Consider the following 113,250-nt stretch of genomic DNA (forward strand, 5'->3'; position numbering starts at 1 on the left):
ACAAAGAAAGTTGATTTATGATACAAGATTTATCTCCCCTCTTATCCTACTTGCTAATAGAGGTATCAACAGTATCTGTCTTGCGAGTTAAAGCGATACATGAATAAATACGGTAATGGCCAAATAGGTACATTTTACGACAACGTCGACAGTTGTAACAATGGAAATATATGGAAATAGCAGTTCCTTCATAAATATGTATAAATCTTCTAATATATTTATATAGGCTACGAGACAGACGTTGATAATTGTTTGTGTTGTGTTTTTTATGCAAATGCTTAGAAAATGACCTTGGGAAGATCAAATGAGGTCATTACGCGTAAATTATTTGAATAGCTTCTAGGATTGAGGATTCTAGTTTCACATTATATTTTGAGATTTTTTTTAGGATATCTTGATTAACTGTGTCAATGGATGGGGTAGCAATAGAAAACCACCTGCAAAGTCTTTAGTATTTTTTCACAACCCATCTGTGTAAAACCTTTATATGCACGAATTACAGAAAGGGTAAATTAATTCGAGCTATGTTAGATTTGACATCTGACAACATCTTTTGGATATTTCACTCTAGAGACTGAACACAAGATATCTTGCTGCCATGAAAGCTCGTTAGAGGTGATATACATTTATCACAGCCACAGGAAAAAAAACCCATCTGAGATGATATATTGTGTGACAGACTTGCCAAGGCTAGGCAGGTAGGTAGTTCCATGTATATGACTGTCTAACTGGAATTATACATTCTGTGTCATTTTCCTGTGAAAATATTGGAAACTTGAGCAAATCAACTTAATCCAGCTGGGTAAGTCTATATAAGTAAGTAGTTCCATGACACTTATTTATATGACTGTCTAATTATAACTAGGATTATGCATTCTGTGTCATTTTCATGCGAAAATTATTGGAAACTTGAGCCAGTCAACTTAATCCAGCTTGGTAAGTCTATATAGGTACATGTAGGTAGTTTCGTGGCATTCATTTACACGACTGGCTAGCTAGGTGGTATGATGTATTCTTTATCTTCATATCATCTTCATCTTCATTCATGTGAAAATAGCCATGCTAAATCTAGATTTGATGAAATGTTTCTGTGCCACTAAATGTGAAATTTGTCACATGTTATTTTACAGGTTGTGACTTATCATATATATAATCTCTGTACTCACAACGAAAAAGCCAACATCATCATTCTTGGTTTCATTTAGATTTCCTGATCCGTAAACGGTGATGAAACCGATCTGATGCTGTCACGACATTATTTGCTCTCAACATTTTTTTAACTCCATACTGAAACCCCTCTATTACATAGAAACAATGTAAATTATTGACAAGTTTGATTTATAAACATTTGAGTGTAGTTTGTTACATTTAAAGTCAGTTTTGGTAAAATTGCTTTTCTGATTAATGTATTTTTTTTAATAAAATCTTATATACAACATTTAGGAATTGTGATGTTTGATTATCATAATTTCTATGAGATGTAACACGCAATTTGATTGGTTGATCAAAATAATTTTAGATTATTTAATCGCGGTAAACATACACAATAATTAATATGAAAACCTATCATGACTACGCCGTTACTAATGCAGTTGAGATGATTCATATGCAAAACTATTTTCTTGAGTTAGGTCTGTTCTCTTGGGGAAAATAAAACTCTTAATTCAAGTAGATATAAACACTTGAATTGATAAAAAACAACACTTGACATTGTGATATATTTGTACAACGGTTATGTACGGCTGTGTTCTCACAAATGCCTAACACAGAACGGCACATGTCCGATTGATGATAGTATCGACTTTTTTAATGGATCGCCTGATACACAATAGTTTGCAGTGTTAACACACTGAACAGTTCTATTTCTGTATAAATATACAATATAAACACATCCACTTAGTTGCACACCGTTATCATGACGAGTTGTTCTATGAAATACAATTTTAAAATACATTAATTAAATCGAACATCTTTAAAATATAGTTAAGATTATCGTTATATTCAACATTTGAATAGTTTTGAATTTCATTATTTCTGGACATTTAATAGATAGAAGTTCTGTGTTTTGTTGAGAGCTAACAAGGCTGTCAAAAAGGTAAAACAAATCTAGGTAAAGTATAGTATGACGATGTTACCCCGATTAAGAATTGCTTGGTATTTCGTTTGTCTTCCGTTCTCATCATTTTATCTGTGTTCTTAACAGTGATATGTAAAAAAAAAAAAAAAAAAAAAAGAAGAAAAATCAATAACGGCTAGCATAACTTTTAAAGGAACTATGTAAATGTATTTCAATTGATAAGATGCGTTAAATAAATATGGAAGAGCGATCTGATGATTCGTAACAAGTGTTATTAGTTATATGCCAATCTGATTGTCCCAGCATTTAACATTCTGTGAAAGAAAAATGATTCTATTGATATACATATATCGATTGCGTTTTACTCAAATATCAGAGTGGAAGCATACAGTTTTCTGAATTGATCGACGTTGTAGTAATTATCTTTTGAGAAATTGACGACTAATTACACATTCAGAATACAAAAACCATTGGGGGAATAAAAGCAAACAAAAAATAAAATGAAGGACGAAGAATGAAATAACAATAATTATCATCGCAAAAATCACATTAGAACGCCACGTTCATGGCCGATTCGGATTGCTGTCATGGCGCCTGTTCGATAAGCGCCTATTTCAGGTCTTTTCTCTTGAAATGTTGACATAAATTATTACGGGCTACCTTGTACACACAGATTAATGATCCGCGGGCCTCTTCTGTAGTTTCGTATTTGACCAATCTAGCGAAATCTAAGACATCACCAGCACAACCCTGACGTGTTTGTTTGTTCTGGACTGGTCCCCAACACTTGTACCACTCAATCCGGCGGCTGAAACAGACATCAGCATATTGCATATGACTCCGATCTATTTTGCAAGTCTTCAATTCAAAACGACCTTTATATCAATTTGAATGGCTTGCATATCTTACAGCCCAAATTCCTCAGGGAAACTTTGTTCTTTTGCTGTGAAAGCCATCACAAGAAACACTATCTATAATTTACATCAAGATAACCAGACATGGTATTATGAATTCGATAAATAAGTTACCCAATCCTGTGTTGACGGAATAGATTCAGAATAGGGTTTCGTCGATCGTACCTGCATCAAGTCACCAATGAAAAAACAATAAATCCTATAATATTTCTGTTATTATGTAGGCCTCTCCGTGAAGAGACATTATTACCGTACAAGTATATGTAGCTGTCGGTCAGCTGTGCAAGTTGAGGAACAATAATGAATAAATATGTAAGCTTTAAATCATTTCAGATGTCTGTGTCATTCGCTCACTTATTCATGATGCTATCAAATGATCCTTCACAAGTAATTGAAACTTCATAAACTAGAAAGGGGCAGTTTTATAAACTTAAATTGATGATACGCATGACTGCAAACTAGTTGTCATAAACCACTCAAGCATGCATTAACCGTAAAAGTCCTTATGCAGAAATCTCAACCTAGGGCGAAATGTTTCAAGTCACAGAAAATATGCTTAAAATAGCAGTATTCTACCTAAAGCTTGACTGCCTAGTGTATATATATATATATATAGCTATGGGTTTATGTAGTTCGGCTTTATAAGCATACTGACACAGTGACCGGGCAGACAGTGAGGGAATAGGACACTAGGTATGACAGTAGTCTAGTTAGTACTAACTAGTGTTATGTAATGTGTTGCTTGCAAACATGGGGACGAGTTTGTATACTGGCTGAGATACACCGGACAACAGTGGATATGACGCTGCATACTCCTGATATAGGTTTGTAGTGTTTATGTTGGTTTTATATCGGAAGTACACACTACATGTGTCGGTATAGATACACTAGAGCCGGCAGTAAAGATAGTGGTCCAGGTCGAGGACATATAACACGGTGGGACAAGAGATGGAAACATTTCAGTGTAAAACTTATTGTTAAATCTGGATCGTTATGGAAATGAGAGGTATACTTTAGAAAAATCTCAATTGTCACTAATATTGCTTTCACTTATGATCAGCACTTAGATATTTACATAAATTTGAGATATACACGTGGTATGAAAGTGATATCTGTGATTGTCAGAGTGATATATATGAAACAATACATTCTGAATATTTACAATATTGATTATTTGTACATACACGATTCCATGGATAGTGTTGTTAAATCACACCATCAGATAGCACAAGCGGGCTATCTATGGACTAAAATATGACATGATACGAAATTGATTTCGATAATATGGTTAGGAAATGAATATTTAAACGGAATTTGTAATACGTCAACTTGAGATATTTCAGAATTAACAACTGCTGTTCATGTGGACTATTTAATCAATAGAACATAAGTGAGGAAATGCCATTATGTGGTTTTACATCATTTTGAGAGGGGCCTGTATCGGAAAACGTGAATGTGTTTGTTTCAATGTGTAGCTATAGTCATGCTTGAGAGAACATCACGCGCCATATTTAAATAGCATATGACCTAGAAATATTGATGTCAGTGATATTTTAGAAGTGATATCTATAAAATCGAAGCACAGTTTGTCTTCTGACACTCACTGACACTCGCAGAGGATACTTCGCAAAGATAAGTGGCGGTTATAGGATCCACTCCATTTTATTCCACTGAGGGTTGAGCTGACTGTAATCAAACTTACATTCTTAGTAAATTATGTTATATATTGTAACTGACCATGAATATATATTATGATGAGCCGTGAACGTATTCCAGTTTTACCGGATTATGACCAAAGCGTTGATGACATCATGTTAACTTCATGTTTTCTATTTGGATGCAGAACATTGTCTTTTACACTCGAACTCTCCTCTTGCTGGAAATCAAATTATTGGAATTTTGTCTCCTCTGGGAGTGCTCGATATCATCTTATTTGCAGCTAATAACAATTGGCTGTTGGCTTCTTTTCTGTACATAAAGAGGCATTAGTTAATCTGCTGGAAGATCTAATAGCCTTTTTTGTATTGTATTTTCCTAGAACAACAAATTTACATGAATGTAGAAGAGTGATACGGCTGCCAAGGATACCCAAAGATCAAATTTAAAAGGTATGTATATTTCTATGATTCTGTTCCTGGAATACTATCAGTTTCATCAACCATTATGATTTTATTTGAAATGTTTAGATAGTTATTGCAATTGTATAAGTACATATAGTTTTATCATTTCAATTGACATGTTTGTTTTATCACGGAATCCCAATCATTATTTCATATAAATTGTTTATTTACTATATCACATGAAAATTTCATGGTGTATAATCTATTCTATGAAACCACGAATATAAATACAACGAATATTGTTGTATCATTGATACCACGAAAGTTAATACTCACGAAATAATCTGAACGTTATACACCACAAAAACAAGTACACACGAATATTTTATGCTATGCAGTATTTGTTACTTTAAATACTTCATTTTGAATAGTTTTCTTGAACCTAACATAACTTTCTCTTCTAAAAACATTCCGTTGACATATGCTACATGTATAAAGTCATGCAATTTCAAGAATTCCATTCGTAATATGTGTTAAAATCAGATGTTTTTATTTCTCTGATATGTTAGTTATTTACGTTGACATTGTAAATTAAAGAATAATCATGCTTTCCAATTAAGAGCACGAGGAATTAACGATATATTATGTTCCTCTCGTAGAATCTCGGGCCACAGAAATAAAAACCGTCGTTCTTGCATTACATGAAGTCTTGATTTGTTTTCACATTTCCTGTCACGCAAGTCGAAGAATGTAATTAAGTAGCCAACAACATGTGTTGCATAGATATGGGGGTCCATTCACTATCAGAAATGCTTCTGGTTTAAGAAACTTACAACAGCCAGACAGGTCTCATGCTGGTGAAAACATATTGCGGACGAAACCTGTAGGCAGGTTTGGTATAGTTGTCGCCAACATCCTCTGGAATGTCCCTGGTGGGTTCGATGTCGTGGCCGACGTAATTCTATTTTGTTTGAAGACGTGACATAACGTGGACCGATTTGTATATAAGTATGTGTATAAATACAATAACTAGTCTAGAAAATAATAGTCTTCGGTTCTTTCCTTTCTTTGCTTATAATTTACCCTATCTAGTTTTTTAATTGTCTTTTCATTTCGAATGCGGAATTTGTTTAAACTTCCGTTTTCCATTGTTGTCTGTATAACATTGTTGTAATAAGCTGCAATCTACCCTATCTAGTTTCATGAATTGTCTTTTCATTTCAAATTTCGAATTTGTTTGATATTTCGTTTTCCATTGTTATCTATATAACATAGCTGTTCGTTGAAAGGGGAGAACTACTGCACGTGATCTTGATTTTAAAGTCATCTGCATTCTTCCTTACAACTAGATGTTTGTACAAAACATTTTTACACGTGTTTGATTACATTACATTAAGATATCTAGATATATCCATTTTCTGTAAAAGTTATATTACTCAACCATAAAACTTGCCTACATTCATAGTCAATCCGTCCTGAATACAGATAAGCTATATATTCATTTACACCAATCATAAAACCGATTTCTACTAACATAAAGCATACTTGCCGGGTTGACCCAGAAAAGAATGCTTGTGAGAACTGAACATTTGTTGTTTATGTAAGATTTTATAAGATGACATTTCTCACGTACTTATGTTTAAATTGTTCAAAAAAAGATTTCCCTGTCAGAGGGCCTCAAAACTTCAAATGTAGTTAGTTATACATTATTAAGCCGCGGATCCAATGTGTCCATTATGTACCTGTCCATGTGTCACATTAATTTAATATTGACACACTAACATCAGCGCATGTAGGTAATAATATATATATACATGTATATATATATATAGTTTCCTTGTTAAATTTTTAATATTTGTTTTTTTTGGGGGGGTTTCGATAAAGTATTTTAAAAAACAAAGGAAACTTAAGGAAACTTAATATTTATATATATACAATATATTTATTTGTATTATGATGCACTTTTTATATTGTGTATATATAATGTTGTGTCGTACTTAAATAACCTGTGACACACCTGTGTTCATATCACCTGTAGATGGATTGGGAGATGAAAGCCCTATGGGCACTACTTACGACTTCCCTAGTACCTGTGAAATATCACTCTACCAGTACAGCTATTTATACACCATGTTTAACGGAAGTTTACATATTGGCTTAAATATAGACATAGTTAAAATCACCGCCTGCCTAGTAAGATACCCATGTTGGAAAGTTTCGACAATTTGCTGAAAGTATTTCTCGACCCGGTTTCTTCAGCAAGGCAACAAAGTATGGATTTTGGCCCTGGAATGTTCATGTGTACTCGTAACGCTGTCTGATACCACAGGTCCTGTCAATTGGATCTCGTGTCAAACATGTCCTGTCATTTGATTTAGTTTGCCATCGATATTGATATCTTTACCTATCATTTAAATCAAGTTTGTTAAGCAAAAAACACTCATTAGCTTATTCTATACAAGACTGACTGACAGTTCAATAAAAGGGATCTATTTCATTTATAAGATTGGCTTTCAACAGATCAAAGTGAAACTGTCTGAGTGACAGTCAGCTAATAATATCAGGATTTCGATATAAATGCCTACTTATTCAGTCGCAACCTTTGCTATATACGAAACATTTTAACGGTGTATGGGTGGTAGACCACTAGCAACTGACTGACTGGCTCACCCACTCACTCAATCACTAGCTCACTCAGTTAGTCATAACTAACTAATTACTAATTAACTAATATCATACTTACTAATAACTTACTAGCAAACTAATGATTTACTGACTGACTAAGTAACTTACATAGTAACTAATGATTTACTGACTGTCTAAGTAACTTACTAACTAACTACATGTAATGATTTACTGACTAAAAAACTTACTAACTTACTAATAACTTACTGACTAAGTAATTACTTACTAACTTACTTATAACTAAACAACAAATAAATAACTTACTAATAACTGACTGACTAAGTTATTACCTACTGACTAACTTAAAACTAACTAGCTAATTACTAATTAACTAATTTCTAACTTACTAACTAGCTTACTAACTGATTACTTACTAACTGACTAACTTACTAAACTAACTAACTAATAACTTACTAACTTACAAACCAACTAATAACTTACTGATTGACCAAGTAATTACTTACTAACTGACTAATAACTAAATAACAATTTACTAACTAATCCACTAATTAACTAATTCCTTACTTACTAACTAACTAACTTACTAATACCTTCTAACTAATTACTAATTAACTAGTTCGTTACTGACTTGCGTACTAATTTCTTATTCACTCACTAGCTAATTACTAGATTACTTACTTACTAATTACAGGCTAACTTAAAAACTAATTACTAACTCACTAACGGCGTATAAATTGCCGTGTTATATAGACATAAAACCAATTTACAATTTTGTTATTACATATTGCTATACACTTTTTTTTATATAAAAATTACATCTAAAGCAAGGGTATATTATACCTTTCTCCAAATTTTGAATGATTACTTTTATCAGCTAAATCATGCTAGCTCCCAGTCATTCGAAACTGCTTCGGCCTGCTTTTGTAATTAATTTGAAACTAACAGTGCTTTCGTAATGCATGTTTACTTGATAAGAAGTCAGTTGCGATAAAGATTATAGCAACGACAATTACTGACGGAATGTTAGCGGCATTTGTTAGGTCCTGGTATATTAGTACTGAAAAATGTTTACCGGCGAAAGTACATCTACATCAAATGTACGCTTGTGATACAGGGACCTCGTCATCTAACACTTCCGCATGTGATGTTGTGTAGATATATACACACACATATATAAAAAGGATGGTTATTAATATTTACCTTGTATATAAATGTACCGTCTGGGTTTTTTCCTGGATCGTACGTTTTCAAGTAATTTGAAATCTACAGCGGACGTTGCCGCCTTAATGCCACGTTATAAACACTAGCTCTGTTTACAGAGTCAGAGTACAGCACAAGCAGACACAATGGTAGATTTGTCATCTCTCAGAGACAGTGTTGCCAAGACAATGGCTACTCATCACGGGACATAATCTATGACGCCGACCATCATACACAGTAAGTATACTATATTCATACATCGTTTGTTTATATACCTAAACATGACTAGTGCATGCCATACAAAGTGAAACTCATTTAATTATTTAAAAAAATAAATCTTAACGTCCTCTCTGAAACAGAAGATTCCGTTGGGGACAACGGTAACATTTGGATGTCTTATTCTGAAGTTAGACGAAGAAATTATTGTCTTTCCTTGGTAGTTACATACCAGCTTTCTTTAATTTATTGATTACATATCTCAAATGACTACTGCTCCGGAGCATGATTTTAGCATCGGGTCTAATGGATAGGTCTCAATTCACCACATGTAACCAGGAACGTCTACCAGAGGCACTTCAATCGACTCGTTTTGTGATTTTGGTAACAACATACTCGATAGGATTTTCTTTTTTTTAAATTGTATTTCAAATATGTTCGATTTAGTCAACTGCAAACTTTGCTAATTGGAAAGGTATATATAATTTTTGCGAATTGTCCTAATCTAGAAAGAGAAATTGAAATGATTGCAGCGAAAATTACGACCTTCCTGCTTCGAATTTTGAGGAAAAGCAAAACGTCACAGTATGTAACAGTGGACGCCCGATTATATCTTGTTTAGATGGGCTAGGTTCAACCAAAGCTAATCCCCGGTAATAGACTTGTGAGTTTCCAGCCAGCCTTGGATCTAAAAGGTTCAAAGCATTATACCTGTTCGCTATGTGTATTTAATCTGGAAAGTCATTTTCCATTGAACTCACGCAGAGCAAGACACAACTGATAATATTGTTAATTGACTTAACACACCGACGGGGCCCACTCAACCTAAATATGGGTAACGAGACCTTTACTTACGCTCAACGGAACTTATCAGTAAATTTGGTCAGGTAAAAAGGAATGTTTACCCACTTAATGAAACAGTGACATACCGGCGAGAATAGGTATTGTTAGTTTTATTCACTACAACATCTACTGAGTAAAATCTGATAATTTTTATATTTTTAAACCTACAATATACCCAGTATATCATATACATTTTAAATAATACAGAGGAATTTCGGTTTAAGATAACATAAGGTTCTAAATTATAAGACTCCATTCACGTAGTTTATCAGACGCTTGACTTGGATTTTTGTCAGGGTGTGTTGACATTGTGATATGTTTTAGTTTTCTTACCGGTGGAGTAATGTTCGTGGAAGAAATTTGAAACCGTTATATCGGTGTCTTCCCTACAATGTCGCTCTCGTCCTAGTTTTAGACATATATACACTGTATGTATGTTTTGTCCTACATTCAGATAAATGACATTTTCTGGTAAAAGATCAACCGAGATGATTATCTCTTGAAAAAAATTCGTCACGACGAACGTTTTTTGCGTGATGCCCCTAATCTTCATCTGAAGGACATCTATTATTTTATAGTTTGAAGTCGCCATGGACCGACACACTATACTCCCCCGGAAATGGCTGTTTGTTTCTAGTACGGGACACCACGACATGTGTAAAGTATGGTATGTATTTTTTAAACATCGTATCATTATCATGTCATAAATATTTATTAATATCATATTTCGTAACAGACAAATTTCGTTTTAATATATATGCTGTTATCGTCATTAGACTAGATTCTGAATATAGCTATGCTGTCCTTTTCGTGTAATTAGTAATACATGTATACACATGTAAATTTCTCCATGTGTATTACATGTTTGATCTCTCTATACTTATACATGTGTATGTTACGTAAAATTTCATTTTGACGAATGCATTCAGATGTTACTATAAACACGACTGAATGATAGAACATGTCCGTATCAGATTTCTCCTAAATTCTAATTTTAGATGACCTATTGAAAGGTTTAAAGAAATAAAATATTTGTATAAAATGTTTTTTCTAAACACTATGTGTCTGTATTACAGATTAAGAAATCTTATTAATGTTCTGAATATGAACTTCATACTTAAAAGTTCAGTTTGTTTAACAGCTTATCCACTTTTAAATCTTTAGAATGTGATTTCGTCAACCTCTTCTGATTTAAAAACATCTTCACCTGTGTTCTGTTAAATTCTCCATTTTTTTTAATTCATTATATTTAACCCATGAATTGGAAAACATTATATGTGACTTATACGGAAAGCTAGTGTCGAAATTGCTTTGAATGACTGTTTCTCCAAGTTTCAGCATTCAGGTCATGATCCACTTGCAATCTGTGCGATAAATTTATACATTTTATATATTGATTAACAGGCCAGTTTATCAGTGTGTATAAACATGGCAGACACTGTTAGATACACATGTCAATAAGGAAATGTTTAACGTGAAGTAGTTACAGTTACGGTATGTCTGACCCGAGATGTTGTCAGTGTCACACTTTACAATATTACAATGTTTACCGGAGTCATCTTCATTTGACATTCACAGGAAATGAAATTGTTGTAAGATACTCGCGCGTAAGATTGGCTAAATGAAATAACTATTGATGTCTCCTCAACACTCGTCCTCATATGACCCTGATTGATGTGTTTTCCCTAGACATCCGTCCTTATATAACTGTGGCTGGTGGTGTACCCCTAGACATTCGCCGTCGTATGGCCCTGTCTGATGGTGTCCCCCTAGACATTCGCCGTGGTATGGCCCTGTCTGATGGTGTCCCCCTCGACAACCGCCCTCATATGACCCTGTCTGATGGTGTACCCACAGACAACAGCCCTCATATAGCCCTGGCTGATGTTGTCCCCTCGACATTTGCCCTCATATAGCCCTGTCTGATGGTGTCCCCCTAGACAACCGCCCTCATATGGCCCTGTCTGATGGTGTCCCCCTAGACAACCGCCCTCAAATGGCCCTGTCTGATGGTGTCCCCCTAGACAACAGCCCTCATATGGCCCTGTCTGATGGTGTCCCCCTAGACAACCGCCCTCATATGACCCTGTCTGATGGTGTCCCCCTCGACATTCGCCGTCGTATGGCCCTGTCTGATGGTGTCCCCCTCGACATTCGCAGTGGTATGGCCCTGTCTGATGGTGTCCCCCTCGACAACCGCCCTCATATGGCCCTGTCTGATGGTGTCCCCCTAGATATTCGCCCTCATATGGCCCTGTCTGATGTTGTCCCCTCGACAACCACTCTCATATAGCCCTGTCTGATGGTGTCCTCCTAGACAACAGCCCTCATATAGCCCTGTCTGATGCTGTACCCCTCGACATTTGCCCCCATATGGCCCTGTCTGATGGTGTCCCCCTAGATATTCGCCCTCATATAGCCCTCTCTGATGTTGTCCCCTCGACAACCACTCTCATATAGCCCTGTCTGATGGTGTCCCCCTCGACAACCGCCCTCATATGGCCCTGTCTGATGGTGTCCCCCTAGATATTCGCCCTCATATGGCCCTGTCTGATGTTGTCCCCTCGACAACCACTCTCATATAGCCCTGTCTGATGGTGTCCCCCTAGACAACCGCCCTCATATGGCCCTGTCTGATGGTGTCCCCCTCGACATTCGCCCTCGTATGGCCCTGTCTGATGGTGTCCCCCTCGACAACCGCCCTCATATGGCCCTGTCTGATGGTGTCCCCCTAGATATTCGCCCTCATATGGCCCTGGCTGATTGTGTCCCCCTCGACAACCGCCCTCATATGGCCCTGTCTGATGGTGTCCCATATACAACCGTCCTTGTATGATCATGGCTGATGGTGTCCCCTAGACAACCGACCCTGACTGATGTTGTTCCCCTAGACGCCTGTCCTCATATGACCCTGACAGATGGTGTCCCATATACAACCGTCCTCATATGACCCTGGCTGTTGGTGTTCCCCTAGAAACACGCTTGGACCAAAACGTCATCACAGCATGTAGGGTCCTCTCTTAACGAGGAATTAGGATAAGGTCTCAAAGGAAACCAAAATGCTTCAAGTATAAAATCTTAAAAATTCTCATTTCGACCCGAAATGTCATAATTATCGCAAAGACACATGATATTTTTATACAAAACGTCATTTTTTTCTGTACATTTCGGCGTTTCTTTCATTACTCTCTGCTTGTAGGCACAAAAACTCATATAATCCTCATTCGGGCCTAAATTTTATCAACAGAAATTTTGCACGTTTCTGATGTCCCAATGAAGGTATGTCCCTTTAACGTACAGTGTAACTTACCAGAGATGCCGTATACTCCTCTCTCCTAAGTAATCTTGTCCCATTAACATTACATTCTATTACTGTCGGTTCCATATTACCATCAAATTCTTCATGGGACATAATCAAAAGCTTTATTCAACATTGAGTCTAAAATCAGGCATTTGTCAGAATCAGGAATCAATTAATAAGATGTAATTGGGGAAATTGCAAGTCACGTGATACGAGGTAATTCTGTAAGGTATAACTAAGGATTTTTTTTCCCGGCGGAACTAGATCAGGGCATACTTAAACGTATGCATTTCCCATTCATGGCCACACGTACATGTATGTTTTTCGATCAAAGATGACCAAAAAAATTTTTCTTACAATTCCGGCCTGTTCACACGTGGTCGCTCTTGACAACTAATACGATAATTAGACTTGGATATACTCTATACCTATATATAATTAATGTACATATTCGCGTGCAGGTTAATTGTTTTATGTTGAGGAGTAAATGAAATGGCCAATATGTGCTAGCCAACCTATATGAGTTGTGTTTTTAAGCGTTACATGTAGTTTGCATGCACTAAAAACCAGACGTACAGATGTACTTGTACGCGTGCGTAAACGTGTCCGATTGAATCATTCCTTTCAAGGTCGGAGGGAGATATACATGTATGTATGTATAAGTGTACATGAATATACCACAGGGGTCTGAGAAGTTGTTACATTATATGTGTTTTTGGGGCTGACCCTAGTGTGTATAGCAAATTTTCAGCCGTTTTGATGAACTCCGGCCGTTGGGTGTCATTTTTATCAAATTCTAATCTAACCCCACAAAACTTCTAAAAATCTTCTATACATACTAATGTAGGCCTAAATAATTACACAGACCGTAACAATTTCTCACGTCCCTGTGCTATGATCGTATGATATGTGACACATCTCAGGTCCCTGTGCTATCAAAGTATAAACGATATATTTCACTCACAAAAGCTTACAAATGCATTAGTTTAATAGCAATTTCCACATATTTTGTTTACAAAATTAATTCAAGTGGGTTGTTGAATTATTGTGTGAACATCTGTGACACTGATGTGCAGGATACACAAGTGTGTGGGCTCACCGTGGGAATATCACTACAATACATGTAGCATTTATATCATAGATTTATAAACCATATCAAACAAATGTCATCCAAGTATAATTTGAGATAATTGCTTTTTTTTTTTTTTTTTGACAATAAATATATACTAGTGCTAGTTCAAGGTCGCCGTATATTTCACCAGTGTGGTCCAGCGAAAATCATACGCCCGATAGGTTTAATGTAATTTCCTTTTTTTTGTGTGAAGATATCTTGTAAACACTTATTGCATCATTGTATTTAAAAGAATTATTTGATAATATACGATTTTTACGCGGTTAATTGGCATTTTAAACCGTTCTGTCAGCCACAACTACTCAGCCATTCGACCATAGCTGCCCGGGGAATAATTACCTTTTGAATTAAATTGTAACCACTTTTTACTTACAATGTACTATATATATACACAAAACTGTAGAACGTACATGGCCAGATGTCTTTGATAACAACAGTAGGTGCGATATAAATACAATGTGTATCTCTGTTGACCTGGTCTCACCGGATGATGACCTTAAGGCGATGTCCAAAGCAAATTGACCAGCGTATGATCAGTCGAACAAATTTTACCCTACGGCGAATGTCCATCGAATGTCCAGTCGCTGACCACCACAGTAAATATCACGCCAAAGACTTAAAATACCACACACGGAAAATACAACCGTCCGAGGACACGAGAAACTCGTGATTGTGATTTATTTTTCTAAGGAATTGACGGCTTACAACATTTAAGGTAAAATTAAATGATCAGGCAACATACAATTCACAACGTCATCACACTAAAATGATGGGTCACAAACTTTTCTTAGTGGCATCACGCTGAAATGATAGACCATAAGCAATTTATAGTGTTAACACGCTGAACTGATGGACAACAAATACTTTTATAGTGTCACCTCACTAAAATAATGGTGTCACAACCACTTTATAGCGTCATCACGCTGAAATAATGGGGCTACAAACACTTTATAGTGTTATCACGCTGAAATGATGGACCACAAACACTTTATAAGTGTCATCACGCTGAAATGATGGGACTACAAACAATTTATAGCGTTATCACGCTGAACTGATGGACCACAAATACTTTTATAGTGTCACCTCACTAAAATAATGGTGTCACAACCACTTTATAGCGTCATCACGCTGAAATAATGGAGCTACAAACACATTATAGTGTCATCACGCTGAAATGATGGACCACAAATACTTTATAGTGTTATCACGCTGAAATGATGGACCACAGACAATTTATAGCGTCATCACGCTGAAATACCAAGCTAGGCAATACTAGCATGCCATCCATTCTTTCGCGACTGACAGCAATGAAAGTGAAGCAGTTTGTAACACCTCTCCGTGAGATCAATGAATTTCTTAACACGTTTACAATCGACAGACATTTCCATATTTGTAATATCGATATGACGCGTCGGTATTGCTTTACAGATGACTCAATAGCACTTGAAGCAATTTCTAACCGGATATATTCAATTATTAGGTAAATATGATAAACTCATGGCGTTAGTATATTTATCTTAATGAGTACAGCTTCAGTAAGTGTTTGTGATATATTTCTCGGTTATTGCAAATCATCACGTCTCGTGTGACGTCATGAGAGGCAATGTTTATGAAGTTTTTTTTTTACACTACTTCTACTCGTACATTGATTGGTTCAGTACGAAAAAATAACCGTTTCCCTAATTTTGCTTTTGATCACGTTTGTTCACGGATTTTCCTGTATTGAATTTATATATATATCAATACGATCTTTAACGAGTTTCCATTTTATTGCTTTTATGAAACGAGTGATAGAATTGTCATTTATGCGACCCTTCGCGAGTAAAAATCAAAATTTCCAGACGAGTTTCATAAAATCCCATCTGAAATGAAGACAAATTTAAAGTACTTATAAGATAACTCAGAAAAAGAACATTTTGATAGGTTTTGAAGTCTACATGTAGAGTCTGAAATTTAAATTACTGTATTTTTTTCCTCCCACAGATAATGATACAAGCCAAACACTCCCACAAATCCTGTCGGAACATCTTTCTCCAATATCGGGACACTTGTCCGTGACGAGGGTACACCGCCTGCTTCCGGGAATAGAGTTGTAAACATTACGTGGTCTCTCTTAAGGCTCTACGTTTAATACATGTAGCACTGTGACGAGATAATTACGTAAAGCAATTACCTAGAGGGCAGAGCTTTGAATGACATGTTACATGTACCTGATAAAAGACAGTTAGAGCTCGCCGGAGATTGACAGATTGACAGGGAAAGGGTCTGTCGGAAGATTTACTTACCTATTATCTACGTCGAACTGCATCAAATGCCATCTCCAGCAGGTATTAAAGAATTATTTCAAAAACAGACAGTGCAATTGGCTACAAGGAGTTATTTACCAGAGAAATTGACTTACCTCGCTGTGTGTGGCGGATTTTAAACAGGATTTGACATTTAGAGGAAATTTGGATTTTTAAGTCTACCTGTGCTTGTACCTACCTGTGTGACAGAATGTCGTTTTTACCTGGAGGGACAAGGCTTTCCAGTATGAAAAGGTAAGAAGTTTTAGTCAAAGACAAACTGAACATGTTCATGTCGGCAGTTAATGTCTTACCTTTTTGACATCAAATCTTTTACTTGGTAATTAATCACAATGACATTTCAGAAGATTGAGGACCACGTTAAAACACGGTTAAATAATGTACGTATATGTCTTGGTATACATTTTCACGTACCCTTAACTTAACCAAATGATAATTTGTTGGTAATTAAAACAAATAACTCAAAAACGAAAGAAGAAAATAACCAACTTAAAATAAATATTTGAGATCCAATTTTTCTATAAAGGAATAAAATATGTGATTTATTATGAAATGTTCATTAATGATTAAACACTTAAGATGCATGTAAGTTTAAGATAAATTCATATATTAAATAACAAAAGTAAAGTTTGTTACGGCTGTATAGCGTGTGTTTCTGTTTCTTGAATGCAGATGTCGTAAAATAAATCAATTGTAAATATATGTGACGTCATAAGCATTCGTTATCCTGGAGGTGTAGTACGTTTATTTAAAAGGGGTAATATTGACAAATACGCGTCTGGCTTAATGCGTCACGAATTGGAACAAATACCGTGCAATTTGTTTCTACATTAAATCTATTTGCATCTTTCAGCAAACTTTGTGACAGTATATACAATTTTTACAAATATAGAGCCTTCTAATAAAATCCAACAACAGAACCCAGTTGAAAGTGCATGACATCGACAGACAGACAGACAAACAAACGGACGGACGGACGGAAGATCTTGCTGGCTGAACACGTACATGTAGATAGGAAAAATTAGTGTGCAAAAGAAGCATTTTTATTGTGACCATGTATGATTCCATACAATAAATCTCCACCTCTGGGTTGCGAGTTCGAAACCTACGTGGGGCAGTTGCCAGGTACTGACCTTAGGTCAGTGGTTTTTCTCCTGGTACTCCGGCTTTCCTCCACCTCCAAACCTGGCACGTCCTTAAATGACCCTGGCTGTTAATAGGACATTAAACAAAATAAACCAACCAAAACTGATCGTTTTCAAGCCGGTATGCTGTGTAGTTATACTTGTCTATATGTTTATAAAACCAACAGATTTGACCGTGAAATATCGACCATGTTTTTCCGCATTGTATATATCTGTGATAAGATCTGGGTAAGCGTAATTACTTAGCCGAGAATCGGGAGAACTTGGAGTTAATCAGCTCGGAGGGCAACAACTACAACTAATGGTGACTTCGAAACGATTGGCCGATTGACCATATTGCGGTGTTGGCGTTCGGAACTGACCTTTTAGAACTGACCATATGTGTTTTCTGTATCTCAAATCCTTTGCGTGTTGACCTAGTGGTTGAAATCTACAACATCTGGATTATTTCTCATTTCCCGAGAGGAAACATTGAAGTAGACATTAATGTTTGTGTACACAATCATTTTTGTTATCAGAAACTGAATAAATATCATCCATTCGGAGTCCTATTTATTACGCCGATCATGGTGGATATAAGGGCCAGTCGCGGGACTGTATCGGCAATAAACTATAGCATTGGGGACCATCTCAATCAATTTTCAAATATCTGCATTCTGATTGAACGGTTATTGCATGGCATAAATTCTCTGATTAATTGGCTATGATTGTCTATATTTAAGGACGCACATTCGATGGTCTCTCATCATTTTATAAAGGAAAAGGTGTTCTATGATCAGTTGGAAATGCGATGGGCGCAGAATGTGTGAGCTTTACGTGTATACCCTGTTTGTGTAGCTTTAACTTGACATGAAACACCGATTTGTGTTGACTGCCTTGTTTCAGTAGAAGATGCATAGCTCATTCGGAGTAATGTCCAATGTTTTGACATTTGCATTTCATTGCCAAAAGATTCCATCCCGGATAATGTTCCACTACAGACGGCGAACGAGCAATTGATTTGTACTACAGAGCGTAAGGTTCTGGAACTGTATTCGTATAGAAATATATGGGCAATACTGTAAGTTAAGCGCCAGTATACATATATTTGGCAAGATTGATGTTCTGGAGACTGGTATTGGTAGCCGTCTTAATGCATACGGAACTCGTAAAGAACGACCTAATGTCGATGGATTGTACAGGCCAAGCGAAACACACAGTGCGCATAGTGGTTCGCGTGATATGCATTTCACATTAGCAGGGTCAACTCTTGAAGAAAAAAAAACCGCCTTTACGTAATTGTGGTATTTGTCATTTGTTAAAAGATTAAGCAAATTTACTTCATGTTACTTTGGAAGCAGGTCATTGGTCCTGCATTTGGACCAATGACAGCTGTTCCAGCATGAATGTGAGTATGTTGTTTGCTGGGTTTAACGCCCCATGAACAGCAAGAGTCATTTTAAGGCGGGCTCTCCTTGTAGTAGCTGGTGACTACCTGACTCAACAACAAACGAGGGGCCCAAAGTATGCAATCTAGAGCAATTAGGGTAAAGTGTCTTGCCCAAGGACACAACTATGACATGAGAGACCGGTCCGTTTCTCATCTTCTGGAGAAACAAAAACCGACAAAAACCGACAAAAACCACGCACCTAGGATCTTTAACAGAGGTAACGTTATCATGTTAAGTTGGTAAAAATATAACTTTATAGTCCGACATTGTTTGGCCAAAATAACAATTAAAGAAACTTGTTGGACGCGGCAACCCTGTCGCTATTGCAGAAGGTGAAATCCATTGCTATCTATACCAAAATACTTGACTTGTACATATGCAGCAGTTTTTATACGTCCGTCAACAACGGGTCGTATTATGGTATACTCTTCGCTGTCCGTCCGTCCGTCCGTCGTCCGTCAGCATGGTCCGGAGCATCGTTTGGCAAAAGATATCTGATGTTGTATAAACGTAGGTTGTGACTAAATGAAGGATGTTGTCCACATGAGGTGAGAGAAAGGGGCCCAATATGGGAAATATAGAAGAAGAAGAAACTTTGAAAAATACCGTTTCTTCTTCAAGAATGACAGGATTTGGCCCAGCTGTAGTTTGAACCATTCGGAGAGACAGTTCACAAGAAGGAAAGTATTTGAAATATAACTTTGATTAGAATATTTGGCCATAATTGCTGAAATGTTCAGGTGAGCGATGCAGGCCTCTTGAACAACATTACATATCCTTTGCCCAATAATGTTCCACACCAAAATCCATTCAGGTGTTTAGGACTAGTAGAGATTTAAAGGAGTTACCTCAACTTACCCTACTGTGTCCCGTTCCTCCGGCCCCAGGGGAGCCAAACTCTCCGAGCTAAATCCATTAGATCTCTTTTGCCCAATAATGTTCCCTACATATTTTTCTCGAATAAGAATATTTTTATATGTTATAGATTAAAAGTTGGTAATTAGATAGTCAGTTTTTATTTGTTCTTTTATTTTGAAAACGTTAGTTTGAATTGTTTAAACTGTTTTTATATTTAATCGAATTTCAAGATCAGTTTGAACTGAAAAAAGAAAAGAAAGGATATCAAAACATGAAATAAAGAACATATTTTATTTATCATCATCATCATCACCATCACCACCACCACCACCGCCATCACCGCCATCACCATCATCACCATCATCATCATCATCATCATCTAATTGAGTTATATGTTCGGGACAGACGCTTGCGGTTTTCCTAAAGTTCTACTATTCTTTATCTCCTCGATCTTTCTCTCTTTCTTTTCCCACTTCTCCCTCAGGCCTTCTAGTCTTTTTTCTCTTTTCTGTCGAGCTCGCTCTAATTTCTCCTCAGTAGATATCTTGTTTGGTCTCTCTATCTTTGGAATTTTGGCCAATTTTGCATTGACTCTTGCTATTTTTGCTTCGGCTGTTTGTTCCCTTTTGAGCCGTGCTTGCTCAATTCTGGCGTTTACCTTTCCTTTGTCATTTTCCCGGATTTCCAGAGATGAATTTGTCATTATCTTGGCCGCCTCTAATCGCTCGCGCTTGTCTTTCTCCTTTGCTTCACGCTTTGCCGCCGCTAATTGTCGTCTGTGGTCAGACAGTCGCGCCATTTTGCCTTTACCTTTTAAAGCTTCGTCCTTTAAAAATACTGCTTCTGCTTCTCGGTTCTGAGGAGATAACTTACATGTACTAACACTTCTCGTGTTAAGCGGTGGTAAGATTCGTGGTTTTTGGGCGATTAGTTTTGAAGTGTCCCTTGTATATTGTGGAACTCCCGGTAACTGACGAGAAGCGTCATTTGAGGCCGACCGATGTTGGATTTCGTCATTGAATTTCACCGTGAACGCCACGCCTCCTGATCCCTTATTTGGTATGATTCCTTCCTCCCTCAGCTGCATCAACACTGTCTGTTCAGTTTTTCGTGCAAGATTCAACATTGAAGTGCCTTCATTCACGGCTACACCCACTGGGTCTCCGATGTGGATAGTTTGAACCTATGGTTGGAAGATGTGTTATACTGAATGCAAAACTGTGTGATTTAAAGCCAGAATATTTATGCAACCACAAAAAATAAGGTATCAAAATTACTATATGAAATATCCTATACCTAGCTAAAAACTAAGGACGTTCCATCCCCCGGGTGCTTTTTAACGGAGTGAAGCGTCACTGGTTCGAGCCGCAGCACGGACATGCAGGGTATTTTCTCAATACATGTAAATATATATTAAAAGACGGTTAATACACATACTGTTGATGATTTTAAACGCTACTGAAACATTACCTCCGTAATGAGACTTAGAATCTGGATTGACGAGATTAAAATACATAATATAAAATGCAGCTGTTTATCAAAACGGTTGGTAGATTCTAGTTTAATACTGAAGCAGCAATCCGCCTGAGTGTGTCATAAGTGATCAGAATCACCTTGGTACGTTTGTGATCTCGTCCAAACAGCGCCCTTAATCGGCCTCTCTTTGGTTTCTGTTCATACTCCGTAGTCTTTGCGTAACTGCATCCCATGATTTTTGGAGAAAAGTAAAAAAGCTCCGATCGCGAAATGGATGAAGCGTACATAGAAACAAGGTATTGTGACGTCATACTATTTTAGACACAGTGACGTCATAATACAGCGGAAGTATCGGACTGCAAGGAGACGGTTTAGTAGACTGGATTACCTGTTTTAGAATCGTTTCCCTCCGCTAGGCGGGGCTCACCAATACTTTATATGAAAAAGGCAATGTCCGAAACCAGAGCAATGCGGATTTTGTTTTTAAATTTGTGTATTTAGTTTAAGGAATAAAACAAATTTTACAATAATTTGAAATTACGAAAATCTAAAATTTTAATCGAAAATTATATTTTACCGTAATCATCACTGATAAAAAAAACTGAACTCTGAAAAAAGGAAAAGGGATTCCTAAATGTTTTTAAAGATTTCTAAAAATCCTTCGAATATGATAATTTCAGCAATTTAAAAGACTCAATGCTAACTATTTTCAATCGTTTGCTTTTCTCAAGTTCTGAAATACAAATACAAAATATGTATACTGTTCTCTTATACTATGATTGATTTTAAATGATGTACGGAGGACGGGTCGGGTACGGGGTTGTCGTACATGCTTTCGCCTCCATCGCATCTCTCTCTGTAGCAAGTGATATTGGGGTCATTTTCGAAGAAAAGTGGCCTCAGAAGACAGTTATTAAAGAAGATAATGATTCATACACATGAGAAGTATATGATCTCATGAATCGTCCGATAGTCCGATAAATTGAGGTGGTAGAAATATATCTTTGCGCCCTCCCCCATACCCAGTGCGATCATTTCTTACATCGTATGTGTGCCTGTGGTAGATGTTGTGAGTGGGGTTGGAGTTATAGTTCTCCAAAGCAAGAAAGTTCTCCTGGTTAAAATTGCCTCTCTCGCAAATCTACAAATATCTATCTTTCCTTTCACATCAAACCCTCTCCTCCATCCAGCCTTATAATGAATCTTCCTTTCCGCCCGCCGCCTCCCCGCACCCCGCAACACTAATCTCCTACATTCATTTTAGCTCACTTGCCCGAAGGACGTCCGTCCATCGTTGCAGAGCTCTTGTTGGAGATGTCGGATCCTATGTTGAATTTCATACAAGTAAATCATCTTCAAAATTACCATATACTCGTAGATAGAAAATTTATAAAAGAGAAACTTGAATGCACGATTGTGCTTGTGACACTGGTATATGTTGGGAATATCTAGAGAAATGGTAATTTCCAACTTGGATTGATATCGGCTTTACTGACATACGAAACAACGGATCATAATTGAATATGATACATATCAATTTTATGGTGTTCTGTTAGGGCATAAACGCGAAGGAGCAAAAAACACAATCACGAAGGAGCGAAGTTCCATCGCTCTTTCGCCATCGTGTTTTCGCTCCTTCGCAATCGTATTTTCGCTCCTTTGCGTTTAGGTCGAAGGAGCGAAGGAGCGATATTGGAAATCTGGCCCTAACGGAACACCATACAATGTTCATACTAAGTTACGGGTAACATCTTGAGGAGTAAAAATAGTTATAAGTAATATTATAGTGATGTTCTTATACTTTTATTGAACTCGGCGTCACTGAGTCTCGAATGAAATATTATATATTTCTCATATATCAATATTTGAACCACAGTGTATTGGGAGCACCTGAGGGCCAACGCGAGCAGATGTTGCCGGTTCAGTACAAGTACAGGCGACCTGTACATAGTATTTGCCTTAAACGTCAATTGGCGTATTATAGAAGCATGTTTCACATCACGCAATGGGAATTTCTGTGCCAAAAAAAATCCTAACGGAATCGCGTGTGATAGCAAATCAGAGAATGTGTTTCTGAAAAACGTGAAATACACTTGTTAACACGTGTGTTGACACATTTACCATGGACTCATGTGTTTCTTTATCTGTCTCAGTACACGAGGACATACTGTATAAGATAACCATCACTTGTCTCTGAATCAAAGGTCAGATATCTATCTGTATTTCCGGTTTATGAATTGGCGACCTTTGTGAACTATGGACTATTGATAACTGTCCGCAACAAATCGTGTGTATTTCTATATCCATATCTATATGCGAGATAAGTGGATTATTTCGCGTGCTTTTGAGCATTCTTGTGCATGGTTGCCGAGTCTCCTTTTAGTTGTTATACCTGTGATCATTGATTGACGTCCCGGTTCCTACGTGTGTGTATCTCTGTTAAGTTCGACCATTAGTCTCAATTGGTTTGGTTTCTGCATGAAGTCCCTCTACGACTATTGGTTCCGTTTTCCGGTAGTAATCTGTCACCGGTCAAAGTGTTGATGTTGTGGTCACTATCACCGGTCAAAGTGTTGATGTTGTGGTCACTATCACCGGTCAAAGTGTTGATGCTGTGGTCACTATCATCGGTCAAAGTGTTGATGCTGTGGTCACTATCATCGGTCAAAGTGTTGATGATGTGGTTCCGATTGCCGGTAGTAATCTGTCAGCGGTCAAAGTGTTGATGTTGTGGTCACTATCACCGGTCAAAGTGTTGATGTTGTGGTCACTATCACCGGTCAAAGTGTTGATGTTGTGGTCACTATCATCGGTCAAAGTGTTGATGCTGTGGTTCCGATTACCGGTAGTAATCTGTCAGCGGTCAAAGTGTTGATGTTGTGTTCACTATCACCGGTCAAAGTGTTGATGCTGTGGTCGCTATCATCGGTCAGTGTGTTGATGTTATGACCATTTGTTAATCCGGAAGTAGTTACTCGTGTCCGGAAGTATGTCGGACGAAGATTTGAGGCGGATTGTAACAGATCCTATCCTCCGATTGAACAGACACGCCGTGTCTACGTGAGTATTATACTAAACGTGTATCGCTGTAATGAAAATTTTAAAAGAGTATACTCGATTTCATCCTTCCACTCATCCAATTATCCGTATTTCCAGAGTATCTCGCATTATCAGTCTTGCGAGTTACTCTGACATAGTTTTCACGTCAATATTATTTACGCCTGATTTGTTTGTCATTTGCTGAGTTTATCGCGGAATTAACAACGGTGGTAATATTGAGTTGAATTCGCATTGTAGTAGCTGATGGCTACCATAATGGCGATCACTGCTCGAGAGGGTCATCTTATTTTTTCTAGAGCAATAAGAGTAAAGTGTATCATATATGGAAACATCCACAACTTAACGGCACAGAATTGATCACGATATTAGCTTCACGAGAAGAGCAAACATCCAAGTAAAAGTTCGAACCATTCACCTCAGATCTTCATCAAAAATTAAATTAGTACGATGCCTCTTTTGACAGTGGTAACGCCTATATGTCGACTTTAGAATACATTGGGAGTGTTTTGTCGTACATTCAGATAATATTGCGTTTTTATAAGCCATTGTATGGTATACATGATAGTTTAGACAGATGTTGTTGTATAAATCATTGAAAGGTGTTGTAGGTAATATACATATGTAGATTATATCGCCGATTTGACCCTTGACCTTGTTGGAACAGTTTCAATGGCATGATAACGTATTTACATACATGTATATCAGCACATCCTATCTCTTACGAAATCTATAAATAAATGTGCTTTACACTTCAATGTCTATTGTACAGTACTTAGAGTACTCGATTTACTTTGATAAGTTATCGGAGCAGTAAGCAAAAGTTCAAAGTTTCAAGGATCCCTGGCGAGTATATATATATTTGTTCGTCCCTTCTTGTAGATACAGTTGGCGAATTTCGAATTAAAAACCTGCTGTTCCGATTGCATAATCTTAAGAGGCATATTGATTCTGAATCTAAAGTTTTTCTTTAGCTAGCCTTTCATAATGTCTTCCCTGACACTGCCTCAATCTTGCCCTTTATATTGAGCGTTAACTCTTGTAAGGAAAGCCACGGTTTGGTCCTCATGCCGTCTACTAATACTTTATATTATCTGCCTGATGTTCAGCATTGATTGGGATGCACAGGGAAGATTTGAAATATAGAAATAGGTAAAACGGAAAAAAAACTTATATTTGGTCCGGCGATTAGTGATGTTTCAATGATGTCGACTTATATTTAAATTTGTTTACTTTCTTATCCTGGGCTTGTTTATTGTGCTACTTTGTTTACTTTCTTATCCTGGGCTTGTTTATTGTGCTACTTTGTTTCTGTTTAGTGTATGTTTAGAAAATTTCTTTGAGGAGTAACTCAGTAACCAAACATAATGCGGTGTTCTGTAGTTCACAGAGATAATTAGAAATAAATAAAAATGTAATCTTGGCAACATAACTGGATAAATCTCCTCGTCACTGACAGAGGGTTTTCGGCATGTCTTTACTACATATCAGTGTGACGTCACTGACATAGGGTTTTCAACATGACTTTGTCTTTACTTAATATCAATGTGACGTGTGACAGGTTTTACAGCTTGTCTTCAATATATATCAGTGTGACGTCACTGACAGGTTTTACAGCATATCAGTGTGACGTCATTGACGGGTTTTCCAGCATATCAGTGTGACGTCACTGACAGAGGGTTTTCAGCATGACTTTGTCTTTACTTTATATCAGTGTGACGTCACTGACAGGTTGTAGAGCATGTCTTTACTTTATATCAGTGTGACGTCACTGACAGGTTTTACAGCATATCAGTGTGACGTCACTGACAGAGGGTTTTCAGCATGACTTTGTCTTTACTTTATATCAGTGTGACGTCACTGACAGGTTTTAGAGCATGTCTTTACTTTATATCAGTGTGACGTCACTGACAGGTTTTACAGCATATCAGTGTGACGTCACTGACAGAGGGTTTTCAGCATGACTTTGTCTTTACTTTATATCAGTGTGACGTCACTGATAGGTTTTACAGCATGTCTTCAATATATATCAGTGTGACGTCACTGATAGAGATTTTCCAGCATACCTCCACTAGCCCTATATGTTAGTGTGACGTCACAGACAGGAGTTTTCAGCATGTCTTCACTATAAATCAGTGTGACTTCACTGACATAGGGTTTTTAGTTGATAACCCCTTAATCAACGTATGATTTTCTATTGAAAGATATACAGAATATCAGAGTTTCCTTAACTAAAATAATATTTTCCAATGAATATAGTTAGGGAATTTCTATATTTTAATAGATGTTCTTGAAAATGTACCCTAAAGGTGGTTTACTACCGTTAATAGATTGAATGGACATTCACTTCAAACTTACATTATAAAATAACTGCAAAAACTGCTTACTAGAATCACGAATCAAAATGCTATATAAACACCACATCAACAATTGAAACCAATATATACAATGGCAGATAAGGTAAATCTAAGATATATTCGACGTACACATGTTTAACATTTGCGTTTCCAACCTAAAAACTAATTCAATATCCAGTTTATATTTTATACAAAATAATTAAACCGTCACGGAGTACGACAGGGGGTCTTGTTTTTGAAATTACAATATACATTTTGTCTGCGGTGTTAAATTGCAATTTATAAACGTCCCGTACTGTGTAGTAAATATAATTATGTAATTAAGCATCAGACAAAACACATGCACATGCCAGATTTAGGGAGCATTCATTTAAAAATTGCGAAAATAATAATTTAGTTCATAATATTTTCAGAACAAAAGTGTTGTTCAAATTCAAAACTAACTTCATGAAAAGTTGCGTGTGAATTACGAAAGAAAGTAATGACTTAAGCTTACAGGGTTCACGGAGAAATCCCATGACAGGAATATAATATAAGTAATTTGATGAAAACAATCCTGTGTCACTGGTTTAGCAGACATGTTGATTTGTGACGTCATACGCCGAACTGTGGCATGAGCGCTGTGCCGTGTCAACGTGCTGGGTTTATCAAAGTGCATCACTTATGCAATTATCATTTAAGAATACATATCGGTAAGCATGCAATTAAGGCATAAAGAATCCATGTTTTATATAATTTATATAATATTTTGTGCAGATCAACCTGATGTTTACACCCTGTTCAGGTCAAGTTGACCTATTTTGAGACGATGTTTCTGAATATGTGGACCTCAAATATGAGGTTGTGTATACATAAAGGGAAGCAATATTGACTAAACTTGTGAAAGGTCAGCTCCACGCTCAGTTCTATATTAATCTATAGAGATGTTCGAGAGGCGGCTAGAATTACATACGATCGCCCTTTACAATCCCCAAGCACTAATTCTGAAAGACATAATCTTTCTGTTAGTCTACACGACGGTTCATCTGGGAATTCAAACAGAGCATCTTCAGGCACGTTTAGGAGTGTGGAGTCGGGGTATTGTCAAAATATCTTCCAAGAGCTTCAATTTTCATCCAATTTGGAGAGTAAAAAACAGAAAAAAGACGGAGGGATGGGGGTAGAGAGGAGGGGGGGGGGTGGAGAGGGTGGTGGTGGATTTTTTGCTAAGTAAGGACCTTGGGGAGTCAACAGGAGGAGGTTCAAGCCTCGAGTCAGATTCACTTAGTCTGAAACCTTCAGTCGTCTCAAAATTCCGTCGGAAAAGATACCCGTACGGAGGAGACATCTTTCACATATGAGAGAAAGTTAAAATCAAATTAATTTAGATTTGCATCAGTCAAAAAATTGTTATTGCATTGAATAAAAATATTTTCATATGAAAATTGTCGTCGAGGGAAAAGAAAGTAATTTTACAGAAATCATTTTGACTTTTTGTTTTTGTCAACTTGGCGATGGTGTATACGGGTAAAAGATCATTCAGTGTTAAGCTGCCATTATGTCACATTCGCATTCATCTGAATAGTGACACGGTTCTTTTTAAATATAATCCAATCCTCAAAATCAAAAAAAATCATTGAATCGTGGGACTGTTGCGACTTCCCATCCAGATTTTGACACCCTACAATGTAATATCATTTTTTTGAAAGGGGCAAATATCGTGCTAGTTTTTGTACAATCTTGTATGATATTTCGAATTATTTTTGATAAAACCTGACTTTAATGACGTCCTGTATCATCCGATCATACCTACACATATTCCACTGTTATTGCAGGCACTGACTTTACCGACAAACAGTCATATAAGGCACATTGAATTTACCGTCACACTGTCATATCCGACACACTGACCTTACCGACACACAGTCATATCAGACATACTGACCTTACCGACACACAGTCATATCCGACACACTGACCTTACCGACACACAGTCATATCCGACAAACTGCCTTTACCGACACAAAGTCATATCCGACACACTGACTTTACCGACACACAGTCATATCCGACACACTGTCATATCCGACACACTGTCATATCAGGCACACTGACTTTACCGACACACTGTCATATCCGACACACTGACCTTACCGACACACTGTCATATCAGGCACACTGACCTTACGACACACAGTCATATCCGACACACTAACCTTACCGACACACAGTCATATCCGACACACTGACCTTAACAACACACTGTCATATTCGACACTGACTTTACCGACACACAGTCATATCCGACACACTTACCTTACCGACACACAGTTATATCCGACACACTGACCTTACCGACACACAGTCATATCCGACACGCTGACCTTACCGACACACTGTCATATCCGACACACTGACCTTACCGACACACAGTCATATCCGACACACTTACCTTACCGACACACAGTCATATCCGACACACTAACCTTACCGACACACAGTCATATCCGACACACTGACCTTACCGACACACTGTCATATCCGACACACTAACCTTACCGACACACAGTCATATCAGACACACTGACCTTACCGACACACAGTCATATCAGACACACTGACCTTACCGACACACAGTCATATTCGACACTGACTTTACCGACACACTGCTATATCCGACACACTGACCTTACCGACACACAGTTATATCCGACACACTGACTTTACCGACACACTGTCACATCCGACACACTGACTTTACCGACACACAGTTATATCCGACACACTGACTTTACCGACACGAAGTCATATCCGACACAACGACTTGACCAACACACTGTTATATCCGACACACTGACCTTACCGACACACTGTCATATCCGACACACTAACCTTACCGACACACAGTCATATCCGACACATTGACCTTACCGACACACAGTCATATTCGACACTGACTTTACCGACACACTGCTATATCCGACACACTGACCTTACCGACACACAGTTATATCCGACACACTGACTTTACCGACACACTGTCACATCCGACACACTGACTTTACCGACACACAGTTATATCCGACACACTGACTTTACCGACACGAAGTCATATCCGACACAACGACTTGACCAACACACTGTCATATCCGACACACTGACCTTACCGACACACTGCCATATCCGACACACTAACCTTACCGGCACACAGTCATATCCGACACACTGACTTTACCGACACACAGTCATATCCGACACACTGACTTTACCGGCACACAGTCATATCCGACACACTGACTTTACCGACACACTGTCATATCCGACACACTTACTTTACCGACACACTGTCATATCCGACACACTGACTTTACCAACAAACTGTCATATCCGACACACTGACTTTACCGACACACTGTCATATCCGACACACTAACCTTACCGACACACTGCCATATCCGACATACTGACCTTACCGACACACAGTTATATCCGACACACTGACCTTACCGACACACAGTCATATCCGACATACTGACCTTACCGACACACAGTTATATCCGACACACTGACCTTACCGACACACAGTCATATCCGACATACTGACCTTACCGACACACAGTTATATCCGACACACTGACTTTACCGACACACTGTCATATCCGACACACTGACCTTACCGACACACAGTCATATTCGACACTTACTTTACCGACACACTGCTATATCCGACACACTGACCTTACCGACACACAGTCATATCCGACATACTGACCTTACCGACACACAGTTATATCCGACACACTGACCTTACCGACACACAGTCATATCCGACATACTGACCTTACCGACACACAGTTATATCCGACACACTGACTTTACCGACACACTGTCACATCCGACACACTGACTTTACCGACACACAGTTATATCCGACACACTGACTTTACCGACACGAAGTCATATCCGACACAACGACTTGACCAACACACTGTCATATCCGACACACTGACCTTACCGACACACAGTCATATCCGACACACTGACTTTACCGACACACTGCCATATCCGACACACTAACCTTACCGGCACACAGTTATATCCGACACACTGACCTTACCGACACACAGTCATATCCGACATACTGACCTTACCGACACACAGTCATATCCGACACACTGACTTTACCGTCACACTGTCATATCCGACACACTGCCTTTACCGGCACACAGTCTTATCCGACACACTGACCTTACCAACACACTGTCATATCCGACACACTGACCTTACCGACACACAGTCATATCCGACACATTGACCTTACCGACACACAGCCATATCCGACACACTGTCATATCCGACACACTGACCTTACCGACACACAGTCATATCCGACATACTGACCTTACCGACACACAGTTATATCCGACACACTGACTTTACCGACACACTGCCATATCCGACACACTAACTATACCGACACACTGTCATATCCGACATACTGCCTTTACCGCCACACTGACATAACCGACACATTGACTATACCGATACACAGTCATATCCAACACACTGACTTTACCAACACAGTCATATCCGACACACTGACTTTACCAACACAGTCATATCCGACACACTGACTTTACCAACACAGTCATAACCGACACATTGACTATACTGACACACTGACATAACCGACACATTGACTATACCGACACACTGTCATATCCGACATACTGCCTTTACCGCCACACTGACATAACCGACACATTGACTATACCGACACACTGCCATATCCGACACACTAACTATACCGACACACTGTCATATCCGACATACTGCCTTTACCGCCACACTGACATAACCGACACATTGACTATACCGATACACAGTCATATCCAACACACTGACTTTACCAACACAGTCATATCCGACACACTGACTTTACCGACACACTGTCATATCCGACACACTGATCTTACCAACACACAGTTATATCCGACACAATGACTTTACCAACACACTGTCATATCAGACACATTGACTTTACCGACACACAGTCATATCCGACACATTGACCTTACCGCCACACAGTCATATCCGACACACTGACCTTACCGCCACACAGTCATATCCGACACACTGACCTTACCGACACAAAGTCATATCCGACAAACTGCCTTTACCGACACACTGTCATATCCAACACACTGACTTTACCAACACACAGTCATATCCAACACACTGACTTTACCAACACACAGTCATATCCGACACACTGACCTTACCGACACACAGTCATATCCGACAAACTGCCTTTACCGACACAAAGTCATATCCGACACACTGACCTTACCGACACACAGTCATATTCGACACACTGACCTTACCGACACACAGTCATATCCGACACACTGACCTTACCGACACACAGTCATATCCGACACACTGACCTTACCGACACACAGTCATATCCGACACACTGACCTTACCAACACAGTCATATCCGACACACTGACTTTACCGACACACAGTCATATCCGACATACTGACTTTACCGACACACAGTCATATCCGACACATTGACCTTACCGACACACAGTCATATCCGACACACTAACCTTACCGACACACAGTCATATCCGACACACTGACCTTACCAACACAGTCATATCCGACACACTGACTTTACCAACACAGTTATATCCGACACATTGACTTTACCGACACAGTCATATCCGACACACTGACCTTACCGACACAAAGTCATATCCGACACAACGACTTTACCGACACAGTCATATCCGACACACTGACCTTACCGACACAGTCATATCCGACACACTGACCTTACCGACATGCTGACTTTACCGACATACTGACTTTACCAACACACAGTCATATCCGACACACTAACCTTACCGACACACTGTCATATCCAACACATTGACTTTACTGACACACTGTCAAATCCGACACATTGATTTTACCGACACACTGTCATATCCGACTCACTGACTTTACCGACACACTGCCATATCCGACACATTGATTTTACCGACACACTGTCATATCCGACACAACGACTTGACCAACACACTGTTATATCCGACACACTGACTTTACCGACACACAGTCATATCCGACACACTGACATTACCGACACACAGTTATATCCGACACACTGACATTACCGACACACAGTCATATCCGACACACTGACATTACCGACACACAGTCATATCCGACATAATGACCTTACCGACACACAGTTATATCCGACACACTGACATTACCGAAACACTGTCATATCCGACACACTGACCTTACCAACACACAGTTATATCCGACACACTGACTTTACCGACACACAGTCATATGCGACACACTGACCTTACCGACACACAGTTATATCCGACACACTGACTTTACCGACACACAGTTATATCCGACACATTAACCTTACCGACATACTGTCATATCCGACAAACTGACTTTACTGACCTACAGTTATATCCGACAAAAGGACTTTACCGACACAAAGACATAACCGACACACTGCCTTTACCGACGCACAGTCATATCCGACACATTGACTTTATCGCCACAGTGACATATCCGAAACACTGACGTTACCAGCACATTGTCATATCCGACACACTGCCATATCCGACACACTGACATTACCGACACACAGTTATATCCGACACACTGACCTTACCGACACACAGTCATATCCGACACACTAACCTTACCGACACACAGTTATATCCGACACACTGACCTTACCGACACATTGTCATATCCGACACACTGACCTTACCGACACACGGTTATATCCGACACACTGACTTTACTGGCACATAGCCAAATCTGACACACTGATTTTACTGACACACTGTCATATCCGACACACTGATTGTACCGACACACTGTCATATCCGACACACTGACTTTACCGACATACTGCCATATCCGACACACTGACTTTACCGACACAGTCATATCCGACACACTGACCTTACAGACCTACAGTCATATCCGAAACATTGCCTCTGTCCCACATTGTGTCGGTAATATCAGGTTTCACTGTACAATCGTGTTACTTGAGCGTGTATCGCAAAGTTTGAATCTTAGTTTACTAGATAAAACATTGGTAGAAAAACAACGTCCACGTGTCAAAAAGGAAACCTTACATCAAAAATTGTAACATAAAGATAACTATTATTGGTAGCACAGCAATAAAACAATTTGTACCGACTGTCGATAATAAAATCGATCTCCGTCCAGCATCGTTTAAGCTTCGCTGGACAGGGACGTCGAAGAGCGCTGTTAAAGGATCATAAATTGATCTGTATGTTTATCTTGAACGTTACATAATTCATTGGCGTTCCCGGAGGACATGTGAACTCGGTCCGTATGGCTGTGACTAATGTAATAAAGTCAATAATTGGCCATATTACAATTTTGTCGGTAGCAGTCGTTAGAATCATTTACTGAAACAGAAACCTTTCGTACTTTTTTTTTTTTTTGCTATTGTTCAAACAATTTTTTTTTCTTTTGTGAAATATAATTTGTCGGTTTGAAAAATATTCAATATTGATGAGATTTTATTTCCATTTAACCAACACCCACTCATGCATGTATAAACCAATGTGTTAGTGGCATATGTTGGCCGATTCCAATTTCTGACTCAACGTGAGTCAATGGGCAGTATAATGGGTTGTTTGGGATACAGAAAAATGCACAGGAAACGAAAGCCATTACGAAGCATTGTTTGACTTCGGTTACAATCTCCGTTTCTGACATGCCAATTGATAACTTAATGCTTATGTGGTTACATTTCAATATCGATTCGACATTTAAATTGGATCATATGTGCTTAAAACATTTGGAGGAATGGGTTTTTTCTGTGACGTATCGAGAACTGTGACGTAGTACACAATGTTTATAAGATTGCTGTGTAATTGTGTTTCCAACAGACATAGCCTGGCCAATGTAGCCGAGGCATGGAAAGGGGTCACCCACGGCAGCAGACGACTCTCTATGACGTCACAGATACGTTTGTCTGCCGGAAACGTTCTTGACTATGCGTCCAAGAACGAGACTCTTGAGAGGTAGGTAGCAAACAGTGTTTGGAATAAAAGATTCTCTTTATTGTAGAAAAAAGAAGAAGACATTTTTACTGCTTAGAAACATAAATACCACTTACCGGACATTCCAATTGGTATGGTTTATACTCATATCTGAAATAATTAATATATAGAGTTGATGCAACATGCTTTCTACTTTCAACTTAAACTTTTAAATGTTACATTGTAAATAGCGTTAAATGCTTAACCAATCTAAACATCAGTTAGGGTATATGTGAACATGCACTTGATATTGAACAAAAGAGGAAAAGAAAAGAAAAACAAACAAACAAAAAGCTAAAACAAAGCAAAAACAAAACAAAAACAAAACAAAAAACAAACAAAACAGAAGAAAAAAAATACAAAACAAAAACAACAAAAACTGGCACAATCATGATAATGTTTCCATATAAATTAAGTGTCATTTCTACAAAAGGGCTACAACTATTATCAAAAATATCAAGCAAAAATAGCAGTAAAATAATTATATTTAAGATGTATACATTAACAAACTACTTTAAATCTAGGGATAAGACAGGTTAGACAAACCATCTGACCATATATACCTATCCACCGCATACTTCTTTCTCTGTATTTGTCATGAGGTGGTCTTATGTTTACGCAGTATCCAGATAGCAGTTATACAGCTGTTCCAGAGGAGAAAATTGCAGGAGGGAGAATTAGCCGTTTTACAGGAAACATTGAGGTATTTTTAATTGTTCCTTAATCAACTCCAAACAGAGGTAACTTGGGATTTCCCCGTTAAACAGAGGTAATCAAATTCCCTGCTAATTAAGAAGCGCTGAGCAGAAAACATGTCTAAAACCCCATCCAAAGCACTACCGCAAGCACAAAATAACTTTTATGGCGATATATATTGAACAGAACTTGTTTAATTTCATTGCTACGTGTTAAAACTCGATATTGACGCCAGGAAAGCCATTCGCCCAGGGGAACAGATGCATAATTGTTTTGTTTGTCTTCTACTTGTAATAAATAGATCAAGGTTTTGACATGGAAAATAGCTTCAGACTTCCTCGATGCGAGGGAATGTCGGTTGTGCTTGTAGTTATTATCTGTTCCACATCAAATGCATATTATTTCTGATAATCTTGACAAAAATAACTAAAAGAAGAGCATCCCAATCTAGTCAATGCAGTTTGTATTTAGTAATACACAAGCAAAGTGATTCTGTTTATTTTTAACAATTGTTTAATTTTCAGGAACTTGATTAATACGGATGCCGGCCCGCTGATATTTGATTATTACAAAGTGAGTATTGGTATAACCTTAATACGTTAATCCTATTGTAAAGTGCAAATCCCACCATGTAATGTCGGCTGTGCATCATGAACACAACCAGTTCAATGGTATATATGAGAAACAGGCGATGCAAATAGTGATGTGCGTTTTCTTTTATCATTGTGTTACTTCCCTGTAAAATATCACAACTCAGCGACATGGTGAGTAAATCATCCTTTTCACGTGAAACTGTTTCACGCCCTATTGCCATGCTCGGATATTTATTTGGTCCTATAGATCCTACAAACGAAATTTACGTTCACACTCCGGTAAACTTTAGACAGTCGCGTAGGAATACATTGTTGACAGTGAGTGACGTGGGCGGGTTATTTTTTGTATCAAAATCAAAACAACATGTGAATTGAAGCTGTAATTTTTTGCAGTTTTTTTCACGGAAATGGAATCAAGAAAGCTGTTATTGTGAACCTAAATTCTGTTTACTTCCTGTAGCTGACAGCCTTACCCACCAAATTGGAATCAGCTGTTTCGCTATTCCATCAATAGTCGGGCTCTTTAGTCAGTGCATCAGCGTTTGTAACGAATGTGGACAAATTTATATCAGATATATACATAACCATAAAAAGTAAAGACCGAACCTCTATGCTTTGGTGTTAATAATCAGTCTTTAACCAAGTCATATACTAAAAATAGTATCAGCATACTTGCAGTAGAAAGAGCGATGAATCTAAGGTTCTTGATAATATGTCCTGTTTGCTTCTATCGTACTTAAAGAGACTAAAACGAACAAGAAGAACCGTTTTGTAGAATACTTACCAGTTATGGACATTTGGTGAGGGCAATATAGTGTTTTACCAACCTGATAGAATCAAATATTGACCGAGGGCGCCACCTAAGGTTAATGTTTTAGATTTTGTAATTGAAACTAAGCATATTTCTGTGTATATAACGCACGAATCTGAATGTCAATAGGAATAATATTGGTTGATAGTAACAAACATAACGACGACCATTTCCGGAAGTAGCTTTCAACCTTCTGGCTGGAGAAACTTTACAGCTTCTCTCTGCAATACCGATATGATGATCGACTTTATAAAAGTACGCAGCGATTCCTTAGACACGTATTCTAATGACAGAGAGGCTTCGTCAATGTCAGACAAAACACAATAATCTTCTTAACTTAATAAGAAGAGGAGGACAGTTTTTGTGACGTCAGTAAAGTGCCTGTTATTAGTATGTGGAGCTTGAGCCACGTATTTCTAAAAACTGTCAATATTCACGATGATTTCCTTCCTTAAGATCTCTACGGTTAATGGACACTATCGTTAAGTGACCAGTTTATATCGGGTATACCGTGTTTCAAATGAGAACCCTCTTACCAAAATAGACATATCATGTTCGTTCCTACGTGTACAACATTCGAATCAGTTTTCATTTCTTGTGTCAAACCACGCACCTCAGATCTTCACAGAAACTGAGCATATCCCTACCCCCACCCCCCACCCCTGCCATTACAAAAGTGTGGAGAATAACGATATTAAAATAAAGAATTACATTCCTTTAAATTTCTTTATTATATATACACAATGTTCTCAGTCAAAACCTGGCTCGTCCTTAAATGACAAAACAAAACAAACCAAACCAATTTTCAAATAGATACATATTATTATTTGAATGAGTTATGAAAACTATTTTGGTTTGAGCATGAAAAAACAATTACATTTGACATTTCCAAAATGTTATTGTCTTTCTATCATCTTGGAGTTATTTAAAAGCCGCACGGTGAACTATATCGATCGCCTCTGCATGGGAGACACTTGTTGCTAATACTCAAACACAGCTGAGCATACATAAACATTTGTACAGTTTGCTGGGATTACTCAATACGACACTGCGGTCGCCATAAAAGTTAACATGTTTTGAAAGGTTGGTTCCTCCGACTCTGGTCTGAAACTAGCACCACGGTTCAGGAAATCGATCCCCCATAATACAGATGCTACACCCACACTTTGTCAGGAACAGTCACATTTGTTGATGGTATGCTTCCTCAAATTACATTCCCAGCATGCATCAGCACTTTCAATACTTGCCGATACCCTGATTGAGTGAAATGTATACATGGTGTATGTACTTAACCCGTGCAAACATCATGTTTATAGAGATCAAAATGTTTATAGAAAAGAATTTGCTGGCTCAACCATTCTTCCTAAATTAGTATGGTTAAACATTATTACGGGTTTGAGTATAAGATGTATATCAGAAGATAATTTGTTGATTGATTTGTCGTTTTCGTCTGTGGAATTTAATTATGTTACCAGAAGTTACGAGAGAGTGCGTATGGGTGAGTGCTTAGACTACAGTTCTGGACACTTTATAAAACTGTCACTTTATATCATCAAATGTCTTCTTTACTAAAGCCGAAATACGTTCTCCTTTATGTATAAATTGTTGATAGGTTCTTTGTACATATAATTTATATAGAACATCTGACTAAATAAGACATATCTGTTCTGACAGATATTGGACGACGAGTTTCTGACCTAGAAAATTTGCTAACGAATCAACCGATCGCTAATGCTGTACTGTTAATCATTTTGTTTTATTAAGATTTCAATCTTCCTCATTACCCGTTAATTTGTCTAGTTTGTGGAAAATGTCTATCAATATTGAAAAAAAAAAACGCGAATTCAAGTTCGAATTATGTCAGTGTATGCAACTAAAAATCACGCGAAGATACTTCAAGAAATAGTTAAATTACAATTTAACTAACCTATATCGATTTTAATGGTTAATCAACTGACACAAATTAAATCCATTAAATAGTTGTACTGATTAGCCTCGTGTTTTAATTATGTTTATCTTCACTACCAACATCGATTGAAAGCTTTTGAAAACGGCAGTTTCCTTTGTCACTCGAGAGTGTCAGTGACCTTTCAGCCTTGTAAACCGTCCTTATTCGTTTATTATAGTTTGAGGAATGGATGATATTTTATCCATTCTGCCAATTATTGATTTTTAAAAGTCATCTACTCATTGCTGTGCATTTTCTTTTCAGGATAAATTGCTGAAAAAAGGAATGGTGATTCTGAGAGAGGGGATGAAGAACGATTTAGGTAGGAATCTAAACTACAAACATCCTGAGATAAGTAAAAAGAATTGAATAAATACATAAAAAACAACAACAACAAACAAACAAACAAATACACACACACACACACACACAAACACTCACCCCTCTCCAACCCCCTCCACATATAAGTGAAAAGCGCCTTTAAATCGGAACAGTATTTAAATCAGTATGTGCCAAAAAAAAGAAGAAAACTATTTCATACAGCTAATTACTTCTTAGGACTTCCTCGGTGATTCCAAGGACTAAAAGTGTTGAATCTAAAATCTGAAAGCAAAAAAGTCATCATCAAGTTTGACGAAATTGGCGGGGCTGATGAACTAATGCCATGATGCAATCTATTTGGTAAATGTTCAATATTGCATCAATTTTGCAACGCATTCACAAAAAAATTGAATTAATCACATTTCATCGTTAGAAGAAACCATGATTTATAGGCCAATAGTTGGGAAGCGGATACACTCTTCCGGAAAATGAACAATTTAGATTATATTAATAGAATACAATGTCATAAGTATATCATGTTTAATTGGGAATACGAGTATTGACTATAATTAAGCCCTTCCATCCCTCTCCCAAATGATTGCACTTCAAAAACTAATTACAATCTTCGCGACTGAAATATAATACTCATAATTGGCAAGAAATACCATGACCATATGCACGTCAGATTTTAAGCGGCAAAAAAAGTTTCCAAGTTGACAAAAATACAGGATGCACATGCCTGATAAAGAAAGGTGTATGAGGTCTCTAGACGGATCGTTTATGAACGCATGATGAAGATTTCCTGTTCATCAACGTTGTCAGATTTCCCTTGATAACATTTCTGTGATTTTTTTCCCCGAAACTTGAGAATTCTCGATCGATTCAACGTTTATAGGTATGAAACAGACTAGGTCTGAGAGCAGAGGTTTAATGATGTTTTTGGGTTACATGATTTGTTTTCTGATCGTACGCCATTCATTGTAAACTCGTGCAGTAACGGGGAAGGAATATCCATTTTGTGTGTCATTGTGTGTCGTAATTGCTGGATACATCCAGTGTTTTGTCGTGTGTTCAGGAAATAGAGTAATGCTTGCTGTGTTCCTGAAAGTCATTCTTACGATCTACATAAACAGCTTGTTGATCATAAGAAGCGGCTAACAGAGGTCCCTAGCAGAATCGGGGATTTTTGTCCGCGTTTTCTATATCATGGTGGCATATTTCTGCCATCGAGTTGCCGCCTTACGACTTAAATATGTCGAGATGTTTCTGTGAAGATGTCGACATAATAAAAAAAGTATGCCGACATAAACCGAAAAGTAGAGGGCGCTCAACCTCGTTCAGTCAAACAAATATTCAGTTTAGCTGTAATATATCCTAAATAGGTTGACAGCTGTCATAAATATATGATACAGTATGTTTCCATGCACATCTTAGAGCCAAGTTATTAGTTATGTTTAACAATATTTTGTGCTAAATCATTGCGAATGTTTTGTGGTGTTCGTGTAGTTTTGAGACCTCAATTGCTGATGATGCTAGGGATATATTAACCTATGATGGCCATGACACATCTAATAGTTAATCTGTCTTGTCCAATAAACTTCATGATATTGATTTTAGACTGTTTGTTTAGGTTAATTCTTTTAATGATTTATTTTTTTCTTAGGGCTTTATGCTAGCTTGTTGCTGTATCTTCATTATAAGATTTCTCAAATTATATACTCTACTTGGAACTTGTGTGGCTTACATTGTATATTGATTCGGTCATTAAAGGCATAAAATCTGATCGCGGAATATTAAGATGACGTGATTAATGTAAGGGATATAACGCACAGAAACTGTAGCATGCTACCTTAACATATATCACAGCTACATTATTGTAATGCTGCTTACTTAATCCGTGTGTTTTGCAGAATACAGAAATTCTGTAATGATATGAGCAGAAATATCTTAGAAGAATCTCTTTTCCAGGTTCTGTGTTACTGAAGAAGATGTGCGATCAATGGTCATACCTTTATGAAGAGATCCTACCTACGTTACAAGCCATGTTCTATCCTCTTCCTGTAAGTAGAGTCTGTTGTCATGACGACATTCTATCCACATCTGCCAGACACTGGTGACTCGGGATATCAGAATCAAACGTGTAACCGTATCTGTATTATTCATTACATTTACACAAGGTAATACACTTCATAAATATTAACAAGCTTCGTATATCAAGCTGCATCAATAATGTTGGTAACGGAGAGTTCTCTATCTGATTTCAACACATGTTTGTAGTTGTTGTTGCGTTCGGAAACGTAATATTATTTAATTGTGTGAAGTTCTATTTGTGGATGCCAGATGACATCATGTTGTTGTTGTTGTTGTTGTTGTTGTTGTTGTTGTTGTTGTTGTTGTTGTTGTTGTTGTTGTCGTTACGCTTATGTTGTTTTGAGAACATGACATCAGATGAATCTGGCATACAGTCAAACTTCGTCATCTCGAACTCTGATAACTCGAAGACCCTTCTTTAACTCGACATTCAGTTCAGATAGTAGAATTATCAATAACATTTACTCCATTACGTCGAATACTTCGGAATGTTTCGAAATGTTATTGATGATCATAATAATGAAGAATTTCGTGTTGTCACATTTATACCAAGGATATTCTTTAATAAAGATTTGGATAATTAATTGATAAAGATAATTTGTAATAAAAATTTGGCGTTGTTACTTTCAGACCAAGGGTACTCTATAATAAAAAAAAATGGTGTTGTCACATTCAGACAAAGAATATTCTATAATAAAGATTTGGTGTTGTCACATTCAGACAAAGAATATTCTATAATAAATATTTGGTGTTGTCACATTCATATCAAAGATACTTTATAATAAAGATTTTTGTGTTGTCACATTCAGACAAAGGATATTCTATAATAAAGATTTCGTATTGTTACTTTCAGACCAAGGACACCTCTATACGAAAAGTGACGTTATTGGAATTCCGTGACGTTGTCGTCCTCAAGGTTGGAATTGAAGGTAATAATCATATAACATGTCTGTCAGTTCTTTTTACTCCCCATCCCATCATGCAACACACATCGTTGATATTACGTATACCAAGTCATATTGCCATCGAGATATCAAATTCACAAGTGTCGTTGGAATCAAGTTTTAGTAAGCCGTAAACAACTTCATCGTTTGGTATACATGTTCCGTTATACTGATGTCCATTCTGTTTCATCATGCATCATTGTTATCCATTTGTTAGTGTTCATATTTTCTGCACTGTGTTGTTTATGTTTATGAGAATAAACAATTGTCATTGTCATTGTCCACTTTAAGCGATATTGTAAGATAGCAGGCATGTTGTTGAAAACGTACTTACTACGTAATGATATAATCTTGCTTGTAACAAGCATTTCCATTGGCTTGGAAAATATATCACTAGTCCATATCGTAAAATGACGTCGTCGTGAAAAAAAAAAACGATTTCTACAGTAGATTGAATGATAAGTATAAATATAAAAACAAATCTAAATAAAACACCGAAGCGGTTTTTGATGAGTTCACTCAGGTTTATTTTTTTTTTCTTTTCTTTTAATGTTCTTTAATGTCTATAGCATAAAGAATAAATTCCAAGTTAATCCTTAAAGCATAAACGTACATCATTTCAAATCGTTTATCATGTCCCTGTTGATGAAAAAAAAATACCTGTTGTACATAGATGCAGTTTGTTTTAGTCTATTCAATAATAGTTTAAAATACCATGAGGACTTTAGATGCATTGAGCTGTATTTTAATTATGTTTCCAATTATACTGGCTCTGTTCTCCGACATCTTGTAAAATGAAATATGTTATAAGTTGTATGTATATTATAATCCTATATACTGATGCATATGGAATAAAATTAAAAAAAATAAAAAAGATGATAAGATTAGTTTATCCTCTGACAAATTTCTGATAAGAAGACAGCTTCAGTGGGTTATAATACCGGTGGGCGTGGATGACATTGTCAGCGGTGGTACAATAACTGTTAGACAATGAAACAATAACACATGAAGATATCGTGAAACTGCTATAGGACACAATCGTGTTTAATTTCCATTGTGCCTTACTCGCCCAAAGAGACGTCAGAATGCATCAAGCCAAATTAACAGATTGTGATGTGGTTGTCAGTGTCCACGAACACGACATATGAAATATTAATTAGCATACAAACACAATTAATTACAGAACGCCATATCGTGTCCAGCAGTCTGCGACTCCGTTTTTTGTTTTCTGTGCATAGGTTTAAGTGATACAGTATTTTACATTTGATATGCAAAGAGCTAGTGTATATCCTTACACAAGGTGTTGTCTAAAACCTGTATATAAACTGACGTTAAGTTACTGTATTTCGTATTCCGGGGGACTTGAACACGGCTGTTCTGTGTGCATTGGTGATTTACATCACGGTGATGACCTGATCGTTAAAAGCATTGTATGCTGAACGTGGTCGATTGCAGTCCGTGCTGAGAATTATAAAAGTTATTTTATTATAAAGTGGAAACAATATCCGGCAAATGTAAATGTTTATTTCACGGAAATATTTCAATTAATTGTTGTAGTGCTTGTATAAACAACTTAACACTTGCGTAATTAGAACTTCTGGTACTTTTTAGGACCTCTTAACCATTGCACCAGGAAGGGTCCTAAAACAAAAACAAAAAGGATTTGGTAATAGTTTTTGATATGTCCTGACTAAACAATTCTCAGATTCAGACCTGGCCTTGAAATCATAATAAACACGAGTCAATAGCCATCAGCTACCTTCCGTCGTTATGATTAGATCATACTTCATTATTTATAATGAATGATACATTTCAGAATCGATGGGGTCGGTTTTACCCGAAGAAGTTCCAGCCGCTATACGACAGATGTTGTTAGTTTTACTGGTAAGTATGTAGACATGATTGACATGATACACTCGTGTCTATGTAATTATCAAAATTAAATTAGGGTATTTTCTGTTCTTAGATCTCGGTCTCCCTTACACTTGAACACTTGAAATGTAACAACTATGTGTATAGGGATGACACATGCCATAATTAAATGCGATGGTTCCTACAACAACAACACCACCAATAACAACAACAACAACATACCACCAACAACGACAACAACAAAACACTTACATCAACAACAAAACAACAATATACCATCAACAACAACAAACTGACAACAACATACCACCTCCACCACCAACAACATATCAACGACAGCATACCAAAAACATCATCATGAAATTAACATACCAACAACAAGAACATCCTTCAAGCTATAGCAGACATCAAACAATTATTTCCTGTTATTATGTGACGTTAAAACATTCATAGCACTCTGAGACATTTAATATCCTACATGTTCCGGGAGAGATTAAAGGCAGGGTTGCCGTATAACATTATACCTTCTTGACACCTGGTCCATGCGTGCTTTCTTTTGTTGATGTTTATCTTGTCACTTGTGACTCAACACTAACTTGTCTGCTGAGTAGTGAGATGTGCTATTATCTTAATCCTACGTCATTTCAGAGAGGTTTTCCCTTAATTTGATACTCCGGCTTGACTTTGACCCTGAAACCCACACTCAAAACATTTGATCATAAGAAGAAGAAAAAATGAGGAAATAAATGATATTGATTTAATGACGGAAAAATAGAAACAAATTTTCTCTAATCCTGTAAATGGAATATCCGATTCGGATCTTAATTCATAAATCTGATTTTAAACTATACATGCTGTTTCCTTATCTATTTTCAAAGATTAAACGAAAGAGAAGATAATTTAATCAAAATGATGAAACACTAGTGCAATCTATTTTTATGATGCAAATATAACTATGACTGTGGAAACTCCGATTACATAACGCTAATTGTTCAGGTTATGAGTCGTAGGGTAGACATATTAAGTGTTTACAAAACGATACGATATATAGTGACGTGGCCCTGTGGTTAAAAGGGGAGGGAAGATGTTGTGAAATCAAAATGAGATCAAATCTGATTTTGTCTTCATGAAACACACATTATTGTTTCTGTCATATCAATTAGCATTCTTTTCTTCTGTAGAGCGTTCACGACGGTTCACCTCCAACCGAGAACTATGCAAGACTTGAACGTTTGGCTGCCAGAGTGATTTCCCCTTACTTAGGTTTTTTTGGCCTGTATGAAGGTTCAAGTATTCCAATCGTGAAGACATCGCTGAAACCAGCTTCTAAATTAATTCCAACAGGTGATTGGTATTTTGTTAATATCGGTAATTCTTTCCATCTACAACAGAATGAATTTTCTCTTGTGTGTGGTTTGGTAGATACCGGAACAGATAAATAAATGTTCAGAAAACCACTCGTGCAGTTTATGCACATATTGATGTAATAGAACAATAGACGGAGTTCTATATTGTCTTGAAGTTTTCCGTAACTGTAAAATATGAAACCAAGATAAACATCAATAGCCTTGTTTGGTTGCTAAACATGTGGATTGTACTAAATTTCGTTCCCGACATCCGTTATTTTGAAAATGTTTTAAAAAAAATACATAAGTAACTTTCTCAAGTGACAAAAACATGTTCCTTAAGTTGTTTTTAACCTTTAAGAATGAAATTCAAGATTCAAGATTCATTTATTTCTCATCCAACTTAATGGTACAGCGAAAATACATTTTACAATATACATATATGAAACAGGATATAACATACTTTTTTTTCATTTTACAGAGAAAACTGAAGCGTACGATCTGGATACGCGATCCTCCCGGCCAAAGTCTGCAAACATTCCATCTCTCAAATCATCACATAGTAGATTAGGTAACGGACATAGTCCGTTTAGTAATCATTTTCTCGCACCAGTCCGAGAACAGGACAGTATAGGCGGAAGACGTCATAGTATACAGACGTGACGTCAGTGACGTCATAGTGACTATTATGACATCATGTATTACATAATGATGTCATGGTATGAAAAGTGATATCTGTGATCGGAGAGTGAACTTCCATTGTGATGTTATGTCTGTGATTATTGATGAAGCCAAAGGACACATCTGTGAAATGGCGATTTGACATAATGACGTCATGAAATATCCATTTTCAAATGATAAGGATTATCCCAAATTGTCATAGGTGAGCCACTATGGCGATTTGACATAATGACGTCATAAAATATATATTCCTCGATGTCATAGGTGAGCCACAGTTGAATATGTAAATCAGGATGTTAAAATTCCTAGAGACAGATATTACAGAGTTTACGATGGGTTAATCCGATTGTTTGATCATATGCTGTTCATCAACAACAGGGATTATTGTGGTCATGTTACCAGTATTACGCTGATAGGAAACCATGTATACCAGTGATAGATGGGCGAACAGTACCAAAGGCGACATCTCGACATCGCACTAATTTCATGAAAATGAAAGAATTGCAATGTGATATGATATGCTAGTATATCGTCATGTCGTCTTCTCTACCCCTGGTTGTACTCGCCTAAAATCAATATATTCCAAAGTAGCCGAAAACATTTTAAACAGGATCACTGACTGGTGTTATCAGTAACTGTTTTAGCACAGCCATATGGACTCCGTGCAATACCCTCGCCGCCATTGCTATGGACAATCGAAAAATTGAATAGTAAACAGCAGCGACTAAGACATATAACTAAACGAAAAGAAGAAAAGAAAGTTTCACCAGTTTATCAATAGTTTATTTTCAATGCGACCATTGGTATTCATGGAACACAAGATGCAAAATCGTGCAACTGTGGACGGGATTTTTCCACAATGCCTACTACTTAAATGGGTGTATTTGGTTTCGATATATCATTACTCTCTCAAGGATTAATCATTCCAAGTTTCCTGTTATATGTAAAGGATGTGGTCTGGTAGGTATATGTACACCTGTCCTTCACCTAGGCGGTGTAACGCAATCAGAAGCCTTGGCTAGCGAAGATGCGGATACTCTGGTTTCCTCCCACAGTAAGACCCCTCCCACAGTAAGACCCCTCCCACAGTAAGACCCCTCCCACAGTAAGACCCCTCCCACAGTAAGACCCCCTCCCACAGTAAGACCCCTCCCACAGTAAGACCCCTCCCACGCTTTCATTTGGACCAGAAAGAGTGATTAATATAAGATACGCATTGTTTGACAATGAAATAATAAAGTTTACATTTAAACACAGTAAGCATGAAAACAAGATGTTTCGTACGCATTGCTCAACTTGGATTCGTGAGTGAAGCTTGATTGTAATAACGTTTCAGGTATATGTGAAAAAGCCAAGTAAAAAATAAGACAAATTGAAATCGTCTACATGCAAATATCCAGGATATTTTCCAGATTGGCTAATTATTTATTATAACTTATCAGTATTTAAAATGAAGTATTGTTCTACTAAAATATACCATTGTTATATGTTTGTAACCATGTGATTTAAGGTGTCTATACCAAGACTTTGTGTAATGAAGCTATGCATGGCGGGCCGTTAGAGTGGAATTGCAAAATAAAATAGAACAATAAACAAATTCATAGTAAATGAATAAATAAAACATATACGTGAGTCCGGTGTGAAATTACACCACGTATATGTAAACTTCCTGATGAAAATGCCTGATACACCAAACGGAAATAACAGGGAAATAAACTGTTAAACATGTGTAATACGAGGGACAAAACGTCTTCACAAAGCGTGTCACATGTTCTTCCTTACAACATAAAGTGGAACCTCGTTATATCGACATCAGGCGCCATAAAATAATCCAGATATCCCTAGTTATTGAGATAACCGAATACATTTACATTGAATTTTACTGTTGGGGCTTAATTTTTATTTCGACTTGAGCAGGGTCTTATAAAAGTTCGAAATAGCGAAGTTTGTCTATATTGTTTATAAAAGGGTCAATATACAAAATGTACCTTGATCTGTGTGTTCAACTGTCTAACCTCGTTTTCGTCAAACATTCCCTTAGGTGCCTGACCATTTGTAAACAATTCCAGTAATATGTGATAACCGTATAGTATTATTTGGATATGTACAATGTATCCCTACTTTCTTCAATTCATTACAGCCTTCTACGTCTACTCGACGCTGAGTTGACAACCGAATGTCATTTTCAAGACATCAATTTGTCCTCCGAGAGCTGTGATTGGATATTCATGTTTGTTCAGTTGTGACGTAACAGCTATTGCGTCACTTGCATTGTGACGTCACAAAGAATTTTTTTTTTGTAAAAATATCTCCAAATTTACATTCAAATTGAGAAAAACTATTTTCACAACTACTTGAAAAATTGCAACAAGTCCATGTAAATTATTCACAGAGTGTTATATTTGTGTCTGTCCTATGTGAAGTTCATTACTCCTAATCCTTTCATTATAATGGTATTTTCTCGTTTTCTCCATATTTGTATATGCGGTGTTGATTTATGGGTGATAGTATACAAAGTGTACCTGTGCTCTTTGTTTTAAGTACATCTTTTAAAATTAAGTTACCGTTGAAATTGGTGTTCATTCGAGTGCGTTGAATAAATTGGTTTGTAAATCATTCAGTGAACGTATATTCTGTCTCCGCTTTCGTCAAAGTTCAGGAAATTCCCAACTTAAAATTTTCAATAGGGAAGTACATGTATTATAGAATTTAATGAAAATCCGCTAAATTTCCTAAAATTCTTTAATACTTTTCTGGGGATATGTTTACGGTAAGGCATTTCCTTAATTTAAGGAACGTTGACGTAAATGGCCCCGGGACATGTAGGAATATGTGAATCTTTGTAAACAATCATTTGTCACGTGTTTATTGAACTAATAGGCGTTAAGTTATCATTTGACGCAAATTATCTTGTGCAGGATTTAGTGAAAATATATTGACCTGTTTACATAAACATCACATTAAATAGCACTATCTAAATGAATTGCCTGTACATTGCCTGACATAAACATAATACATATTTGGTTTATAGAAAATTTTAAGCATGTTGCTTTATTCTTCCTTAAAGCTACAATTAATTAATTAAACAACAGGACTGTGAAATTGTTTCTCACATTTATCTTCTTTAATCTTCTAATTCTTTATTGGGGAGTATTTTTGAAATGCCACATTATGTATCTGTATGCTCAAAAGCCATATACCAATTTAACACGATATTGCTCTGAATATTGGTTTTTAAATGTTGCTTGTAAGTGATGGATAAAAAGAGTAAAATTTAATTTTCCTTAGTTAAGTGCAAAAGCGTTGTATATTATACAGCAATATATATACATGTATATTATGACGATGTTGCATTTTGTCAGCCATCTAAACGTCGACACAAGGAAATTATTTCTGCTGAGTAATCCTTAGAATCCCGCGTAGATCATGAGCGTTGATAAAATACTGGTGATTTATTGCGGCATACGTTAAATTGGTTACAAGTGATGTAAACTACAACACAAAATGTTAGATGGCAGCTAGTATATTGCTTACATTTCAATTATTTTGTTAAATAAACATGTTTTGAATGATTTGTGTAGTGTTATCTTTATTATGATATATATATAGTAAAACCTTCTAATCCGACCACAAATATTAATGTTTTATATATTGTGAAAGAACGGAATTTCACGGGAATATGGTAGATTGTCGGATTTGACAGGATGTCGGAAAAGTCAGGTGTCGGATCAGACAGGTTTCACTGTATATCATGTATGGTTATGTAGTTATCTCCTTTAATCGAGCTACACCATCAACGTTTGACTGAAAATGGTCGGATGTTTAGTTTTTCTCCCAAATTAAGAGAATCATATATTTACGAGAGAAGAAATGGGTGTAAATTGAAAAACGGTTGGTCACAGTGACCTAGTTTTAGCATCTGGTCTATTTTGATATCAAACACTTTAAAAGACATACATTAATTTATTCAAAAACAACAATGCAAATCACTGTATCAGGATGATGACAAAAGTCCATATGCAACTTGCATTTTGTAAAAATTGAAAGACAATGGCTGAAAATCTCATGAAGCCGTTTTCAGTACAGCTTAAGATATATGGACATAATATAAGAAGTCAGGTTGGTCAATTATTTTTCTCTAGTAAGTTTTACTAAATAGTTGTTAGCGAATCATTCTGAAAAACGCAAATTGGTAAAATATAATGTATTTTGAGATTGCTAAATCTTTTGGCATAAATAACCACAAAAATATGGTCCTGATGGTTAATGGGAATCAATGTTAAAATAATATCCCTTGGTTTTAGCAAACAAATATGTCCTATCAATCCTTTATGGCCTAGCTATAGTACAGAGTAGAGGGATATATATTTTTCAATAAAATTATTCTGTTGTATTTTATAACGACTTTTCTGGCAAAATCATCAGGTAATCGGTTAAAACTAGATAAAATAAGACTTATAAATAATTTGATAAGATTTTCATAAAAAATTACATGTAATGATTGTAATTTTGAGCCATATTTAGTTAATATTTTCAAAGTAATACCCAATTGAAACTTTTTGACAAATCTGTGCTGTATTTTCATAGCCATTGTTACACACAAAGGTAGATATTAGACTTCAAAGATGAAATGTGCATTTCTTTTCTTTTATTCTTTTATTTGTTTATCATCTAGAAGGCCCAAAAAACATGTTCCCAAGTTCGATATTGGTAGACTTTTGCCCTATTATAGTATATAGGGACACACCATTTACAAAAAAAAACAAAAACAGCAATTATGCAATCATGTCCCGCTGTGGGCTATGCTTTGTTTGTGTAAATTAACTGAACTATATAATACATATCAATATATGCGTATTAAACAATACTCAAAGCATAATAAAAAAAACTATACATATACAAAAGAAACATATTATTTTATTTTATATTTAATTGAATGTCTGCATGAACGTATCAAAATAAAGATAACCGGATATTCAGTGATATTTCATTGAAATGAGAATTATGATAATAGTTTATGAACTACCTTTTTAAGTCATGACAAATTCCATAATTATAAGCTCACATGAAATCGAAGCGAATGCAATGCTCTGTTCATCACATAGCCACAATTTGCATATGTTTAAACATATTTCAAGAAAAGCATAACGAAGAAAATAACATTTCTACGGGTCGCATGAAATGCCTGGTGGTATGACGCTGTTCCATCCATGGCGTTACAGTTGAAAAAGCTCCATTAAAAGCCACATGACGTCATTGTTTTGATTTGACAATTTTAAAAGTGTTCATTACGTAAGTTCCACGCTTAACATTTTCAGATGTTCATTAATATACAATGAAAGAGATTCGACCCTAAGTGGGACGCACAAACTTGCCGATAAAAAGAACGGTTCCGGAAGTGACGTCGCGGATGAAGAAAAGGAAGGGGCGGTCTGCTACGAACTGTTGTGGAAGACTCAACGCACGGATCATTATGCCGGTCGCAGCAGCAGCTTCTGTTCCCTCTTCATTGACTTCAACAAAGGCTTTGTGTACTACGTCACTGATATGTGCGTCCGCAGGGGGTGAATCGAACATCCCGCTGAGATCGGCATTCTCTGGAGAAAACACGTCACAGATTCCAAGTTTTGCAAGAACGCCCTTCAGGTCAAATTTCGCCTCAATCTTAAATTTCGGTAGAGCGACCTCTAATTCCATCCGCTGCATTCCTTTTAGTATCTCATTAATCATTGCTAAAGAAAGCTTATCCTCAATGTTTGAGAGGCCCTCAACTGAATTCGGCAAAACTATTACCATGCTTCTGTTTCTGCCCTCGTACGGCAGCTCGACAGCTGTACACTCATATTTTGAAAACCATCCGAATGGAATATTCTGTTCCTCCGCGCTCATCATATCCACGTCCATAGTCTCCGTCCCACTGACGTTGAACTGTCGTTTTGCTGTCGCAGCGGTGGGGAACTTTGTTTCCCAGCTTCCTTTGAAATAAATGGCATTTGCAAGAATAATCAGAGAAAGAGCGTTGATAGAGCCTGCAGGAATCAAATCTTGGATTTTATTGTTAGTTTGTGCTTCAACCCAATCGTTGATCTTCTTTCGGGACCCCTCTGGATCTCCTCCAAAATTCAACAGTTCCATTTCGCTTCCATAATAGAGTTTTGAATTGTCCCTATATTCTGCTTTCAATTTCAATCCCTCCTTGGAGAAAATTTTGTTAGCAATGTTTAATACATCGTTTCCGGATGTATTGAGTTCCGTATGGAGTTTCCGGTATTCCTCGTGAATGTTTCCAGTGGGAACGTCACTCAGACGAAGTGCTTCCATTATTTGCACCTTGGACATTCCTTCAGTCCCGAGCATCGACAACATCAGGGCTGCCGAAACACTGTATGGAGATATCACAGAGTTGCTAGCCTTCCCAGCACTCACTTCTCTAAACAAGTCACAAGTAAACTCAGTGACACCATCACTGTAGGTTGTCAACATCATTGTTGGAAGTTGCTGCTGCTGCTGCTGCTGCTGCTGCATGGCGGCCATATTTATTCTTAAATATCTCGCAGAATGTACACAATCCAGCACCAAATGCACAGCTAGTGTAGTGAATGTGAAGTCTTCCCGAAACACACACCGACAAGAAGAAAATGTTTGTTCTTCCCACACTAAACGTTATATATGAGAGCACTTGAACATTGCAAGTTTTTACAAAACCTTCTTCGCGAGACGTTGTATATCAATATCAGCTTGCTGGCTAGTTGTTTGTGCGTGTTTAATCAACAGCTGCTCCTAAATTGTCACGTTACGAACTCAAGGTCACAGGGTTAGTTTAACAGGTTGCGCCCTGCCATTATAGCTTTGATATCTTCCCGTCCCCTTCTGTTGGTATATATGCCTTCCGGGTAAAATATACAGGTAGATCAAGCAGACTGTGACAGCTGATGCAGAACATGTGAATCAGACTGGCATTCCCTAATGTTTATATATAGAGAAAGATACAGCAAAGTACACACAAACTGTTACACACATACAGTACATGTATACACACGCCCACTAATGCAGAACATCCTTTTCAAGTTAGAGTCAACACAGGCTTTACATGTAGGTTGTGTAAGTGCCCCAATAAACGTGGTAGGGTCTCGGTCTGACTATATAATAGCCATAAACATCTCGCACAACACCCCACTGTATAAATGTACCACAGCTATGTTAACGACACTTGATGTACCGGGCGAGTCATATGCTGACAGGCTGTACAAAATATGTCTATTTGAAAAAGATCTTAATGCATTTTATAATCGGTGCAATAAAATCACACGTACATGTAAGAAAGTGACCTGCACAATCATTTTCTGTGAAAACGGCGGTTTATATAATTAATATGTATAGAAGTAAGACTTTATGAAACATTTCTGTAAATTTTGGCAAAGATATATATTGGATATGGAAAAAATAACAATTAGGAATTTAGCATGTTTATTTACACTATTTTCATATTTGTCGTTTAACAGAAACCACATGTAATTTAAAATATGTGCCAAATTAACAACAGTTTAAAAGGATGTCAATCTCCCGACAGTATCCATGCCGGTAGGAGGTAAGGATGATAGTAAAATGTGACTATATTTGGGATCTTATCTTTTCACTGGCTTTCGATCTCAGCAACATTCTTCTTCTTAATATCCTTCTAGACGCCGCGTCACTTTTCGGCCTTAGTTGTCTCCTCTGTGAGGAAGGTTTTGGGTACTGTTCCCTGACGAAGAAATACCAGTCTTTTTAAAAAAAAAAAGTTTCTTCCTCACATCAGAAAGCATATTTTCTATTTAGTCCTTTGGATACATGTACAATGTTTGAATTAATTCGAAATTTCTTTAAGCATAATGATCATATTGATAATATATATGAAAACCCAAGAGTTGTACCAAATACAAATGCGACAAACATTCTAGTACCAACTTTTTCACTGCTGACTTTTAATATAAAATCATCTTTAAAAACAAAAACAAACAAACAAACAAGCAAACAAAAATCAACAAAAACAAACAAAAACCCGATTAAATCACATTTGTTAAGGTGATAAAGACATATGCTCATACCGACGATAGAGGAAACAAAATTGGACCAAATATAAGAATGCAACGTATTGCATGTCGTCATGAGAAATGTTTGAAAATGACGCATCTCCATCGCGTTTTCGATTTTTTCATGTCGCAATGCCGACTGTAATATGGCCTTTGAATGTGATGAGGACATTATATAATCACATATTTATTCATAATTAAGGCGATACATCGCGATCGGGAAATAATGAAAAGATTGTCAGGCTAATTGACATGAATGCTCGATCTTCACGCCAATTTAGAACTTGTAATCATACATTAGTAGTGGAAACTGAGAAATTGGAATAACATTGAATACCAAAATAGAATCTGTCCTTATTATAATTTTCATGAAATTGGTGACGAATTCAGAAAGAAAACGATATTTAGATAAGTATGTTTATGAATTGCCAAATGTTATTAAATTTTCACAAATAATGAACTAAAGCAAACAAACATCATTGTATTATATCCCTAAACGTGTCGATTTTCGCTGACTAATTGTCATTATCTGCTAAACTATTGTGTTATCAAAGATAAATATAACATTTAGTCACTAAAACACATAAAATATTGTGATATATACGTCTATGATTATATGTATATGTTTCATTCATTATTACAGTTTTTTCTCGAATTTTCTGAATAAATCCTTTAATTGATGAAATATTCATCAGCTTTTTGTGTAGTCCTTTTCACATCACTAAACTTTAGACGTATATGTTTAATTTTCACAAATAAATTATCACAATGATGAAATAATTTCCTAATGTATCCTAATTATCTGAATACCTGATATCCATCAATGAGGTAATTATATAAGACAGCTCCAACGATGAGCGCTCCAGGCCAGAGCTAGCCGCTGAGCTTGGTGGTCAGGGATTACTGCTGTCCAGGTAAGGTAGTATGCAGTTAGCAGTGCTGGTGGTGCCGTGCGATAAAAGAGCCCGAGGCAAATCTCTCAAATTAGTCCCTGTTCCAAGAAAACTAGTCATTTTCTCCAATTTTAGACACTGTCCTATATTTCTAGTATCGCCCAGCTAAAAAAAGTCAAAATTGCAGAATAATAGGACACATCACCGAGTTTTAGACAACAAAGAGATAATTCGAGCGTATTCATCTTTTTAAGACATTATAATTAAGGGAAATAATAGTGTCTGTTACAACATTTTAGACGCCGAAAACAATATTAGTGCCTATCACAAAAGTTTTAGGTAAGTTTCACAAAATTCAGCTGGAAGGCAAAAAAATAGTCTTTTGAACTTCATAATTAGGTATGTTTCTTGAAAAATAGTCTGTGCTGTGCTAAATTGGTGCTTATTTGGTCAAATTGGTGAAACATTCTATACTAGTAAAAACTATGAAAAAACTAGGGCATTCCTTTCTCCCAGTAATTCTTGGCGTTTGACAATTGATGTTTGTTATCGCCATTTCTCAGAAAGTGAAAAAGGTATATTTCTCCAATTTCATCTGTAACTTTCCTTCGATCATTAGTTATACATATTGCATTTTTGGACCGATCGGAAAACAACATGGCCGACATGCGGCCATCTTTGATTTTGATAATAGAAGTTTGTTATCGCTAGTTCTCAGAAATGAAGGGATATTTCTCATATTTCATATGTAAGTTTCCCTTGTTCCTTACTTGTACGTGTTTCATTTTTGGACTGATATGAAAACAACATGGCCGACAGGCAGCCATCTTGACTTTTGACAATTGAAGTTTGTTTTCGCTATTTCTCAGAAATTACTGGAGGGGTCTTTCTAAAATTTCATATGTACGTTCCCTTTGGTCCCTAATTATGCATATTGCATTTTGGGACCGATCAGAAAACAACATGGCTGACAGGCGGTCATCTTGGATTTTGACAATCGCAGGTTTCTCCTGCTATATATATCATGCTATATGAAATAATTAAATGTTTTGAAAGAAGAGTGAAATAAGGGAAAATAAAACAGAATATCAGTTTTTCATTTGACTGATATCGATCATTCAATAGTGGGCGCTCTTGTGAGTGTCTCATATCTCTAATCTTGTAACACTACATTCCACATACTCCTTTCTCAAAATCATTGCTCTAGTACATGTACCTGCCCACTGCCCTGCAGGTAGGGCGTAAGAATCGTACCTGCTGCCCCAATTGCATGATCGTAAGAGGCGACTAAATTTGGGATCTTATCTTTTCTCTTCTTTCTTAAGAACTTTCTTCTTTCTAATTTCTCCCTTGGCCATGCCTCAATTTTGGCCTTTAGCTGAGCGTTCAATCATGTGGTCAACGCTTTGGGTTCTGTCCCCTGGCCCATATGTACCAGAGTCTTTAAAAATGGTAGTTGCTACATCTTCTTAGCGCTAAGCATTTTTGGTGTGAGACGACTGGTTTGTCCGTTGTCAGTATATGTGACCGGGCGGGGTGTCCTTTTGGGTGTCTTCGGCAGTATGCTTCAGTGAGGTAGCACTATAGATCGGCATAAGTCTCGGACTATCACAATTAGACTAATACGAACACATCGCTGCTTCCCAAAACACATTTGTATTCACTACATGCATGCATATCCCACACACTTAAATGACCTTAGCTATTGATAAGACGTTAAGCCGTAACAAGAGGCCCAGAGGGCTTGTAAGTAACCGAGTCCCCTAGAGGTTGGGAATCTTAACAGCTTCAACACTACAAAAAAGCTACCAGTCAAATGTGAGTGATAGTCATCAATTATACTATCAAAGAATAAGGTGTTTATAGCAATATAGGCAAATTGATTCCTTTTTTACCAATCCTTCTGGCCCTTGTGGTACAATTTTGAATCTCTAACCCATAGGGGTGCTACCTGTCAAATGTGAGCGATATCGATCGTTTCATTTTAGAGAATATGTTGGTTATATCAATTCAGCCAAATTAACCAATGTTGGCCCTGCCCCTCAGGCCCCCAGCCCCATCATTTGTACAATTTTGAATCCCTACCCCATTGGGATGCTACCAGTCAAGTTTCAGAGAAGATATTTTTTTATATCAATTCAGCCAAATTAAACAAGTTAGGCCCCACCCTCAGGCCCCTGGAGGGAAAACCCCACCACTGGTACAATTTTGAATCTACCCTTTATTGGGGTGCTACTAGTCAAATATGAGCTATATCCCATGCTTAGTTTCAGAGAAGAAGCCATTTATACCAATTTAGCAAAATCGACCCATTTTGCCCCCACCCCTCAGGCCCCAGGGGGTCAGCCCTTCCATTAATAAAATTTTGAATATCTACCCCATAGGGGTGCTACCTGTCAAATATGAGTGATATCCATTAATTGTTTAGTTTCAGCCAAACTGACCAAGATCCCAGGTGTGTAGTTGGGCAATCCCTACCTGTGTGTGATTGTGTTTTCGGGAAACTGAGAAATGTGCCAGTCTGTGTTATCGTGGTGATGTTCTTGGGCAAGAAACGTTACCCTTATTGCTCTGGATGACATGTAACAGGCCTTCCTTATGTTGTTTAGTGAGGTAGTCACCAACTACTACAAGAAGACTAAAAAATGACCCTGGCCATTCACTGGGTGAAAACCCTAACGACAAACAAACTAAGTCCAAATTACAGTTTTGGGAAGGTGAGTTAAACAAAGATAACTTGAAGAATTTCCAAGCTATAAAACTGTAGCACTTGTTACATGTAAGGTCAGAACACAGTGGCATATCTAGTCTGGTATTGAAAAAAATAGCCAGAAATCTTTATACATGTATATAGGTATTTCTATCTGCTCTTTTGATATAAGACTAGACATGTCCCTATGGTTTGTAGCAATTGAAGTGTTGCCTGGTGTAAATAAGAAATAACTGGTATGTACATTTGTATTAGCCCAAGTTTCCTCTGGCCCTAACACCATGTCTGCGTAGGACATGGTGTCAGGGCCAGAGGAAACTCAGCTCCACGTGTATAACCTTTGACCTACAGACAGGTTTTCGAAGGAACGCAAGGATCTATATTGTAGGCACTGACAAAGCTACACATATATACAGTATATACTCGCATAACTTTTACTCATGTAGACTGGCCACCAGAAGCTAAATTCTAATACTAGATTATCTGCCCTTAGTTTGAAACCCCCTAGGGACCAATTTTGTTTGTTTGTTTTTGTTTAACGTCCTATTAACAGCCAGGGTCATTTAAGGACGTGCCAGGTTTGGAGGTGGAGGAAAGCCGGAGAACCCGGAGAAAAACCACCGGCATACGGTCAGTACCTGGCAACTGCCCCACGTAGGTTTCGAACTCGCAACCCAGAGGTGGAAGGCGAGCGTTAAAGTGTCGGGACACCTTAACCACTCGGCCACCGCGGCCCCCTCCCTAGGGACCAAAATCATTATGCTCAATTCTATTTATAATTTTGATATTCTAGAGACAGGCAGCCAGTCTAGTTAGCGCAAGTGAGGAGTGTAAAAATAAGAACAATTGAATATCTACTATATATCGATATTTATTTTGTGAATCGTCTCAAAGATAATCTATTTAAGATACAGTACAAATACGAAAAGTAACAATATATATATATATAATAAAATAAAATAAATTATTATCAAACAAATGCAACATGCATAAAAAACAATCACATTCATAACAGATACACTAATATAGAAAAGAATTACTGATTTTGAATCATATCACACACTACAAGCATTTTTTTTTCATTAGATGCGTTTGTATCATTAACTTACTTATCATAATAATAATACTGTGACTATGACAGGATAATGTCAGATTTTTAAAGAAATTAGTAATTTATTGAGAAAACAGAAGAAAGTTATAATGATAATTAAACATGGCAGAAAAAAAAATTAAACGATAACAATATCAAAACGTAAAAACAACACTTCATCAATTTCTAATGTAATATGCCAAAACTGAAATTCAAGATGTAAAATGTATGCAAGACTAGATGGTATGTTTTTAATGCCCTGCTATTTTATCAAATTAAATACCTCAACAGTTTTCACTTGGTTAAAGTTAAATGCAAATTCAAACAAGAGGCCTAGAAGGTATGTATCACTCACCTGGTTTCATGAGATATGAAACAAGAATGATGCATAACTATATGTGTCGCCCGTCTGGCTATGTCAATATATATCATAAGAATTTTATATGGGTATATGTACATTGGTTTTATTGTAATTCTAAAAATGTGAGGTTTTTATGCCAAAAGGTGCATTAATCCATGATATGAAATCGACTCCTTTTGGCCCCACCCCAATATATAGGGATGCTATAAGTCAAGTATGTGCAATAACCGTTGCTTAGTTTCAGAGAAGATTTGTACAATTTTGAATCTCCACCCCATAACAATGCTACCAGTCAAATTTTGTTGAATTCCAATCAACGGTTATAAAGAAGAAGTCATTTGTTGATGAATGGCATTGCATAACCTCATCTTGGTTCATTTTCCTGTCTTTAAAAAAATGTTTGCGGAAACAACTTTAAATAAATCTTACTTTATAGTAAAATTTTCCAACTACTTTATTAAAATATTTTAATTTCCCATTTTTTGTTGTTTTAATTCCTTTTTTAAATAGATCCCTCTCTTGATCCTGGCAGTAATTTCATTAACAATGAGCATCTAAAAAAAATTAATATTTTTACTGACAAATTAATTAATTATCATCAACATAAAGCAACATAAATATCTTTAACTTTCTTATGTTTGAATTGCATACCAGCAAGACAATAGAGAACTGAAATGATGGTTTACCGTTATGGGATATAGTTATACTTTCTCCATTCTTCATATATGTGAGAATTGCGTGAGAATCATGTGAGTATCATGTGAAAATTATGAGAATTATTTGAGAATTATAATCTGATAGTTTTCTTTTTGTTTAGTAAGGTTACATAGTGACAATGCAAAGCAATGGAAATATATATATATATATTGATAACAATAGGCATTCAGCTAATTAATTATCGACCAAGGGGTTCATTAACACATATCTATTAAACTTCTCTAACTGTTCCATGTTCTATGTCTATATGTGATCACTGCCTTTAAAATTTGACAATTAATATTATTATTTACTTGTCTGTACTGTCGTTATAACTACATGACCAATTACATATACATATGTATATATATATATAAAGTTGCTCTGTATAACAACATGCTTTCTTTATCACAGTCCCTTGTATATCGGTGGCAGTACAAGGTTTTACTATATAAATGCCTTGGTAGAAGCAGTATAACAAGTTATTACGTATGTGTTCTTTTTTAATATATATCTTATAATTTGTTACAGGTAGTTATTTGAAATCTATGAAATAATTACAGAAACATGAAATGCATGCCAAGTAGATCTTAAAATGATAAATTCACAAACATACCAAAATGATGTGTATATCAAATTTGCAATATGATCGACCCATCACTTACAAACGTACAAAAAATGAATTGGTCAGGTTTAGTGTTATGAATATAAAGAGATGCATGTTATACAATCTAATTCTATTACCATGATATCTTATATGGTTAAATATGTCAATTTCATAAGTAATAACAATTTTATAAACCAGCTAGCTAACACAGCATAATTATCATAAGTGTTGTTACAAGTTTAAGTTAATGATGTCAATATACAAAAATGTAATATCTTAAATTGGGTTTAGTATTAATAAATTAATTATTTTTTGTAATTAAACGTCAGTAATTGATGTTAGATCTAGTGTTTTTTTAATTCAAATTCACACAAAAAATTACACATCTGATATTTCTGTTGGTCTCTCTGCAACCTTTCAGAAGATCTTTTAAATTTCAGGAGATGTTATCTTTTTCATACAGCCAGTTTTCCGTTCTCCCAATCCTTCTATTTCTTTTTCTCTCTAGATTTTGGGAATCCTGGTTCCTCTACTACTATTTTCGTTATGATTCTGATTTGAGAATATTTTTTTCATATTTTTTTTTTGTATTCATTTTTGTCATGACTTTAAATAAAATCAATAATGTTTTTGTTCAGCATCATCAAGTAAACATTGCAATTACATTTATTTTTATAGTCAGTTTCATAACCTTTAATTTAAAGTAACTTTTGTGTAATTAATGCTATTGTTCCCTTGCTAGCCCGAGTTTCCTCTGGCCCTGACACCATGTCTGGTATATATAGTGTCCCTACACCAGACATGGTGTCAGGGCCAGAGGAAATTCGGGCTATTAATTGTGCCATGGGCCTCCCATATATAGTCACTAACAACTACAATGAGACCCTGCCTCAAAGTGATCCTGGCTGTTCATGGGGCAATAAACCCAGCTAACAAACAAACAAACAAACAAAAGTGTTCATCTTAACATTATGGTATAAATCATCGCTACATTTTGACTTAATGTCCTCAAAATTTAAATTTGAACATTTTTTTTTGCAATTTTGTCACATAGAAGTTAATAATATGTAACATTAGCTACATAATTATAACACACAAAATTTGTCATTTTGCCAGATACATGGAATGACTAATCTAAATTAAATATAGTACTATCTCTTGTTGCAGAGCTTGTATCCTTGACAGGATTCATCTTTACTTTCAGACATGCCTTCACTGGTGTTTTACAATCTGTGCAATTCTCACTGGTGAGAACATTCTGTTCACAGCAGGCGTTGTGGCCACAGTTCAGCTTCACATAGCAACAGTCTGGTTCGTCCACACCTTCACAACTGCTACAGAACGAAGACACACTCTCCAATCGCTCTGACAAAATAAATTGAAGATAGCATTATGACAGTTACTAGTATAACGTCAAGAAAACTATAATGAGTTATCCTGTCAATAAACACAAATGAGGATTTTTTAATATATTAAATTCCTGTCCATTTTTATGATAAAATTACAAATTTCAGTGGGTTTTTTTTTCCTTTAGTCAAAACATAGCCATTAAATATTTCAATTTGTGTTATACTTGATAATCAAAGTAACACGATTTGACCAAGTTCGATATCGGGCTCAACAATAGGAGTGTGCGCCTGGTTGGGCTCGATCACGTCCCTTTCCCGCTGACAAGCTGCTTGTCACTGGACAGAAAGATTTATGTATAACTTACCTGACTGATTTCATTTCACTTATGAAAACTCATCAGAGGACATCAAACAATAGCCTGTGAATTAATGATCTTACTGGCCATGCTGTCAAATTTCTGTAAAAACATGCATGCTTGGTATTGCTAAAGCATGTCCCCATCCGGCCCCCAATAAAAATAGTACCAGTGACCTTGGCCTTGACCCAAAAATCCTGAAACTCGAACTTGATATGAAGCTACTCATACTGATACCAACTTTCCCCAACATACCTTGAAACATGGCTGAGAAAATTGCAGAAAACTGAGTGGACGGACTGACAGACAGACAGACAGACGGACAGGAAGAAACCTATAGTGCCCCCAGTTTCACAAGTAGCGGACTAATAAATGACTGTGCATGCACACTACTGTAATTCTCCTGTTTCATTTCTTTATTATGTTTATAATGAGTAGCCTGGACAAAATATGTCCAATCAGAGCAGGTCATGTTTTGGTTACCACGACAACCAAACAGCCATCCAATGTTTTGTGAAATAGTACTTTGTACCATTGTCATTGGCATCCCTCAAAACCCTTATAAACCAAATTTCAAAATGATTGGAAAATATCTGACCAATCAGAAGCCTCCTTGTTTATTTTCCATAAGAAACAGTTCTGGAAACACCTGATGTGTCGATTAATGAAACTGGTCAGTTTTGGGTCATATTACACAAAACCTGTGTACAGTTACACAGTTGCCAATTGGAAACAAAATTTTCCTTAAAAAAAATGCATGCACATCTACACATGGTGTACAAAATTCCTGCATAGTTTCGCTAAAATTGGTTCATTTAAGGAGTAATTGTCTGGACAAAACTTAGAACGGACGAATGCACAAACAAACAAGCTGATTCCAGATTCCAGTATACCCCCTCCCCTTAATTTCATAACATGGGTATAATTATATATAAGTACTGGATGTCAGTCAGGGATATAAGAATTACTTACTCTTTCGATCTAATTTCTCTGATGGACCATCAGTTGTGTATTCTCCAACATTACCTGGTGGCTGAGTTTCTGGTTGAACTTTGAACCTTTCAAGGTCAAGGATGAACTGGTTGGGGTCCTCTGCTTCATGACCTTAACAATTAAAATATATTGATTGTCAAGCTTGGTCAAAATATTGTGCACTGCTAATATCTTTCACTGGTGCTTTTGAAAGGTAGCGGCCACTTTGTGGAAGTTTACCATCTGTTACCAGGAAGTCAAAAACCCTGGTAAAATTAATTCAAGGAGATTAAAACTCACCTGTTTATGTGTGCTTTTAAGAGTCTCTCGCAGTGAGATGATAATTTATACAGGACGGGTGTCCTGTATAAATTATCATCTTTCTGGCGCATGAGTTGATATAGGTTATATATGTTCTATACATTGTGTAACACTTGAAATTTTTTATCATATTATATCATGTAATGTGAAGCACATTAGAGTAATTTTACAAATCCAATGATGCTTAATTTGAATTCCAATGGGAGTTTTTGATTCAGTGAAATAATTTCCTTGATTATACTGTAAATACAATTAAGAATTATTATGAATCCAAGGCCTGGAGAAATGCCATCTTATAATTAGCTAGTGTTAGGATCAGTCAATTTATAATGACCTAAATATGTTGATTATAAATAGCATGTTGACAAACAACAACTACAGATGTAGCAAACAACACTTCTGACCCCAAAGTGACGTTCAGCTCATACTCTAAACTGTATGTAAACAAAGGACAATGATCCACAAATTCAGTTAAAATCTGTAAAGTCTATCTTAAGGAGTAGTTTTATCACATTGTAATTTAAGTACTTCAGGAATTTTTTCACTGAATTGAAAATGCCCATTTAAAAAAACATTGCTGGCAAATCATTTGAAAGCATTGTTGGCAAATCAAACTGTGTGAATTCTTTTTTGACATTTTATTCCTAATATGTGAATTATTCAACCAAATGTTCTTCATGACTTTCTATTGACTTTCAGTGACCTCATGACCTTGACCTTCAATAAATTAATTGCCATAGCCAAATGACTCTGTTGACCAAATCAAGTACAAAATTCTTTAGTTTTGATAGACGACTCATTTTGATGATCAACTTTTAAGAATATCTCCAAACTAACGATCATACAGCCTTTATGGAATATTTCTCCGAATGTTGATGAACTTACTAATAACGGTACTTACTGCCTTGTGATCTTAGGTACTGCCTGTATATTGTAATGAGGTCTGCCTTGTAGCCCATCTCTAGAGCAATCTCTGATGTGGAGCGGTGTAGTGCGTTTCGCCTGCTGGCTGGCATTGCTGTAGTTTGTACTGGTTGGTTGGGATTTGGCCCAGAAGGCGACACTTCATGACGATATGTTGGCATTTTATGGTATGAAATGTTTTCCTGAATATGGAAACATGTTGGGAAATGCTTCATATGCTCCAACCAAGGATCATCTGTATCTAGCCACTGCCTAACAATCCCTCCACAACAGAAACACTGCACAATATCCCCACGCCCTTCAAAACAAAAATATTACAATTTTCAGTAATATGCCCTTGCTGGCTTATTAATGTGCCCTTCAACACAAAAATATTCAAATGCTCAGTTACTGTATATTTAGCCAGGCTGGCCCACACCCTTTATCACAAAAATATTCATTAATAAGCCCCTGCCTGGGCCCTCTCACACAAATATATTTCTGATGTTTTGTAATAAATTTAACCCTGGCCTTAACTCATTTTGCAGATAAAGGTCATGCAGACTCATAACGATTCATCAATATAATGTGGAGATTATCGATCATCACTGCGCCATTGAAACATTCTTATCCTAATTAAGAATTTAGATGTGGTGCGGGTACATGTATATTTACTATATACTAGCTATATATATATATTTACTAGCTAGGTAGTATAACAAGTGATTTTGGCCAGAGAAGGTGAGTTTGAGGTATTTGTTGTTCAGTAATGTCAGTCTTTGTTTGTAAAATGGTGAAGCAACTCTAAACTAGAAAGAAAATCCTAAAGCATTACAACCGTTACTGCGATATAAAACATATACCTAAGTTAAAGTGCCAATCTAAATGAGCTTTCATTTAATTTTTAATCTTCCATCATTGCTTTTATGAAATATTAAGTATAAATTTAGATATTGTTCATATATATCCTTGTTTTCTTAGAACTTACCAAAACCTTCATTATGAAATACTATCTAGCTTAGGGACCCAGAAAGACATTATTCCACTAGTCTAATAAACAACCGGCGTTAATTGGCTCTATTCCCCTTTCCTACTGAAATACTATATTGATATATTATTACCTTTGTAATAAAATCCAGAAGCAGCCAGCACTCTAGGTTTCTGTATAAGTGATTTTGGCCAGTTTTCAAATGAGAGCAATCTTTTCTTCCAGCTAACCATTTCATAGTTAAAAGGGTTCCAAATATCATATGGACCATAGAACGGAACATTGCCCACATGGGCTTGACATTTCAATGGGCAGCCATTAGAGAATTTCTTGTGATCGTAAGCTACAACATCTCCAGGTTCCCATCCTTTCAGAACTACCTCACAGAACACACATCGGACACGATCTTGGCCAGCAGGTCCTAAAAAATAAAATCCGTCACGTGCAAGATCCTCTGCTCTGACTGCAGATCCTTCAGGCCAGAAAAGGAATGTTTCCAAGCGATTAAACTCATATTTTAAATCACCTTCGTCTTCATCTTTTCTCCTCTGATTCCAGTATGTATCTGAGGATGCAGATGCACCCGCAGATTGTTTAGATCCTAGTCCGTCCGTTTGGTCATCCCCTTCAGCTACATCTTGCTGTGTTACCACATGCACCATAATGATCGTAATTCATCAACATCAGTCGAAATTCACCTATTAGAGGACAGAATTACTAATTAATATTTTGATTTACAAGTGACCTTCACCTATGGTGGAATTACTGATGGACTGCATGGTGATAAAAGAATTGAAATTTAATAAAATGAAATCATTAAATGAACCACAAAATTAAACCATCAATTAGGCCTAAATGAAGATTAAAATGATGCAATGCTGCAGTCTTCCCATTTTTAAAAGTTCAAAATAAGATCAGATCCTGCTCTGGCTGATTTGACAACAATTTTTCAGATATATTACCATTATTGTCTATTTATGTTCATTTTTCAATAAAAAATAAAGAAAAATGCAGATTCAAACTTTGCACAACGTACTTGTCTTAATTAATACTTAATCTAAAGATGCAATTTTTAATAAGAGAAACACAATTAACTTACATGAATACTCTGTTAACAATATGAATCAAACATAATGATAATAAGTAGATTGTATCAATCAATTATATATATATAACACAATAACACAACTGACGAAGGAAGACAACTTTTTGACTCGTGCCCTGACCGGGCCTCAAACTCACGATCTACGGCACCCAATCACCTAGCCAGAAATACCCGCAGCTTATATCGCTGCGCCACATCGGCGTTCTTATATATATATATATGTATAATTGATTGATTAAAGAAATTATTTCCATCACTAAATTAGCTATTGCAAGCTACTGTAAGGGAGAATGAATTTCTTGGAACCAAAGAACATATGTTGTTGATTTCTAGCTGTTTTCTGAGGTGAAGAAGACATGTATAGAGTAGTCTAGCATGCATATTTTGTACCCGTGCTCACAGGGGCATACATTCCTATAACCCAGAATGAAATGTTTAACCAAAGGGTCCAGAATGAAACATTTAACCCCAGGGTCCAACCCTGCGGATCCCTTATAATATACACTAAAAGCAATTAAAAGTGATCTGGGGCTCGATTCCTAGCGGGGGCAGTGATTCAAATTTAATTAATCATGCGCTCTGTTACAGCAATTTGTAAATTACCTGTATTACCAAAGACTTAAAATACATGTACACATTACTTGTATAATACTTTATGGATCATTATTGTCAGTCTACCAAATGTATTAAAATGTACACAAATTATACATATCAAAATGACTAAAGATTGGGTTGATCTGAAGTATCGCTAAATCATATTATTCCATCAATTATCTTAACATAGAAGGTAATTTGTGAGATATATTGAAAATGCAGCCCGAGTTTCCTCTGGTCCTGACACAGGGTCTAGTACTTCCTCGGGTCCTGACACCATAGAAACTCGAGCTATGACATACATTGTAAGTTACTTTCGATTTGCAATAAGTAAACATTACGATGGTCTAATGAGTAGAATCAGCTCTGATGTGTCTGTCTTTTTAAAGATAATTGGCGAATTAATAAGTCTTATATAATCAAGAACATCGCTACTAAAAAACATGTACGTATTAAGGGATGCAAATGACAGACTACAGGCGCTTACCCTTGTCAGAAGTCGGGGGAAAAGCTCTATGATGGCTACACTGTACAGTACTCTCCGGAAGTGATATACTAAAAAAAAACAAGTACGGATGTTTGTTTATTTCAATTCAAGCAATTCAGCAACAAATTACGCATTAATTTGCATCACTATATTGAAGAATTGTCTTGAAATAATTTAAGAAATAAAATCTTATGTTATCACCTAAAAACAAAATAAAAATTAATATGTCCCGGATATGGTTTCAAATTTAGAATACTCCGTGTTAGATTTTAGAACGTGATAATATTGTTTGGCATACATTGTGTAGGCCTATAAATTAACCCGCGTGCCAAAGAAGCAGGCTAGGTAAGATACGTTTTGCGACTTAACTGACTAATGCTAAAGACACTGTCAACAAATTCAACAGTTTGTATGTAATCAAATTAGTTTATAGCAATGCTAAGTTATATAGCTACATGTACTGTATATGTGTACTGGATCACAGGCTTTAAGGGGCATGTCTAGTTTATAAGTGTTCTGTCTTTTAAAAAAATATAAGACTGAAGACATGTCTCGTGCACAGTTTTAGTCATACAATTTTGTATGTAAACATTGTCACTTGAACTACCGACATGTAGCACAAAACACACATATATGTAGAGTAGTGCCACTATTTATAACATAAGTACATTGGTTTTATATATATATTTATATAACCATTTGAAACAATGGGAAAAAACGAAAATATGAAGATATTACTGATGACCTTTTCAGAAAGGGAAACAACACTGATAACTAAGTTCACTTAAGGGGCGACAACATAGATATTATACCCAAGGGGAGACAACACTAGTAACCTGTACACAAGGGGACACAACACTGTTAACAAACACAAGGGGAGACAACACTAGTTACCTACACAGGGGGAGACAACACTAGTAACCTAGTCAAGGGGAGACCTCACTGTTAACATACACAAGGGGAGACAACACTAGTAACCTAATCAAGGGGAGACAACACTATTAACATACACAAGGGGAGACAACACTAGTAACCTACGCAAGGGGAGACAACACTTACAACCTACTACACTGGGCCCAATTGTGAGGCAAGCGAGAATAGCAATCATACAGACAAAAATTAAATGCTGCAGGATTTACCTCAATTGGTATTCTTTTGGTTTTGCAACTTTACCATATCTATATTAATTATGGGATATTTGATTATTGCAGGTCAAAGATCAATCCATTTCTGCTGTAATATCTCATTATGGCCAACATAGCCAGAACCATCATGTGCTTGGTGCTTCCGCTGCTGTTTATGGTGGCTGGAATGATGAAGATTTACCCAGTTTTTCCCGGAGTGTACAAAGAAATGGTAAGTTGTTGTTTGAAAACAAAATTGTACATGTACATATTTTTGTTTTGGCATTTTTTTGTAAAAATATTGACTATGTTTAACAGTTTCCACTCCATCCATCTTCTTTGTATATACCAGGTATATGTTTTTGGGTTGGGGCCCTGGTGGTCAAGTTGTTAAGGTGTCCGGAATCCTGAGACTTGATCACTAGCCCTCCACCTCTGGGTTACGAGTTCAAAACCTACGTGGGTCAGTTGCCAGGTACTGACCGTAAGTTGGTGGTTTTTCTCAGGGTACTCCGGCTTTCCTCCACCTCCAAATCCTGGCATGTCCTTAAATGACCCTGGCTGTTAATAGGACGTTTAAACAAAATCCAAACTAAACAGAACAAACATGAATGTTATCATGATATACATATAACGCCAAAGTTTGTTAGTGCTTTAATTTAGCGGAGCCCTTCATTCCTTGAGGGATTTTGATCAAAATTTCACACATAGATAAAGGATTTTAAATATCTCGGACAAGTTCAAGTTTCAGGGATTTTGGTAAAGGTTAATGTCACTGTTACTATCTTAAGCTAAGGGACATGTTTTGCTTTAGCAAAACCCAGTATGCTTGTTTTTAGACACATTTTAATGAAACCTCATATAGATGATTAGAACTTGGTTGTCTTACTCAAGTTATGATTGTTTTATTGAAAGTAAATTTGCATTGTGGCAATTTTAACTTATAGAAGATAAAAATATGATATGATGTGTATAATTTAGATGATTTAATCGTGAACATGTCATTTCAATTTAGATGAATTTATTGCGTACATTTCATTTCAGGTAAACAAGTTTCAATTGTACAGCACAGCATTTCCAACTGCTTGGGTTGGATACCCCCCAGATCCAGACTTGTACAGAATCTTCGTAGGATCCATGGAACTATCGAGTGCTTTGGGAGTTCTCCTGGGCCCCACGGGGCTGAAAAAGATGGGATGTTGTATCCTGATCACAATCATGATGGGTGCGATCTACACACACTGGTTTTTTCTGGAGTTTATGCCGAGCCTTGTGCCGCTCGTGTACATGACCTGGACAATGTACGTGTTGTGGGTGACCATGCAGGATGAAGCCAAATCGACCAAGAAAATGAAGACAAACTGAAGACATTTTTAATTCCAATAAACATATGTTAATTAATACTCAGGAGTGATACATTTAACAACTTTGTAAAACTGTATGGATTTAATTTTGAATTATAACATTTTATATACATGTACCTATCATATCTTTGCTTATTACTTCTCGCTAAAGTTGTATAACATAAATATGTACTAATTTATAACACCAGAGTCTAAAACCCATTTTATCCTTCCTTCGAGGATTAAGATTTCTTAATTTTTTTTTTCTAAAAGATTGAATCCTTTAACTTGAACCAACTTCCTTTCTTTATCAACCAAGCCCTTGATGGAATTATCTTCAGCAATGTAATTCATCTATCTCCAGCTCGACATTTTATTTCTTTAACAAAAAAACAGTCTTCATTGCAGTAAGTGCATTTCCATTGTGCCTTAATGTGCCATATACATATACATACTTTAGTATGTTGAGCAATGAAAATCAAGACAAGTTCCCCATCCAAGTTGCCCTTATTTAATCATATAGTTTTATGTGTGTGAATCATTTTATTGTGTGAGTAATCAAATTATTAAGGTTTTTTATTCCTAGAATATTGATATCACCCGTTTCGTTGTTTTCTATTTGCATAGCAATCAAATTTGAACTTGTGGTATTTTTAATGGAGGAGTTTCCATGACACAAAATCTGAAAGTTGTAAATCATCAGAGTTAGGCTAAAGTTTATTAGTCTGTTCTAATACAGTTGTACATACATATTTTGTGCGAACAGAGGCAAAGAAATGTGATGTCACTTAATCAAATAGTATATCAATCATAGATTGATTCAATGATAACAGAAGATTCGTCAGTTTGGTATGAATGATGTACAACAAATTTGTTTAGTGCACGAACAGAAATTAATAACTTGATTTGCGAGCTTTCGAAAACATCTGCTTTCTTTGTCCAGCAAATAGTACAATATCGAAGTGTCGGTGTTCTGACTGCAGAAATCACCAACACTCCGCTATTGTACTCTTTGCTTGACAATGGAAGCAGACATTTTCAAAAGCTCAAAAAGTTAAGTTTTCCATTTCTGTTTGTGTGCAGTGATATTATTAATGTAATTCAACAAACTTTGATGATGATGTCTTTATGATACGGCATTTAAATTTCAGACATAGTTTTGTATTTTTAGACATTTCATGAATCAGATTCACATTTCAAAATTTTTCACATCATACATATTATCTTAATTGATTTTTATATTCTTGTACTTTGAATTGGTTAAATATAAATTTTTCATATTTTGCTAAGTGACTCAAATATTAGTAATTAAGTAATGTTTCATCTTGCCAACTGAATTGTGTGAATTATTCATTTGCGAAGTTTTGAAATTGTGAGACCATGTTTCTATAGTGTTACCTTTTATTCGAATGTACAATGTATAATAAAATGTTGAAGAATGAAAAGTCAAATGGTTCATTGGTTTTTAATGAATGCTCTTCACTCTGAATCCCATCCTGCTAAAACTTTCACAGATGTCTTATTATATTTAAAAGGGTATGTCTCCAATAGTTTTGGGGCCGCGGTGGCTGAGTGGTTAAGGTGTTCCGTCACTTTAACACTAGCCCTCCACCTCTGGGTTGCGAGTTCGAAACCTACTTGGGGCAGTTGCCAGGTACTGACTGTAGGCCGGTGGTTTGTCTTCACTCTACTACTCCCGAAAATACAACTCAAAAGCAAATATAAATTTGCCGTACATGCATGCCCGTGTAATAGCAGTCGGCGTTTAATCAAAATTATGCATGTTTAATGTATATACACCGATCTTTTGTACAAATATTCTGTACTCAAACGATATCGCTCCTCTGAAACAACATGATACAAATGTACATGAAACTTTGGAAAACTATTTGAATAGTAAAATACAATATCCCCGTCATCAGTATGCACCTGGCGCCCAGGAAAAACCGGAGATAGCCCCCGGAAACCTGTATCCGCAGTGGCAGGAAAACAATTATACCCTTACAGGTGTACCTAGGGGTAACGCTGGACCTGCGTTATCGAGGAAATATATACAATTGATATTTGTATTACATGTACACTACATATTTGTCAAAAACAGGAAAAATCAAATGAAAAATTTAGCTGAGATGGCAGCTAGAAAGTGACCTCACGACCACGTGTACCCGGGTATGTACATGTATACCCGCTCCCGCGGAGCGTGCGCCTAGCACGAGTAATACTATGTCATTAAAGCCAAATTATTCCCGCTATACTGACGAAACGCGGGAATATTTAATTCTCCGGGTACCCCGGCACCAAAATCCAAAACCTGGCACATCCTTAAATGACCCTGGCTGTTAATAGGACATTATACAAAAACAAACCAAGTAAACCAAAAGCCTCCAATTATAAGTTTAAAACACCTTTACATATATAAAGTAATGATGATGTGCCATTGGGTATTTTAATTGAGTTAATGTTAATTATTAAATCCGTTATTTCTGTTACAAGGATTGCATATATCCTGGAAACAACTAGATGATTTGCATAAATCTGGGAGACAACAGATACTATGCATACAGTACCGAGACTACTAGATGTTTTCCTCTAGTGTTAGTATGAGGATTACATACAGCCCGGAGACTACTAGATGTTTTCCTCTAGTGTTAGTATGAGGATTACATACAGCCCGGAGACTACTAGATGTTTTCATCTAGTGTTAGTATGAGGATTACATACAGCCCGGAGACTACTAGATGTTTTCATCTAGTGTCAGTATGATGATAACATACAGCCCGGAGACTACTAGATGTTTTCCTCTAGTGTTAGTATGAGGATTATATACAGCCCGGAGACTACTAGATGTTTTCCTTTAGTATAAGGATTACATACAGCCTGGAGACTACTAGATGTTTTCCTCTAGTGTTAGTATGAGGATTACATACAGCCCGGAGACTACTAGATGTTTTCCTCTAGTGTTAGTATGAGGATTATATACAGCCCGGAGACTACTAGATGTTTTCCTTTAGTTTAAGGATTACATACAGCCTGGAGACTACAAGATGTTTTCCTCTAGTGTTAGTATGAGGATTATATACAGCCCGGAGACTACTAGATGTTTTCCTCTAGTGTTAGTATGAGGATTACATACAGCCCGGAGACTGCTAGATGTTTTCCTCTAGTGTTAGTATGAGGATTACATACAGCCCGGAGACTACTAGATGTTTTCCTCTAGTGTTAGTATGAGGATAGCATACAGCCTGGAGACTACTAGATGTTTTCCACTAGTGTTAGTATGAGGATTACATACAGCCCGGAGACTACTAGGTGTTTTCCTCTAGTGTTAGTATGAGGATTACATACAGCCCGGAGACTACTAGATGTTTCCCTCTATTGTTAGTATGAGGATTACAAACAGCCCGGAGACTACTAGATGTTGACCTCTAGTTTTAGTATGAGGATTAAATACAGCCCGGAGACTACTAGATGTTTTCATCTAGTGTTAGTATGAGGATTACATACAGCCTGGAGACCACTAGATGTTTTCCTCTATTGTTAGTATGAGGATTACATACAGCCCGGAGACTACTAGGTGTTTTCCTCTAGTGTTAGTATGATGATAACATACAGCCCGGAGACTACTAGATGTTTTCCTCTAGTGTTAGTATGAGGATTACATACAGCCCGGAGACTACTAGATGTTTCCCTCTATTGTTAGTATGAGGATTACAAACAGCCCGGAGACTACTAGATGTTGACCTCTAGTTTTAGTATGAGGATTAAATACAGCCCGGAGACTACTAGATGTTTTCATCTAGTGTTAGTATGAGGATTACATACAGCCTGGAGACTACTAGATGTTTTCCTCTATTGTTAGTATGAGGATTACATACAGCCTGGAGACTACTAGATGTTTTCCTCTAATGTTAGTATGAGGATTACATACAGCCCGGAGACTACTAGATGTTTTCCTCTAGTGTTAGTATGAGGATAACATACAGCCCGGAGACTACTAGATGTTTTCCTCTAGTATTAGCATAAGGTTTACGTTCAGTCTTGAGGCTACGCTTTTCTCTAATTTTGAGTGAAGTTCCAGCTTCATTTGATGTGTATCATTATGTCCATAAAGTTAATATACTTATGTACTTGTAATCATGCTTATTTGTTTATTTAGCCAATTAAGATATCCAACAATTATATCCATTGATGAATATATGGTGGTCGGGTGGCACAGTCGTAACACACATGCCTTTCACCTAGGCGGCTGGGGTTCGATTCCCCGATCGGACATGTAAAGGTATGGGGTCACCTGCCCGACCACGAGGGTTTTCCCCGGGTAGTCCGGTTTCCTACCACAGTAAGATAGTCCGCGCGCTTCCACCCGGGCCAACAAACGTAATTAATATAAGTTGATATAAAACTTGTTTCGCAATTGTTGTAAAATAAAGTTTACATGATGAATATAAAGTTTACCTACATTCAATATTGATATCAAACAATGTTCTATTATAAACTTCCATTAACGTATACGTACCGGAGTTATAATAGGTTATAATATAGATTGAAGTCGTGTGGTCATCAGTTAAAGGGAGATAATTATGACCAAGTTACATACTTCCTAGACCTGTGACGTGTTGTAATGTCTTGGAAGTTTGCCTTAAATAAAAGAAATTCAATTGATGAGTGAAAAAAAATCCTTTGTCTGCATGGTGTAAACATGAAAAAATTAATTGAAAACTGAAAAATTACATGGTTTGTTTGGTAAATTTTATTAATAGACCTATATCATTGTATTTTGTTAATTGTATCTGTCTATTTAGAAGTTTCTGGGGGTTTTTTCCCCCCTTTTTTGTTTTGACACCTTTGTAATGCATGCAAGATATGGTTTTGGATATGTTCCGTGTCCAAAGCAAGTTTAATCAAATTAAAACGTGCTTCCAGCTTTCTGAAGTTAAACTTTGAAATTGACAGGTGACAAGGAATGTTTTATCCATTTTTTGTGTGATAGCATTATTTGCATCATCATCAGCTGACTTTGACGTGACGTCGTATGATTTTGAATTGCGTGAGGTCTGTATAACTCCAATGTACACTATTAATAATTTTTAAATGGTATTGTATAATGGTAACGCATATACACTGTACATATATACTTTTTAAGAATACATAATTTTCTACACACGTCAAGTCCCCGTCAGTTATTTGTAGATAACATTAATATTAATATTTCGTCGATATTGAACTTAATTTGGCAATACATGCATGTTCATACATACAGCATACATGTATCTCTCGACGATATTGGTTTTCAAATCGAATGTTAATTACCAGATTACCGGTACAAGAAATGTAGAAACTGCGGTATATGTGGTTTTACATAATTTTAAGAATACTGTAATTTGTTTGGAATTTGTTGTCACATGAGAAGAAAAAAATAACACAATTCACAATTACTTATGGTGAACAGAGAAGAGGAAGTTCTGTTAAATTGTTAGATGTCACACAGAACATACATTTATAATGACCGCCCCTCCAGGCTTTTCTACACAAATCTCTACACTATATACCGCGGTACTATCTGGCCATGGTCAGTTTGGCTTGATGGATGTTCTTTGCCCCTGGTCATTGTAGCCTCTACCCGAGTGTCCAAGGCTGGTCCAAATCTTCCGGCCTGTGTTACGGTAGACTATATTAACAGCAGACACCCGGACGTGTTCATTATTTAACAGCGCCAAACGGATCACCAAAGAGGTAAGTTATATTGCTGTATTGTATAAATACATGTATCAGTCAAACTTTTTCACATATTTTTTAAGATATTCTGAATTCATTTTTGTTTGTCCAACTGAAATGTTTAATCCATTAATATTAACGTATTTTTCTTACGTTTTATACTATATTCTGCAACACTTTCCTCCCTATATAAGAACTAATAAGCAGATACTGATTTCTGTCGTTCGGGATATGATGAGTTGCGAATTCTTGAAATTTGTTGAATATGATCATAAATCGTCAGACAATTCTGTGTTCCATGGTATATCAAGTCATTCTTATTAACTTTTATTTTTATTGATAAGTTAATATTGTACTTATATACAAAACTATTGTCTTCGGATTAATGTGTGGATTTTATTTGCGATCATTTGAACCTAATAAATCAACATAGTAACATTATTATTTATTGCGATGGATTCTACATGTTTAAACGTTTGAATTTCTGGTCATGAAGAAAGTATCGGCTGATGACAACGAAAATGCTAATTTGTTTGAAAAGACAATTATATTTTTCAAATGTTATGACTAAACTTTAACTGTCGATGGGCCGTCACAATACATTTAAACAATGCATATGAATGTTTTCCTGAATCGACGTTCATTAAATAAAAATACCAGCTTCAAAAATGTCTTTATCATGTTGATAATACAGTTATTGACGGTATCATATGTCTGACTTCGAGGAAAGAATGAATCAGATGTCAGAAGAAAAAAACGTGGTTGAAAAAAAAAGATTACTATCTGATATAAGAAATTATTTCATTTATCTAAAGTCATCAAAATGTTTCCATTTTCGTAAGAAGTGTCATAAAACACCAGCATATCTGAAAAATATTTGTTTCACTAAATGATATACGTTTTACGTTTTACTGAAGGTCAACCAAAGTTCACCAAGACTAAACAGAATGGCGCGTCTAGCAGAACATTTACTGACTGGATTTTTGTCGTTGGTTTACATAGCGATGGGCGTCGTCAAACTCTACCCGATGTCACAACAGATGGCGTTTGCTATTGTAAGTAGTATATTACATGTATTTTTATACAATTATAGTTTTTTAATGAGGTGAGTATAGAAATTTATTAACCCGAAGATTGTGATATTAACCGACGCGGAAAACTATAAAATAATAATTAAAAAATAAACAGGATTTATTGTATTATTAAAATTTTGGTGTCATACAAATTGTAGAATCGGTTTGATGAAATTACAGATCTGGTGTAGATTATTTCGAAACTGTCTAAATATACAAGTTTTGATAGCATGTAACATCCTCTAAATTCTACAAATACGAAGCATTATACAACTTCCCTTTTAACAAATCTCTTGGTAAACATGTGACCTACATATGGTCAGTGTGACTCTGTAGACGTGTATATTTGGTCTCTACGTTGTTTTGATGTCTTACCTTGAAGGTTTTATGAAATTTTGTTCCTGTATCAGAATATCTTTGGGAATTGAGTCTCTGTTTAAATGAACCAAGTTCTTTGTGTACATCATTTATGTTTGAAAATATAAATTTGGGTATATGTTACTGGTCAAATACTTATTTTCTACTGTTTTGAAGCATTCTTGGGTGTCTGTTATTATTTTGAAGCAAACTTGTTCTCTGTTAGTGTTTTGAAGCAAACTTTAGTGTCTGATACTGTTTTGAAGCAAACTTGGGTGTCTGTTACTTTTTTTAAGCAAACTTGATATACATATGCATGTTACTAATTTGAAGCGTATTTTGGAATCGGTTACTGTTTTGAAGCATATTTTGGTATCTGTTACTGTTTTGAAGTATATATATGGTACATGTATCTGTTCTTGTTTTAAGCACACTTTCAGCATATGTTACTGTTTTTGATTGATGTATATGTGGGTATGTAGTTGTTACTGTTTTTCACTGTCTGTTTGGTGTCTTTGTTGTTTTTTGAGCACCTAGGGAACTAGCTGTTACTGTTTTGTATGACATCCGGGTATTTTGTTCTGATGTGGTACTTTCCTGCTCTGTTTCAGCAATTTCGCTGTATGTTGTACTCCTCCGTGTTCCCCAGCGCGTGGCTAGGGTACACGCCCGACCCTGATATGTACCGGGTGATGACGGGCACGTTCGAGTTGTCGTCTGCGCTGGCTATGTTGACGTGGGACCGAGAACTCCGCCTTGGAGGCTGTGGAGTCCTGGTGGCTATAATGGCCCTGATGGTCTGGTCGGGGATGGCACTAGGGGACTACTTTTTCGTCTGGATTTACGTTGTTGGACTTTTGCTGCAATTGTTTTTGTTTGTGAAATTTTGGAAAAGGAAGCAGGACTGAGATACTTGTTTGTAAATTTAATTGTTTCTTAACAGACATTCATCCTTATTCCGTAGGGTGAGATGCTGATGCTAACGCGTTGCTATGTAACCATTCAATGTCACTGTGCTTCATAACTTATTTATATTGTGTTACCCGAGGTTGTGTAAAGAAATAAATTATGTTTTTGTTAACAAAGAATTTTGATTTGGTTTTATATCCGTAAAGAGGCTGCGATAGTCCAGTTGGTTAGGGCGTCGTTCTACGGTATTCCAGTTATAGTGTTTTTCAAGCTCAAGGTTCCTCTGGCCCTGACCCCACCAGACATGTTGTCAGGGCCAGAGAAAACTCGGACTAGTGTTTCTCGTTAAGTTGAGAAGCAGACTGTTTTGTGCTGTCACGCTTCTGTCCTTTGGCAACACACTTTACCCTTATTGTTTTGGATGATATACAACGGGTCTTCCGTATGTTGTTCAGTGAGGTAGCCACCAACTACTACAATGATACCCCGCCTCGTAATGACTCTGGCTGTTCACGTGTCAATAAACCCAACAAACAAACCAACACAAACCGTAAATTGTATGAAGATATCTAACAAGCGTTGTGTATAAGAATGCATGTTATTGCATACTTATTATATTTTGCAATAAAATCATATTGATAACAAATTAACACGTAATACGTATCGCTCTTCGTATGTTCGAGCGAACCTCGCTGAAAGTAGAGAGAAGATCGCGGACTTATGGCCTGTTTAAGTACATGTAGATCTCCATTGGATACGAGCAGAAAGCACAGAAACGATGGCAGGCTTTTATTTGGTTTTAGGCCATTTTGGAAATCCCTCTTTTATCAATGGTGTAACGACAACACTATGCGACTACATGCGTGGCGGTTCCGTCGTGATATTTTGAAGCAAATGAAAATATATTATTTCGCATGAAAATTATCCATTATTTCGTGTGAATACATGTAAGTTACAATTATGGGGGAGATAGTGTAAGATCAGAACTTAGCATAGCAATTCTTGACAAAAAAACTTAGGGGCTGGTGACCAGTTTGTGTTCAGTGAAACCTGGTGTGAAATATTTTTTCTTATTTCATGATATTATCCGGCCGGTGAACGGTTCAAAACGGAAGGTCATTTTAAATGTGAGGATTTTATTTAATTTTTTTTCTTCTGTTTTTTTTTTTTTTTTTTTTAATTTTTTTTTTTAAATTTTTATTTTATGTATAAATCTCTACAGGAATATATATAGTTGCCGTCTGTGTTGGATAACAAATGGTAATTTCCACTTCTCTTTAATTCAGTATTGCAAGTAGTTTCGTAATTTCACTTTTGAATCTTAAAAATTAGAAAAAAATGATTTACACTCAGTGGACGAATTAAAATGAAGTTAAACCACAGCAATGTTCTTTAATATGTTACTAAACACGTGTGTTACAATAAAATGTTACTACACATGTAGGTTACCATGAAACATTACTTTGTTAATATACAAATATATGTTACTTTGTATGTTACTAAAAGTTACTACATGTATAATTGTTTGTCACTAAAAATATTACAATAAATTATAAGGTATTTTACTATAAAATGTTACTTAACATGTTACTATAGATGAATTCCACTAAAACGTTACTACAAGTATACATGTATGCCACTAAAATGTTACTATAAATAATGTTACTATGAAATACTACTTATTATGTCACTATAAATGCACGCCACTAAAATGTTACTATAGAAATATGCCACTAAAGATGTTACTATACAGGTATGTCAATCACCAAATTGTTACTATAAATATGGTACTTTAAAATGTTACTATAAATATATGCTTTAAAATGTTACTCTTTATATGATCGTAAAACGTTACCTAATGTGTTACTATATGTTACTATGCTATGTTCTCCTCTGATTTACAGACAAGACAGTTCCAAGCCTATGCGAAGGTATGCCCTACAGTACTTTTCGGGTACATCCCCGAACCACACAAGTACCACGCTACACTAGGGGTTTGGGAACTCTGTTGCGGTCTTGCCTTACTGTCTGGGGATCGTGAACTAAAGCAAGGTGCCTCTGGAATTCTCCTAGCCATGATGGCCAATATGATAATATCAAACGTCATCCTCAAAGACTACTCAGCCATGTTTTTCTTCGCCATGCATTTCTTTTTTCTGTCTTATATGTTCGCGTTGTACAGTCGGAAGTCCGTGCCAGAGAAAACGGAAGAAGAGGAAAATTTCAAGAAGGAGAAATAAATATCCGAGAGCCGTGTATTGTACCGAAAAGCTCCAATACCCTAAATATGGTGGTGACATGAACATTATATTTATACAGAAAAACAATTAAATACTGATGATGTAAGAACAAGAGTTCGCTACTCGGCTCAAGATTGTGTGTTTACTGTCGCGGAAGAGATCTGGACAAGAAAATCAAGATGATATACACCTAGTTTGTACGGATGCAGTTCCCAAGTCATCTCTCCCAGAGTGCATTGCGGCTACCTTCTGAATCGCAATGCACTCTGGGGGAGATTGCTCCTAATTCCCAGTGATTGGCCATAACATTTTACTATTTCAATGAAGGTAGTATTCTAAGATAAACGGTATATGCAATATGTCTGGAGCAAAACGGCGTTTATGAAAAAGTGTTTCCATGAAGACATCTCGAAATTTAAAGAGAAATGATTTGTACGGGGCATGAAGCACGATATTAGCAATTTGTAATTTTATCTGATGCAACAACAAGATACATACATGAGCTAGGTGTGCCTTTGATGACCAGAGAAACTTCGGATTTTATCTCCCAGTAATTCAAGCATCACGAAGGTTATAGGCCTTCTTGATCATTATTCATAGAAAGCGAAGATGTCTTGAGTAATAAGTTATTGATATGTCTCTGGTTTGGGGAATCTTCCGAAACAATAATCTGGTTCAATATACATTTGATTGCTAGAGTCTTTGTTAATTTATCATATTTATTAGTCTCTTATTAAATACAAGTACAACAGAAAAATGAAGTGTTCGAGTGTATGCAATGTGTAAAAGGTGATGCGTTAAAGCAGAGACGTATATAGCAGGAATGATTATTTGAAAACAAATAAAACGTGTGTCTATAACCCCTTTAAATTTCGAAATTAAACAAAATTAAACGAAATTCATATTTGTGTTTTATTGTATATGCTTATCATTTTCATCGCTGATCTAATATTAATTTGTAAATTGTATGTTTTTATTCTATAACTCCCCTTCCACCTACATTTATACTCTTCACATACCATGGAATGCAAACAAAGAGCGAGATACATGTACAATTAAGCCAAAATGAATCACCATAAAGCCGTTTCGTCAGTCATAGGGGGCGACCTAAAGTTCACAGATTTTTTTAAAATTTTTTTTCTTTACTTTTTTTTTTTACCGTTGCCGCTTTATACATCCATTTGTAAGTTGGTATGCGGCTTTCTCATATTGGTTTAGATATATGGCATGAACCGTGCCGAAATTCCACTTTTGGTGGAGTTATTGCCCTTTGCACACCGATATTTATTTCCGGAATTAACTGTTTTCCGCTGTTGCCAGTTCAATTTGCTTGTCAGTATTCATATTCTATACATGTCCGTGAAATTTTAGTTATCATTATTGGTCAACTGACTGAAGCTTCCACCAAAATTTGAAAAAAATCTCTTAAAGAGTGAACAATATGTCTTCTACAGAAGCTACAGACGGATGGGCAGACACAAATAAGATCTAGAAAAGTAATAAGGATATACCCCTTCATTAAGCAGGGAGGATGGGATAATTAACAACACAAGATCATAACATATCTTTATTCTTTTATTAAAAAATAGCTTTATATCACAGACATAATTAATATACAAGTTTGTTTATTTAAAACTTTTATTCAAATCAAAAGAAAAAGGTAAAAAGTGACTTGCTGACATGAGAGCTTGACTCCTCGGAAACAAGAATATAATATAAGGTACATTCAGAAAAATGAACATCCAGATTCTATTTGGTTAAATGCCAAAGCCTGACACATCATGTCAGTTCGTGCCAATATATACTAAAATCCTGAGAAAAAATTGTTTATAACAACATCATTCTTTGTTTTAAATACATATATCTGTGATGTTAGTATGTTACATCACCATCAGATCAAAAGTTAGAAGGGAAAATGACCCGAGAAAAAATCACATCTTTCATAACAAATACAGATGGCTGGTTACCATTTACAAACAAATCAGGGCACAAGGTCCCTAATTTCATTAAAACTGCAACAAAAATATTAATCAAGGAAATTGTGGCGAGACACATACCATAAATAAACTTCTTTTTGAGCACAGAAATTTAAGCAAATCATAAATTTATAAATGCATGAATTTTTTTTTAAATAATTAAAAATTGCAATTAGCATATTCAAAATTTAGTGCAATTTTGTGCGATTTTAGTGTAAAGATAACAGAAAAAAGATTACCTCTAAAATATGTAAGTTTTCAGTATCAAATCATAACTTCTAAAATACGTAAGTTTTCAGTATCAAATCAAGTTATTTCGTAAAAAGCATGTTAATGTTTACAGATTCGCACAATAGTACAATTGGTCCCAACAAATATCAAGTGATGTTGATGATATCATGGAGTTTAATTATACATGGAGGATGTGTTTAAAACTATGGGCCTTGTATGTGTAGCCATGGGTACATGTCAGTGGTAGCAGTGTCCGAGGTAGTCACGGAGAGGGAGTGGAAAAGTGAAGAGAGTCGTATCGAGATCACATGAATAGTTCAGGTTATCGGGTGGCGAAGTGATTTACCATACAATCTATTCACCTAGGAGACTGGTGTTCAATCTGATTAAATACGAAAACATACTGGGTCAACTGCCAGACGACATATTTCAATAAAATGGTATTGCAGTGTATTAACATGTAAATAATGTGCCATCAGTGAATTTGGTGGAGCCTTGGTGTTTTTATTACGACATCTAATATGATCAAAATGCATCATGGGTAAAATAAGCACATGTTGATCCCACCATGACTGTGCTTGTTAGGTCCTAATGAACAACTGGGAATTACAAAGAAGGATATATTTTCATTAAATCCACTATTCAATATAAACAATAAGTTTTTGAGATTTCTACGGGTAAAATTCTGTTTTCATTTGTTAAATGTACATGTATATGTTAACAGCTGTTATGAATCGGTCAAAAACTGTAAGATAAAAAAACAAAAGGGAAGCTACTGTTGATTTACAAGGACCTTTTTTGGATTTTTTGTGTGCGATTTGTCTCCCTTGGGACAGTGTTGCTTATTTCAAAGCATATTTCACTCAAAAAATGTAAAATACCGCAAATTTAATTCAAAGAAATAAATAAGTTAAGTAAAGTGATTCAAACTTTTAGTTCAACCAATAAAATTTTAACAGTAAGAAAAAAAATCAAAACTTTAAAGTATTTATAGCATGGAGAAATCTAAGTTTCAACATTTTAAACCTCTGTTGCTTCCTACTGGTTATACCCTGAGAAACCTTAACAGTTGTTATAGACCAATTCACAAGGTAGGGAAATAAAACTCTTGTCAAAATTTTTTATTGGTCCTGGATAAAAAAGATTTTATAAAACAAATGATGTTATGAAAAAATTGCAAATTACTGCTTCATGTCCTGCCACTCACAGAGAGTATACACGGTCTATATACACTTTAAATTGCAGAAATATCACATGTGATTTTAAATAGACTTATGTCGCAACATTTTTGCTATCTTTCCGTCCCAGCAGCATCAACTGACGAGTCTAACATTTTCCCATTCTTCAGTCCATGTCTCTCCAGTAAATCTGATGTAGGCCGTAAAGCACTGAAACAAAAATCACCATTTTAATCAAGGGACTTATGATTGTAGATACCTCATGAAAAATATCAGAGGTTCAATATGGCCAGAACCTTTGACTGACAGGCATCACAGTCCGCACAATTATGCGAAATAATAAATCTGCTGACCAGCAGCCTTTTATGTTACATAATTATCATTATGAAGGGAATTTCGTTCAGGTCCTTTTGACATCAATAAATCTGTAGAGAACCACTTTGATTGAAAATCAACTCTTGGTGATTACATAATTTCATTTACAACGTATATATTAATATATCAAGACTGTCCAGATTTGACACATAAGGTTTGTCGTAAATGGAAATGAACCTATGTGAAAGCTTATTCAAATTGGATAAATAGGGCATCAATCGATTTAAGAAAATATGTGTATGGTATGTTGAGTTCAGTACATGTATTTATAGACATAAAAAAACCAGGAAATATGAATTTTATCAAAAGAAGTTATGGATTCACTTTAGTGAAAAACAATATGCTGAGCCCCCAAGTTACCTTCCATCGCGTATAATTCTGTACACTCCGGTCTGTGACAAGTCTACAACGGTAGAACCCTGTCTGGACTCCGTCGTATTTCCAAGCATCCCTCCATCAACCACCAAGTCCAACATGGGCCACAACTCGCTGAACTCCTGCAAGTATTTGAAATATGCTGTCAATTTCTGTTCATTGATAAGTATGAGTTTTGCTTTGTCTTTTGTCGCAAAATACTATTAGCTCTATAAAATGACAGAAGGAAAACACCTTACTATATACAGGTATATTCTGCAATAAGCTCAACCAGTATTCTTTGCTTCCAAGTAAGTAGTTAGCTTATTGCAGGACAATGAGATAGCATGTGTTGGCATTACTATCTACTGAACAATAATGGATAATTGGAAAAGTGTGGGCTTATTGCCAGATATGGGCTTATTGTGGGAAAAGTATTTATACCGGTATATACTAGTGTGGTAGTGTGCAGGTTTTAAACAGTCAGGGAATCCAGTAGACCCCTGAGAATATGTTTTTTCTCCCTGAAATCCAATTTGACTCTTGAGTTTCTGAGAAAAGATGTTTTAATTATTTGAAATTACTAAATATTAAAGGTCAACTGGATCCCCTGCAGGTACATGTACATAAATGTATTCATTTTTGTGTGTGATAAAACTATCTTCATGGATAGTTTTATGGATAGTTTTATGAATATGAACCACATGATTTTCTGATTCATGAATGATGTAAATCAACTTACAATTCTTCAGAGCAAGTTCGGGTCATCTTCATAAATGGTCCAGATTCAAGTTAAATTCCTATCATTTCTAACAACTATTTCAAGAGATAATGCACAGTCAGCAATTTCAAATGAAGAGAATTTCTTGGTTGTTGTCAATATAAATCCTCACCTCTACAGACACAGTGCTGGGAGCAGAACTGATGTTAGCGCTGGTCAAGGCGATCGGTTCCTGACACGCCCTGGCGAGGGACCTGATAAACTGCTGGTCAGGTATTCTGATCCCTATAAGGTGGACATCAGGATTTAAGCTGGGACTCAGCTCGTCTTTCCTCCGGAACACAACAGTGACAGGACCAGGGAGCAGTTCTGTTAGCAATTCCCGTGAGACAGTCACATGACCCCACCTACATTGACATATCATTATTTCATCTTAATTATTAATTTCATCGTCTAACAGTTTAATTTATAAATAAATACAATTAATATGTTTACTGCATGTGAATTCTTGAGTATAGTGCGCACTCATGTATATTGCTCACATATGTTTTTGAGGTTTATTTTCAGAAAAACTTTTTTGTTTATGATTAACTTCAGTTGCAAGGTATCTGAATACTCCGATATAAGTCAATATATATCTGTAATTATCAAAGCTACATTACAACATTTAATTGGAATCATCGGTCATCTATCTACCTTGATCACAATGTCTTATTGTAGCATTCAAAGTCTTTTAGCATGCAATGAATATATTTTCCACATTAAAGATAATTTTCATTTCCTTTATTGACATACATGCATCCATCAGTTCATATATACATACTTATATACATCATCAATATCAGCAACACTGATTGCGATCGGTTTTTTCAAGTCCCGGTTTTTAAGTTGATAAATCCTACTTGTAGCATCATTTCTCTGTGCTAGACCTGCGACCCCATATATGGTGTCCGTTGGCACTGCTATGATGTTTCCTGCTTTGAGGCTTTGTGTTGCCAAGGCAACCACGTGCTGCAAATCTGAAAGAAACATTGAAAATTTTATATAAAACTGAAAGATATTTGCTTATTTTATTTACTCTTTCTAGAAATTTCAATGAATTTTCGTTACACTTCACCAAGTACTTTGTTCAGATAGTCTGATCTTGTTAGCTAAAAATTTATAGACCAGTATTAATGATTCACCACAGGTTTCCTTGGAAAATGGCAGTATATGGACTAACAGCTGGACTTAATTACAGAATAAATACTTCCATTACATCAATTGTCTGCCCTGCAGGTATACGTAGGGTGTAAGAATTGTACCTGCTGCCCCATTGCATGATCGTAAGAGGTGACTAAATTTGGGATCTTATCTTTTCTCTTCTTTCTGAACAACTTTCTTCTTCCTAATATATCCCTTGAGTTGACAATGCCTCACTTTTGGTTTTCAGTTGAGCGTTCGCCCCTGTGAGGAAGGCTTTGTGTTCTGTCCCCTGGCCGAGACATACCAGAGTCATTAAAAATGGTAGTTGCTACACATTTTGGGAGTCGGACGACTGGTTGGCCCGTTATCAGAATAATGTGACCGGGGGCGATGTCCTGCTGAAAGTCTTTGACAGTATGTTTCAGTGAGGTAGCACTATAAAATGGCAAAAGTGCCGGCCTATCACAAGGAGACTTAATTAACACGTACATACCGCAGCCTCCCTAAACACACATACGCACTCACCACACGCATGCATATTGCAAACACGGGAGGCCGTCCTTAAATGACCTTAACTGTTAATAGCGCGCTAAACAAATAAAACCAAACCAAATCAACTGATAACTTAAGCAGGATATTGATGTATTGATATTCACTCATCAATATGACCTGCCCTTTAGGTGGGGCATAAGAATTGTACCTGCTGCCCAGTGGCCACATTGCATCTTAAAATTCTATATAAGGTGTGACTAAATTTGGGATCTTATTTTCTCTCATCTCACTTTATCCCCCTTAACAGATCTGTTGATTATTTTTATTTACTTATCAATTTGGATTAAGTTGACTGTGTTTTAAGTGGAAATCTGTAACACAGATAACTATGAAATACAAAAGCTTTATTTTTTTTACAACAGATGTAGCTTCCCTGTAATGTGGATATTTTGTTCCAAAATGTTTAATTACCTCCCTGTATATATATCCTTTACACATGTATTGAATGATCCAGTGTCATGAATTATGTTCACACCTCCAGTTTCAATTTCCAGTTTTGGCACGAGCTTGACCTGTCCGTGGGGTGACCCCTTATTAGCCTAGGAATTTCATTGGTCAGTCCTATTGGGCACCTTTTCTCTTGTTATTTCTTTGTAGCTTGGGTCACTCCATTTTAGAATCCTGAGGTGTCAGGATGTACTGATATTTGGTCAGAAATCTTCAAAAACCCACCCACCCTCCCTTGAAGAATGTTAAATTATCTTTAATTTATTGTCTTCACATAGGTTTAATATAAAATTTAGAGAACTTTTGCTTATCTATTGTATGTAATATTAGTATTTGGTGCTATCTGTGCGAGAGTGGAAACTTACTATGTTTGATGTGCTTAATTAACATAACAAATTTAATTTATTGATTGTCTGCCTTATAGGGCTCATATGTAAATTAAATTATTCTCATATTTGTAGCCCTTTCACCCTGTTCAGAATTTATAGCGATTTATCATGAATGTGACTCTATATTTTGATCTGGGGTGAAAGGGCTTTTTGTATTGTATTATTTAGTTTCATTAAATGCCAAAACTAAAATTTCTGTCTTGTCTTATATATAAGGGAGATAATTAGATCATAAAAATGTAGTTATATTTTTAGCCACAAATCACATATTCAATAAAACCTAATTATACTATGTAGGCCTAGTGTTTTAAATAACATAATTATCAAACGTAAGATTAAAAGGATTGATAATTCGGCTCAAAATACTCAATATTAATATTCGTCGTGATCTCCACATCAGAGTCATCATGGTAACAAGACTAAATAGTAATGGAATCTTACATTTACAAAATTTAATTTAACTTACCGTGATTATTTATGTCCACAACCTTAGCCATTATTGCAGAAATACCACACGGTGTTGATTTCTTTAAAATATTCAGGGAGTATTTAAATAAAACCATGTCATGACTTCTTCATAATTACAGCATGTTTCATCATCTGGAAGCAGCCATATTTATATTGCGTTCTGGTCTTTTCAATGTTTGATACATACTTGCACTGAAAGCAAATAAGTCAAAGCATAAAAGTGACAATGATCGCAACGAAATAACGAGGAGTTCCCAATGAATAGATGAAACGTATGGTGACCGTCCGAGAAGTTCCGTATTCACTACAACACACATGCAAACGTAAAAGGTAAATCTTGGGTGCAATCAGTTGCTGCATTTTCCAAATGTCATCTTCTCTCAACGCTAGATTTCTTAGAAGATTGCTAAGACAAAATGTGGGTTGTTCAACCTGTGTCTGTAGAAAAGATTCGGCTAGATATTTGACAACCACAGATCGGTATTGTACCAATGACATTGACAAACCGCTACCGAGCAAAAGCCCTGGGGCATCAGCAGCCGGGAGCCGGTTGATCAATAACCCTCTTCCCTTCAAGACTTTCCTACCCAAAACAACTTATCCTGACCATGCCCCAGTGGACACCGAAGATGTTCCGTATGTCCCCTTGCAGCTACACAAAGAAACGAGAAAAGGTGACGACTGCCTTCATTGATAACAATTAACACTTAGTTTCATAATTAACTTCATAAAACAATATTGAACAATAACCAAATTAATTAAGCATTTATTAAATTATTTGTGGATGCAATTACAAGTTGTGTTTAAAAGTTTAACATTTATGTGCAAATAACTCAAGTCCACTTAATTGTTTTCTTCAATTGTGATTTTTTTCTTCTACAAAAGTTAAATTTGTATGATCTTAAATGACTTCATAGTTTGTCGGCAGTAGTATTGATGCATATATGGTGAATGTTTATAATCATGATAATTGACTCAGTGATTTTTCAGCCTATATCAATGGGGACAGATACAGATCCCATTCCCAAAGAGATTTCATTAAAAAAATCCCAATTGACCCTCTGAAATTCCCAACAAATAACCAATTTTGATTCCAGATATTTTGACCCCGACCAGTTTTTTCCCCATTATGTTACATGTCGGTTTAAAGCGTTGGGATGATCATATAGAATGCAAAAACATGGCTGCACCATTATGGTGAAAAAAAAGGAAAAAGAAATTAAACAAATTGAAGTGATTAAAATATACCCAAAGTGTTTGTTAAAAGCTTTTATGTATATATACTTTTCAAATTTCCCAAAATGGTAAGTTTCCGCGTTAAAATTTCCCAATTTGCAGGAAATATTTTTTTGCTAAAATAGCCTGAAAAATCACTGATTGTAGATTGCTAACTGGTTCATACTTGATAGGATTCTTGTCCAAAGAGATTGACAGCTACATTCTATTTATATAGTTATATATTTCAGCCCTGGTAATAGTAAACTCATGATCATTGGTTGGAGAAATATTTGGACCATGGTCTAATGTACTTTATGGGGTACTTATCCACTACATCATATGTTATCTTTGGTATCAAATAAATACTTTGTATATATAATTTCGAGGCATTTTGTTTACAGTGTATTTTGAAACCTATGGCTGTCAGATGAATGTGAATGATACAGAAATAGCGATGGCCATCTTGGAGAAAAATGGATTTGTAATGACAACTGATGTGAAGGAGGTATGTATGTTTAAATATTAAAAAAAAAAAAAAAGTGTACATTACATCATAAAAAATTATCGATTAGAGTCACATGTATTTTAGTTATCATAATGTGAAAGGTCCAGGGCCATTTAAAATTCTAATTGACTCTGTCGAAGAAGTGGGTATTTGGACTTTTGGGGGAAAAAATATTGCATAGTGTTTGTTAGAGTTATCACTCATTGGTAAAAGATATGGGTGGGGTTATTATCAGGCATGGTCTGATTGGAAGATCAAGATAGGTAAAAAAAAATCATATGGTATTAAATGAGTACATGGAATTTATATATTTAATAATTAATTGTCCACTGTTGGTACGTACGCAGAATGCGGCTTTCTGATTGGTTGAGATTTTTTTTTCATACCTCTAGAAAAAAAATCTGAAAATGGCATGAAATATGTGACGTCGCCATAAGGCCATTGACATTGCGTATTGATTTGTGAAAAAAATCCCTTATAAGATAAGTTCAATTGTACATAAAACATGTTTTAACTTTGAAAATCAATTTCAAAAATTAATTATAAGCGCTGATGTCAATTATTTTTTAGTTTCATAGGGGTATGAAAAAAAATTATCTGCTAAGCAGATTCATACAGTTTGCAAACAATTTTTTTTCATACTCCAATGAAATTTTTAAAAATTGACATCAACGCTTAATTAAAATGTATATTTGTACTGATCACTGTATCTCTATCGAAGGCTGATGTCCTGTTCATGATGACCTGTTCTATCAGAGAGGGTGCCGAACAAAAGATCTGGAAACGTCTGGAATACTACAAGTCATTGAAAAGGAAGCGATCATCCATGAAAATTGGAATATTAGGTTGGTGTTATACAGTTAATCGTAATTTTTCTTCCTTAAATGTGGAAAATAGAAAAAAAAATATAACCTATGGAAACAACGAAAAACATACATATTAAAAATAAAATGTAATAGCATATTATAATTTATATATCATATACATATAACCTGAGTTTTTATCCGAAGTATGAAATATTGAAAATTATTCATAAATGTATTACACTTAATTCAAAAGTTCAATTAAATTAAACTTAACAAAAAGTTTGAAATATGCCATGTATAGTAAATAGCATGACATTCAATGTCAAACAGAACCGATTTACTTCTTTCAAGAGTTAATGTAACATTTTAATAATTATCTATTTTTTTTTTTTGCACTCCCTATTAATCATGTTTGATGCGTGACTTGTTGATATTGTAGTTTTATGATTTTGATTGATAATCTTTTCAGGGTGTATGGCCGAGAATCTGAAGAAGAAGATTATTGAGAAGGACAAACATGTGGATGTTGTGTGCGGGCCTGATGCCTATAAAGATCTCCCGCGTCTACTGGACGTCACATCCACTGGCCAAGCAGCTGGTATGTAGTCGTTTTTGGTGTTGCCAAAATTAAAATCCTTTTTATAGACCAACACATCTTATTGCTGGTACTTTTGTAGGGAATTTTAATACCGCTGTCAAATGAAGTATTGATAGTATAGACAGGTATGTTGAAGTGTTCTCTGTTCAGGTGTTATGATGTCAAGTCTGTTCCACTAGAAAAACTAAAATAAAAAGTAGAAAAAACCTGCACTTCTGTCCTGTTAAACTGCGATGATCTTGGATGGGTATTTTGTGGTATTCATTATAGATCCTTCCTATGGCGTGAACATTTTTAGCTCACCTGGTCCGAAGGACCAAGGTGAGCTTATGCCATACCGTGGCATCAGGCGTCCATCGTCCGTCCGTCCGTCAACACAATTGACTTCTTCTTCTGAACCGCTGATCAGAATTCAACCAAATTTGGTAGGAAGCATCCCTAGGTGGGAGGGATTCAAATTTATACATATGATGGGGCTGACCCCCAGGGGCCTGAGGAAGGGGTCCATTTGGCAATATTGATATAAACGACTTCTTCTCTGGACCTAAGCAAGGTATGACATTGATATTTCAGTGGTAGCATCCCTAGGTGGCTGGGATTCAAATCTATACATATGATTGGGCTGACCTCCCCAGGGGCCTTAGGGGCGAGGCCAAAAGGGGTCCATTTGGCAATATTGATATCAACAATTTCTTCTCTGGACCTAAGCAATGTATGGCATGGATATTTCAGCAGTAACATCCCTAGGCGTTTGGGATTCAAATTTATACATATGATGGGGCTGACTCCACAGGGGCCCGGGGGCGGGGTCAAAAGGGGTCCATTTGGCAATATTGATATAAGCGACTTCTTCTCTGGACCTAAGTAATGTATGACATTGATATTTCAGTGGTAGCATCCCTAGGTTGCTGGGATTCAAATTTATACATATGATGGGGCTTACCCGCCAGGGGCCTTAGGGGTGGGGCCAAAAGGGGTCCATTTGGTAATATTAATATTAACAACTTCTTCTCTGTACCAAAGTAATGTATGACATTGATATTTCAGTGGTAGCATCCCTAGGTGGCTGGGATTCAAATTTATACATATGATGGGACTGATCCCCCAGGGGCCTTAGGGGTCGGGCCAAAAGGGGTTCTTTTGGCAATATTTAAGATATTAACAACTTCTTCTCTGGACCTAAGCAATGTTTGACATTTATATTTCAGTGGTAACATCTCTAGATGGCTGGGATTTAAATTGATACAAATTATGGGCTGATCCCCCCAGGGGCTTCAAGGGCGGGGCAAAAGGGATCAGTTTGACTATATTGCTATAAAGGACTTATTGCATTTTTGTAACAAGTAAGATCAAGAGATGAATACAGTCCTGATGTAAAAAATAAACCCAGGGGTCTTTCCCCACCCCCAATTATGGACTTAATAGATAATAATAAATAAACCAGGTGAGCGATACAGGCCCTCTGGGCCTCTTGTTTGGAAATAAAGACGCTCCTTGAAAATTTGGTCTTTTTCTTCAGTGTGTATCTTAAAGGGTAATTACGATGACGCAATGTTGACCTAACAACTGCAAAAGTGTACTTCAGGGGAAAGAAAATTTGTAAAAGTTGTCCTGATGACAGCCACCTGGCAGTCAAAACATATTGATGACATCTATAGCTATAGACCACAATAAAAAAATAAAGACAACCATTTTGGATGTTTAGAGGCCTTTAAAAATGTTTTCCAAATTTTATGTCTGTTCCACTTGTAATGATTTTGTGATCTGTCTCTTTTTACAGTATAAAAGTATCTTTATCTCTACCAGTTGTCCAAACATTAACCCACCTTCAGTTATAGTTTTTAAGTCGAGATCAAACATGATAGCTTTTTGACTTGGACACTGTTATAAATGGTGAATTGCAGTGAATTTAATCAATGTATAAGGTCAACATGACAGTTATTTAACTTAAAAATTGTTATAAATGTTGTATTTCAGTGAATGTGATGCTTTCGTTCGATGAGACGTACGCTGACGTGATGCCAGTCCGGGTAAAACAAGATTCACCTTCTGCTTTTGTGTAAGTAGACTATTAAGTGCAAGAATGCTTTGTTGGCATAATTTAAATATAAAAAACTGCCAAAAAACCAGTCCAAATATTTTGACGTTATTTCCTAAACAAAGAAAATGCCTTGAAGAGAGAAGAGTTAGATGAACTTTAAAGTTGTCGTCGTGTACATGTAAATATACCATGCAATAAAAACTATTAGTGTAACAACTTAAGCAGAGAAAGTACAATATGAAGCCATTTTAAGGTTAGTGCCAGAATGTCAATATTTAGATTGTTTCGCTGTTATTTGATTGTCAAGATTTATAATGTATCATACTTTACTTGTACAGTCAAACCTGTCTATAAAGGCCACCCAAGGGAAGCAACAAAAGTGCCCTTTATAGACAGGTGCCCTTTATATAGAGGTTCCATTCATACTGTGAAATGTGATCACCAGTAGCCCTTTATAAAGTATAACAAGCTATAAAATAAGGTTCACATTTTATTACAGTATTAAATAAATACATATATACAGCACCATTTTATAATATTACTCAACATAAAAATTACATTTAATTAAAAAACAATAAAAATTCTGTAAAAAATTTACCAAACTTAAGATAATGCTACTGTATAATGTTACATAAAACACTACTCATTGATCACCGTTAATTCCACAGCACTATTTGTTTACACAATCAATGTATCAATATTGCACCAATTCTAATCAATAAATACACTACATACTGCATCATATTATAAAACATAAAAATTACCTGTTGTAACATTTCATGAAAACAAAGTAAAACATCTGTAAAACATTTACCAAACTTAAGATAATGCTACTGTAAAATGTTACATTAATACAAAATATTAAAAAATATATCATCTAGTGTGTACAGGAGGATGTACAGGAGGACAGTTTATACAACACACTGTATCGATCAAGGAAAGATGATTACTTCTGAAGAAAGAAGTCGGATATCTTTGACTGCTGTACTAGTCCTTCTACATTATCCATTCTCATTTCAAGTAGACACTCATCAACTCCCATGACATGATTTAACATTTTGGATTTTCCCTGAGAAAGGGCTAGTGCTCGCAATCGCTTGATATAGAACTCGCCCTCAGAAATTGAGCAGGGTTTATCTTCATCATCTCCTTGCTCATCATCACCATCATCATCACTGAGTGCTTGATCATCTACAGTTATATCCTGCAGTATGTCTCTGGCATCCTTGTTCCAGTCGGTGAGAGCTAGGTCACAGGTGGCCATCGATTGGTCAATACAAACACCATACTTCTCGGCAATTTCGCGAGAACTAGTACGAAATTTCTCTGATGACTTCCAATCGTTGCTCGTGGGTTAAAGTGACCCGCCGTTTCGTCGACATCTTGCATCTATTGGTTAACTACAGATAACTGATCACTTCCTAGTTCCAGTAAACAACCGCGTTCTCGATAATTGGACGATATCTTGTTTAGATACCTTATCCTTGATTCTATACATGTGTATGTAGTGACATGGAGGTACATATTGTTAACATGGAAACTTACGCTGGGGAGGGGGGGGGGGGGGGGGGGAATTACACTGATTACACAGAGTCATGTTGACCGTAAAAAAAATTCCTTTATGCCTATTATTTTTATATCAATTTGCATGATCTCGAACTACTAAAGAAGTTGGATTGATCGCAAAAATTGCCTCCACGCGTAAAGTTTGCATGATATAAATCGGGAAATGAACTCCCCTCGAAAATAACCACCTTTACAGTATATCTCACAATTAGACTGGTACAGTGTATATGTAATCACTAAGTCATTATAAACAAGGAAATAAGATCATGCAGTAATATGAAATATCACCATCACTCTGAGAATCAGGACTGCAATAGCTGAGTCGGGTAGAGCGCTGGCCATATAACTGCATGTGAAGATCCAGGGTGTGTGATTTAATGCTTCCTACTCATGTCCGTGTGTGTTTCTCAGAAGCTGAGAAATGGACCAGTCTGTGCTGTTGTGGTTGTGTCCTTATGCAAGGTACTTTACCCTGATTTCTCTGGACGGCAATGATGTTCAGTGAGGTAGTCACCAACTACTACAAGGAGACCCCTGTCTCAAAATGACCCTGGCTGTTCATGGGACAATAAAGCAAGCAAACTAAAGATGAAATATCACAGTCTTAGCGATCTGAATCTTTAATGAATGTGTTTCATCATGTAGAGTTTGCCCATATTTCATTTCAGTTATATGAAAGAGCCACATGTTTTTTTACAGGTCTATCATGCGAGGCTGTGACAACATGTGTACCTATTGTATAGTACCGTTCACTAGGGGCAGGGAGAGGAGTCGTCCTATAGCCTCCATAGTGGAGGAGATCCAGGCCTTGTCAGACCAGGTACAAATTTTGTATGTAACGATGTCAATCATTCTGTAGAGGTATGCTATGCTACTGATTCTAGTAGGTGTATTTAAAGTCTCTATATTAAAGTCTAAATAATTCTTTATGGAAATATGTGGTCGACATATGTTAGCCTGAACAGAGATATACATCTGATCTGTATACTGAAAGTTTTCAGTCAAATATGAACAAAGCAGGAATCTAAATGATTATCCCTTACAAAACGCATATGCTGGAGGTACTAATTGGGCTCAGTGCATCCATCTGGCTCCCATTTCTAAAACGTAATCTGAAAACCTGGTACACTCATTGCTGTAGTGGTGCTTTTTATATTTCTTTTTTTTTCTGTTACCATGGAAACAATTAGTGAAAACTCTGAATATTTCTGTTTCTGAAGCGCAACTCCAAAACTGTTCATGATAACTTCAAAAACCTTGTACATGCATTGCTGTTTGGGTCTTATGGTATTGCCTTTTGATATGGAGTGTTTTGGTTTTTTCATAATTTTCATGTAAACATGGAAATAAATGGTTAAAAACCTTAATATATGACTTTATGCAAAAATCCATATTCATACATGTGTGGAAGTTTCCGTTTCTTTAGCAGGTTTGGTTGATATTAATGACTACCAGGTACTTTGTCTTGTTTTACTAAAAAGAAATTAAAAGATAGTTTGATCGCAGCATAATAAGCACATTGTTATTTCATTGCCTTAGTATTGGGTCACCTGTTCAACCACCTGAATTTCTCAGCCATAAATAAAACAAGAGTTATATAAGTTTGTTTACAAATACCATAGCAACTTTTGAATGATATATTATAGATACAACAACAATTATTGAAGTTGATTATTGAATATAACTTATTTTTCAGGGGTTGAAAGAAATTACACTCCTTGGACAAAATGTCAATAGCTACATAGACAAGTCCGAGTCCAAGTTTTATGGGGGATTTGATGCTAAAAATACAACAAAAAATAGCTCTGGATTTAAAACGGTCTACAAGCCTAAGGTCGGAGGTCGACGATTCAGCGATTTGTTGGATGCAGTGTCTCGAGTGGATCCTGATATAAGGATACGTTTCACCTCTCCACACCCGAAGGACTTTCCCGATGAGGTGGGGCACACAACTCTCAAACATGATTCCATGATTTTTTTTTTTATATAAATAATTTTGATTTTAATATTTTAAATATATGTTGTTTTTTTATTATTTGAAAATACATAATGTAATGTTATTTGATGTAACTCTTTGTGATAAAGAAATTACAATGTTATAATAATTTTTTAAGGCCTCGCGTGATCGACTGGCATTTGTTTTAAGAAGTGAAACTCTTCTGTCAGAATATATACAAAAGTAACTTTTTTTTTTGGCGTGGTCGGCCATATCTTCATTTCACCATATGATTACCTCCCTGACATAAGTAACAACAAAAAATGATTATGTAAATTTAGTTCTAACATATTGACTTTGTCATGATTTCGACACTTACATTATTCAGTAAATTTCTGATTTCATACAGAAGTTTGAAATGATATAAAAGGAAATGTAATGAAATTCTTGATAAAGATAAACTTTTTAAACAGAAAGATTTGAAAGCTTAAATGTTATTGGGAGTAAGTGAGTTTGACAGATGAAACAATAAAGGTTAATATTAAAGTAATGTAATTGTAAATAAATTTAAGTGAAATTATTGAACTTTCGTACAGACTCATTCTAACTAATTGCTATTCTACAGGTGTTGTATATGATGAAAGAGCAACCAAACATCTGTAAGCACATCCACCTCCCAGCCCAGAGTGGCAGTACGGCTGTACTTCAGGCAATGAGACGAGGCTACACACGCGAGTCCTACCTGGAATTAGTACATCACATCTGGGATATCATACCTGGTAACTAGCACAGGATATGTATATGTGATACTGGCTGGATATAAGTATGTGATACTGACTGGATATGGGTACGTGATACTGACTGGATATAAGTATGTGATACTGACTGGATATGGGTACGTGATACTGACTGGATATAAGTATGTGATACTGACTGGATATAAGTATGTGATACTGACTGGATATAAGTATGTGATACTGACTGGATATGGGTACGTGATAATGACCAGATATGAGTATGTGATACTGACTGGATATGGAATTTATTATTAGACTACTGACTGGATATGGGTATGTGATACTGACTGGATATGAGTATGTGATACTGACTAGATATGGGTATGTGATACTGACTGGATATGAGTATGTGATACTGACTAGATATGGGTATGTGATAATGACCAGATATGAGTATGTGATACTGACTAGATATGGGTATGTGATACTGAGTGGATATGGAATTTATTATTAGACTACTGACTGGATATGGAATTATTTATTTGAATACTGACTGGATATGGAATTAATTATTAGATTACTGGCTGGATACAGAATTGATTATAAGACTACTGACTGGATATGGAATTAATTATAAGACTGCTTACTGGATATGGAATAAGACTAGCGTAATTAATATAATATTGATTGTCCAGCCCATAACACATGCTATCAAATTGATCAAAACAACGGCAATATCAGGCTTTTGAAAATCAAATGCAGATAAAAGTGACAATATTTAATTAATAATTGCTTTAACAAATGGACAGTGAAAAAGTTCATACCAGAGAGCATACTAAATAAGTCTGAGCATAATCATGTTGTCACTTTGATTTCTGGGCTGTTGTATAATGTCATATTTATTTCTGAGCTATTGTAATATGATGTCACATTAATGTCTAAGCTTCTTTATGATGTCGCATTCAATTCTTGGCTATTGTATGATGTCACAATTATTTCTGAGCGACTGTATGATGTCACACTAAATTCTTAGCTACCGCTTCATAATGTCACATTCATTTTGATATGTTTTAGATGTGTCACTGTCCAGTGACTTTATAGCGGGATTCTGCGGGGAGACTGAAGAAGACCACATGGACACACTATCTCTGATGGACATTGTACAGTACCACTTCGTGTATATGTTCCCATACAGTATGAGAAGTGTAAGATTATATTAAAAAAAATGTTTTAACCTGGTAATATAATTGTAAAATAATTGTTACTGTAAATTAAGTTGTATTTTGGTTGAATGTTGATCAAGGCTTATGAAGTATTGGATGAAATATTACATGTTTCATGACTTGTAAACAAAGATTTTAAAACCAGGTTATGGCCCTTCCCAACATTATATTATAACTTTTTTTTTAATCCTGTCAGCTGTACACACGTTTGATATAGAATAACTTTCTATTGTGGGCATATTTTTTGCATACTAAAATGTTTGAGGATCTTCAAATTGCAGCTGATCTGCATATCGAGGAATTGACAGACTTACAAAAACAAGTAACCCTTGTATGTATATAAACACAGTCATAATTGAAAAAAAAAGATCTTTTACATAAAACTGCTGAAATATACAGATTTGCAGTATGTAACCGTATCGTTCTGGCTTACAGAAGACACATGCCCACCACAAGCTACAAGATGATGTTCCTGATGAAGTCAAAAAACGCCGACATCTGGAAATCTCCAAAGCATTTAGGGATGGGGCTCTGAAACGAAACCAGGCTCAGATCGGACAGAAACAACTTGTGTTGGTGGAGTCTGTAAGTCTTCAACTATACTCATAAATTATATAAGAACTACATGTTTGTTTACCCTGAAAAATCTGAAATGATTAAGATCCTGCATCTTGTAAAAACAAAAAAACTTGACTTGGCTTCTTAATGGCCATCTAACATCAATGATTATTAGCTATAATTGAAAAAACCTGAGCTTGTTCCGAAAAATCAAAAGAAATCATAGTCAAGGGAAGCAACTCCTTGTATTCAATCTCAGTGACCGGTTGTTAAACATTAATTCTGGGGAACCAAACCACCGGTTGCTTGTCACATTGAGCAGGTGTTCATCACATATTCTGACATTATATAGTAAAAATGCTTTGGATCGTTAAAAAACAGTCATTATAGACAGGGATCATTATATACAGGTGGTCGTTAGAGCAGGTGTGACTGTATTAAATTTATAATCTATCAAGGTATCAATACCTAAAATGAAAACGGATTAATATAAATTTAATGTACTGTAAATGTTGAAATTTACACGAGGCAGAAATTTATGCTAATTACGCGGACTCCTTTTGTTCGCAAAAATTTCCCCCACGCATATTATTTTGATATCAATTTGCGTAATATTGAACTACAAGCCAAAGTGGATCGATTGTGAAAATGATCCCCACACATATATTTTACACATTGAAATCGCAAAATTAACCCCCCGTGAAAATAATCACGTTTACAGTATCTAAGACACACCAGTTTTTCAATATCAATGTTTCATATGTTTAAGATATATCTTATTGAATAATTTACTATGATTGTTGAACTCCAACTCATCCTTTAGTTATAGACTAATGTACATGTACATCCAGTAGTCTATGCCTCATTTTGCAAACCTAATACCATCAATGATGAGTCCTGGAAGGACGGATCAGCTGTGTGGTGCGGTATTTCATTGAGGCTCTACTGTAATCGACTCACAATATGTTGAGAAAGGTGCTATCATCGTGTGTGTCTTTTGCACAATCCTTTGATTAGAACAAGCTTAGAGTTCCTGCTTGACTTAAATCTTCAGAGGTTATGAATAAATACTATCACCTGTCGTGGCCATCTTCTTTTCTGATTTCTCTCAAAATTGAACATGCATAACTAGAGACCCAAGGGGAACCTATTTGTATAATATCAAAAAAATCAATGAAGAAATTTGTTAGAAACAGTGTTAACAAGCTTCCAACTGTACTGGAAAAAAAATCTAATTGACGTAAACAAATAAGAAGTCAATATACAATGTCGAAATTTAAAGAACTGTTTCCTTGACCTCTGCTATGATGATCTTATTTATATATATAGGTAAGTAAACGATCCACAGACGACATGGCCGGCAGAAATGATGGCAATACCAAGGTAATCCTGGCAGGTGGTGGAACAACAGCGGGGAACAGCTTAACCCTTAAACCTGGAGACTATGTTGTCGCAGAGGTAACCATTTGTCACTATAGATATCAGGTTATCTCTTATCACCTGATAATCTGTCGTCCTGTCTCTGTCCCGTGAACCGATTCCAAAGTGGGCACCGATACCTTATTATTGTCATAGCTCTTCTTCTAAAATGTATTAGTATTTGTTAGTTTTGGTTTTTCTTTCGCTGTTGTTTGATTCTGCTCCTAATACCATTATATCTAGGCTGTTTTACAAGGTAGATATTTAGATGCCTTCTAGATGGCCTGTTTTACCATAACGGTCACTGTGTGTCTGTTGATCATATAAAGATGCTGATTCCATTTTCTCTTTCTTTTATGGTGGTTGAAGACATATTGTGTTATCTATGTATTTTAATCATTGTTGCCAATGGTTATTCCAAAATTACCCATTTGGGAGGGGTAGGATGGGTTTTTAAGACACTTCTAATCACTAGCCATCATATTAAGTATAAGGAATACTAGAAAAATTGGTCTTCACCCCCACCACCAGTCAAATTTTAATACAAGTGTCTCCCTTCCCTTCCAGGTCTCCCAGAGATGATTCTGGAAAAGTCCTTATGTCAAAACCTCCCACCCCTCCCACACAAATGATTCTGGAATAGCACTAATTTAGTGCCTCACACCCCTCCCACACAAATGATTATGGAATAGCCCTAATGTAGTGCTTCACACCCCTCCCACACAGATAATTCTGGAATAGCCCTAATGTAGTGCTTCACACCCCTCCCACACAGATAATTCTGGAATAACCCTAATGTAGTGCCTCACACCCCTCCCACACAAATTATGGAATATCCCTAATGAGTGACTCACACCCCTCCCGCACAAATTATGGAATATCCCTAATGAGTGCCTCACACCCCTCCCGCACTAATGATTATGGAATAGCACTAATTTAGTGCCACACACCCCTCCCGCACAAATTATGGAATATCCCTAATGAGTGCCTCACACCCCTCCCACACTAATGATTATGGAATAGCCCTAATGTAGTGCCTCACACCCCTCCCACACAAATGATTATGGAATAGCCCTAATTTAGTGCCTCACACCCCTCCCGCACTAATGATTATGGAATATGCCTAATGTAGTGCCTCACACCCCTCCCACACAAATGATTATGGAATAGCCCTAATTTAGTGCCTCACACCCCTCCCACACAAATGATTATGGAATAGCCCTAATTTAGTGCCTCACACCCCTCCCACACTAATGATTATGGAAAAGCCCTAATGTAGTGCCTCACACCCCTCCCACACAAATGATTAATTAATTTAATTAATTGATTATAATTAAGCTTTGTTTATTTCAGATTACTTCATGCTCATCCCAAGTTTTACATGCAAGACCTCTATACACAAGTTCTATCCAAGACTTTCACCAATCCTTCCACAGTCACCAGATCAATACCCAACAACAATATGTTGTAACCAGTTAGATACAAACTTACAATGAAAGGATTTGATTTTGTGATTTTCATAATTATCTTAATAAATATGTGATATGGTGATGTGTTTTCGTTTTTATTTCACCTGGTGCGAAGGTTCAGTGAGCTCATGTCCAGGTACACCATCCTTTCCATTGTCTGTCAGCTTTTCCTTATAATTGCTACTTTTCATGAACAACTGAAAGGATTTTGACCAAATTTTGGATAAATTTCATCAATCTGCTGTACTGATGAATACACTGCTCAATCACTTGTGAGAATAGTTATACTGTTTGTAGGGAAATAAAGAAAAGTAAATGTACAGAAAGAAAATTCAAACTTGGCACATCAATTTACACCCTTTAAGGTTAAAATGTAGTCTTGTGAGAACATTTAGCTGACAAATTAGCTTTCCTTCAACCCTACTCAACAGTCCAAGAACAGAAAAAATACATTACCTCGTGAGCCGTTCATGCTGCTTATTCCTGGATCTGCTTTATATTTGTTCTTGTGTGATCTAGGTATTTTCAATGTCGGGTGCAAAACATCTCTGTAAAGTTGTATTAACATTTACCTTTACTGTAACCAAAAGGAATAGAAAAAGTTAAATTGTACATTTGTATAATTCATTTATTGATTTTATTTTATTGGAATAAATCAATTTTGGATATCAGTACATGTACATGGGGAAATCTATATTGTGGATTTTTTTGGGGGGTACCATTTTTTGCTGTTGCCCAAAATGTTATATCGTGAAAATATTAAAATTCAGAGTAAATGGATTATATTGTTTATATCAAATTTAATAACCGTGAGTGACCACTTACGACAAACATTAGTCATAAAATAAATCCGTATTCAAAATTTATTATGACTATTGTTATTGTCGGTCAAAAGTATCTGGAAAATTATTGGGGTTGTCTCCCTTTGCATGTTGCCGAGTACTTTTGGCGAACGCGAAAATTGATAAAAATCTGACTTCAGAGTGCTCTTTGATTTATTTTTTATTTAAACATATTTTATTGTATCTTATTATATACAAGGGAATTGGGCACAAGTTATCAAACTTATATTAAGCCCTTTCCCTATATAATTTTACATAATACATTCATTTTTACAAGATGACATATTATACTAACATATTTGAGAGAGAGAGAGAGAGGTTCTATTTAAATGAATATAAACGAAGATATAAATGGAAAATATTCATTGATGATTGTAAATTATCAAATGAATAAACAATTCAAATAAACTATTCTGGTGGCGATTGCAGAAGTTAACACTATTAACTTTTCAAAACACTTGTTTCTAAAGTTCACATCCTGTGCCATGGTTGGCTCTCTCCATTCGCTTCCTTGCCTCCTGGAAATTTGTTTCTCTTTTGCCATCGGCATCGGAATAGATATGATAAACACACATAAATTTACACAGATATATATAGAGAGATAAGGGGAATTAAAATCTATACGTATCAAGAATGTATTTCTGAGTGTTTGCCATATCGTAACATTATCCTCTATGGATAAATCACTGCTTCCATAGCAATAGCTGTAGATCTAGCGGTATGAAATTGTTCAGATTCCGGTACAATTCGATTCTGTGTTCAACATAATTATTACAGACGAAGAAGAAATTATATGTATCCTCAATAGGATGACCACATTGACAGTAACTATAATCAATCAGATGAGATCGGAAAAGGTCATTATTTAAAGTACTACAACTATTTCTTAATCTTGCATACAATATATTAGATTTTCTATTTCCAACAGAGTAATAATAAGGTACTTTTGATATATTAGTGATAGACTTTTTAAATACTGAGTATGAGTTACTTTGCCTAGTTTCTTAATCTAGTTGGTTCCAAAGTCGAATAGTAGCAGGGAAAAACGAAATATTGGGCAAATGAATTTGGAAATTTAGTAAAGAGTAGTTATTGGCGTCTCGGAGGTTATAGTGAGAGTTTTCAGATACTAAAGGAGGCAGTAGAGTGGATAAATAGCTTGATGTTAGTTGATTTGTGATTTTATAGAAAAGTTGCAGTTTTCTCCTAGTACGACGAGTACCAAGTGGTTCTAAACCACTTTCAGAATATAACGAAAGTCTGCTAGCAAAAGATGGCAATCCAGTAATTATTCTTGCTATTTCTAAGTTAAGTTTTTCGAATTTGTCTGCATCACCGAGAGAACACCCGTCCCAAACCTCGCAACAGTATACAAATAATGGCAGAATATAAGACTTGTAAATTTTAATTAAAGTTGGCCTGTTTAAAAGATATTTGAGCTTACGGAGGATACTTACCTGTTTTGATACCTTTTTACAAATGTTGTCAATATGAGGGGACCATCTGCAATTCGCATATAAAACAAATGCTCTTTCCCGCAGTGGTTCAACTTAATCCTTTTCAAACAGTCAATTTCAAGGAAGGAAAATGTTTGTGTGGTGAGTTTGTTCCCATAATTTGTTGTAAATTTATAGTAGGATTGCAGTAAAATGTCACTCTCTAACCAATTCCCAAAAATGAAGGGGTGTACATGTAGTTTTCTTTTCCTGGGAATGGTGTTTTGGAAGCTTGAATCATCTGAACATATTGTCTCAGTACTTTAAAAATAATTTTGGTTTCTGTACCTTTACTTATATATTTTTTCTTTTTTACATGCATGTATTTAATTTCATATTTCGAATGCCGGTGTCATGGACTCACCGTTATACAAAATAATAATAAAAAAAAAACAAAAACAAAAGAAAACAAAAAAATACACCCAAGAATGCTCCCGACAAAATTTTGTAGGATATTCTTACAAAACGATGTCTGGTTTCTGTTAGAGTGTCAATGTCGGGTGTCAGGGCTAGAAAAAACTTGGACTACCTTATCATCTGGTTTGCAAATAACATTGGTACTGTACCCCTAAAATATATAAACAACTGAATCCTTCGAAAAGTTGAGCGAGCTGTTAAACTCGGCATCGAGTTTTTGCTAGATTGAACGATCAAAACAACTTGAGGTTTTTTGTCCAACCTTACGATGGATTCATAGTTGTTTATGATAAAGACAGCAGCAGATGCATTTTAATGTTGTAATATTTTTTACCATTTCTGAGTCATCTTTGTCCGCCATCTTGAAACACCATTCGGATTCCTCAATGGTAATGTGGTTTGGGAACCGAGATGCAAACACAGAACGGTTAGGTCTTCGGTTGCTAATTTCATTATCTGAACAGAAGATTTCATGTCATTTCATTATTGGTCTTGCAAGAAGAAGTAATTTTGGTCCAAAACGTTATAAACAAGAATTTAATCCAGAGATATAACTCCAGAATGTTACTTTTGAGTGTATTGAAACCCACATTAAAGCTATTGAATTCACTCAATCATGTAATTGAGATATAACTCCAGAATTGAGCTTCGCTGTTGTTTATGTTTAATAATTAAGATGGAGATGTATTGTGTTAAAATTGCTCCATTTATTTATTCTTTTATTTTTCGTTTTCATTTAATAGCCGCATATAATATTGATTATATAGATAATTTTGATATAAGTATAATCAACAAGTTGTTCACTTCGGAATGCAAGCCTCAGATGTTAGTATAGATATTTAAATAATTAAATAAATTCCCGAAACTAGTGTCGCAGTTTCCTCTATCGCCTCGGTATATATTCAGTGTTTTACAAAGAATACGGAAATAACACTAAACCACGATTCAAAAATAAATCAATATATCTGCATGGAGACCATTTAAAAAGTAAAAGGAGATTAAGCCTAGGAGCTCCGGAAGAGTATGCGTCTTCTGCCTCATCGACACCGCCGCCATACAAATCTAGGGTAAACCATGTTTAACATAGATACATATTACTATACTATGTCACATTTGCACAGTAAACGCCAACATACATTAGCAGGTACGACGTAGGTTTTTTTCACATGTGAAGATGTTTCAATGATATTACTGTTCTTAAATGATGTTGCTCTCCGCGGTGGCTGAGTGGTTAAGGTGTCCTGACACTTTATCACTAGCCCTCCACCTCTGGGTTGCGAGTTCGAAACCTACGTGGGGCAGTTGCCAGGTACTGACCGTAGGCCGGTGGTTTTTCTCCGCGTACTCCGGCTTTCCTCCACCTCCAAAAACTGGCACGTCCTTAAATGACCCTGGGTGTAAATAGGACGTTAAACAAAAACAAACCAAACCAAACTCTCCGACCCTGGCTTCACAAAGCATTATTCTTACTTGTTATTGGATATTAAGGAAATCTTTATTTTATTCTTATGTCGGTCGCTATGAATGTCTAAAATGATGAGTAAGAAAAGATAAGCCACTTATTTGCTTCATACTTGATGAAGAAATAAAATATGTTTGAAACAATCAAACAAACACCGTACATACGCCGAATAAGTAAATAAGTCGTTCGCAGTGTTCTTTCCATGTGTTTGGTAATCAATGTTATATTGACAGGCCAGACCAATTGAGATGTATTCATAAAATATATACACATCTTCATAAAATATATACACAACTTTTTGTAAATGCTTTACCTAAATAGTAACAGAAATATATATTATAGCTTTTCATTTCACAATCAAAGAAGCAATGAAAGTTCAATTGAAACGATGTATTACGCACTCTTCGGTCTCGACTGAAATATTGACCAAATATTAGATGTATTTGTGCATGGCTTGATTTCATTTGTTTTAACGTGGAGTTAACGGTTAGTGGTGGCCAAGGACGCCATTTATAGTTCACTGTTTGTTGGGATCGAATCTAGCTGTCCAGTTATTTTTAATATTTCTAGTAACACCTGATGTTATTCATCGATATTTGTTTTCCAACTCCCCATCTATCATTTAACTTTGTTAAGACTGGATCTATTGTCCATGACTGCCTTAATATATTTCTTGATGTTTGGTCCCTATCATCATTGTCGAATCCTATAAAGACGAAATGTCTGTATGATGCAAATTTGTCATTATTGACGACACACTGTAATCTTTATAAGCACTATGAATTCATTGTGCTATTATTATGAAATAAAGATAGCTACAAATATTACATTAAAAAACAATTTTCAAAATTATATATGTTTTTGTAAAACCTCTAGACTTCTGGATGTTATGTGTTTGTCGCATAATTTTACGTTATCATTGATATTTGCAAAACACAATTAAAATTTCTTGTCGCTAGAAAGAATCGAAGATATTGCTTTACGATGATGGTTTGGAATCCAAATTAAATAAAATATATATCCTCATATTTATCTTAAAATCATATCATCTTTCGAATTAATTTAACAACACTCATATCATTCGCATAGTGATTTTGAAATTGAATTTTGAGATGTTTAACAAAATATCAATAGCCAAGTAGGAATATATAATTTTGATTTAATAAATTTATGATATGATTGATGGTCTCTTGTATTGATGTCCTGCTATGTCGTCGGCCAATCGACATTGGTAAGTGGCTTTACTTATCCAAGGTAATCAATTTCAATCCAAGTTTTTTTTGACATTTATATCACTGACGACTCTGAGAATGATTTCATTAAAATCACAAAAGTATAATTAAAATCAGGAAGATAAGCGACTTCAGCACGACTCTTTGCATAGTTTGCTTGCATACAAATAAGTGTTTGTCATATCCATCACTATTTGAAATTATTTGAATATGTGATATGTCTTTTTTAAACTATTTAAAAGTAAACTATGTCGTCTCGAATAATATAGATATGAATAATCCTTCGACATTCATACATATTTATATAAATATTTGAATGTTATATTGGAAAGTCATGGTTATTAACCAAATGTATTGTAAATTCATTACGAAGTTAACATACCAAAACAATTTACTCGCAGTATAATACTCCAACGCTTGTCGGAGAAAACAATTGATCATAACTTTATATTTAAAACAATACAAACAAAAAACAAAAGAAAAAACATCTCTTCTTTTTTTGTGCTGAACTGTTACATTTGAAGTCCGAAGCAATAACATGAACAATGGTTGCAATGTTGTTGTTTAATCTAGACAATGACAATGACAATGACAATGACAATGACAATTGCTTATTCTCGTAAGCAGTGCCGTGTAGCGAATATGAATGCAAACAAATTGACAACATTAATGCATGGTAGAAATAGGATGGACATCAGTATTATGAATTAATTATCTCATTTATATTCATAATAAATTTAGCCAATGAAATAAGGTCATTTTAAGTGTCGTAATTAAATGATGTATTCGTTTAAATGTATTGGGTCTTTCATAGTATTACCTAGACATACACAAGTCACACGAAATAAATGTACATTCACGATAACTGTGTATTTGTATTTAATCATTGCATGTAGGAATATGACCTACAACAAAAGAGAATAAAACTAATGAAAACTACATTAAATTATTTTTTTGAATTTCATTAAATCTAGGCTTATATTTCAAAAGTTTAGACGCTCATTTGCGATATTTATGACCTACAGCATAAGGTAATAACATTAATAAAAAGTACATTTGAAAATAATTTTGTATTTAATTAAATCTATGCTAATATTTCAAAGCTTAGAATTGCATTCGAAATATGGATGTTATCTCATAACCACAAAGTTAGATCCGTGACCAAGACCAGGGGGTCGGCAGGAAAGGTATGTTTTACTGAGTTCTAGAATATTTTAAGTGTGAAAATTGTAGTTAATTACTAAATAACAACATTCTTTTGAATTTTTCCCTATTATGAACTCATTTTATATGTTAAATATGAATACGGAGACATGGGACACCTTCAAATTGTCGAAAGTTTTGAAAGTTAAAGAAATTAGTTTTTTGATTTTGGGAGAACAGATAAATATCGTTTAGATAATTGGATAATACTATCAAATGATAATTAATAAACATATTTCGAGCCATTGCTTCTAAAGTCAAATATATATCGACACTTGACAAGTCTTCATTATTTATAACACATATTAATCAATAAAACATTTTAATTAATTGTTATTTGTTTAAAGAAAATTAACCAAAATGCTAATTTTTTGGAACCAATCCGTAACATTTATTTTGCGTAACGTAAACAAAAACGTTTTCCTTTGTTTTTGTAAATATTATAGGGATGTGATCATAAACATCATATTGCTTAAAAGCGGATGTCATTGGGGAGTGTTTCTAAACATTAACCTGTTTTGATAATTCAATATGAGCAAACATGCACAGCGAATCACTCCACGATGCCGATATTGACAAACTTTGCGAAAGACTCGCAGTTCTTTATGAGCTAGAAAGTAGTAGGTAGATGAATACTTCTTAACTATTTCTTAATTAGACTTTGTATTAGTTTCAGTCAGAGGGTTCTTAAAAATAAGATTACTGTAAATGTATATGTTTCGACGTACACAATTTTTGCGCACTTTCGAATTTCAATAGCCTTTTACGAATTTTTGCTTATCCACAATAAATGTGAAGCACAACCGATTAGCGCAATCATAATTTAGATACATGCTTTCAACGCAGCAATCGGTGAAATGAAATACTGCGAAAATTTCTACTCCTACAGAATGTGTCATTTGCCCTAAAAAGAAAGACATGAATGATAACCAATTCCTCGACGTGTTTTTTGCTTTTTGTTTACAGATGTAGCGGATTAAAAGCACTTCACTAAATGTTTTTGTTTGTTTCAGTTTGTCGAGTAATCTAAAAAAATTCAAAAGGTTCAGTCTTCTATTCAAGAGGTTAAAAGTATAGAGCGCATTAATTATAAACAAATTCGTTATACAGCTAGTCATATCCAGTATCTGATAAAGGTCAACTGCATGCAAACATGATAATGACAGCAAAACCGTATCGTAGAATGTTTTCATAGATGGAACGTCATATCATCCTAAACATACTTTGTTTGATATCCATGAATTCTTTCACAAAACATTTGAGCCCTGCAGGTAGGGCGTAACGAATTGTACCTGCTGCCCCCAATGCATGATCGTAAGAGGCGACTAAATTTGGGATCTTATATTTTCTCTTCTTTCTAAAAACTTTCTTCTTCTTGGCTTACAGTTTGCCTTTGGTTTAGCGTTCTGTGAGAAAGGCTTTGGGTTCTGTCCCTTGGCTGAGACATACCGTATATAGTGGCTTCTACTCTTGCCTGACGCACATCCGTTTGGGAATGGGACTACTTTAGTTCGCCCGTTGTCAGTATAATGTGACCGGGTGGGGTGTCCTGCTGGATGTCTTCGGCAGTATGCTTCAGTGAGGTAGCACAAAGGAAGTCGGCATCAGTTTCGCGCCATCACAAGGAGGCAAACACGAACATACCGCTGCCTTCCAAACACAGACATATGCTATACACATGCATTTCGCAAACAGGCGAGGTGGTCTTTATGATGACCAAAGCTGCAATGGGACATTAAACAATATTGAGCCCAACCATGCCATGCAATACATAATTTGAAATGGTTAGTCACAAACATCTTGATAAGGTTGGTCTTCTTTCCGACCTGAGTATTGCAGTTATTGGTGTGCAAATGCTCGTTGGTTTGCTCTACACACTGAACATGTTCCTACATTAGGTTGAATTGCAAATATATTTCTTTTTACCCGATATGAATTAATCAGAATAAGCCAGTTTGAAAGTATGAGGTGTAAAGCTAATTAACGTCTTTGCTGTCTTATTAACCCCTCTCCTATTGCAGACAGAAACAGATAATTGAAAACACTTTGCAAAATTATAGGGTATGCAAGATTTTTCATGTGGCTGATAAATCGCTGGCAGTAATAGATAATTTAAAGTTTTTGCATCATTATAGGACGTGGAAGATTCTGTAACAGAATCCAAATAACAATTGTCCGTACTAAAGATTAATAAATCGACCGAATGTGTTTTCAGGACGGTGTTGAAGTTCAGACAACATGTCAACGGGTGTTTGGTATTTTTATGTGAAACTTGATTATTTTTCAATTCTATGAACAAATACAAGCCCGATGATAGACATAATAGGAGAACGTTCATGGCGTAATTTTGTACTTTAGCCTTACTTTTAGTTCCCTAGATAAGTATCAGTTACATATATGCATCTGCGCGCGCATCACCGCGTTGCATGGTAACACGCAATACTAAGGCAGCACGGATTCTCTCCTGACGTGACTGCACGATTCCGTGCTGACATATTGTTTGCAGTTTGGATGTTAATTTCTATCTGAAATATACACTCAATCCATAATTCGAGAATGTTCTATTTTTTATTTTTTATGCAATCAAAACTTTAGCATCCTGCAACGCATACAATAACGTAATAAGAGAAGGGCGAAGGTGTGGGGACAGGATCGTCCGAATTTGAGATGTCTTATAGAGTCGGACAGGTGTCACAGGTGTGGGGTAACATGGACAGGTAAAATAAACAGGTAAATTTATCCTCAGGTGTGCGCTTTAATGGGTAGAACATAACGATCGCGCTATTTGTTATACCGAACCCAGAGCATAAACCGGTCCGGGCAACGCACAAATGACGATGAATACGAAATACGATCCGCCCATTGGGGCTGTAGTTACGTATTAAAATATTTTCTTTTGGGGAAGAAATTTGTTTCAGATTTCCTTATTTCATGTGTCATAGCAGTTTGGGTAATTGCATTTTAATCCATCGCTATCCGTTTACAGTGGCAGGGCTTAGGACAGCCGATATTCTGTACAATGGGTTCCACGTTTTAATCGGTTTGTTATGGTAAAAAGGAATTTGTTTTATTGCTGTGTATGTTAACTTTGAAATAATTATCATATAAATGGAATTTACGATTATCTACCAATAAATTCTCTCCATTTATTTGTAATCTGAAAATTTAAATAAAAAAATGTCTGTCTCCACCTCGTGTCGCCTTTAATTTACTAAATATGAGTTTCTTGTTTATTTAGTCTATACCATAAAAGGCTATTAAACATCCCTATTATCTAGGCCTATTCTGGTATGTAATTAAACTTTCTAGTCTCAAAAAAATCTCATTGGGCCTTCGGTACTCTCCGATAATGACAGGCGATTGAACAAGGGCCATGGTGGCAGCTTTAGTGTACTCTACTCATGGAATTGTTTGCACGTATGTATAGAAAACAAGAATGAAAAGGTAGCATGAAATGTAACTATTAAACAAACGTCATTACCATTTACAGTTTCATTGGCATCAAACGCTTCAAGGTTAACTGAACATCGGGGCGATACCTGGACTGAGCAGATACAAACAAACGCTCAAATGATATAGAATTTCATCAAATCTGCTTCGTCACCCCGTACCAAGTGCTGGGAAAATCGAAAATTAATTCATTTGATGTAAACTAGTAATTCTATATCGGATTGAAGGAATTAAAAAGGTAAATGAGGTTCGCACACGAAACATATGGTTATGTTACGATTTCGTGGTCTATAATCCTCCAATGATGACAAAGCATTGGGTCACGTGACTAACGGTTTCACGGAGAACAAAGTCCAACAAGAGGCGATGTCGCCAAGTTACAATGTGCAGATAGCACTTGAAATTAGAATTGGGGAGGTTCCAGCCAGTACACATATCGGTTTCATATGCGGGTCTTCATCCCCAACCCCAATTCCCAAAAACGTGTGATGACGGGAACCAT

At 36.1% G+C, this 113,250-nt stretch overlaps 7 protein-coding genes across 14 annotated transcripts; 4 read left to right on the forward strand and 3 right to left on the reverse strand.

The window, feature by feature from the left end:
* Nucleotides 1–3,651: 3,651 nt before the first annotated feature.
* Nucleotides 3,652–47,169, forward strand: LOC117327029 (proline-rich protein 5-like). 5 transcript variants are annotated; one of them, XM_033883848.1, is made up of 14 exons: nt 3,652–3,815; nt 5,030–5,099; nt 9,017–9,134; nt 10,535–10,623; nt 16,373–16,929; nt 34,974–35,108; nt 35,749–35,829; nt 36,347–36,395; nt 39,439–39,496; nt 41,464–41,555; nt 42,440–42,515; nt 44,347–44,414; nt 45,584–45,746; nt 46,230–47,169. In XM_033883848.1, the coding sequence occupies exons 5-14, from the start codon at nt 16,886–16,888 to the stop codon at nt 46,409–46,411; spliced, it is 948 nt and encodes a 315-aa protein (XP_033739739.1). In that variant the 5' UTR covers nt 3,652–3,815; nt 5,030–5,099; nt 9,017–9,134; nt 10,535–10,623; nt 16,373–16,885; the 3' UTR covers nt 46,412–47,169. The 5 variants fall into 5 exon arrangements, with proteins under 5 accessions (XP_033739739.1, XP_033739738.1, XP_033739740.1 ...); XM_033883847.1 differs by lacking the exon at nt 3,652–3,815 and adding an exon at nt 3,866–3,997; XM_033883849.1 differs by lacking the exons at nt 3,652–3,815; nt 5,030–5,099; nt 9,017–9,134; nt 10,535–10,623 and adding an exon at nt 14,975–15,104.
* Nucleotides 47,170–51,326: 4,157 nt separating this feature from the next.
* LOC117327028 (leukocyte elastase inhibitor-like) lies at nt 51,327–53,494 on the reverse strand. The gene has a single exon (XM_033883845.1). The coding sequence runs from the start codon at nt 52,961–52,963 to the stop codon at nt 51,782–51,784; it is 1,182 nt and encodes a 393-aa protein (XP_033739736.1). The 5' UTR covers nt 52,964–53,494; the 3' UTR covers nt 51,327–51,781.
* A 6,983-nt stretch (nt 53,495–60,477) lies between these two features.
* LOC117327031 (baculoviral IAP repeat-containing protein 3-like) lies at nt 60,478–67,990 on the reverse strand. 2 transcript variants are annotated; one of them, XM_033883852.1, is made up of 5 exons: nt 67,934–67,990; nt 65,881–66,445; nt 64,758–65,078; nt 63,590–63,667; nt 60,478–62,223 (listed from the first exon to the last, which is right to left on the reverse strand). In XM_033883852.1, exons 2-5 carry the CDS (start codon nt 66,407–66,409, stop codon nt 61,988–61,990), a joined length of 1,164 nt encoding a protein of 387 aa, XP_033739743.1. In that variant the 5' UTR covers nt 66,410–66,445; nt 67,934–67,990; the 3' UTR covers nt 60,478–61,987. The 2 variants fall into 2 exon arrangements, with proteins under 2 accessions (XP_033739743.1, XP_033739742.1); XM_033883851.1 differs by having other exon boundaries at nt 63,536–63,667.
* A 194-nt stretch (nt 67,991–68,184) lies between these two features.
* On the forward strand, nt 68,185–71,851 carry LOC117327032. Of its 2 annotated transcripts, none has more exons than XM_033883854.1 (3): nt 68,185–68,278; nt 69,145–69,289; nt 70,102–71,851. In XM_033883854.1, the coding sequence occupies exons 2-3, from the start codon at nt 69,182–69,184 to the stop codon at nt 70,420–70,422; spliced, it is 429 nt and encodes a 142-aa protein (XP_033739745.1). In that variant the 5' UTR covers nt 68,185–68,278; nt 69,145–69,181; the 3' UTR covers nt 70,423–71,851. The 2 variants fall into 2 exon arrangements, with proteins under 2 accessions (XP_033739745.1, XP_033739746.1); XM_033883855.1 differs by having other exon boundaries at nt 68,237–68,346.
* Nucleotides 71,852–75,986: 4,135 nt separating this feature from the next.
* Nucleotides 75,987–81,596, forward strand: LOC117327033. 2 transcript variants are annotated; one of them, XM_033883856.1, is made up of 3 exons: nt 75,987–76,133; nt 77,033–77,170; nt 80,359–81,596. In XM_033883856.1, exons 2-3 carry the CDS (start codon nt 77,063–77,065, stop codon nt 80,692–80,694), a joined length of 444 nt encoding a protein of 147 aa, XP_033739747.1. In that variant the 5' UTR covers nt 75,987–76,133; nt 77,033–77,062; the 3' UTR covers nt 80,695–81,596. The 2 variants fall into 2 exon arrangements, with proteins under 2 accessions (XP_033739747.1, XP_033739748.1); XM_033883857.1 differs by lacking the exon at nt 80,359–81,596 and adding an exon at nt 78,157–78,633 and having other exon boundaries at nt 75,991–76,133.
* Nucleotides 81,597–82,256: 660 nt separating this feature from the next.
* LOC117327035 (yrdC domain-containing protein, mitochondrial-like) lies at nt 82,257–88,742 on the reverse strand. The gene is made up of 5 exons (XM_033883859.1): nt 88,569–88,742; nt 86,353–86,548; nt 85,702–85,936; nt 84,815–84,951; nt 82,257–84,289 (listed from the first exon to the last, which is right to left on the reverse strand). Exons 1-5 carry the CDS (start codon nt 88,663–88,665, stop codon nt 84,193–84,195), a joined length of 762 nt encoding a protein of 253 aa, XP_033739750.1. The 5' UTR covers nt 88,666–88,742; the 3' UTR covers nt 82,257–84,192.
* Nucleotides 88,743–88,853: 111 nt separating this feature from the next.
* Nucleotides 88,854–102,725, forward strand: LOC117327034 (CDK5 regulatory subunit-associated protein 1-like). The gene is made up of 12 exons (XM_033883858.1): nt 88,854–89,244; nt 90,190–90,293; nt 91,015–91,138; nt 91,569–91,697; nt 93,675–93,756; nt 96,004–96,124; nt 97,001–97,243; nt 97,866–98,019; nt 99,052–99,182; nt 99,636–99,785; nt 101,088–101,216; nt 102,531–102,725. The coding sequence occupies exons 1-12, from the start codon at nt 88,938–88,940 to the stop codon at nt 102,654–102,656; spliced, it is 1,800 nt and encodes a 599-aa protein (XP_033739749.1). The 5' UTR covers nt 88,854–88,937; the 3' UTR covers nt 102,657–102,725.
* The last annotated feature ends 10,525 nt before the right edge of the window (nt 102,726–113,250 follow it).

The sequence above is a fragment of the Pecten maximus genome, chromosome 5 (genome assembly GCF_902652985.1).
Source record: "Pecten maximus chromosome 5, xPecMax1.1, whole genome shotgun sequence".
Classification (NCBI taxonomy): domain Eukaryota; kingdom Metazoa; phylum Mollusca; class Bivalvia; order Pectinida; family Pectinidae; genus Pecten; species Pecten maximus.

Bases quoted from the DNA above. Each gene is read 5' to 3' on its own strand.
- LOC117327028 (XM_033883845.1), bottom strand. From the start codon at position 52,963: ATGGCCGCCATGCAGCAGCAGCAGCAGCAGCAGCAGCAACTTCCAACA.
- LOC117327035 (XM_033883859.1), bottom strand. From the start codon at position 88,665: ATGGTTTTATTTAAATACTCCCTGAATATTTTAAAGAAATCAACACCG. The intron at 85,937-86,352 runs GTATGTATATAT...ATGTCAATGTAG, and splicing joins GATATTGATGATGTATATAA to GTGGGGTCATGTGACTGTCT. The intron at 84,952-85,701 runs GTGAGGATTTAT...AAATACTTGCAG, and splicing joins CCAGCACTGTGTCTGTAGAG to GAGTTCAGCGAGTTGTGGCC.
- LOC117327034 (XM_033883858.1), top strand. From the start codon at position 88,938: ATGTCATCTTCTCTCAACGCTAGATTTCTTAGAAGATTGCTAAGACAA. The intron at 91,139-91,568 runs GTTGGTGTTATA...TAATCTTTTCAG, and splicing joins CATGAAAATTGGAATATTAG to GGTGTATGGCCGAGAATCTG. The intron at 97,244-97,865 runs GTGGGGCACACA...GCTATTCTACAG, and splicing joins CGAAGGACTTTCCCGATGAG to GTGTTGTATATGATGAAAGA.
- LOC117327032 (XM_033883854.1), top strand. From the start codon at position 69,182: ATGGCCAACATAGCCAGAACCATCATGTGCTTGGTGCTTCCGCTGCTG. The intron at 69,290-70,101 runs GTAAGTTGTTGT...ATTTCATTTCAG, and splicing joins CCGGAGTGTACAAAGAAATG to GTAAACAAGTTTCAATTGTA.
- LOC117327029 (XM_033883846.1), top strand. From the start codon at position 24,594: ATGTCGGACGAAGATTTGAGGCGGATTGTAACAGATCCTATCCTCCGA. The intron at 24,665-34,973 runs GTGAGTATTATA...TGTTTCCAACAG, and splicing joins AACAGACACGCCGTGTCTAC to ACATAGCCTGGCCAATGTAG. The intron at 36,396-39,438 runs GTGAGTATTGGT...TTTTCTTTTCAG, and splicing joins TGATATTTGATTATTACAAA to GATAAATTGCTGAAAAAAGG.
- LOC117327033 (XM_033883856.1), top strand. From the start codon at position 77,063: ATGGCGCGTCTAGCAGAACATTTACTGACTGGATTTTTGTCGTTGGTT. The intron at 77,171-80,358 runs GTAAGTAGTATA...TCTGATTTACAG, and splicing joins AACAGATGGCGTTTGCTATT to ACAAGACAGTTCCAAGCCTA.
- LOC117327031 (XM_033883851.1), bottom strand. From the start codon at position 66,409: ATGGTGCATGTGGTAACACAGCAAGATGTAGCTGAAGGGGATGACCAA. The intron at 65,079-65,880 runs GTAATAATATAT...TTTGTTTTGAAG, and splicing joins TTCTGGATTTTATTACAAAG to GGCGTGGGGATATTGTGCAG. The intron at 62,224-63,535 runs GTAAGTAATTCT...TTATTTTGTCAG, and splicing joins AGAGAAATTAGATCGAAAGA to AGCGATTGGAGAGTGTGTCT.